Source organism: Schistocerca nitens, chromosome 4, assembly GCF_023898315.1.
Source record: "Schistocerca nitens isolate TAMUIC-IGC-003100 chromosome 4, iqSchNite1.1, whole genome shotgun sequence".
Classification (NCBI taxonomy): domain Eukaryota; kingdom Metazoa; phylum Arthropoda; class Insecta; order Orthoptera; family Acrididae; genus Schistocerca; species Schistocerca nitens.
Window position 1 is genome coordinate 720,077,945 of NC_064617.1, and position 144,179 is coordinate 720,222,123.

The following is a 144,179-nucleotide window of genomic DNA, read 5'->3' on the forward strand; positions in this document are numbered from 1 at the left end:
GAATACTACATAACCTCCTTTCTCTCTTCACTGTTTTGCAAACTGCAGGCCTTCATTGTAGTCTTACTAAGTCACAATTTTTTCAACCCTCTATTACGTATTTCGATCATGAAATTTCTAGGCAATGAGTTCAACTCCTGAAACAGCATGTTGTCGCCCTTAAGGCTTTGCCTCATTCAACCAGTTCCTTGGTAAAATAGCATACACACAGGTTTACTCCAGGTGCAGCCACTCTGGTTCACCATCCGCACCAGTTGCTTCATACAAAGTTCCTTTCAAGTGGTCAACACCCTGCAAGTAAGCATTTGTAAAACTTAAAAACAAATTACACTCTACACCTTGCTTTGTGGCCTTCCAAGAAAACACTCAACATGAGCTGATGCTACTCAACATGAACTGATGCCACGAATCCTGCACAGCTGTCCATAAAATCCATAAGAGTATGAGGGAGTGGAGATCTCTTCTGAACAACATGTTGCAAGGCATCACAGATATGCCCAATAAGTTTCATGTCTGGGGAGTTTGGTGGCCAGCAGAAGTGTTTAAACTCATAAGAATGTTCCTGGAGCCACTCTGCAGCATTTCTGGATGTTTGGGGTGTAGCATTGTCTTGCTGGAATTGATCAAGTTTCTTGGAATGCACAAAGGACATGAATGGATGGTGTTGATCTGACACGATGCTTACGTACATGTCACCTATCAGAATCACATCTAGACATATCAGGGGTCCCAATCACTCCAACTGCACACGCCCCGGACCATTACAGAGCCTCCAACAACTTGAAAAGTCCCCTGCTGACATAGCTCAGCAATACTATTTGCAAGTGGAAAAAGAAATCCTTGCAATAGCTTATGCTTTAAAGTTTCATGTATTCTTCAGGGTGTATACGTGGACAAGGAAAAAAAATTCCCGGGTTTTTCCAGGATTTCCCGGTTAAAGATACACTTTCTCCCAGATGAAAACACACTTTTTCCGCCTTATTAAGTGACAGTATATTTCCCCTCGGAACTGTAAAACTTATCAATCCTTTTGAATGGTTATGTTTTTATATACGGGTATATAATTTCTCGGCACTTTAGAAAACGAAACTCAGGGAAGAAAACCCCTTTTGATGTGCAGCAACATGTACGCTGCATATTTTCTTGTTACGAAAGTTGTTGTTGTTGTGGTCTTCAGTCCTGAGACTGGTTTGATGCAGCTCTCCATGCTACTCTATCCTGTGCAAGCGTCTTCATCTCCCAGTACGTACTGCAGTCAAAATCCTTCTGAATCTGCTTAATGTATTCATTTCTTGGTCTCCCTCTACGATTTTTACCCTCCAAATTGCCCTCCAATACTAAATTGGTGATCCCCTGATGCCTCAGAACATGTCCTACCAACAGATCCCTTCTTCTAGTCAAGTTGTGCCACAAACTCCTCTTCTCCCCAATTCTATTCAATACCTCCTCATCAGTTATGTGATCTACCCATCTAATCTTCCGCATTCTTCTGTAGCACCACATTTCGAAAGCTTCTATTCTCTTCTTGTCCAAACTATTTATCATCCATGTTTCACTTCCATACATGGCTACACTCCATACAAATACTTTCAGAAACTACTTCCTGACACTTATAAATTAGAATTCCACCAAATACCACATGTTACTTTCCGAACCATTGTAATCGAGATTGCGATGCGCTTTTGTAAGCCAGTCATAGCTCATGTCACGTGATCTCGCCAGCCAATGACAGCGGATATTCAGATCCGAGGGCACGTGATGTAGTCAGCTAATAGCAACATCAAAAATAGCGCAGACACACAAACAGGAAAAGTTAATGTTTTAAATTAATATACATAGTGTTGCTACAAGAAAAGCAAAGCTTTCACATATAATTTTGGTCTCTAAGGTCAATAAGCTGCAAGAGAAGCTAAGCTTTCACATATAATGTTGATATTTTTTGCGCGTGTTACACTTTAAGACAGATCACACAAATGTGCCAGGAAAATTTTTAGCCGAGTCCACTGACTTGTCCACAAAGGTTTCTACAAATAAATTAGCTACTGCAGAGGAGAGAGAGCTTCCCGTGGCACTACATCAATTTGCTTATAAAAACGACATGTATGTCTCATCTTCCGGACTCGAAATACTTCTAAATGGCTCGTCATCAAACGCTCTGTGATTTAAGAAATTCATCGTACACTCTTGCACATAGTTCAACTTGCGTCAAAGGAAATTTACTTTGAAAGTAACTCTTTTCAAATCACCATTCCCAATATTTTCCCGCGACCAGTTAGAAATAGTCTCGTTTCAGTAGTTGTCAAGAGAGCGCCAGATAACAGGCGCCACCGCACTTTGGCAGCTGCTATGACGCAGGAAGCCCGTATGTTCGTACGTGTAACACATTAAAAGATCTTACGTTATGTCATAAAAGAAACAAGACATCAGAGGTTACTCCAAGAGCATCGGAATTTCTTGAACCATACTAAAATGGCACATATAAAGTGCATACTTAAAGAGCACATTCGTATATCCATATTCCCAACGAAGTAGGCCTCGACCTGATATTAAGCTTTTCAGTGTGGGCTTCGGGATGTAAATTGTCTTGGAGTACCAGTACTGTATTAACTCATTTTTTATTCTTTATTATGGCATAATGTCATGTGCTACAAGATGAAAATGTGCACTAGAAAAGCGGTGAGCAGTTGAAATTAGCCGATAGTATGGAACTAAATACTTCGTTTCAAACACATTGACTGCCTTGTTCTACAAGGCGATTAATGCATGACTGTCAGAAAATTGGAACTAAAATAAAATCTGAAACTAATAACATATATTAACCTTCCGATATTATGTGAATGTATTTTAATTCACTTGATAGCTCCTGGCCACAGAAACCCGTTTTGTTTTCATTTGACGTAAGAGCAGTAAACGAAGAGGAAACATCAAAATCACTAAATGTAAACACGGGTCACGTGGAGACTACACACTTTCCCATTGTAACTCAGACTGCTCTGCGCATCAGCCCCGGATCTACGATATTTCCGAACCGGGGCAATACTAAGATAGTGCCCCCCTCCCCCCCCCCCCCCCCCGCCCTCGAGCGTTTGAGATACAACGTCAAAAATTTAAAAAATCGAATTTTCAAAAAATGTTCATTTTGTAGCGCACATCTTTCTGAAAAGTCTGATACATAAAACATATATGAGCGAGGAAATGTAAGACACGTTATTTGGTCTTAAGTGTGCCATTCCTCTATCTCACGTCACTGTATTTCGCTCCTTGGAATTGAAACGTGTATATTTTGTACTGGATACCATCAAACTATAATCAGGACAGTGTAAATTAAAATGTCCTGTGGTGCCTCTCTTGCTCCCAGTCGCTCTTGCCCCTCTTTAAAAAAACTCGCAATTAATAAATGGCTCTCAGCACTATGGGACTTAACTGCTGAGGTCATCAGTCCCGTAAAACTTAGAACTATTTAAACCCAACTAACCTAAGGACATCACACACATCCATGCCCGAGGCAGGATTCGAACCTGCGACCGTGGCGGTCGCACGGTTCCAGACTGTAGCGCCTAGAACCGCACGGCCACTCCAGCAGGCCGCAATTAATACTGGATGGGATTATTTGTAATCGGTAGAACAAGAACTCTTCAGAAAATTTGCACTCTTTATTGCCTGTTAGCTAAAAACTTTAAGTTTTGGGTGACATAAAATTAAATATAGTATACATAAAACCAGTAAAGACAAGAGACAAGCAAGACAGTATACATTTCTACAACCCTTAGCTCCTAGCATTGTTTACTCTCTAATCTTGCTACAGCTTTACACGGCGTGCTTTCCTTTCTTGGAAAGAATCTATTACCTCATCAAAGTTCGTCAAAGGTTTTGCTACATGAAAAATCGAAATATCGTTGTCTAATACTGCATAAACTGTTAATACAAATAGTACCCAAGACTTGTGTGGTTTCTCGATCTGATTATGTCTATTTTTTGTCACTGTTTGCTAGATATAACAAAATAGGCCTTTCTAACACTGCAGAAATGTAGCACAAACCAAATAAACGAGACTGTTTTGGTACAAATGGTCATTTTTATAACACAACAGAATATAATTCACGAAGACCAACATACGAGGTGCATTCAAGTTCTAAGGCCTCCGATTTTTTTTCTCCGGACTGGAGATAGAAACATGCGCATTGTTTTAAAATGAGGCCGCGTTCATTGTCAATACGTCCCAGAGATGGTAGCACCGTACGGCAGAGGGAATTTTACCGCCAGCGGCGAGAATGAGAACTGTTTTAAATACTTAAAATCGCGACGTTTTCCTTACTTGAACAGCGTGCAATCATTCGTTTTCTGAATTTGCGTGGTGTGAAACCAATTGAAATTCATCGACAGTTGAAGGAGACATGTGGTGACGGAGTTATGGATGTTTCGAAAGTGCGTTCGTGGGTGTGACAGTTTAATGAAGGCAGAACATCGTGTGACAACAAACCGAAACAACCTCGGGCTCGCACAAGCCGGTCTGACGACATGATCGAGAAAGTGGAGGGAATTGTTTTGGGGGATCGCTGAATGACTGTTGAACAGATCGCCTCCAGAGTTGGCATTTCTGTGGGTTCTGTGCACACAATCCTGCATGACGACCTGAAAATGCGAAAAGTGTCATCCAGGTGGGTGCCACGAATGCTGACGGACGACTACATGGCTGCCCGTGTGGCATATTACCAAGCAATGTTGACGAGCAACAACAGCATGAATGGGACTTTCTTTTCGTCGGTTGTGACAATGGATGAGACGTGGATGCCATTTTTCAATCCAGAAACAAAGCGCCAGTCAGCTCAATGGAAGCACACAGATTCAGCGCCACCAAAAAAATTTCGGGTAACCACCAGTGCTGAAAAAATGATGGTGTCCATGTTCTGGGACAGCGAGGGCGTAATCCTTACCCATTGCGTTCCAAAGGGCACTAAGGTAACAGGTGCATCCTACAGAAATGTTTTGAAGAACAAATTGCTTCCTGCACTGCAACAAAAACGTCCGGGAAGGGCTGCGCGTGTGCTGTTTCACCAAGACAACGCACCCGCACATCGAGCTAACGTTACGCAACAGTTTCTTTGTGATAACAACTTTGAAGTGATTCCTCATGCTCCCTACTCACCTGACCTTGCTCCTAGTGACTTTTGGCTTTTTCCAACAATGAACACTCTCCGTGGTCGCACATTCACCAGCCGTGCTGCTATTGCCTCAGCGATTTTCCAGTGGTCAAAACAGACTCCTAAAGAAGCCTTCGTCGCTGCCATGGAATCATGGCGTCAGCGTTGTGAAAAATGTGTACGTCTGCAGGGCGATTACGTCGAGAAGTAACGCCAGTTTCATCGATTTCGGGTGAGTAGTTAATTAGAAAAAAAAATCGGAGGCCTTTGAACTTGAATGCACCTCGTAAAATGCCTATTAGGCCTACTACAAGCAAAAAGCTTTATGTTAGAAAATAGTTTCACATTTCATTCATATGCTCCAGTTTCTCGAGCATGAGGTCGAAAAGTAGTAGTACGAGATTTTTATATATATTTGGAATCGTCATAATCTTAGCTAATTTGTGTGATGTCCCCGCTTCTTCTCCTTCCTCGTTCTAACAAACAGTTTTGTCATGACTAATTCTGGAACTATTCTTGCCCTTGTCAAAACTTATACGCCGATTTCCACTAACCACGCCAGAATCACCGGTTTAGTTATCCCTGATTATTCTCCGGTTATGCGTTGTTATTTTCGTACAAATAATTTTCCGCGCTACTTCCAGAATGGAACTTAAGCGGCTGCTAGACGGGAACTGTACAACTGGCCGTTACTAGTGTAGCGATCTGGCCAAAAATTTTGTGACAAAATTTCATTTTCTTGGATACACCGAGAAGATAATACGTAATCTTTCTTACCTGTTATTTTTGTTAGTCGTTTATTTCCATTCTGGCGCCGGCCGGTGTGACCGAGCGGCTCTAGGCGCTCCAGTCTGGAACCGCGCGACCGCTACGGTCACAGGTTAGAATCCTGCCTAAGGCATGGATGTGTGTGATGTCCTTAGGTTAGTTAGGTTTAAGTAGTTCTAAGTTCTAGGGGACTGATGACCTCAGATGTTAAGTCCCATAGTGCTCAGAGCCATTTCCATTCCCACTCTGGTAGTCTGACTATGGATTTCCCTCGTAACTATAACAACGCTGATCATTTGCAAACCCAATCAACAATATAATCAGACAGCGATTGGCGTTAACTCGTTCGGCTTTACTCCGCTCAGCACGTATAGCCCAGTCCCCTTCTGCCTGCTGGAAAGTTTATTTCTAGATGCGACGAGGATTCCCCTGACAGACATCACGTATACTATGCACGCATTCAAAAATCAACTTAAGATTCATTCAGAAATCAACTTAAGAGTGTTCAAAAACCAACAGGGATGCGTTTCAAAATCATATGAGTAATCAATAGACCAACGTGCACTGGATGCTAAGCGCTTTGTGAAACAAGGTTTTTTTCTCCATAAGAATATGAATTTGGTGACCCCCCCGCAATTGTCACCCAGGTCAGATCACCGTCAGATACCTCGGTTTGCCCCCCACCCCCACAGATCCGCGCCTGCTGCGCATGAGTGAATCTAGCAGCTTGGGCGCGGCAGAAAAAATTTTACAGGTTACATCTAGCTGCTTGCTGCGATTGCTTACACAGCCAACAGCCACATTTCTGTAGCCAGAAGGGGGAGAAGGTACAACTCATACGCCACTCAACTGCGCATGCGCATGAGCCCGCTCGTTAACTGCTGGAACGAATCTAATGTAAACATTGTGACGTCACGCTCATCGGAGGCAATTTGTTGTTATGAAGCATTGCATAGTCTTCCTAAAGCCTTTGACACATTTTGCTGTTGGCAAACAGCTTGTATGAGCACTGTGATTTGTTGTGTATCGCACATTTCATATGCAATTTATGTTTTATTTTCATATTTTTTCTCGTTCAGTATTATTCTGCAGTAGCAGGATACAGTAATATCCTTTGTTAGACTATCGATTCTTACCAGTCAAAATTGCAAAAATTTAACCGAAAACTAAAACAACAAAAAATTCCCGGAATTCTAAAAAATTCCCGGGTTTTTCCCGGTTTTCTCCCGGATGAAAAAATTCCCGGGTTTTTCCCGGATCTCCCGGTTGTCTCGGGTCGTATACACCCTGATTCTTATAAGGTAAAAAATTCCACTTACTCGCAGGTCAAAAATCTTTAGTTTCCTTGTTTCACCCTTCAGCCGCTTTACCTGACAAAGCCTCTCATCATCTTCAATATTGGGCATTATTTTTGTCGAGATATAATTACGAGGTCCATTTCCACCCTATGTTGCAGCACTGCCGATGGGGTCCAATCCCCTGTTTGATCAGGGAAGCACTGTTGTTTCCAACTTGAAGCAGAAAGTAGGCAGACTGTTGATGGTTTCCCCATTATGAGCACCAGAATTGCTTTTGCACTAGCTCCAGACCAGTGTGCTTAAACAAATTGTGTGCATGATACACCATGCATGGCCTGACCATCCGCTGGATCAGGCAGCCATCCCATTGCAGAATTATGCTTTCTGTTATCTTACCATTAGATGGTGTCATTATCTTATCGACATAACAGGGTACTCCCAGTGTTGTGATTCCAGCAACATTGCGTAGGGTTTTCTCAAACTGTTACATCAAGGTCATTGGGAAGCCTCCTGCAGTTAACAAATGGCATGTTGGCACATTTTCTGGCCAGGCATTGATCACAAGGTGGAGTACCAGGTTGTAGCCTGCTGCCAAGCGTTCAAATTAATAGGTGACACCACACAATGTTTTTCTCCCTTGGCCATTGCCCACACTACCATGGAAAAGCTTGCTTACTGATTTTGCTATACATTCTACAGACTCTCATTAGTTGTTGATTGTTGATCCATTTTCCAACTCACTTGTGTTGCTCACTGTCTGTCTACTGCAGCAGATGTGACTGACAAGTTGCTCTCAATTTTTTTTTCTAAGGCCTACCTTGTACATTGATTATGGACAGTGGTTCTCAATTTTTGGCTCAATCCCTTAAAAATTTTTGTTCGCGCAATGGCATTTGCCACATCACAGTGCCTCTCTTTCCTCTCCAATCTAATGGCAGGGCCTAATGTCCAAAATATAAATGCACAAGTATGTCACATAATTTCCAGTGGAGGAGGCTCTTACAGTCTCTCTCAGTTCTTACAGAATGACTCCAATCGGGGACAAGAGCCCAGCCGAACTCCCGCATGGCCTGCAACTGCGGACACTGCTCTATCTCCTGCTGCTGGACATTCATCCTGCATTTGTACCAACATCAGCACAGTTTGCACCCATCACTCCAGTCTTAGCCTGACAGTTTGGCCGACACCTGCTTTGGATTCCCAGGCATCATCCACAGCTGTGTTTTCATGGAGAGTACCAAGAAGTGCCTTGTACCACGCCACTACAATCAGCTGCTCCCTCAGGTGGGCATAGATGCTTCCCTGTGGTTCATTATGCTAGTGATTCCTCCCACTGACATCACAGTTTGCTGTGGGCAGCATGCTGTCTGGGCTGCAAAACCTACCAATGTCATAACCAGGTGTTCCACCAGTGGACCAGCCCCACCTGGCTTGGCTTCTTGATGCTCCTACATAACCACCAGACACTGCGGCTCCCAAGCCCATGGCACTTAGAGAAGAGTCCAACTTCGAAATGAACCCTACCTACAGGGTGTTGGGTCATCCACCTGCTCTCTTGGAGGAGGCAGAAGGCACACCTTTTTGCATTCACACGACTTCTGTCTTTACTCACTGGTACTTGTGGATCAGGAACTGTTGACACCCAGTCCACCCACTCCTGTTGACAACCAGTACATTCGCTCCAGAGAATATGGATGTGTCAACCATAGTGCACCATGGAAAATTAGGCATCTGGTTGCTCTACTCCTTGCCCCCACCACCACCACCACCTCTCCAGAAGGAGGGGTGTGGTAACCCACACATTATTGCACATTTGCCATTACTACCATGTCGTGTGTCAATATGCGCATTCATTTATGCAGCATGCCATTCAACCACTCTCGTGTACACCAGAGGCAGCCGAACTTAAGTCTGGAACCTCTATCACCTGCTGCCAATAGCAAGCAGCCCCTGGTGGGCAAATGCTTCTTATATAGCCATGTACCAGCTCTGACTAGCTGTCCTAAACATTTTCTCTAAACTGTATTGTACTTATGCTGTCACACCACAACATAATAAACAATTGGTTTCTGGCAACCTCATCTTTTACTGTGGTTGGAGTTATAACAGCTACAATGAAGTTAGATACAGTGGGAATTAGTGAAGTGCGGTGGCAGGAAGCACAGGACTTCTGGTCAAGTCAGTGAGGTTATCAACACAAAATCAAACAGGGGTAATGCAGTAGTAAGCCTAATGATGAAAAACAAAATAGGTATGCAGGTAAGCTACTACACACACCACAGTTGAAAGCATCATCATAGCCAAGCTGGACATGAAGCCAACACAGTAATAAAAGTTTATACGGCAACAAATGCTACAGATGAAGGGGCTGGAAGAAGTTATGATCTGATAAAGGAAATTATTCACATAGTTAAGGAAGACGAAAATTTAATTTTTTTATAGGTGGCTATAATTTGATGGTATGAAAAGGAAGAGAAGGAAAAAGAAAGGAACATGGACTGGGGGAAAGGAATGAAAGGAGCAGCTGCCTGGCTGAATTTTGCCAGAGGATAATTTAATCATTGTTACACTTCTTTTAAGAATTGTGAACTATAGTTTTTTACATGAAAGAAACCTGTGGAGACTGGAAGGTTTCAGATTGATTATATAATGGTAAGACAAAGATTCTGAAGCCAGATTTTAAATTTTTAGATACTTGCAGGAGCAGATGTGGACTCAGCTAATTTATTGGTTATGGGCTGTAGATTGAAACTGAAGAAAATCCATGGCCGACACAAGAAATGCCAAATTTCATTGACAGAAGGGGAAAAATATAAAAAGGCAACAAATGACACAGGTTAAAGAGAATACAGGTGTCTAAAATATGGTTAAGCCAGAATGTCTTTAGGATAAATGTGAGGCTGTAAACCTAGGGAAAAGATAGATACTGACTACAGAAAAATTAAATAGAACTTTAGAAGAAATAGAAATAGCTGTATGAATATCAAGAGCCCCAATGGCAAACCAGCAGTTCGTTGCTGGTCATTCCCACATAGAAGGCTTCACAGCGTAGGCAGGTCAGTTGGTAAATCACGTGGGTGCTTTCACACATGGTTCTACCTTTGATCGTGTACACCTTCCGGGTTACGGGACTGGAGTAGGTGGTGGTGGTGGTGGTGGTGGTGGGAGGGTGCATGGGACAGGTTTCACACCAGGGTTAGGGGCCAGAGGGTAGGGAAGGTGGTTTGGGTATTTCATAGGGATGAACCAAGAGGTTACCAAGGTTAGGTGGACTGCAGAAAGACACTCTTGTTGGAGTGGGGAGGATTTCATGAAGGATGGATCTCATTTCAGGGCAGGATTTGAGGAAGTCGTATCCCTGCTGGAGAGCCACATTCAGAGTCTGGTCCAGTCCCGGAAAGTATCCTGTCACAAGTGGGGCACTTTTGGGGTGGTTCTGTGGAAGGTTCTGGGTTCGAGGGAATGAGGAAGTGGCTCTGGTTATTTGCTTCTGCACCAGGTCGGGAGGGTAGTTGCAACAAACTGTCCATTCACATGAACGGACACAGGCAGACAGTGTTTGTTGGTAATGAGGATCACCCTGTGGCTAAATATGCCTTGGTGCACGGCCAGCACATCTTGGCACAGTGTTACACCGTCCGGGTTATCTGGATACTTCCCACTGACACCAATCTATCAGAACTCCGGAGATGGGAACTTGCCTTTCAATATATCCTCTCTTCCCGTTACCCACCAGGCCTCAACCTCTGCTAATTTCAAGTTGCCGCCCCTCGTACATCACTTGTCACTCAACAACATCTTTGCCTCTGTACTTCCATCTCAACTGACATCTCTGCCCAAACTCTTTCCCTTTACATATGTCTACTTGTTTCTGTATATGTGCAGATTGATATGTGTGCGTGTGCGCGCGAGTGTATACCTGTCCCTTTTTCCCTCCTAAGGTAAGTCTTTCCGTTCCCGGGATTGGAATGACTCCTTACCCTCTCCCTTAAAACCCACATCCTTTCGTCTTTCCCTCTCCTTCCCTCTTTCCTGATGAAGCAACCGTGGGTTGCGAAAGCTTGAAATTTGTGTGTGTTGGTGTGTTTTTATTGTGTCTATCTACCAGCGCTTTCTCGTTTGGTAAGTCACAGCACCTTTTTTGATATATTTTTCCCATGTGGAATGTTTCTTTCTATTATATTCATAAGTTTATACCTTTATAGATCAATAGAATGATTTCAGCAATGTTTACTGCTATTTGAAATTTTGAGTTGCCATGGATAAAATGCAGGGAGCAAAAATGTTATTATTAGCTGTACAGAAATTAGACTGTAGTTATGCTTAATGACGTGAAAGGGAAATCATAGTTAAATAGGAAGAGAGAGAGGATTGTAGCCTATCAACAATACTATTCAATCTGCACACTGAGCAAGTAAAAACAGAGCATAAATTTGGAGAGAGAGTTAAATTTTGGGGAGAAGAAATAAAAACTATGTGGTCTGCTGATGATATGATAATTCTGAGACAGCAAAGAAACTTTGAAGAGCAACTGAATGGAAAGGCTTGTGTATTGATGAGAGGTAAGAGGAACATGAATAAAAGTAAAATAAGGCTAATGGAATGTAGGCAAATCAGGTGATGCTGGCAGAATTACATTAAGAAATGAGTCACTGGAAGTACAAGATAAGCTTTGTTATTTGAGCAGCCAAATTACTGTTGATAGCCGAAGTAGAGATGATACAAATGCAGACTGACACTAGCAAAAAAAGCATTTCTGGAAAAGAGGAATTTGTTAAAAGGAAATTTATGACACAGCTTGACTAAAAGAAGGGATCTGTTGATAGCAGACATCCAGAGTTATGAAGAAATCATCAGTATGATATCGGATCGGAGTGTGGGTTTGGAGAGATGATAGTAGGTTACCAGGGGTACATAAAATAACATGTTCAGCTGTTTGTAGGTTGTAGTGATTATGCAGATACGAAGAGACTTGCACAGAAGAGATTAGTCTAAGAGCTGCAAATGACGACGACGACGACAACAAAACAACAACAAAGCCAAGATCATTTTTTAATAATGTGTCGTATTACTCAGTTTCAATGTACTGTTGAAAAGTACGTGTGTGTGTGTGTGTGTGTGTGTGTGTGTGTGTGTGTGTGTGAGCGCGCGCATGCTTTTTGATTATGGAACACATCAATGTGTTGCACCAACCCACTTTCGCACAAGATATTCAGTAACTTATTTGTTGAAAATTGCACAGTTTCGAGAGGCCTTTGCCATGTCAAATGCTGCACTATTGAAACTTATTTCAAATGGGAATAGGATGTACTTCTGGGACAAAAAAATTCTACAGTTTAATTAAAAATTTATTCCTTAATATTTACATTAAAAATATAATTCAGTACAATGTGGAAGCCTAAACTATACAACTCTCTGGCTTCAAAATTACTTTATAAACTTCTCACACATGTAACACACACAAAACATTAAAAATGTAGCCAACAAACTGGCAATAAGTTTTTAATAAGCATATATTTTTTACATAACATTTCTGTCCTACTGCTAGAACTCATTGCACTGTTGTGCTGCACACAGCCACTTTTATATCAGAAATTCCTTAACTTACGTTTTGATGACTGTTTAGTTTTATCAGAGTCCTATGCAACGTAAAATGTTGCGCTTCTTACAGTTATTTCAGATGGAAATAATTCAAACTTCTGTTGTGAAAAAAGGCTCCACTTTAACTAAAATTTTTTTACTGAATATTAACATCAAAATATATTATAAACTCTGTTCATTACAATGTGAGAATGTCAACTGTGTAACAATTTCTTGCTTCAAAATGAATTTATATCTCGCACAGACACAATCTGCACAAAATATACATAGTAAAATGCAGGCTTCTTTTCTCAGTTCTGATCTGAAACAGATTTTGAAAGGATTTTTAGATAATTTCACACACCAATAAACAAACAGATTAATGGAATTTGAAGAGACATAAATCCAGTTATATTAACTGATCAAGTGGATACACTTATCAAAATGACAGGCAATTTTATAGCAACGAGTTACATAAAAAGTTGTGCAACAAGTAAAAGCCTTACACACTCCCCCACCCCTCCCCACTCCCACCCCCACCCAAAAAAAAAGGTAGAATACTAACTGAACTGAACAATGAGAGGCAACATCATCTTTCGCCTTTTTGAGGAAATTATTCTGGCATTCACATTCATTAAGACACTCAAAATCTAAATCACAATTTCTGCATGTGAACTGACTTCAAGGCACTTAGTAAAAACTTAAGTCAGTTGGTTTGATATCAACAAAGATTATAAATGAGAGTACTTAAAGCTACAAATTTAATAACAGATAAAATGTAAAACAGAATTAATTACAATTCATAAAAAAGCAGCTTTCAGTCAAAAATATGGTTTTTAATTCAAGTCTAATGCATTTTGAGCACTTGCAGCACATCTTCAGATGCTTACATATTTTGACATCATATGCAAACAACAGTTTCTTGTTCATCCTGTCATATAATTTTATTTTAATCTGATCATGAAACAAATGTGAGTAAAATAAGTAACTATCAAAATTTATTTACTGCTTTTATCAGGTACAAATAATGGCAAAATAATGGGCTACGGGCTTAAAAGATAGACATCCAGTGCTCAAAATGCATCCTGCTTTGTTTTTTAACTGAAGGCTGATGTTTTCTTTTCCTCTATATCTTACAAATGTAAATCACTCGTCACTCTAGCCATTATGCATAAAAATGACGATAAGTCACTCTTAAGATTACAGGAAAACTTATCATCAAATAAGAGAACAACTTAGAAACCCTCCAAATTACTGATTGATAGAAATCGCAAATGGAAAATAAAACAAACCACCGTTTCACCTCTTTCATTTTCCTATTTATCAATCCTTCAGAAATGAAATTCCAAATGTTTTCTAAAGGGCATTTACTGACCACTAATACCTTTACACTTCTGGAGTTAACTTGCCAAAACTGCACCCAGACCTTAAAAGGGATCTTGGTTAGTTTTTATGTGACATTTATTGGAGAAATCCTACAGATATTTTTTAATTTGACTTTTCATCAACCAAACATACAACTTCAAAAAAACTTGTTTACTGTTCACTTCACAATACATGAAAATATACCAAAAAGAAATTGATCAGGAAACCTTAAGTAGGCACGTGTTTAGTTACAAAGTGCTTTAGCAAACTTTACTGCCATTTAACACTGAGCATGAGTTTTGAATTCTGTGACTTGTCCCAGTTGGTTGGTTGGTTTGTTTACAGGCGGGAGAAGGGACCAAACTACGAGGTCATCGGTCCCTTGTTCCTAATAAAACAATGCCACAAGTGTGAGAATAAAACGAACAAAACATATAACACAAAACAGAAAGAAAGGAAAAGCCACAACAACGAAGGGAAGGCAACAAACACTAAAAGGAACAAAAGAGGAGAAGAAAACAATAGAGAGATGCTAGAAACAGAAGAGATGAAAGCAAATTACAGCGGCTGGTCAACCACGAGAATAAAAAGGGGAAAGCCAGCAACTCTGCAACACATTGAAACCTCCACCCTAAAAGCACTAGGGTGGAGGACACAGAGGGACAAAGGACAAGTGCTAAAACCTACATAGAAGTATAAAACAGACTCTCATAGATAAAATTTAAAACTAAAGCTGCTGTGGAGGCATTGTCACTCAACGCCGAAGGAAGCATTCTGGGAAAGTTAAAAGTCTGCCACAAAGCAGCTAAAAGTGGGCAGTTCAGCAAGAGGTGGACGACTATCATTTGGGAGCCACAGCGACACTGAGGTGGGTCCTCGTGACGGAGTAGGTAACCATGCATTATCCACGTATGACCAATGCGGAGTTGGCAGAGGACAACTGATTCCCTCTGAGAGGCCTGCATGGAAGGCTTCCACACATTCAAGGTCTCCTTAACGACATGCAGTTTGTTGTGCGTGCTGTTATGACATTCCGTCTCCCAAAGCTGGAAAACCCTGTGGTGCAAGACAGAACGCACGTCAGTTTCTGAGATGCCTCCAGAAGCGATTTCCGCATCACCTGTTTGGCCAGACTGTCAGCAAGTTCGTTGCCGGGGATTCCAACGTGTCCTGGAGTCCACACAAACACCACAGAATGGCGGGACTGTTACAGGGGATAGCTGGACTCCTGAATGGATGCTACCAGAGGGTGGCCAGGTAGCACTGGTCGATAGCTTGTACGCTGCTCAATGAGTCAGTACACAGGGCGTGAGCGGATGTCCTCAAGAGCACGAGATATGGCCGCCAGCTCTGCAGTGAAAACACTGCAGCCAACTGGCAAGGAGTGCTGCTCAATATGGCCTCCATGAACATATGCGAAGCCTATGTGACCATCAGCCATTGAGCCATCGGTGTAAACCGCTTCAGAGGCCCGGAACACGTCAAGAATCTAGAGAAAGTGACAGCAGAGAGCGGCGGGATTAACAAAGTCCTTAGGGCCATGCAGAAGGTCCTGACGAAGCTGCGGCCAAGGCATACACCATGGAGGCATACGTGAACAGACCGCAAGTAAAGGTGGTAAAGGGAAGGACTCCAGTTCGGAGAGAAGGGACAGCACACGAACCACAATCTTTGGTCCTGATCTGGGCCGCCGATGCAGGAGATTGACTGACGCAGGCGGGAAAAGGAGACTGCAATTCGGATGCTCAGGGGAACAATGAATGTGTGCCGCGTAACTGGCGAGCAGTTGTGCACTTATGATCTGCAGTGGAGGCACACCAGCCTCCACCAGTACACTGGTCATCGGACTCTCCTACAAGCTCCTGTCGCTAATCAAACCCCACAGTGGTGCACAGGATCGAGTAAATGCAATGCTGGAGACGCTGCCGAACCATAAACCACACCCCCATTGTCAATTCAGGATTGGACAAGAGCTCTGTAGAGCTGCAGCAATGTACAGCGATCCGCACCCCAATTGGCGTTGCTCAGGCAACGGAGGGCATTGAGGTGCTGCCAGCACTTCTGCTTAAGCTGACAAAAGATGAGGGAGCCAAGTCAACCGAGCGTTGAAAACTACTCCTAGGAATTGATATGTCTCAAGTACAGTGAGTGGATCGTTATTAAGGTAAACTGCAGGTTCTGGATGAACAGTACGACGCCGACAGAAGTGCATGACACATGACTTTGCGGCTGAAAACTGGAAGCCGTGGGCTAGAGCCCATGACTGCGCCTTGTGGATGGCTCCCTGGAGGTGTCACTCAGCAACAACAACACTGAAGCAGCAGTACGAAATGCAGAAGTCGTCTGTATACAGAGAAGGTGAGACGGAAGGCCTGACAGCTGCTGCTAGACCTTTAATGATCACTAAAAACAGAGAGACACTCAATACATTGGGACTGGTCCCCAGAGACCCCACTCATACCATGTCGCAAGGATATGATGTTGCCAACTCGTATCGCATGCTTTATGCAAGTCAAAAAAGACGGCAATCAGGTGTTGCCATCTGGAAAATTCTGTTCGGATGGCAGACTCGATGGACACAAGATTATCAATGGTAGAGCGACACTGGCAGAAGCTGCCCTGACATGGAGCCAGCAAGCCACATGACTCCAGGACCCAACCAAACCGCCGACATACCATACGTTCCAGCAGCTTACAAAGATTTTTGGTGAGGCTGATGGGCCGATATCTATCCACATCAAGCGGATTTTTACTGGGTTTAAGCACCAGAACGATGGTGCTCTTCCGCCATTGCGATAGAAAGATGCCATCGCACCAGATCCGGTTGAAGATGACGAGAAGATGTCACTTTTAGTCAGATGAGAGATGTTTAATCATCTGGCTGTGGATGCGATCAGGCCCAGGAACTGTGTCAGGGCAATATGTAAGGGCACTGAGGGACTCCCGCTCTGTAAATGGGGCGTTATAGGATTCACCACAGCATGTAGTGAATGACAGGACGTTCCCTTCCAGCCTCCATTTGAGTGTGCAAAAGGCTGGGGAGAGGGGGGGGGGGGGGGATTCTCCAACGCAGAGGCTCAAGCAAAGTGCTCAGCAAACGCGTTTGCGTCAGTACATAACTCGCCATTTATGTTAACACCAGGGACAGCTGTTGGGGCCTGATACCTGAAAAGACGTTTGATCTTTGCCCAGACTTGGGAAGGTGACATGTGGCACCCAACAGTGGAGACGTCTTTCTCCCAACACTCCTCCTTCCGTTGTTTGATAAGGTAGTGAACACATGCACAGAGCCATTTAAAGGCTATGAGGTGCTCCAGGGAAGGGTGCCACTTATGCCACTGTAGAACTCGCCGACACTCCTCAATTGCTTCAGTGACTTCCGGCGACCACCAGACGAGCGAGGGATCGCGTTTTCTGCTGCAGAAACAATTGTGCTAGTCACCTGCTCAACCATCTCATTGATGTTACCATGTGGGGGACATTCAGTGGTGACAGCAGAGGTGAAAGTTCCCCAGTCCGCCTTGTTCAAAGCCCATCTGGGCAGGCGACTGAGTGCCTGATGCTGGGGCAGTGACAGGAAGATGGGGAAGTGGTCACTACCACACAGGTCGTCATGCGCTCTCCGGTGGATAGATGGGAGAAGTCCTAGGCTGCAAATTGATAAATCAATGGCCAAGTAACTACCATGAGCCATACTGAAATGTGTGGCAGCCCCAGTATTTAAGAGGCAGAGGTCGAATTGCGACAGTAAAGTTTCGACATCTCTGCCTCGGCCAGTAAGGACGGTACCACCCCACAAGGGGTTATGGGCATTAAAACCTCCCGAAGTAGGAAAGGTTTAGGGAGTCGATCAATTAGTGCAGCCAATACATTCAGGGGTAGTGCACCATCTGGAGGAAGATATACATCGCAGACAGTTATTTCCTGCGCCGTCCTTATTCTGACAGCCACAGCTTCAAGAGGGGTTTGAGGGGGCACATGTTCACTACAAACAGAGTTTAGGACATAAATGCAAACACCATCTGACACTTTATTATAGTCGCTATGGTTCCTGTAATACCCCTAATAGCCGCAGACAGCAGGGGTCCACAATGCTGGGAACCAGGTTTTCTGGAGGGCAATGCAGATAGCAGGTGTAAAGCTTAACAGTTGCCATAGCTCAGCCAGGCGGTGGAAAAAACCGCTGCAATTCCACTGGAGGATGACATTGTGAGACTGGGAAGGCATGGAACATTCAGTGAGGCAGTTTGCACCTCAGTCACCTGCTGCCACCGATTTACTGCCGGAGCAGTCTATATCCATTGTGTCTGCGTGTCTGGCGAGATCTAGGTCCTCAGCGGACGCCAAAATCTCCATCCCATCCTCAGCCGCAGAGCTTGTAGGTGGTGGTGTGGGTGCCACTGCAATTTCTTTGGTCTTAGGGGTTTTCTTTTTGGATTTCTCTCGCTGCTCCTTGGGTTTACCTGGCTAGGAGGTCTTCACTGGCTAAGTCTCCGGGACTGAGGATGAGCGTTAAGCCCTACAACCAGCTGCTTTTGGGCTCTTCAGCCACTGGCAGATGTTGTCTTTCCTACTAGAAGAAACCTGGGAAGTGAGAGACCCAAGGGACCCCTTCCTGCTTACGCTTCTCCGGCTTAGAAGTGGGGACAGACGTCCCCCACGGTTGAGGAGTGTTGCTTCTGAAAAAGGTGGTGCAGGAGAAACAGGGAGGGAAATGCCCCCCCCCCCCCCCACCATCAATGGGGCAGGTGTAGTCTTCTGGCTCTGAGAGGTGACCTGGGGTGGCAGCATAAGACGATGTCATACACACAGGATGCAAGCATTCAAATTCTCTCTTAGCCTCAGTGTAGGTCAGTCTGTCCAGGGTCTTGTACTCCATGATATGCCTTTCTTTCTGGACAATCCTGCAGTCAGGCGAGCAAGGTGAATGGTGCTCTCCGCAGTTGACACAGATGGAAGGCGGGGCACAGGGAGTATTGGGATGTGATGGGCGTTCACAATCTCGGCATGTGATGCTGGAAGTACAGTGGGAAGACATATGGCCGAACTTCCAGCACTTAAAGCTATGCATTGGGGGAGGGATGTAGGGCTTTACATCACCTTGACCTTCTCAGGCAATGTGTCACTGTCAAAGGCCAAGAGGAAGGCACCGGTGGCAACCTGATTATCCTTCGGACCCTGGTGGACACGCCGGGTGAAATGTACACCTCGCCACTCTAAATTTATGCACAGCTCATTGTCAGACTGCAAAAGAAGATCTCTGTGAAATATGATACCCTGGATCATATTTAAGCTCTTATGGGGCGTGATGGTTACACAACATCCCCCAGCTTGTCACAAGCAAGTAACTCCCGTGACTGGGCAGAGGATGCTGATTTGATCAAGACTGACCCAGATCTCAGTCTGGACAAGCCCTCCACCTCCCAGAACTCTTGCCGTAAGTGCTCAACAAAAAAATTGAGGCTTCATCATCATGAAAGATTCCCCATCAGCTCTCGAACATATAAGGTACCAGGGCGAATAAGATCCGCTGCCATCCTTAGCCTGACATTCCTCCCACGGTGTGGCTAGGGAGGGGAACGATTTGGGGCCATACATACTTCTGTGCAATGAATTGAGCTCGTGATTGCTTAGAGACTGCTGGTGTTTCACCACCAGCAAGAGATGATGGACCATGCTTCATCGAATGTCATCCACCCTGATGCCACCCACTCCGACCAGGGGCCCTCCCCACGGGCGCCACCTGGCCACCTGGCAGGATGGCCATTGCTGGGAGTCCCCATGCCCCAGGGGGAAGGGCATGTACCCCTTGGCATACGTGGGGAGTTAACGGCACAGGCAACAGCTGAGCGATCCCTGTGTGGTCAGAGGGCTACAACCAACAGGGTACATGGCGGCCCCACCACAACAGACTGGCTACCATGCTGGATATCAGGTGCAAAGAAGTCCATGGTCATCGTCAACACAGAAATCGACACTGCATACTGCATGGTGGAAAACGCACCCAGAAAGGTGCCCTCGCCCAAGAGATGGAGAATGGGCAGGACTGCAATGCGGCGACAAGAAAGTGGGCTGAAGATCTCAATGCACGATGGACACGATGCACCTTTTAAGACGCCCTTCCCCTATTGGCTCGCTCTTCGGGAAAGTTTTGACGAATGGAGGTCAAACCCTAGAGGAGACCATCACACAAAGGGCAAACGTGTGAAACTCCTTTTAGTCGCCTCGTACGACAGGCAGGAATACCTCAGGCCTATTTGAATCCCTAGATCTGCAGGGGAGCTTGTCCCAGTTTTTCCTGAAACAATGAAAGTGCAGTTTATTAGTTTTGAGATAGAGGCCCCTGAATGATTTGCAGATCTTTAAAAATCGATGGTGGGAGTGTGAGGAATCTTTTTGCATTTGATTTATTGACATCAGAACTTGAAATTTTATGATATGAGATTTATAGCTGTCACACACTAGTTTACAGGTATTGCACATTCTTTGTTCTGGCATTAGAAGCACCATTTATATAAGGCAAAGTTGATAAAGTGGGTATCACTCCAATTCTATAGCTTCAAAATGTCTGTTACAAAGCAACAAATGAAGATACATTACCAACAACATGCAGCCAACAAACCAACTTAAAAAACCTCACATAATTCTTTTATTCTGTGTAAAGGTCCTTTTTGAAGTACTTCAGGGTCCTTTTGAGTGTCCAGGCAATGTGACACACACAGATTCAGTATTCAACAGACTGCGTCAACGTTCATGATGTGCCTATAAGTCATTTGTTTCTGACACATTGTGAGCAGATCCTTCAATTTTTATGCAGCAATCTGAATGTTTTCACATATGCCATAGAAATAGACATACATCCAGACTGTTGCTCCTTTCTTTTTGAGGGTACTTCAGTACTGTCACCATTAAATTCTGTCTTAAGAAACAGTTTAATTTCTTTCACAGTGTATTACGTAAAAGTCGTGCATTGAAGTTTTGGGAGCTGTCCTCCTAGATACTTAAACATGAGAAGAGTAGTCTTACGACATACTGTAGACAACGAAAGGATAAAGATTCCCCCACAGTTTTTCGTGTGCCCAACCTTCAAGAAGATGTACTAGCACATACTTTATCTTTGAGTCAACAAAGTCACACTTCATTTCTATGTGACCTGTTTCAAAAATATCTGATGAACGGACTGCAATTTTAGGTCATTCTCATGCAGCTGACCACCATGTACAGCTAACACCATCATCACTTATTTGACACACCGTGACGTAGCGTAGACACATGTGGCAATTTTAATTCACACTTTTTATTATTATTATTATTATTATTATTATTATTATTATTATTATTATTATTATCTGTCTCATTCCATGACTAACAAGTAAAATCTTCAATTCTCAGATTGTGTAAAGTCAAATTATAAGCCAGCAATTTTAATTTGGTGTAATATTTAAGCACAGGATCCATTTCGAGAGAACCACAACTTTTAGATCAAATTACACAGCCACAACAATTGAGTTGTACATAATAAACACTGGGCTTCTTTTGAGCCAGTTCTCTTCCGTACAAATATTTTTCATCATTATCATGTTTCAACAGCTTTCTCCCCCTCCCCATTGTCAGATTACATTTGGAACATTTATGACACTGACCTTTCATCGGTCTAAGAATCCTAACTATTGTACTTGTGGGATACTTGTTTGCGGTTTGTAAGAGACATTGGTTTGCAATTATGGTTTTCAAATCTGGCTTTACTGTTGCTGTACAACACAGTAATATTCAGGCTTGAGTCAAGAAACCTTCATTATAAATTCTGTTGACAGTGATTCCGTGGTAGGATAAGTCAACATGTACCAACAGTTTGCAATGTTGTCAGTGTATGACAATTTTGTACTACTCAACAGTACTGTAACAGCATTTTGAAAAAGCATTTAACACCAAAGCTTCCACCACACTGGAAGTTGATAACAGAAAAATCACAACTGTATGCTCTCATGGAACGGAAGGCAATCTTTTATATTTCTTGTTATTTGATTTTTATTTCCTGAAATGTTTCATTAACTTTCATAGCCTACTCTCTATTACAACTACATAACAGGAAATGTATTTGAGAATGATCTTGACATTTTGCTATTATAAAACCTACATTTATATTCTACGATGAGAATCATAGTGATGAAGTTTCACTGCATTTTCACTTTGATAATTTCATCCTGATTGCAAGTACTTTTATTAGACATTATCACAATAACAATGTAGCCATTATCATTTGAGGTGTGTATTTCATCACAACTTTAAGACTAAAATTGTTCACTAGACCACGTGAGATTCCAGTAGAATTGGAACCATTTAGACTTCTGAATATATTGGTGTACTTTGTAGCTATTTAAGTTGTCCTAAATACCTGTCTGTAATGTACTGTGCACATAAATGAACAGCTAGAACATTCTGGGCAACACTTGCACTTGAAATGACTTAATAATGAAAGTTTAAATTGCACACAAAAAATTGTTGGCACATCCAATCAATGTATGTAGATCATCCATATTTGAACAGTGAACTGAGAGCATTCAATGGAGTGTCAAAAGTGCTAATATGACATATTTGTTATTCTAGAATTAGATAGTACGTGCCAAAACAGTCCCATACTCACAAAATGTATTACATTCACTGTTGTGGCACTACAAAGTAAACTTTTAACCTGATAACGGATCTTGCTTTTTATCCTAGACTATCACTGCAACACATTCAAGATTTCCCCATAACAAAGAAGACAAAAAAGGAACTCACTGATGTATGTAAGTCAAAATGCTGTTTTCTGCATGTTTGTGATGCTGACATAGGAGGGACGCGATATTTGAAACTCTGTGTGTGTGTGTGTGTGTGTGTGTGTGTGTGTGTGTGTGTAAAAAAAAAAAAAAAAAAAAAATCACTGTTGCTAATACAAACGTCCATAAATCTAATTTCTAAATAAATGGAAATAGAAAACCCGTCCCTTGAAAAGAGCCTCAATAAATCAAAGAAATCATTTGTTTTGGTACACCTGATAAACTTAAGCAATTGTCATGACAGATCCTCCACAACTGTTGACTAATTAGCCACTCCCAAGTGGAAGACTTGCATTGCTGTTGCTCCACATTTTTCATTGATTTTGTGCGGCATACTAATGCTGCAGCACTCATCTTTAACATGCTAGTGTAAAAGGCAACATAAAATGACCAAAGTGAAAAAACTGTACAATTCACATAATTGTTCATGTACATAAGCTGATTTTTGGTTCTCTCTCTGTATGCCAAGTTAAATCACATGTTTCAGATAAAAATCACTTTAAAAACTTAGCCACAAAAATGTGACAAAAAATTTAAATTTGTTTTCATGTTGATAGTATCACGACCTGTGAGCATGTTACGATATATGGAGTATTTTCATAAACTATGTCACGAGAAACATACTTTGTGCTATAGCATCAGCTATAATCAACATTTGAGTCTAATGTACAAGTCCAGTAGCAGTATTCTAGTTCAAAGAATCATTCACACGGAATTTCAGTGTATACTGTTGAATAAACATATATTTTTGAAAAATTTTGGATAGTTCATTAAGTTATGAGTGTTGTTCATAACCTATTTTGTAGTAAATCAGGATTTTTTAGTTACAGATACTGTAAATTACCAACATACTGGCTCACATTAGTTTTGTATTTTAACAGGCGCTTGTATTGTCTGCATTAATCCTAAGTTAACACCACTTTCAAATTTGTTAGTGAATATACCCTGAAAAAAATTTCAGAGAAACTGTAAAATTTGATCTACATTTTTCTGTCACCATAACAGATCTCATTTTCTATCTTTCCGTAGGAGCTATGATTTCCCTTATTTTATTGTGGTGATCTTTCTGCCCTATGTAGGTCAGCGTCAACAAAATATTTTCGCATTCGCAGGAGAAAGTTGGTGATTGGAATTTCGTAAGAAGATTCTGCCGCAACGAAAAACGCCTTTCTTCTAATGATTTCCAGCCCAAATCCTGTATCATTTCTGTGACACTCTCTCCCATATTTCACAATAATACAAAACGTGCCGTCTTTCTTTGAACTTTTTCGATGTAATCCATCAGTCCTACCTGGTAAGGATCCCACACCGCGTAGCAGTATTCTAAAGGAGGATGAACAAGCATAGTGTAGGCAGTCTCCTTAGTAGGTCTGTTACATTTTCTAAGTGTCCTGCCAATAAAACGCAGCCTTTGGTTAGCCTTCCCAACAACATTTTCTATGTGTTCTTTCCAATTTAAGTTGTTCGTAATTGTAATACCTAGGTATTTACTTGAATTTATGGCTTTTAGATTAGTCTGATTTATCGTGTAACCGAAGTTTAACGAGTTCCTTTTAGTACGCATGTAGATGACCTCACACTTTTCATTATTTAAGGTCAACTGCCACTCTTCACACCATTCAGATATCTTTTCTAAATCGTTTTGCAGTTTGTTTTGGTCTTTTGATGACATCATTAGTCGATAAACGACAGCATCATCTGCAAACAACCGAAGACGGCTGCTCAGATTGTTTCCCAAATTGTTTATATGGATAAGGAACAGTAAAGAGCCTATAACACTACCTTGGGGAACGCCTGAAATCACTTCTGTTTTACTCGATGACTTTCCGTCAATTACTACGAACTGTGACCTCTCTAACAGGAAATCGCAAATCCACTCACATAACTGAAATGATATTCCATAAGCACGCAATTTTACTACGAGCCGCTTGTGTGGTACAGTGTCAAAAGCCTTCCAGAAATCCAGGAATATGGAATCAATCTGAAATCCCTTGTCAATAGCACTCAACACTTCATGTGAATAAAAAGCTAGTTGTGTTTCACAAGAATGACGTTTTCTAAACCCATGTTGACTGTGTGTCAATAGACCGTTTCCTTCGATGTAATTCATAATGTTCGAACACAATATATGTTCTAAAATCCTGCTGTATATCGAAATTAACGATATGGGCCTGTAATTTGGTGGATTACTCATACTACCTTTCTTGAATATTTGTGTGCCCTGTGCAACTTTCCAGTCTCTGGGTACCAATCTTTCGTCGAGTGAAGAGCTGTATATGATTGTTAAGTATGTAGCTAATGCACCAGTATACTCCGAAAGGAACCTAACTGGTATACAGTCTGGACCAGAAGACTTGCTTTTATTAAGTGATTTGAGTTGCTTCACTACTCCGAGGATATTTACTTCTACGTTACTCATGTTGGCAACTGTTCTTGATTCGAATTCTGGAATATTTACTTCATCTTCCTTTGTGAAAGCATTTTGGAAGGCTGTGTTTAGTAAATCTGCTTTGGCAGCACTGTCTTCGATAGTATCTCCATTGTTATCGCGCAGAGAAGATGATGTTCTTGCCATTAACATACTTCACATACAACCAGAATCTCTCTGGATTTTCTGCTAGGTTTCGAGACAAAGTTTCGTTGTGGAAACTGTTAAAGGCGTCTTGCATTGAACTCCGCGCTAAATTTCGAGCTTCTGTAAACGATCGCCAATCTTGGGGATTTTGCGTCTGTTTAAATTTAGCACGTCTGTTTCGTTGTTTCTGCAACAGTGTTCTAACCCATTTTGTGTACCAAGGAGGATCAGTTCCGGCGTTTGTTAGTTTATTTGGTATAAACCTCTCAATTGCTGCCAATACTATTTCTTTGAATTTAAACCCCATCTGGTCTACACTTATATTATTAATTTGAAATGAGTGGAGATTGTCTCTCAGGAAGGAGTCAAGTGATTTTTTATCTACTTTTTTGAATAGGTATATTTTTTGCTTATTTTTCGAGGATTTGGGGATTACAATATTCAATCTCGCTATGACAACCCTGTGTTCACTAATCCCTATATCGGTTTTGATGCTGGTCATTAACTGAGGATTAATAGCTGTAAATCGCTTCATTCCTAAAAAGCTACAGTTCATACTTATAATATATCAGACCCACAAAGTAAGAAACAACCAGCAAGCTCAGTTTAATGTTATTTGTGGGTTAACTATTCTGTGAAATACTGCAGCAGGCACAATGCAGCCCCACTGTGTATGCTGGCTGAAAATCACCCACACTACCGTCAAGCAACTGGAAATTGCTGCAAATGGGTGTGTTAGGAGAGCTACTGAGAGTCACGTATCAAAGGTGCTTCAAGTACTATTCTCTGCTGTGGATACTGTCTCCTCTGCAGGAAATATGGGATCTATCACTATTTGTCCACCTGACTATGAGTGATGTGTCAGTGATAAGACATCCTTTATATGGGAGACAGAGATGATGGAAAACTCTGGCTGTTACATCCATCCCCCTAACCAACAAGTTTGAGGTGCTTTCTTCCACTGAAAGCAAAACAGAGCCAGTGAGACTCATTTCATCTGTTTGTAAACATGCTGTGTCCCGTGAAAAGGGGAGGCGAACATAAAATGGTATGGGTCTATTGGCAGTTCAAATATACAGCAAACAATGGTACTTCTTCGGAAAGTGGCAGCAATGAATGGGAAGGAACACTGCACGCACTCCATGTGTATGCCTGGGAGACTCACTCAAATGCTGAAGAGGCTATTTTGGCTGCCACTGAGGGAACAGGGCGTAACCAACTGCAGACTACAGTGCACATAGGGAAAAATGATGCCTGTCAACTGGGCTCTTAGTTAACACCTGAATTATTCCAGCAACTGGCAAAAAAGGCTGAATATCAGTATTGGTCACAAAGTTCCAATGATGCTCACAATCTGCAGCACTGTCCCCAGAACAGACAGGGTCAGAGTCAAATGAAAAGCTTGAACAAGAGACTGCTGAGCTTCTGTGACAAGCTCAGCTCTGACTTCCTAGATTTGTACCATAGGTCTGAGATTGTAGGGTTCCCCTAAATCTGCCCGGTATGCTGTAAGGCTGCTACCCTAGTAGGTGGCTGTGTGTGGCCTGCACACAAAGGTCTTTTAGACTGGGCAACTCTCCATCAGTCCAGATGACTATCATTGTAGGAGTCCCAGAACTATCAGTGTAAGATTCAAAGAAATGTACACCAAAAGTGAGAGTATTAAAATTCTAGTGGTTAATTGCCAGAGTACTCCAACAAAATGCCAGAGTCTGAAGTGGTTCTAAAAAGCAGTGATACTTACATAACACTAGGTACAGAAAGCTGGTTAAAGCCTGAAGTTGAGAACAGTGAGATTTTTGAGGAAAAATGAAGTATATATCAAAAGGGTGTGCTAATAGAGGTGGTACATTTTTCATAGTAAACAAGATATTCACATCCATTGAGATAGAAACAGAAGACTGGGCAAGAATTAGTATCAGGGATGGGCATACAATTGTAATTGGATTCTTCTAATGACCACCAGACTTGCCTTTTGATGTAATCAAAAACTTTTGAGAAAACATCAGAGTTCAACCACAATCATACTGTCATCATTGGAGGTGACCTTAATAGTCCAACAATCAACTGGGATAATTACCGTTTAATAAATACTGAAACATTACTGAATCCCTTCTCTGAAAACTACAGACAGTTCGGACCGCACTTATGATGGAAATATATTAGATGAAACGGCAACTATGATCAGCAAAGTACAAAGGGCAATTAAAACAAGAAGAAAGATATATATTTTCAGCATACTACATAAAGAGGCACTAGTGTCATATCTCAATGAGGAACTTTAAACTTGTCGCTCAGGACAGGATCATGTAGAGGAACTATGGCTAAAACTTAAAAGAATAGTTGATCATGCATTGGACAAATATGTATCCAGTAGAATGGTTCATAACAGGAGTGCTCCTCCATGGCATTCTAAAGAAACAGAGACTGGTGCAGAATAGGTGTAAAAGAATAGAGATGTTGAATAAAACACATTTGGCTGTCAAGAGAGCAAAGCACGAAGCTGTCAATGACTACTGTAGCAGAATATTGTTGAATGCTCTTTCATAAAACCCAAAGAAATTCTGGTCATATGTTAACGCTGTTAGGGGCACCGAAGCTACAGTCCAGTCATTTGTGTATGAGACAAGAACTGAACTGAATCTGAGTGTAGCAAAGCAAAAGCAAAACCAGAAATGCTTAAATCTGAGTTTAAATGTCTCTGTACAAAGAAGAAATCTAGGAGAATTGTCCCAATTTAATCATCTTGACACTGAGAACAAGAGTGAAGTAAGTATTAGGGTCAGTGCTGGGGTTAAAATTGAAGAAAGTCCCAGGTTCTGATGGAATCCCTATCAGATTCTATACCCAATTTGCTGCTGAATTAGCTCCTCCATTAACTACAATCTATCACAGAACTGTGCTCAGTAGTTGGAAGAAAGCACAGGTCACACCTGTCTACAAGAAGGGTAGCACAAGCGGTCCACAAAACTACTGTCCAATATTGTTGGCATCAATTTGTTGTAGAATCTTAAAAAATATTCGAGGTCAAACGTAATGAGGTTTCTTTAAAAGAATGACCTTATTTATGCCACCAGCATAAGGATTCCGAAAACATAGATCATGTGAAATCAAAATTGCACTTTTCTCACACGAGAAACTGAAAGCTTTGGATCAAGGCAGTCAGGAAGATACAGTATTTCTTGAGTCCCAAAAAGCATGTAACTCAGTGCCACATCTGCACTTATTATCAAAAATACAACAGTGTGCTATATCAAGCAAAATTAGTGACTGGATTGAGGATTATTTGGTGGGGAAGCTGCAGCATGTTACCTGGGATGGAGAGTCATCGAAAGATGTAGATGTAACTTTCAGATGTGCTCTAGTTTAAGTGTGTTGCGAGCCTTGCTATTCATGTTGTATGTTAATGCCCTCATGGACAATATTAACAATAACTTCAGACTTTTCACAAATGATGCAGTTATCTATAATGGAGTACTCTCTGTAAAAAGGTGTACAAATATTCAGTCAGATCTTCATACATACGATTTCAAAGTGGTGCCAAGATTGGCAATTTGCTTTAAATGTTCAGAAATGTATTGCGCACTTCATATAACAAAGAAACAATGCCCAATGACTACAATATCTATGAATCACACTTTGTATCAGTCAACTCTTATGAATACCTGGGTGTGACACTTTGTAGAGATATGAAATGAAATGATCACAGAGCGTTAGTTGTGGGTAAAGCAGTTGGTAGACTTAGATTTATTGGTAGAATACTGGGAAACTGCGATCAGTCTACAAAGGAGACTGCTTACAAATCACTCATGCAACTGGTTGTAGAATGCTGCTCAAGTGTGTGGGAACTGTAGCAAATAGGACTAACAGGGGATATTGAATGGATACAGAGAAGGCAGTACAAATGGTCACTGGTTTGTCTGACTTACGGCAGTCACAGAGATGTAGAAAGGACTAAACTGGCAGACTCTTGCATATGGACAACCTATCCTGAAAAAGCCTACTTACAATGTTTTAAGGACCGTCTTAAACGATGACTCTGAGCCTACAACCCCCCCCCCTTCCTCCTCCACATGGATCCTGAAGACAATATTAGATTAATTACAGCACACACAGAGACCTTTGAACCACTATTGTTCCCATTCTCCATATGTGATCGGGATGAGAAAAAGCCAAAATAACTGGTATAATGGGATACACCCTCTGCTATGTATTTCAACATTGGTTTGCAGAGTACAGGTACAAATGAAACACAATAATTTGAAGTTAGCATCATCTAATACTTGGCAATTTATTTTGTCATTCAACTATTCACAACAATGCATAATTCACTACAGTAAGTAAATCAAATGTAAAAATGGCTTCAGATAAGTACACGTGTTTTTGATTCTAGCAAAAAAGAAGCGGGTTACTGACACTGTGGAAAGTGGAGTGAAATAAGGATGCAGCGACAACTTTGAGCATTCTGTCATCATCCCCACCATCGATGATCTTGAAACAGCAAACCCAGCAGTTCATGTGTATTGAAGACTGCGAACTGAAATGGGTTAACCATTAAATATGACTGCCTGAGGTTACACACTTTAAATAATTTTTTAAAAAATTAAAGATTTTGCTAAGTCATCTGCTGCTAGTGTCAGTATAAAAGGATTGACCTCTAGTGAGGAGTGGTTCAGTAACTAAATAAAAATTCACTACTTGTTCAGAATGGAAAAATTAACTGGATGCCTGCTGGCCAATACATCTGTGATTGGTGTAGGCGTAAGTTGCTGAACCACTCCTCACTATTATTGGATGTTCCAGCCCAAGTGCCCATCCACAGATGTCCGGGCAGCTGCAGGCAGAAGTGGTATATGAACAGCTGACATGCAGGCAATTGAGCAGCCTATGTGACCATATGCCTCAGCTTAATGTCCATGGAAATAGGTCGGCAAATGATATCTGCACATGACAGAACAAGGCACACAGTGTAACAGACAGCATGCACGTGGCCCCAAGTGGGCAGACAGGTGACCATGCCATGTGGGATAGTGTTGGAAGCCTGCTGCATTATTGGGTGTCAGAAGTAACAGCAACATCACAACTGTGTCAGGCTAGTGTGATGTGAAAGATGGAAATCCAGTCTGCACTGACAATATAGCACAAAATACCTAGAATATTCCACTTCATTGTATACAGATTGGATGAAATTTATGATTAGCATTAAAAAAATCCAAAATAATAAACTTACATTTTCAATTTTGGTAAAATAAAATTTTACGGACAACATGGCTCAATTCCGTTGCAAGGTAACCTAACATTTTCTCAAGGCAAATAAGGCAATTACAGAAAGGTGACTAACACAACCAACAATTATGAAGAAAATCAAGCCTTCTCAGTAATCTTCCGTGCAGAAGCGCTCTTAATGAAATGAGTCACTCTAGCAAATTTTGGTATAATGCCATGGTCCTGACATCTCAATAAAAAGGTTAAAGAACTTAAAATCTTTGCTCTTTTACCATGTAGCTTCTCGAAACTTCGGATATGTGAGGCCATCTCCTCCCTGTAAAGGCATCTGATGTGAATTTTAAAATTTATTGAGATGTCGAGACCATGGCATTATACCAAAATTTGCTAGATGACTCATTTCATTAAGACCGTTGCAGCATGGAAGATTACTGAGAAGACTAGTCATGCTATTGTCAAAGAGAGGATTTGCTATACAAGACGAAGGTTAGATGCTATTTCAGCAGAACTTTACCAGTTACATCTGAAGGTTGCAAGGTATCTTTCTCCTGTATCATGGGACTGGGTTGATGGAGTGACTTCGGCCAAGTTCGAGTGGATCCACAAGGATACTAATTGTCAGCAGATATCAAAATTTGACCGCCTGTTGCCACAGAAGCTGTTGCCAGAAAGGATAATGGTACGACGTTCCGTTGTCAATCTCACGGAGAAATATTTGGACAACGCAACGCTGTCTGAATTAAGCAAGGGACTCAATTTTGCACCTACACCTATAGCACTGCCATTAATAAGTTTTCTGAGTGGTGCTGAAGAAGCTCTATGACATCTTCCTTTGGATGCTGCAGACAATATAAAAAGGGAAACTTGCCATGCTCTGTTGAAGGCTTCTCCTCAACGCAGTAATTTAACCTCTGCAGAAAGGGCTGCATTATGAAATCAGAGAGGACCCTGACATAGTGGTATTGAAAGCTGACAAAGGTAATGCAAACGTTTTGTTACCTCATGGTGTGTATACAGATAAGATGTATGGTATGCTAAGTAACTCTCCCTATAGGAGGACTGATTACGATCGTACAGTACGTGTGCAACGGAAAACTTCAGCACTATTAAATTCCTCCGCCTTACCACAAGAGACCATAAAGAGGTTAAGACCACATGGTTGTGTACCTCCAAGACTGTATGGCCTTCTGAAGGTTCATAAAGAGGGTCTTCCTCTGTGTCCAATGTTGAGCGACATTGGAGCTCCTACATACGATTTAGCTAAACATCTCACTTCCTTACTGAGGCCTTTCGTGGGCAAGTGCTCACATCACATACGAAACTCAGTTGATTTTATCAATAGACTGGAGGCTCTTCATCTTAGCAGTGTAGACCTTCTAGTAAGTTTTGATGTGGTCTCACTTTTTACAAAAGTTCCTCTTGCAGATTCTTTGACACTGATTGGTAACATGTTTCCTGTTGATATCACTGCTTTGTTCAGGCACGCTCTTTCCTTAACTTATTTTATGTTTAATCAAGAATATTTTGAACGAACTGACGGTGTCGCCATAGGTAGCCCCCTGTCTCCTTTGGTGGACAACCTTTTTATGGAGGATTTTGAGGGGAGAGCACTTGAATCAGCTGTCCTGAAACCAACAGTTTTTTTGGAGGTATGTGGATGACACTTTCATAGTGTGGCCTCATGGAGAAGATAAATTAATGGAGTTTCTACATCACCTCAACTCCATTCATAGCAACATCTGGTTAACCATGGAAATAGAGAAAGATGGTTGTTTGCCTTTCTTGGATGTCCTGGTTCGAAGGAAGAATGATGGTTCTGTAGGGCATTCAGTTTACCAGAAATCCACTCATACTGATTTGTACCTGCAAGCATCGAGTTGCCATCACCCATTGCAAACCATGAGTTTGCTTAAAACACTTGTTCATAGAGCTCATACTGTCTCAGATCTAGATAGCTTACCTCAAGAACTCGCCCATCTAAAGACAGTATTCAGCGAAAATGGGTATTCCATCCGGCAGATTAACAGGGCACTAACAGTTAAAACTGAGAAGCAGGAAGTGATTAAAGAGGAGAACATACCGGAACAATCTTTAGCTTTTCTTCCGCTCGTTAAAATAGCAAGAATCCTCCAAAAATTTCAAATAAAAGTGGTTTTCCGCCCACCATCGAATATTGCAGACCTTGTGAGATCAGTTAAGGACAATCTGTTACTACTAAAGGCCAGAATTTACAAGATACCATGCCAATGTGGTATGGCTTACAAGGTCAAACCACATGCACCGTGAAAGAATGCTGTACTGAACATCAACGTTACATCCGCCTTTTGCAGCCGAGCAAGTCCGCTATTGCTGAACATTGTATTTCTACTGGACATTCAATGGAGTATGAGAAAACAATGATTTTGTCCACAGCAACGTCTTTCTGGGACTCCATTATTAAAGAACCCGTAGAAATACGACTGGCGGAAAATCTGTTAAACCGTGACAGCGGCTACCAAATGGACAGTGCATGGAATCCCATCATCTCCACGATTTGCTCTAATCGAAGACAGAGTGCGTCGACGGCCGTGGCAAATAGCAATGCAGAGGGCAACTGAGTTCTGCTATTCCACCAGCCAGGGCACTGCCAGTGGGCAGTGTGGTTCATCTATCAAGTTTTCGACGCATGCACAGAATAGTTACAGTACGCTATATATTGCGGAACGGAGGACGTTTTCGCCAGTCTCCGACGGCTCACCTGAAGATGACTGGCAGGTGCCCAATTGAAATATTGTGCGAAGTATTGAACAACGACCGGCTGCAAGCCCGAAATTTGTTTGAACAATATAGTAGTTCTTTGGCTGATGTTTGACTTTCACGATTGTGACCAAATCAACCTGAATGGAGAACTGCTGATTACTGTAATAACAGTCACCTACCTCCTGCATGATTTTATGTCACATTTATATCACTGAAATTTAAAAAAATCTCTAAAATCTTAGAATCCCTGGGATCTTGCCAGTATGAACATTGATAACAGGCAAAAGTGCTCGAGATTCTCGATTCCCAGACTGACACACACACACACACACACACACACACACACACACACACACATTGAAGAAGCAAAGATACTGGTACACATGCCTAATATGGTATAGGGTCCCCACGAACATGCAGAAGTGCCACAACACGACGTCACATGGGGTGGACACGACTAATGTCTGAAGTAGCGCTGGAGAAAACTAACACCATGAATCCTGCAGGGCTGTTAATAAATCAGTAAGGATACGAGGGGTGGAGATCTCTTCTGAACAGCATGTTGCAAGGCGTCCCATATATGCTCAATAATGTTCATGTCTGGGGAGTTTGGTGCCAGTAGAAGTGTTTAAACTCAGAAGTGTTCCTGGAGCAACTCTGCAGCAATTCTGGACATATGGGGTGTCACATTGTCCTGCTGGAATTGCCAATGTCCATTGAAATGGATGCAAGTGATCAGACAGGATGCTTACATACATGACACCTGTCAGAGTCATCATCTAGACATTCCAGGGGTCCAATATCACTCCAACTGAACACGTCCCACACCACTACAGAGCCTCCACCAGCTTGAACAGTCCCCTGCGACATGCAGGGTTAATAGGTTCATGAGGCTGTCTCCATATCCGTACACGTCCATCCACTTCATACAATTTGAAACAAGTCTTGTCCGACCAGGCAACACGTTTCCAATCATCAACAGTCCAATGTCGGTTGATGGACCCAGGTGAGGTGTAAAGCATGCAGTCATCAAGGGTACACGAGTGGGCCTTCGGCTCCGAAAGCCAATATCAATGACATTTCGCTGAATGGTTCACACATTGACACTTGCTCATGGCCCACCATTGAAACTGCAGCAATTTGCTGAAGGGTTGCACTTCTGACACACTGAACGATTCTCTTCAGTTGTCGTTGGTCCCGTTCTTGCAGGATCTTTCCCGGCCGCAGCGATGTCATGGATTTGTTGCTTAAGTGCGGATTACTGATATTCACAGTAGACTCATGAAATAGTCGTATCCCCACTTCTTTGCTACCTCAGAGATGCTGTGCCCCATTGCTCGTGCATCAACTATAATACCACATTCAAACTCCCTTAATCTTAATAACCAGTTTTCCATTAATAAAAAATGTATGATAGTCAGCCAAGAAACCATCTCTTTGGTAATCACACGTAAAGTACATGACAGTCTGAAATCGACTATTGTCTTGGAAGATTGACGTTAACAAGAGAAAGATTTTGGAGTATAACAATGCTCGTGGTCAGTATCTTGAGGCTTTAAAGCAGATGCAATGTGAAGAAAATGAAGCTGAGAGACCTAGGTGGAAGAGGTCCATCCTCTAGCTAGTTAATGAACTGAAGGCCAAAAAACTTGGCCAGGAGTGAGTAGGACACACACACTGAGGGTTATGCACAAACTTAATTGTGCAGAACGCTCAGAGTGCGAGTCCTACTGAAGTTTTTTGGCCTTCAGTTCATTAACTAGCTAAAGGATGGACCTCTTCTGCCTAGCTCTCTCAGCTTCATTTTCTTCACATTGCATCTGCTTTAAAGACTTACCATACCCATCTCGAGCATTGTTATAGTTCAGAATCATTCTCTTGTTAACGCCTATCTTGAAAATAATGCTAGTCGATTTCAGACTGTCATGTACTTTACATGTTGTTACCAGAGAGATAGTTTCAGCCGACTATCATACATTTTTATTAATGGAGAAACCTTGTTCTATGAAGGCTAGCTGGTAAGAGATGGAATAGAGCCACCGTGGTACAACAACCGAGTTAGAAAACTGCTGCGGAAGCAAAGGGAACTTCACAGCAAACAAACATAGCCAAAGCCTTGCAGACAAACAAAAATTACGCGAAGTGAAATGTAGTGTGAGGAGGGCTATGCGAGAGGCGTTCAATGAATTCGAAAGTAAAGTTCTATGTACTGACTTGGCAGAAAATCCTAAGAAATTTTGGTCTTATGTCAAAGCAGTAGGTGGATCAAAACAAAATGTCCAGACACTCTGTGACCAAAATGGTACTGAAACAGAGGATTACAGACTAAAGGCCGAAATACTAAATGTCTTTTTCCAAAGCTGTTTCACAGAGGAAGACTGCACTGTAGTTCCTTCTCTAGATGGTCACACAGATGACAAAATGGTAGATATTGAAATAGACAACAGAGGTATAGAGAAACAATTAAAATCGCTCAAAAGAGGAAAGGCCGCTGGACCTGATGAGATACCAGTTCGATTTTACACAGGGTACGTGAAGGAACTTGCGCCCCCTTCTTGCAGTGGTGTACCGTAGGTCTCTAGAAGAGCGTAGCGTTCCAAAGGATTGGAAAAGGGCACAGGTCATCCCCATTTTCAAGAAGGGAAGTCGAACAGATGTGCAGAACTATAGACCTATATCTCTAACGTCTATCAGTTGTAGAATTTTGGAACACGTATTATGTTAGAGTATAATGACTTTTCTGGAGACTAGAAATCTACTCTGTAGGAATCAGCATGGGTTTTGAAAAAGACGATCATGTGAAACCTAGCTCGCGCTATTCGTGCACGAGACTCAGAGGGCCATAGACACGGGTTCCCAGGTAGATGCCGTGTTTCTTGACTTACGCAAAGCATTCGATACAGTTCCCCACAGTCGTTTAATGAACAAAGTAAGAGCATATGGACTATCAGACCAATTGTGTGATTGGATTGAAGAATTCCTAGGTAACAGAACGCAGCATGTCATTCTCAATGGAGAGAAGTCTTCCGAAGTAAGAGTGATTTCAGGTGTGCCGCAGGGGAGTGTTGTAGGACCGTTGCTATTCACAATATATATAAATGACCTTGTGGATGACATCGGAAGTTCACTGAGGCTTTTTGCGGATGCTGCTGTGGTATATCGAGAGGTTGTAACAATGGAAAATTGTACTGAAATGCAGGAGGATCTGCAGCGAATTGACGCATGGTGCAGGGAATGGCAATTGAATCTCAATGTAGACAAGTGTAATGTGCTGCGAATACATAGAAAGAAAGATCCCTTATCATTTAGCTACAATATAGCAGGTCAGCAACTGGAAGCAGTTAATTCCATAAATTATCTGGGAGTACGCATTAGGAGTGATTTAAAATGGAATGATCATATAAAGTTGATCGTCGGTAAAGCAGATGCCAGACTTGAGATTCATTGGAAGAATCCTAAGGAAATGCAATCTGAAAACAAAGGAAGTAGGTTACAGTACGCTTGTTTGCCCACTGCTTGAATACTGCTCAGCAATGTGGGATCCGTACCAGATAGGGTTGATAGAAGAGAGAGAGAAGATCCAATGGGAGCAGCACGCTTCGTTACAGGATCATTTAGTAATCACGAAAGCGTTACAGAGATGATAAATAAACTCCAGTGGAAGACACTGCAGGAGAGACGCTCAGTAGCTCGGTACGGGCTTTTTTTGAAGTTTCGAGAACATACCTTCACCGAGAAGTCAAGCAGTATATTGCTCCCTCCTACGTATATCTCGCGAAGAGACCATGAGGATAAAATCAGAGAGCTTAGAGCCCACACAGAGGCATATCAACCTTCTTTCCACGAACAATACGAGACTGGAATAGAAGGGAGAACCGATAGAGGTACTCAAGGTACCCTCCGCCACACTCCGTCAGGTGGCTTGCGGAATATGGATGTAGATGTAGATGTAGTGGTGCAGAGGCTGACTGCAAGCTGAGGGGAGCAGCAGGGAAGGGAGAGGTGGTACGAAGGATGGAGTACGTACGGGGCACACGACACCCAGCAGCTACTCAGCTCTGCTCAGTCAGCAATGATGTGTGATATTGCCATAAGTACACCATCTCATCTGTTGAGGCAAAACCAAGATTGTTGTGTGTTTTTTTCCAAATTTCCCTGATATGTTTGAAATTCCCTTATATTGGATGACTTCCCTAATTTCCAAAACTTGTGGCAGCCCTGCTCCCACCCACAACTGTCCCAACCTTGATCCATAACACTCAAGAACACCCACTATTCAACAGAGTGTGACAGCTAGAATGGAAAAGTGGGTGCGATAGACGGGACGCAAACTGAATAAAAACGATGTACAGAGGGATGAAAGGGTGGCTTGGCCAAGGAGGTAGGGTCAGGGATCCCCTGGCCCCAAAACACAGGAGGACACATCCCAACCCCAACCACTCTCCCCCTGCTCCAGAGGTAGATTAAAGCCTTTAAACTGAGAATAAAAGCCACTTTCACAGAGAAAGCCGACAACTACCTGAACTATCCGTGAATCATCCACAAATATTAGAGGTAATGAGTCCAGAATACGTATGCATGTACATGTGTGTGTGGGAGGGGGAGGAGAAGAGATGTAGTGTAGGTGGAGGAGGCTGAGCACATAGAAGAGGAGGGGAAGGAGGGAGGTGTTAGAAGTTGCGAGTCTTGCTTTCCCTCTGCATTTCTGTTATACACAATCAAATGTGACACAGTAACCTAACTGTGTCCACCTCATGACTTACCAGTTTTTGTGCACTAAAGGAAAAGAAAGAAGTATCACACTGATACAAAAATACACTGCACATAAATAAGGAATAAAATAATGTTAAAAGAAAAGAGAAAAATAATATCAGTAAACTAACTGTCACAACACAGTGTGGAGATACTCACCAGTAACTTTCAACTGATCCTGGAAACGTCCACATAAGTAGTCTTCAACAGAGGGTAATGGTATTGGCTCTCTACTGCATTCTGTTGCTTCACTTATGGGACGAGGTACTCTTTCAGCAGAAGAGCATCTATCCCTGTCTTCTTTCCCTTTTAGTGCAAGGAGTGGCTGATTACGCAAAGGAGAAGTTTCACGGTAGTCTTCAAAGACTGGCACTGCCTGTAAATGTGGACTCTGGAACTTTCGTCGCTCTCTGTATACAATGTCCACCTGACGACTTACCAGTACTGGTGCACTAAAGGAAAAGAAAGAAATATCACATTCATACAAAAACACATTGCATATAAAAATAAGGAACGAAAAAAAAGAAAAGAGAGAGAGAGATCAGACTGCAAGCAGAAGCATTATTTCAATGACACTACAAAAAGAGATGAATAATAAAAATCAAACAACAAAGATAAATTGTTGCCACAAACCATCATGGTACAATAAAGAAAGAATGGAGAACACACAAATCTAATAAAAAATGGGGCCACAGATGGTAGCATAAAATTCTAATACAGGTACAGAAATTTAAATCTGCTTCTTTCTAATATGACATACTCACTTCAGTATATCGAGCACCATGAGCAAACAGCTGCTGGTGATACAAGTCATACACTGTTGGGCATAGAAACACTGTCTGCCTTTGGGATATCCAGTATTCAGCTGCTGGACATGTTTTACAGTACAACTCCAGGCACATGAGAGCCTGCAACACCACAGGAGCTAACCTGGACCCTTTTACAAGATACTAGTGTCCCTGAACTAGAGAGATGGAAATTTGCCCTCCAACACATCCAGATTCCCTCCCCCCCCCCCCCCTTTAACATCATCATAATCTGTTTTTCCATTACATTTATCCATATATTTCATATGTTATTAGGTCATATTTGATTATTGTCCTTACTGCTTTTGATTTTTTATCTTCGATCTCCACCTTTTTTCTTTTTCTTTTTCCCACCTCATGGCTTTTAATTATACTATTCACTTTTCTTCCTCTTAATTTAGCTTTACTTCTTCCTCTGTCATCATCTCTGGACTGAAGATGGCACAGTAGTGACCAGTATACTTTCTCAGACCACTATCTCTCAGACACCTTCCCTTTATCACTGTCTACCCCCCCCCTCCTCCTCCTCCTCCTCCTCCTCCTCCTCCTCCTCCTCCTCCTCACTAGAAGTGGTGTCTCATCCTGAAGTCCAAGTGATCTACCCTTTGTTTTTAACCTTCTACAACCTATCACTCTCTCCTCCATGAGTAAGGAACTAATATTTTAAAAATCTAGGGTACTTCTCTACTAGCAATTCTATCACATAATTTAATACTTCATGTACTTAAGCAGTTAATGTGCATGAAAACAACTGCTAACAAACTCTGTTGTCAAGTCGCATAAAAAGATCCCTCATAGTTGCAGTGGGTGTGGTGACGCAGTTTCAAGTGCCTACCTCAATCACTTAATTTGGAAACACCTCTATTGCAACCAACACCTCAATGTTACCGGGTCTCTATAGACGGCTACTGTTTTCTCCTGCAGCTGTTTGCAATTTGCAGTTGAAAGCTAATAACAATGTTGCCTACTTCTTATGCATACTCGACTATAGGTATGAACAACAATCTGGATAGAGAACTTCAATAACAGTCTTACAAAGATACTACTTGCATAAGCATCTTACAATGATATGTGATAAGAGAATATGTGCTGCAAACTGTCACTTCAGATACAATAGTTCTTAATCATACCAACAGTAGTCTGCAGAGAACATATCTGAAATTATGATTAAGGTGTTAGTTTGACGTAACTTTTTGAATCAATAACAGAAACTGAAATATTATTAGGGTATTTGTTTCTTGAAAGGGGACTGTGCATATTTTGAAACTACAATTAAAACATATGTATTACAAGCTGTGAAGGCATCAGCTCTGCAAACAATGGAAAAAATGCTTAGAAGTTTAAAATGGAGTTCAGAGATTACACAGAATTCTAGAGTACATACCACACTAGCCTCGTACTTTCACAAAATCAAAGATTAATTGCCACTTAAATATGTGCTTCGTTGAACTGTATCATATGGACACATGTATGCCAACGAACCAGTGGTGTGAAGTATTCATTGCAATACCGGAGATATCAGGAAACGTAGAAAGCAGTCTCAAGTATTTTCTCAAGATTTGTGATATTTAAAACTTTCCCGGAGTACATATTGTCCTACAAAACTACAGGAGAACTGTCGGATGTTTGTAACTTCCTGTTCTGGCGTAACCACAAACACTGATATGAAGAGGCGGGCACGCAAGGGCAGAGAAGGCTGTGAATAATTGGCGACCAATGGTGCACAGAATTGGACCGCGCCAGGTGCGCCCCCCTACAACAGTGTAATAGGGGAGAGAGAGTGGCAGATATGATACACAAGTTGGGATGGAAGTCATTAAAGCAAAGACTTTTTCATCGCAGTGAGATCTATTTACGAAATTTCAGTCACCAACTTTCTCTTCCGAATGCGAAAATATTTTGTTGAGCCCTACCTACATAGGTAGGAATGATCATCAAAATAAAATAAGAGAAATCAGAGCTCGAACAGAAAGGTTTAGGTGTTCATTTTTCCCGTGAGCTGTTCGGGAGTGGAATGGTAGAGAGATAGTATGATTGTGGTTCGATGAACCCTCTGCCAAGCACTTAAATGTGAATTGCAGAGTAATCGTGTAGATGTAGATGTAGATATAAACGCAGCTCCTACTAGCCTCAGCCGCACAGGATTGACCCGAGTCTGCAATGTGGTTAGTGCTACGCTGTCAGTATCAAGTGTTTCCTTGGACTCTGTGTATACCAAGAACTGTACTGTTTTCATGTCACCTCTCGGTAGCGACATTTGCTTTAAAGAAAGTATTGTCAACTCGCTTTCTTGAAATAAAACTACTAAGGTTATTTGTTTGAAATTGTTGCAATGCATTCCGAGAACGCCGCATTCCATAGGCACCCTATTAGCGACAAATGGGCAAGACCTCACCCTTCCTACCACAATATACCAGTGCAGAGTCTTCTGGCCATCTTCAGGTGATACTGGTGAAAATGCACTGAGCCTCTGGTATTTAAACTCCACCAGCAAACGCATCATGGATTTACCTGGTGTTGCGTGTGCACTACTTGAGCGCGTTTGATTCTGATGCGTCACACGCCCTCTGTGGTGAAAATTCGACACATTGATATCAATTTGATTGTCTTCCCATAATTCCATTACAGAACTATGCTGGCTATGGAGGACACAAAGTTTTTCAATGACTGGATTCTATGCCGAATTCAACTGAAAACTGCTGTCTCGATTAATAAGAGACTCACTGTCAGACAGTTGTATTTCCATGGATTCATTAATAATAGAACTCCAAAAGTCAGAAGTATGGGCTACAGTTTCTGTTTCACTGTAATTCATTACATGACCAGTGGAGATACAGTGTTCAGCAATGGCAGCGAAGGAGGTCTGTGTGAGTGGGCTTTCTATATACTGAATGGTCAAGTGAGCCATTGCTCTTACATCACCAAAATATCTAAAAACGGCAGGCAATCCTCCTCCTCCAACTCCAACTCCAACTCCATGGTAAATTTTATGTTTTCGTGTTTGGAGTTCAGATGTTGTAGGAACTCTAGTAGACGATCCAAACCATGAGATCGAACTATAAATGTATCAACAACATATCGCCAAAATACTGTTGGTTTAAAAGTGGTTGAAGCAAGTGCTCGCTCCTCAAAATCTGAAATCCATACAAGAAAACATAAAATTTACTATGATGGTGGAGAAGGAGAGTTTCCTGCCATTTTTAAACGTATTGGTGTGACGCAAGAGCGATGGCACACTTTGCCATTTAGTATATAGAAAGCCCACTCACACAGACCTTTACTTGCAAGCCACTACTTGCCATCATCCGGCACAAACTATGGGCGTTTTAAAGACCTTGATTCACTGAGCCCACGTCATCTCTGAAACTGATAATCTGTAAATGGAACACCTGCAGACTGTATTTCTTAAGAATGGTTATTCGTCCTAGCAAGTGGAGAGAGCGCTGTAGACCTGTAAATGACAGAGCAAAGAAGAGGAAGAGACCTTCAAAACAACTGCCTGTTTACCATATACTGGTAATATTTTAGTGCAAATAAGCATAATACTACGAAAATATAAGGTGAAAGCAATCTTTCGCCTTCCTGCAAACATTTCATCACTGTTGGGATCTGTCAGACAACCTATAGCTGCACAAGGCAGGTGTTTACAGGATTCTGTGCAAATGTAGCAAATCTTATATAGGGCAATCAATGCGTACTGTACAGGATCGCAATGTCGAACATCAGCAGCATACTCGCCTCCTTTAGCCTGCCATCGCTGAACATTGTATTTCCACTGGTCATGTAATGAATTACATGAGAGACAAAAATTGTAGCCCATACGTCTAACTTTCGGGGTTCTATTATTAATGAATCCATGGAAATATGACTGTCTGGCAGTGAGTCTTATTAATTGAGACAGTGGTTTTCAGTTGAATTTGGCATGGAATCCAGTAATTTAAAAACTTTGCGTCCTCCATAGCCAGCATAGTTTTGTCATGAAACTGCAGGTAGACAATCGTATTGATATTGATGCGGCAAGTTTTCACCACAGAGGGCGTGCGGCGCAGCAGAAGTGAACCCATTCAAGTACCACATGCGCAAGCCAAGTGAATCCACCATGCATGTGCTGGCGGGGCCTTAAATGCCAGAGCTTAGTGCGTTTTCACCAGTATCACCTGAAGATGGCCAGAAGACTGTGCCGAAATACTGTGGCAAGAAGTTACAAACATCCGGCAGTGCTCCCAAAATTTTGTGGAATAGTTCTCAAACTTTTTAAAAAAATTTTATACAAAATCTCTGAACTTTCTATGATCGCAAACAATACACAAAGTTAGATCTGATAACTAGTTTCAGTTGTTCACACAACTGTACTTAGGTCTGAAAGAAAAAACAGAAACAGAAAACTGCTTCAGACCAATTGTTAATAACATTACTTCTCCAAATTAAGAGTTGAACAAAGAGTTGAATAAGAAATTAAAAGAAGCATATGCTTTTCAGCTTCTTTCTGGTAGAATACAGTTATGAACTTTCAAAATTTTAAAAGACAGATCTTAAAATACCAGATGATGCAAAGCTAACATCTTTATAAACTACCATATTGTACACTAATGTCCCTATAAAAGAATGTTTACAGATTATTAAGGGTAACTTGCTGACAATAAGGAAGGCAAAGTCGTCGAACTGATGAAGCACTAGACTTAATGCTAAGTTACAACAATTTTGAATTTAATTGGAAAATTTATCATCAAAGAGATGGGCTCTCAGTGGGTACTAGCTCAGCAGGTATCTTATCAGAAACAAAACAGGCAATCTAGGGAACTAGTTTTTCCAAAAGTATAATATAATGAATGACAAAAGTGTATACTACAAACTTTATGTGAATGATATTCTGATTCTGTTTAAAAGTCACGAATATGACAAATAATTATGCCTCCTTGTTAAGTAGTAAGTACCCAAATAACTTTTTTTCTTTGTAACTAGAACAGAACAGTCACAGCTGTAGTTCACCAGCTACAGAATATTTTAACTGAGATAAAAATTACTGTCAGATGCACAAGAAAATCTTTATTTGGTTCACTTTACTGGTTTCAACAGTTTCAACTGGTAAAGTGAACCAAATAAAGGTTTCCTTGCAACTTTTTATGTTTGTTGAAAAATTCAGTTGCTTTTGCAGGTATTTCTTTTAAAACTGGCATGTTTTGCACTAACCACACATCTTCAGAATTTCTGTAAATTACCAATAACCTCTGTGTTCCATAAAGTTGTGACCATGAGCCTATCCAACCCCTGCAACAACTGACTTACGCAACTTATAAAAAGAACTACAAACCATCACACAAATCGCTTCCTGCTATGTTTATAGCTCTGCTCTGATTGATAATATCCTACGAAAAAAGAAAATGAATAAAATTACACCATTTCCATACTCTGGGCAACAGCAATCACTCAACAGTGTCAAAGCCTGATGGAAAATTCCATACCTTGGCAACATTTCAGACAGTGTTGCAAAAAGTCTCGCAGTTGGAGGCCTTCATTTTATAATACCATTAACGTATCAATATTATATATTGTCAATATTATGAAAAGAAAAATTCAGAGTAGGTATTAAAATCCATGGAGACGAAATAAAACTTTGAGGTTCGCCGATGACATTGTAATTCTGTCAGAGACAGCAAAGGACTTGGAAGAGCAGTTGAACGGAATGGACAGTGTCTTGAAAGGAGGATATAAGCTGAACATCAACAAAAGCAAAATGAGGATAATGGAATGTAGTTGAATTAAGTCGGGTGATGCTGAGGGAATTAGATTAGGAAATGAGACACTTAAAGTAGTAAAGGAGTTTTGCTATTTGGGGAACAAAATAACTGATGATGGTCGAAGTAGAGAAGATATAAAATGTAGACTGACAATGGCAAGGAAAGCGTTTCTGAAGAAGAGAAATTTGTTAACATCGAGTATAGATTTAAGTGTCAGGAAGCCGTTTCTGAAAATGTTTGTATGGAGTGAAGCCATGTATGGAAGTGAAACATGGACAATAAATAGTTTGGACAAGAAGAGAATAGAAGCTTTCGAAATGTGGTGCTACAGAAGAATGTTGAAGATAAGGTGGGTAGATCACATAACTAATGAGGAGGTATTGAATAGAATTGGGTAGAAGAGGAGCTTGTGGCACAACTTGACTAGAAGAAGGGATCGGTTGGTAGGACATGTCCTGAGGCATCAAGGGATCACAAATTTAGCATTGGAGGGCAGCGTGGAGGGTAAAAATCATAGAGGGAGACCAAGAGATGAATACACTAAGCAGATTCAGAAGGATGTAGGTTGCAGTAGGTACTGGGAGATGAAGAAGCTTGCACAGGATAGAGTAGCATGGAGAGCTGCATCAAACCAGTCTCAGGACTGAAAACCACAACAACAACAACAACATTATGAAAAGGATAGTTGCTACTCACCGTATAGTGGAGATGCTGAGTCAAGGTTACGCACAACAGAAAAAGACTGTCAAACAAAGCTTTTGGCCAAACAGGCCTGTGTGTGTGTGTGTGTGTGTGTGTGTGTGTGTGTGTGTGTGTGTGTGTGTGTGTGTGTGTGTTCGGATGATGACCTGTTACGCCGAAAGCTTTGTTTGACAGTCTTTTTATTGTGGCTATCTCCAGCTCAGCATCTTCACTATATGGTGAGTAGCAACTACCCTTTTTGTAAGATTGACATTATTCCATTCTAGATTTTCCATTGTCCAATAACATATCAAAATTTTTATTCAGTACTAAAGATAAAATGCAGCCTTTTGCACAGAGTGGTTTACATAAAAAGCAGTGTGAAAAAGTGTATATTGGTCAGTCCAGGCAGAGCTGTGGCAGTTAGGCTATATGAACTTTCAAGAAGGAGGGGGGGGGGGGGGGGGGTTGACCCTACTGAAAATAATGGAAATCAACAAACATAGAACACAGAATGCCATCCTAGTGTATGATTTCCATTTTCCCCGTTGTTAAATTAAGTTTCTGTTACAAATACTAGATTCAAACTGAAAATTGATTTTATTTCTCAACAATTGTTACACGTTTCTCTACATAAAATTCTTGTTTACCCCTTTCTTGGTTAACATAATTAGTGTAATATTTCGTTATGTAAGCATTTTGTCACTTCTGTATTTTCTATACAAATAATACCTGGTAAGACGCACATCGTGTTTATCTGTTTGTGATATTCAGTTGTCACCTGGTGATGACCAGTGAAGCCGAAAGCTGGTTCGTGACCAAATACATATAATTTTGCAGAACTTTAGGAGGAATTTTCCTTTCTAATATTATAATAAGAACTTGCCTTAGACCGCGTAAACCACACTAGTCACAAAGTAAACACTGAATGGAGTGTAACCACAATCATCAAACATAAAAATGGAAACCTGAAAAGAAACAATTTTTTGTAAAAATTCCTTCTATGACAGTTTACGTCTGGAATGAAAATTCTGTGTATATGGGCATGGAGGACCTAACTGGAAGGTAACAGTCAGTCACACTCACCAAATCATGGAGAAAATCTATGTGCTGATGGACTTGCAGTGAACAGGCATATCACACAATACTAAACAATAACCACACTATGCACCTGTTGGCTGTGTCAGCGAGCCGCGTACTGATCTAACATGAATGAACAGCTAATTGTAAGCACCAAGCAGTGCTGCTAGTTGTGCCTGGTATGTATCAACCATTTACATATTTGCTTGGCCACTGAGGAACCGGGTAATGAAATTTTTCAAAAGCTGGCATCATTGTGTCAACAAAATTATTGTTCTTAGTGACAAGTTGCTCAATGAGACTAAAATCTTATGAATGCTTCAAAAATTTGTTATTTCAAAGTCCTCTATTAGAGTTAACTTTTTACACTTAGTTGCCACATGAAGTATTTGTAAACAATCTATTGTTGGTTCAAGCCTGCTAATCATCAGATGTTCTGCAAACAAGGAATTATTCTTCACAGCCTGATTCCAGGAAGTAAGTAAGTGCTTACGAAAACACATTCTACCCACACATCCTGTTTTCCTGATGTATGCACGAGGACACTGGGTGCATGTCAATGTGTAGACTCCTAAATTCACAAAACCATCTCTGCTACATAGTTCATTATCGATAAGCTAATACTGAACCCAAGCCTAGGCGGAATAAGAGATTCTAATCCCATCCTTCTTAAGGAGACTTGCAAGCCTGTATGATGGGTTACCCACAAATGGTATGGTGATATACGTACACTCAGATGTATTGTGGAGCTTACTATTCATAATGGCTAATTTCAAGCAGTGCATCCTGTCTATAAGGCTGGAGTTGCATGCAATATATTTCGAATTACCAATTTCGAGTTTTAAAAATTCATGAATTAGTGGAATACTAGTCACATGATCACTCACTGACAAAAATAACCTGTGTTTATGAGCAGCAGGGTGACATGAGGATCACTCCTTGTGGGTCTGCAAAAAATGTCATATTTAATCAGGGTGTATACGCTGACATGGAAAAACAATTCCCGTATGTTTCCTGGTTAAAAATACACTTTCTCCCAGATGAAAATGCAATTTTTCCATGTTAAGTGACAGTTTACTTTCCCTTGCAATTGTAAAACATACCAATCATTTAAAGGGTTAAGGTTTTATGCACCGGCTTTAAACTCCCAGCACATTAATAAATTACCGTTAGCGGAAAAAAAGGAAAAATATTTGATTTGCAGCAACAAATACACTGCATATTTTCATATTACAAAACCATTAATTCGAATTCGACCAAACACAGCACGTTAGTTTCCGAAGCTTTGAAATCGAGATTGCGATGTGATTTTGTAAGCCAGTCATAGCAGATGTCACTATCTTGTCAGCCAATCACAGCAGATATTCAGAGCATGGGGCAACTGATGTAGTCACCCAATAGCAACATCACTAGCGTGACCACACAAATAGGAAAAGTTTATGGTTTCAATTAATATACATAGTGCAGGCACAAGAAAACCTGAGCTTTCTCATATAATATTTGTCTCTCAGATTAATAAGCTACAAGAAAAGCTAAGCTTTCACTTATGATGTTGGTCTTTTATGCGCGTGTTACACAAAGATGTCCCCGTAAAATTTTAACGACATAAACGTCGAGTTCTCTGCGCTCGAAATTCTTCTAAGTGGCTGATCCTCAAAGAGTTAAGTTTTAAATGAGAGTCAAACACAATGTGATTTAAGAAATTCATCGCACATTCTCATACGCAACATAATTCATCATGCATCAAAGAAAGTTTACATTGAAAGTGACACTTTTCAAGCCACCATTCACAATATTTTCCCGTGAATTATTAGAAACATATTCATTTCAAACATTCATCGCAAACAGTTTGTTGTTATGAAATATTGCATCGTCTTTCATCCTAAGGCCTTTAACACATTTTGCTGTTGGCAGGTGCTAATGTGTGCAGTGTGTTTCACTGCAAATGGCGCATTTCCCTTGCAACTCTGAAGTTTTACTTTATTTCTTTCTCTCATTCATGTTTTATTGCTGCAATATAATTCTGCAGTAGTGGGATTCAGTAACATTCTTTGTTAGACTATTAGTTCTTAGCAATCAAATTCTAAAAAATTCCATTGTTCCGGTTTTCTCCAGGAAGAAAAAATTCCCGGGTTTTTCTCGGTTGTTCCAGGGCGTACACACCCTCTTAACGCACGGTTCTACTCACTGAAGGTTTAAATCTATACAGTTCACTGACTGACTGGGCTCTATTACTTCATGTGTAAAAGATAGTTTAGGATGCAAGCCTAAAATAACTACGAGAGTATGAAACTTCCTGGCAGATTAAAACTGTGTGCCCGACCGAGACTCGAATTCGGGACCTTTGCCTTTCGCGGGCAAGTGCTCTACCATCTGAGCTACCGAAGCACGACTCACGGCCAGTCCTCACAGCCTTACTTCTGCCAGTATCTCGTCTCCTACCTTCCAAACTACGAGAGTATAATTACATCTTCAACCGGATGGTTAAAACTGAAAAAACATCAACATTCATTCATAACTGAAACAACATCAACATTCATATATCTACAGCAATAACTTACTTTTTGTGCAAGGTGAGATAATTGCACTCCAGACTAAATCATCTTACGCATGAACACCAGTAGTAAGTCACTGAAGTATTTGGATTTAAACCTTGAATTAGTAAAAGGGCACATCAAGTTTGACATTTTCCATAAACCCATTACAAGTGATTCTGTAATCCATGCAGCCCCATGTCACCGTGCAGCTCATAAACAGTTTCTTTCTGTCCATGTCTGATCAACAACTAGTACTCCAATACATCACGAATCTTTAAAACTTGAAATGGATAGTTTGAAATATATCTCATGGCTATAAAGTCAGTCTGGCAGATAGGATGCACCACACGAAATAAGCCAATATAAATAACAGGCTTCACAGTTCTCATAATCTTACATCACTTTGCCATTTGTGCGTTAACATATCACACAGGCTTTCAGGTCTCCCTAAGAAGGATGGGGTTAGACACTCTTATTCCATCAGGGAATGGGTTCAATATCAGTTTATCACAATGGACTGTCTAGTAGAGATCACTTTGTTAATTCTGAGCTCTACAAATTAACATGTGCCCAATGCTCTCATGCATACATCAGACAAACAGGATGTGTGGTTAGAACACATTCTTGTGAGCAAGAAAAATAATTTGCAGAGCACCTAATGGTTAGTAGACAAGAACCAACAACAGATTCTTCACAAATCCTTCACATGGCAACTAAGAGTAAAAGAGGAAACTGAAATAACGAACTTTCTGAAGCATTCAGAAGATTTGAGTCTCAATGAGCAACTTGCCATTAAGAACAAAATTTCTTATGACACTATGACAGCTTTACAAAAATTTTCAGTACCCGGTTCCTCTATGGTTAAGTACCTACCAGCAGGATTGCTGTTTGTCACCCACAATTATGACCTCATGCCGATTCCTTTCATTTTCAACTTCATATTTGTTTTCACTACCATTAAGGCACTATTTACTAACTATTAATTTACTTGAACTATGTAATCTAAACACTATATTGTACCATTGTTTTTAATTATCCTTCAATATGTAAATGTTGGCCACATACCTGGCACAACTAGCACCATCGTTGGGCACTTATGATCAGCTGGTCATTCGAGATGGACAAGTATGCATCTCACTGTCACAACCAACACTCTGTATAGCACAGTTACTATTTATTATTGTGCAATATGCCTGTAGACCCCAAGTTCATCCTCTCATTAGTTTTCTCCATGATTTGGTGAGTGCTATTATTACCTCTCAGTACAGAAAGTCCATCTGAGCAGTAATCCGTATTAGAATGAATTTTTATAGAAATTTATTTGCTCTCTCAGGCTTCCGTTTTTATATCTGATGACTGTGGTTATGCTCCATTCAGTGTCTACTTTTTGGCTAGTGCAGTTTACATGCCTAAAGCAAGTTCTTTTTATAAGTTTCTTAAGTCGATAGCTATATAGCAGGGGTTGGAAGGCTCAAAGTCACACAACTTTATGTGATATGTATGTATGTGTGTGTATGTATGTATATGTAAAAACAAAGATGATGTGACTTACCAAACGAAAGCGCTGGCAGGTCGATAGACACACAAACACAAAATTCAAGCTTTCGCAACAAACTGTTGCCTCATCAGGAAAGAGGGAAGGAGAGGGAAAGACGAAAGGATGTGGGTTTTAAGGGAGAGCGTAAGGAGTCATTCCAATCCCGGGAGCGGAAAGACTTACCTTAGGGGGAAAAAAGGACGGGTATACACTCGCGCGCACACACACACATATATCCATCCACACATATACAGACACAAGCAGACATACTTAAAGACAAAGCCCAAACTCTCTGTCTTTAAATATGGCTGCTTGTGTCTGTATATGTGTGGATGGATATGTGTGTGTGTGCGCGCGAGTGTATACCCATCCTTTTTTCCCCCCTAAGGTAAGTCTTTCCGCTCCCGGGATTGGAATGACTCCTTACCCTCTCCCTTAAAACCCACATCCTTTCGTCTTTCCCTCTCCTTCCCTCTTTCCTGATGAGGCAACAGTTTGTTGCGAAAGCTTGAATTTTGTGTGTATGTTTGTGTGTCTATCGACCTGCCGGCGCTTTCGTTTGGTAAGTCACATCATCTTTGTTTTTAGATATATTTTTCCCACGTGGAATGTTTCCCTCTATTATATTAATATGTATGTATGTATGTTATTAATTCACAGATCTTCTCAAGATGTGTTTCTAGTGCAAAATGCGTCAATTTTAAAACACAAACCTGCAACATGGACTGCCTTTTCATTTGAAAATTGTGTTACTGTTGTTGTACCAAGCTGGAAATTGAGTGGAGAAACGTATTTAGAACAGAACTGCTCTGTTAGTTACCTAGGTTTGGTTACCACTAGGGAAAGAAACACGCACGTATATGGACAGTATTGTGAAAAGGGTAGATTGCTATTCACCATACAGAGGATATGTTGTGTCGAGGAAAGCACAACAGAAAGATTGCTACATGTGTGGGCTTTCAGCCAAAGGGCCTTCCAAACACACACACACACACACACACACACACACACACACACAATGACCACTGTCTTGGACCACAGCACTATGCCTAACCATAATGACAGTAGGTAGTCCACAAACAGATCTCCTGTGCCATTTCCCCCCTACACCACAATCTTCCCACCATCCCCATGAACCAGCCACAAAGGAGTGCCCCTTCATCACCCATTACCACACCAGACTGGAAAAACTGAACTACATCCTTTGCCAGAGCTTTGATTAACTATCATCATGTACTGAAATGAGGGACATCCTATCCAAAATCCTTCCCACTCCACCTAAAGTGGTGTTCCATCACCCATCCAACCTTCATAACATCCTAGTCCATCCTTACGCCACTCCAAATCCTAATCCCTTGCCACACAGATTGTATCCCTGTGGAAGACCCAGGTGCAGGACCTGTCCTATCCAGTCCTGTCACGGGCATATCCTAACCCATCAGAAACAAGGACAACTGAGAAAGCAGCAATGTCATACACCAGCTCTGCTGCAATCATTGCACAGCCTTTTATATTCGTATGACTACCAACCAGCTGTAAACCAGGAAGAATGGCCACCGCCAAATTGTGAGAAGAGAGCAGTAGACCACTCTGTGGCATAGCATGCAGCTGAACATAACACACTTGATTTTAATGGCTGTTTCACTGCCCAAGCAATTTGGATCCTCTCCTCCACCAATAGCTTTTCTGAACTGCACAGATGGCAGTTATCCTTACAAGACATTCTCTGCCCATGAAATTATCATGTCCTCAACCTACAGTAACATACTGTCCCCACACCCTCCACCCAACAGTTTCCATGCCCTCTGTCATATCACCTCCTCCCTATTGTTGTCTCCATATCTCCCATCCTCCATGTGCCGCTCTGTGCCAATGCAGCCATCCATCTTTCTCCGCAGCGCCACAGCCCCTCGACACTGAATCTGTTGGCAGTCTACTCCCTGCACACTCCACCAGACTTTATACTCCAATCTGCAGTTTTCACTGTTTGAATCTTCAAATGTGATTACCTCAAATTACTACAGGAAATAGAGAGAGAGAGACTATTCTATTTTGGATTCTTTATTCCATCATTTTCTGGTCATCAGGGCTTTTGATATCTTCCACAGAGGGTACTTAACAACTATACAACATAATAAAGGATGTCAGATTTAATCTGAGTACCAGTGCAATGCAAGCCCATTTTCAATGCACCTCCACTATGTCGTTATTTTTTAGGGCCTTATATGCTTGCGTTTCAAAACTGTATGCAAAATACTAACGCGAATTCTTTACAGATGAATGGAAAAACTGATGGAAACCGACCTCGGGGAAGATCAGTTTGGATTCCGTAGAAATGTTGGAACACATGAGGCAATACTGACCCTACGACTTATATTAGAAGAAAGATTTAGGAAAGGCAAACCTACGTTTCTAGCATTTGTAGACTTAGAGAAAGCTTTTCACAATGTTGATTGGAATACTCTCTTTCAAATTCTGAAGGTGGCAGGGGTAAAATACAGGGACCGAAAGGCTATTTACAATTTGTACAGAAAGCAGATTGCAGTTATAAGAGTCGAGGGGTATGAAAGGGAAGCTGTGGTTGGGAAGTGAGTGAGACAGGGTTGTAGCCTATCCCCAATGTTATTCAATCTGTATATTGAGCAAGCAATAAAGGAAACAAAAGAAAAGTTCAGAGTAGGTATTAAAATCCATGGAGAAGAAATAAAAACTTTGAGGTTCGCCGATGACATTGTAATTCTGTAAGAGACAGCAAAGGACTTGGAAGAGCAGCTGAACGGAATGGACAGTGTCTTGAAAGGAAGGTACAAGATGAACATCAACAAAAGCAAAACGAGGATAATGGAATGTAGTCGAATTAAGTCGGGTGATGCTGAGGGAATTAAGATTAGGAAATGAGACACTTAAAGTAGTACAAGATTTTTGCTATTTGGGGAGCAAAATAACTGATGATGGTCGAAGTAGAGAGGATATAAAATGTAGACTGGCAATGGCAAGGAAAGCGTTTCTAAAGAAGAAAAATTTGTTAACATGGAGAATAGATTTAAATGTCAGGAAGTCGTTTCTGAAAGTATTTGTATGGAGTGTAGCCATGTATGGAAGTGAAATGTGTACGATAAATAGTTTAGACAAGAAGAGAATAGAAGCTTTCGAAATGTGTTGCTACAGAAGAATGCTGAAGATTAGATGGGTAGATCACATAACTAATGAGGAGGTATTGAATAGCATTGGGGAGAAGAGGAGCTTGTGGCACAACTTGACTAGAAGAAAGGATCGGTTGGTAGGACATGTTCTGAGACATCGAGGGATCACCAATTTAGTATTGGACGGCAGCGTGGAGGGTAAAAATCGTAGAGGGAGACCAAGAGATGAATACACTAAGCAGATTCAGAAGGATGTAGGCTGCAGTAGGTACTGGGAGATGAAGAAGCTTGCACAGGATAGAGTAGCATGGAGAGCTGTATCAAACCAGTCTGAGGACTGACGAAGACAACAACAACAACAACAACAACAACAACAACAGCAACCACAACAACAACAACAACAACAACAACAACAACAACAGCAACCACAACAACAACAACAACAACAACAACAACAACATCTAGCTTTTGGGTGGTTTAAAACATGGCCTTTCTAATGAAAACAGCTTAAGAGTTTGCAGAACACTCTTTTATAAAAGTTGATCAAAAATAGCCGTTTTGGGATTTTTAAAAAATTGTCAACTTTGCCCTCAATTATTGCATTATTGGAAAATATTAGGAGAATGAAATTTTATATTCTGAAACTTTGTATTGGTACATTGTCATGTGCAGTTTCAGTTGTATCCTGTAATTACTTTCTGAGATACAAAAAGCTGACCTTCAGATTTTTTTGTGCACATAATTTTTCAGTCGACTTTGCTTCAAATTATTGATATGCAAATCATTCTTCAAAGATTTTTATTATTATTATTATTATTTTGCTTAAGAGAGCACAAGAAGCTGTACAAGATGGTATATTTTTATTTCCTCCAAGAAAATATTGCTGGAGATGATATGTCTCAAAGTTGCTGAAAACTCACTGGGGCACTGTTGATACTTGCATTATGGGGTCACACAAATGACTATATCTCTGCAAGTATTGAACTGGTGAAAGTAAACATTTTTCCAATGTTCGCTGGGAACATGTGCGAATGATCAAATAAAAATTTCAGCAAAATCCACGACGGTCATGCAGGAACTTTTTCCCAAAATTAGACCACTTTGCACGGAATGGCCCTGCTGCATCTTCAGCGTACACAATTTTCTGAAGTCAAAGTGTCCATACTGAAGACAACCTTGTAAAGGTAGTCCATTACGGAAAGCCATAATTCCATGACTACTGATCTCACTAGCATCTTCCACAGATATTGCGATCCACATTGCAAGAAACTGTCATTAAGCAGCTGCTGCTCAAGAGTGTGTGTTCAAAAAAACTTGATACCTAAACACAAAGAGAATCACTTTATGAGGTTCACTGACATTTCTGCAGCAGTACCTTAATGATGGCAAAGAATTCCTCCACAGGAATGTCACAGGTGATGAGACATGGGTTGCTCACTTTACCCCAGTGATCTTGCTCCCATCTATTTCCATTTCTTCTTGCACCCTAGACAATATTTTCACAATGATGATGAGCTGAAGACAACTGTCATGTGCTGGTTCCATTCCCAGACAGTAAACTACTATGACACAGGAGTACCCAAGTTGATCCCATAGTATTATGAGCATTCAAACATTGTTGTATCTGTTGCCAACAAAGTTTTTCAGGTAACTATGTTTTCTTCTTTTTAAAAAAGTAAAGAAACCTCATACCAGTGAAAAGGTTGGCTAGAAGACTTCAGTATAAGGACATTTTAACAGCTTTGTGGTTGTGTTTATATTATTACCATACATTCTCCACAGCTGCCTTTGTTTGAACACAGCCTGTTGGGTGTACGATGTCTGTTTTGCCTAGCCCAGTTCCAATTTCAGTGACTTCCTTGCATGAAGCTTCACTGTAGATTACCATCAGCTGTTTATTTTTATGCTCAGTGGTACCAGTTTCGATCAGCAGACCATTATCAAGCCAAAGCAAAGCGTAACCAACTTATTACAACAACATTTGAAGTGAACAACTTGATACGCACACAAAATGTATGATTGGCTTGTGTGCATCTCCTACATTTACTTCAAACAGTGAAAAATCCAGGATGTAATGTAAGAATATTATGAAAAGGATAGTTGCTACTCATCATATAGCAGAGATACTGGGTCACAGATAGCACAAAAACACACTCACACAATAAGCTTCGGCCAACAAGAACTTTCTCAAACACAAACACAAACACAAACACACACACACACACACACACACACACACACACACACACACACATGATCATAGTCTCTGGCAGCTGAAGCCAGCTGCCAGGATTGAGGTAGAGTGTGAGTGTGAGTGTGTGAGTGTGTGTGTGTGAGAGAGAGAGAGAGAGAGAGAGAGAGAGAGAGAGAGAGAGAGAGGTAGGTTTATTTTTGACACAGGCCTTGTTGGCCAGAAGCTTATTGTGTGACAGTCTTTTAGTTGTGCCTACCTGCGACTTAGCATCTCCACTATATGGTAAATAGCAACTACCCTTTTCATAATATTTCTAAATATCTTTGTCTTTTGGAGATTATTTTGGAACAGAATCTATATTTTTCTACCCACATCGAAGTTGTCCACTTCAAATGTTGTACTGGCACGCTGATTAAGCTTTGCTTCACCTTGATAATGGTCTACTGTTTGAAACTGGTAGCACTGAGCTTTAAACTAAACGGGTGAAGGCCATCTACAGTGATATTTCACAATTATTTGACAGCTGTTAAGCCCCACCTTATAACAAATTTCAACTTATTTGCATCCTCTGTCTGAAATGAGTATCCAAATCATGATGTGGTCACTGGAGCATGAATCCTTTTATCACCTCCCTCTGACTTGTGCCTGCAAGGGAAGGAGAGAGAGTAACAAGAATGTAATACCTGACAATGGCCCTTAACAATGCTGAAGTGCACTCTTGATCTGTGTTATGAACATACAGGTTGCCAGTCACAGTGGCCAAGCGGTTCTAGGCGCTTCAGTCCGGAACCACGCAACTGCTATGGTTGCAAGTTCGAATCCTGTCTCAGGCACGGATGTGTGTTATGTCCTTACGTTAGTTAGGTTTACGTAGTGCTAAGTTCTAGGGGACTGATGACCTCAGATGTTAAGTCCCATAGTGTTCAGAGCCATTTGAACTTACAGGTCTCCCAACATCACAAAGCCGTTCAAAAGCTTGACAACTGAGACAAGAGGTACTACACCAGAACCTTATATGACCTAAAATCTCCACAACTAAGAAATGGTTAAAAGAACTGTGGGATGAACACCTGAAGCCTGACCTCTCCTCAATTTGATAAATTAAAAAAAAAAAAAACAATTAGCACGCATGACACATCCACTGCCATGGCCACTGCTTTAGCTGGCATGCGACATTTGACAAACTCTCAACAGCAGCTGTGGCAGTGAAAGGAAAATGGTTGGGAGGTAGATATTGTTAATAAAACGGTCTACTTATTGCTCAGCTGTCTCTATATTCATTATATCTCTGCCTTCACCAAGGTAAGCTTTCACTGGTGCTGCATTATTATTCCCTCCTGTTGTTGCTTTCCCATCCTAGTGTACCCCTTGCCCCTCACTTTCCTTCTCCCATTCTACTTGTTTAACAGTCTCTCTGTTGCGCCCTTCTGCATCTCACCATATGCACTATATGGTGAGTAGCAATCTATCCTTCATAATATTGTCTGTATAACAATAAAAAGTTTTCATCTTATACACTCTGTGGAGGAGTGAATGAAGAGTGCTGTGCAGAGTGAATCTTTAAATCTTAAGTGATTATGACAGAATTATCACGAACCTGATATTGTGCAATTATGGAGTACATCATATACACTTTGTGAATGGCATAATGCAAAAATGCTGATATTTGCACCAAGAAAATACCATCTTTAATCCTGTCCTTCATAAACAAATTTATTTTAATTTTAATTTTTTTTTTTTTTTTTTTGCAAAATACATTAGTTTATTTAAGGCTTATGACTCAGGTGACGTACCTAGTTACATGAGTGCAAATACAATGCTCATGGGTCACAGTTTATCTCATTCACTTAGGGGATAGCTTGTTTTGGAGCTGGGAAATAGTCTGCCTTGACTTAACACTTTGAATGTCAAAGTTTCAATCAATCATTACTCCATACTGGTGCCAGTACTGTGAGAGCACCGATTCATCGGTACCCTGATTGCTTTTGTTTAGCTTGTGAAATTTACCTCTAGATGTCACTAGCATGCTCAGTACTGATGCTCAACATGTTTGTTTCTATGCACATTGACAGTTATCGACTTCTGAGTGTCATTACAGGGAAATAGTGACAATCTATAACTCTGCTACTACATTGTTCGTTTGTTGACATCATGCTTTGTAATAGTTGTCTACATTTTGTTATGTCATCCGACATTTTTGTTTTTGTGCAGTACAGTTGTTTCATATTGTTTTCATTTTTCTTTAAGTTCAATGTTTTCAGTTTGTATATTTCATTCACTTTTGCAATTTGTTTTTTAAAAATGTGTCCAACAATGAAATTTGTGAGTTATTCCAAAACAGTAGTTATACAGAGCATTTTGTGAATGCAGCAGGGGTTCAGAAAGTGACAGTGATGTTCTTGCTGGAATATAGATGGAAAGTGAAGACAGAATGGAAAATACGCAGTACACTGAAGTGACTGTACCTGAAACACCACAGCCGCTACCACATCAATTTCATGAGGCGCCTGGACCAAAGCATATGCCATCACTAGGATCTACTGCACCTGAATATTTCAATTTGTTTTCCACTACTGTATTACCTCAACTGGAAATGGAAATGAAGTCCCATGCTTCTTGACAGAGCATACGGAAATAATGCGGGAGACCTGCACCGCAGTACTAATGGAGGTGGTTTGCCCATGCCTTCCTTCGACCATAATAGGGATGAATGATGATGATGATGGAAGATGACACAACAACATCCAGTCATCTCGGGGCAGGTGAAAATCAATGACCCCACAGAGAATCGAACCCAGGACCACGTGCTGGGGAAGCAAGAACGCTACTGCGAGACCACGAGCTACGGACCTTATTTCAAATGTCACAAAAAATATATAAAAAAATCATTCATCTACGCAATTTAAATTGAAACATGCTGCTACTTTGTCCAGCTCATATAAAAAATGGAAGAATGTCATGACAGACGAGGTAAAAGGTTTCATTAGCACACTTACTGAATATGGGACTTGATGAAAGACCAACATCCTCCTCATACTGGAGCACAAAACCATCTAATGCATTTCCATGGTTTGGTAAGGTGTATTGTGCTCGAAAACACAAGTGTTAGGTGATAACTACATACATCAGTTAGATTGTAATGTACGTACCAATTATTACAATTATTATCTCTGTAAATAATATTAAAAATTTCATTCTTTCTATGTCATTTTATTTGGAAATTTGTATAGATTTTATGTATATTAGTGAGCTTTCTTAAAATCACGTGTAGTGTTAATTACACAGAAAGAAAATCAAATTTATATTATCTAAAAAAATGCTTTTTATTTCATCACTTGTAAACAATTAACACAGCAATATGGCAATCTGGGTACATCATAATAAATTACATACTTTTGTGGGTAAGTGGTATTTTTTCATGGTTTTAAATCAAATGCAGCATGATATAAGACAATTTAAGTAGAACACTGCATGGCAGTTTAAAGATATTTGACATTTTTATCATCCATCACTCAAAACAACTGACTGCAAAAGGGGTAAGTATCGAGGAGACAGGATCTAATTTTCAGAAAGTAAGAATGTACCAGGAGTGGCTCTGAATGTGTTTATGAAAGTTTATTTGGTTTTGCCTTTTTTTTATTACTTGTCTCAACATCACATGGCACCATTTTGATTAGAGACACTAGTTTGATAATGACTAAATAAATGTGTAATATTTTGGTTCCTCACAAATAATTGCTGAATACTGTGTGAACATTTGACTACCATCAAACAGACTCTGTTGTGATTTCTTATTAGAAAGTTGTTGGTTCGATACAGATACTGACTGCTAATGAGTGTTTCGTATGAATGAACCAAAGAGTGAAGGAATAGATGAACATGTACAATGAACTGTGCATCAGATATTATCCTTGTTATAGTATGGATTTGTGGCAGTTGTGTGGTACTTTTCTATTTGAAAACACGTTTCGGTTATTTTTCCAAGCACTTTCCTCATGTAGTTATTGAACCTAGACATTATGTGTAGAACAACAATGTAGCCAGTTTCCAGCAGTTTTTCTTCACTAAGAAACTCAATCAGGCTGAAGGCGTGTGGAGATTACTGTGGTTAACTGAACAATGAGCATAAACTCAACCACACCACCAGAAGCAGCCCTAATATCTGGTAGTCTCACGGTACCAGATATGGGCTGGAAGATGGATACTGCTGGGTAGTACAATGCATATCAGTCAATGCCTATTGTATTATTGCTGTAGTCAGGGGACACTGTCCTGAAGAAGCATCAGAAATCTTATCTAAGTGCCACAACTTTCTAACTGGGTGGTAACTTAAACGTCATGATGTAGATCGCATTAATAGGCAGCACAAATGACTTGATGCACCTGACTAACTCAACCAAAAGAATGCCTTTGTATTATCACAACAATGTTATTATGATGTCCTCAGTGCACAGGTATGGTTTGGCTATGAGTGTTACCATGTCCCCTCTTCTTTGCCACTCCATAATTTGAGGGAAGAAGACTTTTTTGGAATCCCTAATCATCCTAAATGTTGTAAATAGTCTTCACGGGTTTGCCACTGGATCACATTGTGCAAATTCTACAATATTTGCTCGGAGTAACTATCTGACATCTTCAGGTGGTTCAACCTTGCTGGTGGCTAGGAACCACTGATGGTATCCACACATAAATGCCACAATTCTAGAACACGTGCACGAAGAATGTGCAGGCGGTAGTGCATTACGTATGTTAGTTCATAGAGCAAATGTGGTATCTGATCCTGTATCCCCATTGAGTGGAATACAACAATTGGAGACAGTGTTCCGACAAAACGGTTATTCTGAGAGATACGTAATGCATTCAGGCCCAGGCGAGTTCCATCTGTGCAGCAGAATTAAGATATGAAGACACCCATCACTTTGGCCTTTTTGACATATTTTGGTGCCATGTCGTCAAGAATCTCCTCAGAAGATATGGCATTAAGTGTGTTTTTCAACCATCTGCAAAACTGAGAAACCTGTTGGGTTCGGTCAAGGAAGATCTTGGCCTGAGGAAATGTGGTGTGTACAAGATTCCCTGTCAATGTGGGGGCAGCATATATAGGCCAGACATGTCTCACAGTACAAGAATGCTGCGATGAAGATCAGCGTCATACATGCCTTCGCCAACCGGATCAGTCAGCAATTGAGGAACACTGTCTAAATACAGGACATCGCATGATTCATGAAAAGACTAAGAGAGAGAGAGAGAGAGAGAGAGAGAGAGAGAGAGAGTGTGTGTGTGTGTGTGTGTGTGTGTGTGTGTGTGTGTGTGTGTGTGTAGGAAGAGATCTGGCAGTGGCTAGCTTATTTTCATCTAATTCATCAATGTTAAAATTTACTGTGGGGACTACAATAATATGTAAATTTGGTGGCTGTGTGTGGCACAAACCTTTCATGTATTATGGACAGTGAAGTAACCTACTTGAGAATGCATACTTCAGAAGTGAATATTTTAAAAGGATAAATTTCTCAATCATTTTTAGTTTTTGCTTTGCTACTGTTTACACCTCAAATCCTAAAATAAACCAGTAAATTTCATAAGAATGTTATGACGGATATCAGTTTAAGTAGCCACCATATGACTCCTATTTTTTTATATTTCCAACATACCTCACCATAAAACAAATTAATGAGTAAATTTTAAGAATGTTTAATCCTATTTCATACCACACTGAAAGTCAGTACTTCACCGAAAAGTCTGCGACAAACATAACTGATATCTACATTTTTAACTGAAAAAAAAAAGTAACAACAACATACCACAGAGGAGGAACTCGACCCACAGGGACTGATCCTCGGTCTGGGTTCCCAGCTTCTCTAATCAAATCCATAAGATTCTTGGCAGCGGAGTGTTTTGCTTCTTGCTTGGTTTTACCATCACCTAGGTGAAAATAAATATATGTGTTCCATAAATCAATATGCAATAACATGCTCTTTGCTTTTCAGAAGCTAGCTTTACAATTAGTAAACACATCACAAACTGAGCTCAAAAAGTAAACGAAATCCGAAATTTATTCAATGTCTAAGCATGAACAAGTAGTGAAAGTCACCAACTGTACTGCAAACAATAGATCTGTAGATTTATTTCAAGAAGTGGGAGGTGGGGCACTGGTGAGTTGAAAATAAATATATGTGTTCCATAAATCAATATGCAATAACATGCTCTTTGCTTTTCAGAAGCTAGCTTTACAATTAGTAAACACATCACAAACTGAGCTCAAAAAGTAAACGAAATCCGAAATTTATTCAATGTCTAAGCATGAACAAGTAGTGAAAGTCACCAACTGTACTGCAAACAATAGATTTGTAGATTTATTTCAAGAAGTGGGAGGTGGGGCACTGGTGAGTGGACACACACACACACACACACACACACACACACACACACACACACACACACAGACCGGTGGAGCAGGGTGGGGTGACCGGTAGTTTGGGGGGAGGGGGGTGACCGGTAGTTTGGGGGGCCGGTAGTGGGGGTGCGCCAGTAGTGGGGGTGCGCCAGTAGTGGGGGAGGGGGAGCACCGGTGGTGGGAGGGACCGGTAATTGGGGAGGGGGGGACCGGAAGTGGAGGACCAGCGGGAAGGGGGGACCGGCGAGAGGGGGGGGACGGTGGGGGGCGGGAGGGGGGGACGGTGGGGGGGGGCGGTGGGGAGGGTCCGGGAGGAGTGACTGGGGGAGGGGGATGCCGGTGCGGGGGTGACCGGTGGGTGGTGGTGACCGGTGCGGGGTGGTGACCGGTGGGGGGTGGGGGGCGGGAGGGGCGTGACCGGTGGGGGGTGGGGGGCGGGAGGGGCGTGACCGGTGGGGGGTGGGGGGCGGGGGAGCGTGACCGGTGGGTGTGGGGGGCGGGGGAGCGTGACCGGTGGGGTGTGGGGGCGGGGGCGTGACCGGTGGGGTGGGGGCGGGGGGGCGTGACCGGTGGGGGTGGGGGGCGGGGGGTGTTGGGGGCGGGGGGGCGTGGTCGGTGGGGGTGGGGGCGTGACCCGTGTGGGGTGGGGGGCTGGGGGCGTGACTGGTGGGGGGCGTGACCAGTGGGGGGGAGTGACTGGTGGGGGGTGACCGGGGGGGGACTGCGATTGGGGGAACCGGTGGGGGGGGACTGGGATTGGGGGGACTTGTGGGGGGGCGACCGGTGAGGATGAGATTCGGTCCCACAATGATGATAGAAACTGTCCATCATAGTGTCACGTATCCATTCTCCTTCACAATCAACACACGTCTCTCGATGAAGACTGTTTTCCTGATCAACAGAAGTATGGACATTTCATCAAGTGTGTACAGATGATGAAATGGGAAACTATAGACCTACAGGGGTTTGAAAGAACTGCAAGAAATGCATGCTTGAACATAAATGTAAATGCCAGCCAAGCCTGTGGGTTGTGCTGGAGCACAAATGGCACATATGCCATTTCCTCAATAGCTGTGGTCAGAATAATGTTGGCATAGTTGCGAAAACATTTTGTCAGAACTAAGTGAATATGAATGTGGATAGTTCTGGAATCAAGGGAGTCAAAGTGCTTGATGTTTCAAAAGGCACCATATCGATGATTTATACTTCTTAAGTGTGTGTGGAATTCCAAAAAATACTCATCAGTGATGCTACTGCCCATAACAGGAAAAGGCGGTGCCAAAGTCATGAAACATGGACTATGGAGCACTAGAAGAAAGTTATTTAGTCAGGTAAGTCTTGTTTCACACTGTTTCCAATGTCTGGCAGAGTTTATATCACAAGAACAAAAATGGCAGGGGTTTGATGATGATCTAGTCTGGCATACAGGGTGTACATAAAGACCGGAAACACTTTCAATTATTTATTGCACAAGAACCAAACACTGTACAGATGTCACACATATGTCATCTTGAAGAGAGGCCTTGAAAGTTTCAGTCAGTATTTTTTCACCAATAAAACTGTGACAAACTGTCTCCATATAGGCGGTATTTCATGCTTACACAGGCTGTCTTGACCAGGAAATTATTCAGTGGTGCCACCTGGTGGGATAAGCACTCTACAAAAAATTATTTTGTCATGCAAAATTCCTTGTACTTGGAGATCAAACATGGCATTTTTTGTATACTGTAAGTGGAGCCTCAAAATGTGTATTTTTATGTAAAGTAGTGTAAAGAGAACTTGCATTGGATAGGAGACAATTTTGTGTTAATCTTATATTATGCATACTTAATTGTTTATACTCAATTTATATAAATTTGTCCAAGTATATAAATAAAAGCTCAAAATTTCACTGACTTAAAGAGTTTGTTTTTATTTAGCAGCACACAATGCTATAATAGGGAAAAGAAGAGAACCAGCTGAAAAATGCTCATGCCTGAGTCAAAAAGAGACATATATGCTTGTCTAAAAGACTGACGAAAGAGACAAACTGGCTGCTGCAATCCTCATTCTGCATTCTTCATCAAACATTTAGGCATGTGAATATATTTACACTTCTTTTCTGCTGAAAGAGAGTAGCAGAGTGACAGTGATGGTGGAAGAGAGGGAAGACAGTGCCAGTGGGAAAGGAAGAGAGAGGAGGTAGTGATGGTTGTATAAAGTGCAGCGAATGGCAAAGAGATGGATGAAGACAATGGGAGTGGGAGCCAAAGAAAAAGGAGATAATGATGATCAGTGATAGGCAGTGGCAGAGAGAGAGAGAGAGAGAGAGAGAGAGAGAGAGAGAGAGAGAGAGAGAGAGAGAAACAGTGGGAGCTGAAGATAGAAGAGACAGTCAAAATGAAAATGAGAGATGAGGAGACCATAAAAAAGCTTGGCAAGCATAGCAAGTTCATATAATAATATTTTAATATAATTCCAAAATTAATAAAATAAATGAAAAGTTCCAATAGCAAATATGAAATTATATAAAATATTTAAGCTTAAAATATTTAAGCGAGTCCTACTCGCGCTTATATGGATATTTCTTATGATATTTTCCATATTATACATATGCTGCCCATCTAGTGTATACTGGTTTAAAACATACCACTTGTAAATTTACATACTGACTTGGACTGAGTCAACAAAGATCCAGACTCAATGGAGCAAAATCATCAACAAATCACACTAAGAGAGGATACAAATAGCTTATTTAAACTCTAAACTAAGAATGGTGATGTAATATGTAAAACACTTTTTTTCATATTCAGGAAGAGCAACTCATTGCTTGACTGTTAATTGTGTTTCTTGTGATTTCATACTGATCATATCACCACACTGTTTGACCAGACATTTTCTGTGGGTGTAAGTTCGAGTGATTAAAAGGCCAGTCAGCAGAAATGCATACGTGCAACCTTGTTAAATCATTTTCATATTAAAGGTTTGAAGCATCAACAGCTAACTCATCACAAAGATGCAGAAGAAAAGGCAACACTTTTTATTGAGGATGTTGAAACAAACATACAAGATCACATTCACCATAATCAAGTAAGTGGATCCAATTAATAGTATGAAAAGTTCCCCGAAAACATCACAGAACTACCTCCAGCCTGAACTACACATTCCACACACTTCAAGTTTAATGCCTCACGACTCCGCACACCACTTGAAAAGAGACCAATGTGTGACTTGTTGGATCGCAATACGTGCCTTCTCTGTTTCACCCATTGAATATAAGCAGCTTTATATACTGCTGGGAGCAATGATATTCTCTACAGTCTCTGGATGCCAACTCGTTCACAATGGTCACTTGGAAATCATATGAGGTGGCCCTGCATCCACTGACAACAGCAAATCCTGTCAGATTTAAAACTGATTTGTTGTTGTGGTCTTCAGTCCTGAGACTGGTTTGATGCAGCTCTCCATGCTACTCTATCCTGTGCAAGCTGATTCATTTCCCAGTACCTACTGCAACCTACATCCTTCTGAATCTGCTTAGTGTATTCATCTCTTGGTCTCCCTCTAAGATTTTTACCCTCCACGCTGCCCTCCAATGCTAAATTTGTGATCCCTTGATGCCTCAGGACATGTCCTACCAACCGATCCCTTCTTCTAGTCAAGTTGTGCCACAAGCTCCTCTTCTACCCAATTCTATTCAATACCTCCTCATTAGTTATGTGATCTACCCATCTAATCTTCAGCATTCTTCTGTAGCACCACATTTCGAAAGCTTCTATTCTCTTCTTGTCCAAACTATTTATCATCCATGTTTCACTTCCATACATGGCTACACTCCATACAAACATTTTCAGAAACGACTTCCTGACACTTAAATGTATACTCGATGTTAACAAATTTCTCTTCTTCAGAAACGCTTTCCTTGCCATTGCCAGTCTACATTTTATATCCTCTCTACTTCGACTATCATCAGTTATTTTGCTCCCCAAATAGCAAAACTCCTTTACTACTTTAAGTGTCTCATTTCCTAATCTAATTCCCTCAGCATCACCCGACTTAATTCAACTACATTCCATTATCCTCATTTTGCTTTTGTTGATGTTCATCTTATATCCTCCTTTCAAGACACTGTCCATTCCGTTCAACTGCTCTTCCAAGTCCTTTGCTGTCTCTGACAGAATTACAATGTCATCGGCGTACCTCAAATGGATTATACCATGGAAATTTTCTTCCACAAGTAGTTCATATCACATTCCTTATAAATTGAGTTTGAGAATTTTAGGTGTGCATGTGTACCTTGTATAGTCTGACGTATCCAAGCACTCGACAGGGGAGCAAGTTAGCACACAGTTTCATAAGAGTCTCTTGATCAAATGAGAAAATTCAGAAAACCAGCATTTGCGGCTGACTGCCAAACGATTCTACAGCAGCCAACATACATTTTGCAGAAGGACCACTAAGATATGAGAAATTACGGCTCATACGGAAGCTTATACATTGACATTTTCCCCCGTGCTCTATTTGCAAGGGGAACAGGAATGGAACTGACAAATAGAGGTACAGGGTACCCTGCACCAAGCAATGTATGGCGGCCTGCAGAGTACATAAGTAGATTTAGATATAGAAATTGGTACAGTCAATTTATTTATATTACTATATCTACATTTGTGGGCAGTATAATATCTAACCTAAGGAGTACTGCACGAACCAGGACAATATTCATCATAGAAACATGGAAAATAGTAATTATTGTGGCATACAGTACATGTGATGAATGCCAAAGTTCCGCACATGCATTATTTTTCAAGATATGCGCTGCAAAATAAATGCTTGTCAGTCATTACACATTTTAGTGGTGTATCACGCATATCGAAGCATACCGCCAAATATTGGTGATGGTGTATGGTTGATGAATTTTTGTGCAATCTGCTGTAGTAGCTATGTGTCTACCCAGTTGGATGATGTACTTGCAATTCTGTAGTTCTTTGCTGCATGTAAAAATAAACATCGCAAGGCTGCCCAAGTGGAGTACATTTGGGAGGGATTACTTTAATACTGCATAGGAATGAAAAAAGTACCAGGAGCCAGATTCAATCCAGGGACCTCATGAAACTAACCACTTACTCGCTCAGCTGTGAACTATTCGAATGCTAGTGACCAAATGAAGTGTGTAAGCAGGGTTAAAAAATGGTCGAGAGTTGTTTCTTCCTGTTTACATGTGCTGAAATCCATGTTGTAGTCTACACACCCAGCCAATAGGAAAAAAAACAGTGAGAGGAAGTTTGTGCAGTCCCCTTATTAGCATGTACCACATGTAATAGTTTCTTCCCATTCCAATTGCATTTGGAGTGCAGCAAGAATGGTTATTTGCATGCAGGAATTACTCTAATCTTACAATTACAATACCTGCAGGAACAATAAAAAGGGAGCTGAAGAATATCTCTCTTCTTCACCTAATACTGGTTCTTGAAATTTTCTACATAGGATTTTATGAAGTAATTTGCACCTACCAGCAGAAAAACACTCTTGTTGGGGCACAAAAAGGATATATACTCATCTTTAAAAGACTGTAACAGAAAAGTGGTGAATCAACTGCCACAATCCTCATTCCACCTTCCTCACCAAAAATTTTGGCGCATAAACATATTCGTGCTCTTGACCGTTTTACCCAATCTCTCTTTGTAGTTAAGTATTCATACTAAGCACCTCCCTCTCCCTGCTGCTGCCACTATTATTAAATGAGGTAAAGAAGCCAGAAACACAAAGAGCTACTGCCCAATCTCCCGAATATGCCACACATATAAAATTTTCTAAAGACATACAAAACTGTGTCATACTGGTAGTAGACCCTATCCTCATACCGCAACAGGCTGGATTCTAACCTGAAAGAAGATGTAACGCACAAGTGCTCGATGTAACTCACCACACCAAGGACGGTTTCCCAGGGGGCTATGTAATGGGTGCCATTTTCACTGACCTTACAGCTGCATAGAACACCATAAATCTCCAACTCCTGATGCACAAGGTATACACTAAACTAAAGACATTAACCTTACATCACCATAAACCTGTTCCAGAATTGAAGGTTCCTAGTGGCATTTAAGGGAAACGAAGAAGATGGAGAAAGCAGAGGAATGGACTGCCACAGATAGGTGTGTTGACACCACTACTCTTCCACATCTACACCAATGATCAACTCCTCCCTGTAAGCAAACACAGATGACAGGGCAATTACAACACAAGGGGGGAAAATCAGAGGATTGGAACAATGTCTGAATGAGACCCTAAAAGAGATAGATCCTTATTACCAAAATAGCCAGTTGAAGCCATAACTAATGAAAACAGAAGTGTGTGCCTTAAACCTTTGGAACATGCTGGCTGACAGAAAACTGACAAACCAAACAGATCAAATGGAAAGGGATAGTATTAGAGCATTGCACCAACCCAAAATCCCTGGGTGTAACACTAGATAGGGTCCCAACATACAAATAGCACTGCCTGAACACCAAACTACAAGTTAGTGGAAGAAATAATATCATACGCCCATTGATAAGCTCTAAATGGGGAGCCAAACCCAGGGTCCTCAAAATCTCAGCACTCGCCCTCTGTCACTCTGCCAGCAAGTGATCAGCACACGCAAAATAAGTTGATGTCGTCCTCAATGAAACAACCAGACTCATCGCTCAATGTCTAAAGCCCAAAATTCCGGACAAGATCCACCACCTTGCTGCCATCTCCCCTCCAGCCACCCACTGCAGCAGCATTTAAAGAACACTTTAAATCAGCAGAATCTGAACGCCACCTCGAAACTCAGGGGAAAGAACACATTTTGGAAAGATGTCTGATGTGCAGCAACATGCACACTGCATATTTTCATATTACGAAAGTACAAATTCCAATTCCACTAAACACCGCATGTTACTTTCCGAAGGACTGAAATAGAGATTGCGATGCACTTTTGTAAGCCCGTCGTAGCTCATGACAAACAATCTCGCCAGCCAATGACAGCGGATATTCAGAGCATAGGACACGTGATGTAGTCAGCCAAAAGCAACATCACTGTTAAGTAGCGCGAACACACAAATAGGAAAAGGTAATGGTTTAAATTAATATACATAGTGTTGCTACAAGGAAAGAAAAGCTTTTACGTATAATATTGGTCTCTAAGATTAATAAGCTGCAAGAGAAGCTAAGCTTTCACACATAATGTTGATTTTTTTAAATTTTTTTTTTTTACATTACACTTTAAGATATATCATACAAAGTGCCAGTAAAATTTTTAACAATGACATAAATGTCTGATCTTCCGGGCTCGAAAATATTGTAAACGGTCATCCTCAAAGATTTGATTTTTGAATGAGAGTTAAACGCTCTATGATTTAAGAAATTCATCGGACATTCACCCACAGAGTTCTTCTTGCGTAAAAGGAAATTTACTTTGAAAGTAATGCTTTCAAAGAACCATTCGGAATATTTTCCCAAGACCTGTTAGAAATAGATTCGTTTCAGCAGTTGCCAGAGAGCGCCAGATAACAGGTGTCGCCGCGCTTGCGCAGCTACGATGATGCAGGAAGCCCGTACATTCGTACATGTAAAACATTAAAAGATCTTACATTATGTCATAAAAGAAACAAGACATTAGAGGATACTCCAAGAGCATGGGAATTTTGTGAACCATGATAAAATGCATCATTTGGCTAAAGTGAACATTTGTACGTCCAGATTCAGATGTAAATTTTCTTGGAGTACCAGTACTGTATTACCTAATGTTTGGTTCTTTATTAAGGCATAATGCCATATGTGCTAGATGATGAAAACGTGAACTCGAAATGCAGCTAACAGTTGAAACTAGCCAATAATGTGGAATTAAACACTTCATTTCAAATAAATTGACTGCCTCAGCAGAAAAAATTAACAAAAGTCAAATTTCTTTAACAAACCGACAAAAATAACTTCATTGTTCTGCAAGGCGATCAACGCTTGACTGTCAGAAAGGTGGAAACAAAATACAATATGAAACTAACAACATATTTTAGCCTTCCATAATTATGTGAATGTATTTTAATTCACTTGATAGCTCCCGGCCAAGACATCCGTTTTGTTTTCATTTGACGTGAGAGCAATAAACGAAGAGGAAACAGCAAAATCTCTTAATGTAAACATGGGTCACGCGGAGACTACCACCTCCCCACAACAACTCAGACTGCTCTGTGCATCAGGTATGGCTCTATGATATTTCCAAACCGGGGCAATACTAGATAGTGGCCCTCCCGCTCCCTCGAGTGTTTGAGGTTGGACGCCAAAGATTAAAAAAAAATCGGTTTTTATAAAATACCTTCATTTTGTGGACACATCTTTCTGAAGAGTCTGGTACATAAAACATATATATTCAAGGGAACGTAAGACATGTTATTTGGTCTTAAGTGTGCCAAAGTGCAGTGCCATGCCTCTTCACACAGCATTCTTTTATCGCACATCTCTGTATTTCGCTCTGTGGAATTCAAAAATGTAATATTTTGTAATGGGTGCCATCAAACTATATTCAATGTTCTGTGGTGCCTCTCCTGCTCCCAGTCTGCCGGTTTGACATCCTGCCCCCTCTTTAAAAAATCTCGCAGTTAATACTGGATGGGATCATTTGTAACTGGCAGAACAAGAACTCTTCAGAAAATTTGCAGTCTTTACTGCCTATTAGCTAATAACTTGCTGTTTTGTGTGACATAAAATTAAATATAGGATACATAAAACGAGTAAAGACAAGTGACAAGCAACATGGTACACATTTCTTCAATCCTTAAGTCCCAGCTTTTTTTCTCTCTAACCTTGCTGCAGCTTTACATGGTGTCCTTTTCTTTCTGTGAAAGGATCTATTATCTCATCAAACTTCATCACACTTTTTGCCACTTGAAAAAAAGAAATGTTGCTGTCTAATACTAAAAAAGCTGTTAATACAAATTGTACCCAAGACTGGTGTGGTTTCTCGATCTGATTACATGTATTTTGTCACTGCCAGATAAAATGAAACAGGCCTGCCTAATATTGCAGCAATTGTTACACACACCAAATAGACAAGACTGTCTTGGCGCAAATGGTCATTTTTATAACACGGCGGAATATAATTCACAAAGTACCAACATCAAATGCCTATTAGGCCTACTACAAGCAAAAAGTTTTATGTTAGGAAATAGTTTCACATTTCATTCATACTCTCTAGCTTCTGAAGCATTTGATCGAAAAGTAGTACGGACTTTTTATATAAATTTGGAATCGTCATATTCTTCCGTAATTTGTCCGAGTCTGTGTTTCTTCTCCTTTTTCGTTCTAATAAACACTCTAGTCATCACTAATTCTGTAACTATTCCTGCCAGTCTCAAAACTTATTCCCTGGTTAACTTCACTAACACTGCCACAATCATTGGTTTAGTTATCCCACATTTATTCTCCAGTTAGGCATTATTACCTGTTCGTACAACGCGTTTTCCGCACAACTTCCAGAATAGAACTTTAGCGGTTGCTAGCCAGGGACTGTATAACTGGCCCTTAGTAGTGTAGCGGTCTGGCCAAAAATGTTCAGGCAAAATTTCATTTTCTTGGATACACGGAGGAGACAATACACAATATTTGCTATCTGTTATTCCTTTTAGTCATTTATTTCCACTCTGGTAGTCTGAATCTATGGAATTCGCTAGTAGGTATAACAATACTGATCATTTGCGAACCCAATGAACCACATAAATGGCGATTGGCATTCACCTGTTCGGCTTTATTCTGCTCAGCTCGTATAGACCCATCCCCCTTTGGTCTGCAGGAAAGTTTATTTCTAGATGCGACGGGGATTCCCCTGGCAGAGACATCACATACACTATGCACGCATTCAAATATCAGCTTACGATTATTTCAGAAACCAACTTACAATTTGTTCAAAAATGTTCAAACATCAACGGGGATGCGTTCAAAACCATATGAGTAATCGATATGCCAACGTGCGCTGGATGCTAGGTGCTTTGTGAAACAAGGTCTATTTCCTTAATAATATGAATTTGGCGCCCCCTCCCCTTACCCCGCAAACTGCCACCAGGGGCAGATACCCATGTTTGCCTCCGCCCCCTAGTTCCGGGCCTGTTGCGCATACGTGATCTGGCAGCTTTGGCACACCAGTAAAATTTTTCCAGATAGCATCTGGCTGATTGCTGCTAGTGCTTATACTGCTAAGTGCAACACTTCTGTAGCCAGAAGTGGGAGAATGTACTACTCAAACACGACTCAAGTGCACATGCGCATAAGGTCGCTCGCAACCACTCAAACGAATCTGATGTAAACAGTTGTGATGTCAAATTCATTGGAGGCAATTTGTTGTTTTGAAACATCGCATAGTCTTCCTATAGCCTTTGACACATTTTGCTGTTGGCAAACGCTTGTATGAGCACTGTGTTTTGTTGTTGTATATGGTGCATTTCCTTTACGACCTAAGTTTTATTTTCGTTTTTTTTTCTCTCTTTCGTTTTTCATTGCTGCAGTATTATTCTGCAGTAGTGAGATACAGTAATATTCTTTGTCAGAGTATTGGTTCTTACCAGTCAAAGTTACAAAAATTTAACTGAAAACTAAAACAATGAAAAATTCCTGGTTTTCTAAAAAAAAAAAATCCCAGGTTTTTCCAGGTTTTCTTCCAGATGAAAAAATTCCTGGGTTTTTCTTGGATCTCCCAGTTGTCCCGGGTCATATACACCATCACCAGGATGCGATGAAAACTGGAGAACCTATGAGGCACCAAACTGATGGAGAGATGCTCTTAATAAATGGGGCTAATGCATAGAATCGAACATTTCTTAAAATAAATAAATAAATAAATAAAATAAAATAAAATCCCTAACGTGCAATGCAGGGGATATAAAGATCTAAAATATACGCAGAAAAGTGGGTGACAGAAAAGTGGGCATACCACACGTGGTAGGAAAGTGCCCAAAAAAAAATTTTTTCAGCAGAATCCTTTTTCAGAGTACTTAAATAAAACCTTAATCTATTGAAATATGATGAAAACCGAAAATAGATTTTTTTCTACCTGAACCACAGTGTGGTCCCCTTAAAATCACAGTGTATGATCCCCATTTTAATATTTCATGTACTGTTATCTTTAAATAGTTTATATGATTCCATGTTGTGTTCCTTTATATACATTATTATACACCGAAGAGCCAAAGAAACTGATACACCTGCCACCTAACATCGTGTAGGGCCCCCACGAGCAAGCAGAAGTGCTGCAACACAACATGGCATGGACTCTATTAGTGTCTGACTTAGTGCTAGAGGGAATTGACACCATGAATCCTGCAGAGCTGTGCATAAATCCGTAAGAACAGCATGTTGCAAGGCATCCAAGATATGCTCAATACTGTTCATGTCTGGGGAGTTTTGTGGCCAGCAGAAGTGTTTAGACTCAGAAGAGTCTTCCTGGAGCCACTCTGTAGCAATTCTGGACATGTGGAGTGTCGCATTGTCCTGCTGGAATTGTCCAAGTCCTTCGGAATGCAAAATGGACATGCATGGATGCAGGCAATCAGACAGGATGCTTAAATTTGTGTCACCTGTCAGAGTCATATCTAGATGTACCAGAGCCCATGGATTCATGAGGTTGCCTCCATACCAGTACACGTCCATCCACACGATACAATTTGAAGTGAGACTCATCCAACTACATAACTTTTTTCAAGTCATCAATAGTCCAATGTTGCTGTTGATGGACCCAAGTGAGGTGTAAACCTTTGTGCTGTGCACTCATCAAGTGGGCCTTCAGCTCCGAAAGCCCATACGGATGATGTTTTGTTGAATGGTTCACGCGCTGACAGTTGTTGATGGCCCATCAGGGAAATCTGCAGCCATTTGAGGAAGGATTGCACTTCTGTCATGTTTAACAATTCTCTTCAGTCAAAGTTGGTCCCATTCTTGCAGGGTCTTTTCCCGGCCACAGCGACGTTGGGAGATTTGATGTTTTACCGGATTACTCATATTCCCGAAAGAACAGATACAATTTATGACCATGCAGCTTCTCTTGAATGAAATGATAATGAAATCAACACCCTAGCTGCAAACAGGCATTGATATACATCATGGGGGACATGTTGAAAATGTGTGGCCCGACCGGGACTCGAACCCGTGATCTCCTTCTTACATGGCAGATGCTCTATCCATCTGAGCCACTGAGGGCACAGAGGATAGCGCGCCTGCAGGGACTTTTCCCTTGCACACCCCCATGCCCCCTGGCAGTAATTCATTACAGATAGCAGCATTATCTGCTAAAAGTATCAGCCACGTTTTAATGTAACACAATGGCGCACTTCACTGGGGTATGACAGACATTACTTATACTTCTGTCAATGACTATCCATCCAAGACAACACGCTGAGTCTGCCCTACCCGGAAATCCTCAACCCAGTTACAAATTTCTTTCAACTCTCTCATGTAGTCTTAATTTTGTTAATAAATATTTGAAGCACAGAGTCAAATGCTTTTTGAGAAATACAGCATTCAACTGACAGTCTTGATCCATGCATGACTTGCAGAATGTCATTTGAGGAAAATGCAAGTTGGGTTTTGCACGCTCACTGTTTTCACAACCCTTGCTGCTTGGGATGGAGGGAATCACTTTGTTCAACATACCTCGTTATGTCTGAACTCAGAGCATGCCCTAAGATTCTATAGCAGATGGATGTAAATAAGATTGGGTAGTAGTTTTGTGGATCACTTCTGTTGCTTTCACGTAGCTGCATGTGACCTGTCCTCTTTGGGTGTGATCTGTCCACTTTTCTACTCACTGGCATTTTTTAATTCAAGAGGTATACAGTGGTTAAAATGAGAAGTAACAGCAAAATCTGTAATTTTGTATAGAAGCAGATAGGGACTCTAGTGAGTTGTGTAGCCTAGTATAATTATACTGATTTTAGCTGTTTATTAACACGACCAACCCATCTTCATAGTGGTGCAGGAAGAAAATAGATGCATTACATGGGTCACCTGAAAATAGAACTGAGCATTTCCGCTTTTGCTGTGCCACTCTCTATTTTGATTTCCTGTTCATCCATTAAGATCTAGCCACTAACTTTTGTGCCACTGACAGCCTTTACAAATGACCAGAATTTCTTTGCGTTTTGAGAGAAATCATTTGCTAAGATTCTGCTACAGCTGTCACTGAAGATTTCATGCACTGCTCTCTTAACAGATAAACTAGTTTCAGTCACTGTTGCTTTATCTGTAGTCCTATGCTTTGTTTTACATCCATTACACAGTAGGCATTGTTTCTTTACGAGTTTTCTGTATACCATAGAGGATTCCCCCCCATCATGAACTACTAGTATGTATCTATCCACTCCTTGATGAACTTTTCTAAATCTGAACTGCAGTTCTTTTACATGCTTCTGTTCAGGAGTATAAAATTTTCAAATTCCTGCTTGAGACATGATGCTGCTGCATCTCCATCTAGTTGCTGAACATACGAATCTTTCTGCTTGTTTTTGTTACCCTTCATACTTTTAGTTTCAGTGATCATGGGGCATTTGCTGGAGAAATTATTACCAGTTTCAGCAAGGACAGCCTCAAAGAGGTCAGGTGTAGTTGTCGCCATTAGGTCTAATATATTTGCATCATGAATGGAATCCAAAACTAAATTTTAGATAGTCAGGGAAGGTATTAGCAGGCTTTCATGTAAGGCAATCCTTTCTTAAAAACTTCAATAACCCCAATAACTTGTTCAGTAATTAAAGTATCCTTCAATGATGACAGCATGATAGGAGGAAATGTGTATTAACAAACTGTGGTTTTCACCAAAGTTTTTGGTTACATCTGGGGCTGTGTATTGCGCTCATTAGATGGATCCAGTAAGTAATTTGTGCCTTCCCTTAATGCTGAGGCCTGCTGCAACAATCTCTCATGCAGCTTCAATTTCCACATCAGTGGATTTGAGTTTCTTGTCTATTGTGACAAATACAGCGCTTCTATTTCGCTTTATCGTATCTTTTCAGTATACAATTAGGTTAACTCCAAGAATCTAACTGCTGTTAGTTATGGATTTTTGTCCATTTTCTGTACTTTATATTATGGGTTCCACTGTTTCAAACTCTGTGACTTTGTTGTGAATGCTTCAGCAACTTATGGCTAAGATTTTAATCATTTCATCTGTGTAGGCCATTACTCTGAGTAGTGCACCACTACTTGTGTGTCTCATTATCATCATTATCTGAACAAACAAGGTTAAAATATTTTTTTGTACACTCCGCATACAGACAGCCACCGGGCTAGCAGCCTCTGATACGTATTGCACCTGACCCACTTACTTGTGGGTTAAGTCCAGGAAATCAAAGCCTATCTTATTACAGAACCTTGTACGTCTGTGATTCAAGCCTTCTACACAAGGTTCAGAACCATAGGGTCCCGTCCAGTTCAGGGAAAAATGCTGCAGATTGTACACTTTGTTGAAATTCTGTGAGCAAGGTTGGTCTTTTCAACCCTCTGCCAGTCACTAGACTGATCCATGTATGACTTTGGGCACCAAATGATGGGCATCATTCATTCCAGCATGCACCACACACTGCACTTGGTTGCACACTGCTCCCTCAATGGCTGCCAGAACAGCCTCTTTAATATGTCCGATGAAGCTTCTGGGCATGCATGCAGAATGCACGATGTAACCATTCCCATTACTTGATGCCATTTTCATAGAAGATTCCACTATTCACCATATATCTGAACTGCTGACAGTAACAGACACCAGACCATTTGTACTTGTTTTTCCCTTACCCAAATCACAGCACACTTCCCAAAAAGTGAAGTGTGCCTCACTGGCTCAGTTTCATTTTCAGTGTTAGTGGAAAATTGCATCTCAAGCTTTTTGGTTAGGTGATTTAATACTGAAAAACACTTTTATGAAATTTAGGATTTCTCAAAGATCGTTTGTTGTACTTTTGTTTAGGGTATGTCCACTAATACACATGCAACAATGTTGCAAACAGTGCTAATATATAACCAATGTCAACATTCGTAACTACTATATGGAATAGCGCATAACAGTTATAATGTGAACAAATCACAGTACTGTAACACAGCAGTTGAATCCATAAGAAATAAGTTTATGCTGTTGTTGTGGTCTTCAGTCCAGTGACTGGTTTGATGCAGCTCTCCATGCTACTCTATCCTGTGCAAGCTGCTTCGTCTCCCAGTACCTACTGCAACCTACATCCTTCTGAATCTGCTTAGTGTATTCATCTCTTGGTCTCCCTCTACGATTTGTACCCTCCACACTGCCCTCCAATACTAAATTGGTGATCCCTTAATGCCTCAGAACACGTCCTACCAACTGATCCCTTCTTCTAGTTAAGTTGTGCCACAAGTTTCTCTTCTCCCCAATTCTATTCAATACCTCCTCATTAGTTATGTGGTCTACCCATCTAATCTTCAGCATTCTTCTGTAGCACCACATTTCGAAAGCTTCTATTCTCCTCTTGTCTAAACTATTTATCATCCATGTTTCACTTCCATACATGGATACATTCGACACGAATACTTTCAGAAATGACTTCCTGACACTTAAATCGATACTCCATGTCAACAAATTTCTTTTCTTCAGAAATGCTTTCCTTGCCATTGCCAGTATACATTTTATATCCTCACTATTTCAACCATCATCAGTTATTTTGCTCCCCAAATAGCAAAACTTTTTTACTACTTTAAGCGTCTCATTTCCTAATCTAATTCCCTCAGCATCACCAGACTTAATTCGACTACATTCCATTATCCTCGTTTTGCTATTGTTGATGTTCATCTTATATCCTCTTTCAAGACACTGTCCATTCCGTTCTTCTCCGAATTTTTCTTTTGTTTCCTTAACTGCTAGCTCAATATACAGATAGAATAACATCGGGGACAAGCTACAACCCTGTCTCACTACTTTCCCAACCACTGCTTCCCTTTCATGCCCCTCGATTCTTATAACTGCCATCTGGTTTCTGTACAAATTGTAAATAGCCTTTCACTCCCTGTATTTGACCCCTGCCACCTTCAGAATTTGAAAGAAAGTAGTCCAGTCGACATTGTCAAAAGCTTTCTCTAAGTCTACAAATGCTAGAAACGTAGGTTTGCCTTTCCTTAATCTATCTTATCTTATAAGTCGTAGGGTCAGTATTGCCTCATGTGTTCCAACATTTCTGTGGAAACCAACCTAATTTTCCCAGAGGTCGGCTTCTAACTGTTTTTCCATTTGTCTGCGAAGAATTCGTGTCAGTATTTTGCAGTCGTCAACACTTGCTTTCTTTGGGATTGGAATTATTATATTCTTCTTTAAGTCTCAGGGTATTTCGCCTGTCTCACATCTTGCTCACCAGATGGTAGAGTTTTGTCAGGGCTGGTTCTCCTGAGGCTATCAGTAGTTCTAATGGAATGTTGTCTACTCCCGGGACCTTGTTTCGACTTAGATCTTTCAGTGCTCTGTCAAATTCTTCATGCAGTATCATATCTCCCATTTCATTTCCATCTACATGCTCTTCCATTTCCATAATATTGTCCTCACATACATTGCCCTTGTATAGACCCTCTATATACTCCCTCCACCTCTGTTTTCCCTTCTTTGCTAAGAACTGGGTTTCCATGTGAGCTCTTGATATTCATACAAGTGGTTCTCTTCTCTCCAAAGGTCTCTTCAATTTTCCTGTAGGCAGTATCTATCTTACCCCTAGTGATACTCGCTTCTACATCCTTACATTTGTCCTCTAGCCATCCCTGCTTAGCCATTTTGCACTTCCTGTCGATCTCATTTTTGAAACGTTTGTATTCCTTCTTGCCTGTTTCATTCACTGCATTTTTATATGTTCTCCTTTCATCAATTAAATTCAATATTTCTTCTGTTACGCAAGGATTTCTACTAGCCCTCATCTTGTTCCCCTACTATGTCCTCTGCTGCCTTCACTACTTCATCTCTCAAAGCTACCGATTCTTCTTCTACTGTATTTCTTTCCCCCATTCCTGTCAATCGTTCCCTAATGCTCTCCCTGAAACACTCTACAACCTCTGGTACTGTCAGTTTATCCACATCCCATCTCCTTAAATTCCCACATTTTTGCAGTTTCTTCAGTTTTAATATCCAGTTCATAACCAGTAGATTGTTGTCAGAGTTCACATCTGCCCCTGGAAAAGTTTTACAATTTAAAACCTGGTTCCTAAATCTCTGTCTTGCCATTATATAAATTATCTGAAACCTTCTTTCAGATTCTTGAACCAAGTGTTAGCTATGATTAAGTTATGCTCTGAGCAAAATTCTACCAGGTGGCTTCCTCTTTCATTCCTTACCCCCATTCCATATTCACCTACTACATTTTCTTCTCTTTCTTTTCCTACTATCGAATTCCAGTCACCCATGACTATTAAATTTTCATCTCCCTTAACTATCTGAATAATTTCTTTTATCTCATCATACATTACACCAATCTCTTCACCATCTGCGGAGCTAATTGGCATATAAACTTTTACTACTGTGGTAGGCGTGGGCTTCGTGTCTATCTTGGCCACAATGAAGCGTTCACTACACTGTTTGTAGCCGCTTACCCACACTCCTATTTTTTATTCATTATTGAACCTACTCCGGCATTACCCCAATTTGATTTTGTATTTATAACCCTACTAAGTGTATACTATTATCAAAAACTTTCAAACACTGACTGAAGACTCAGGTCTAGGAGCAGAATAGAGTGGAAATATTGCTCAAAGAGTGGCTAACAATTAACTACTCAATATATTAAGCACAGCATTCATAAGCTTTAGAAAATTCTCAAAAACATATTTTTCTTTCACACAAAAATACAATTAAATTAGGGAACAACTGTTTTTGAATAAGGATTCCACTATTAAAAGTTTATAAGAATCTTAAACTCAGCTTCTAATTCACAATATAGTACTTTCAGTGCTGCATAAGATCCATAAGGAAGGGGTCCCAGTACACCCCATCCAGTGCAACATACACCATCAAAAAAAGTTTTGCATCACTTCGGTTCTGAGAGTTCTGGAATCTGTACAGAAAATTTGAATTGAGGTCAACATTACCACCATTTCAGCCCTTTTTATTGGTCATGAAAACCACACATTGCATGTTGTACCACCATACAGCGAGACCTTCAGAGGTGGTGATCCATATTGCTGTACACATCAGTACCTCTAATACCCAGCAGCACGTCCTCTTGCATTGAAGCATTCCTGTATTTGTCATGGCATACTATCCATAAGTTCATCAATGCGCTGTTGGTCCAGATTGTCCCCCTCCTAAACGGCCATTCGGCGTAGATCCCTCAGAGTGGTTGGTGGGTCGTCCATAAACAACCCTTTCCAAGTTATCCCAGGCAAGTTCGATAGGATTCATGTTTGGAGAACATGCTGGCCACTCTAGTCAAGAGATAACGTTATCCTGAAGGAAGTCATTCACAAGATGTGCACCACAGGGGCAGGAATTGTCGTACATGAAGACAAATGCCTCGTCAATATGCTGCCGACATGTTTGCACTATTGGTCAGAGGATGGCATTCACGTATCTTACAGCCATTACGGCACCTTCCATGAACATCGGCGGCGTACATCGGCCTCACATAATGCCACCCCAAAACAGCAGGGAACCTCCACTTTGCTGCACTCGCTGGACAGTGTGTCTAAGGCGTTCAGTCTAACCGGGTTGCCTTCAAACAAGTCTCTGACAATTGCCTGGTTGAAGGCATATGCGCCACTGATCGGCGAAGAGAACGTGATGGCAATCCTGAGCAGTCCATTCGGCACGTTGTTGGGCCTCTCTCTATCGTGCTGCATGGCTGCCACAGATGTCAGGAGTGAAGCTGCGCATCATGCAGCCCACTGTGCACAGTTTGCATTGAAACACGAAGTCCTGTGGCTGCACGAAAAGCATTATTCAACATGGTGGCGTTGCTGTCAGGGTTCCTCCAAGCCATAATCCATAGGTAGCGGTCATCCACTGCTGTAGTAGCCCTTGAGCAGCCTGAGCAAGGCTTGTCATCAACAGTTCCTGTCTCTTATCACCTCCATGTCACAGGTTCCGGACTGCAGTGTCTAGAACCGCGTGGCCACCACGGCCGGCTGCTTGAAAGAAATCGTGGTTTGAAAGAGTACCTATTACCTACGATACGTTTTATTTAATTATCACAGGTGGAGTTTACAATATGTTTAATGTCTGGAACAAAATTTCTACATACAGACAAACGCAAACAGTTACGTAAATTTTCACTACTGATGTTTGCTCTTAACTGAGACTTATTAATTTTCATAACAGAAAAAATCTCTCAGAAACGTATGTCGAGCCAAACATTGACATTATCTTCGCGGCTTCACGATGGGGACGAGGAAACTCTTGTGGAAAGTCGTGATAAATATCTATTAAATGTCCTGCCAAAAGGAACTTGTCTCTCAGACGAGAATTATGCTGTAGAATCTACAGTGCAGATCTATTAATTCCATTTGCAAACTGAGATGAATATCATCTACAGAAACAGCAAATTGTCTCGAGAACTATTCAAAACCTTGGGATAAGTATGATATATCCCCAAATCGCTTGAGAAATTCCTCTTTTATTGCACTTGTACGGGAACATATTGAAATTTATTATAATGGCGTTCAATATTAAACTTCCACTGACCAGCGAGAATACAGTCACATATTATACATTTCGAATTTTCACGTTTTTGCACAAAGAAAAAATGATTCTCCCATTCCTTTTTAAAAGATAGCAAATCTCCACTTCTCTGTTTCCTTGATTCACTCTGCATTTTCCGCTTCTTGAAATACAACGTTCACTACGTAGTGGTCGCTTCGCTTCAACGTCCGCAGCTTAGCCTAGTACTACACTGCCGCAACCTGCCGGCTGTCATCACTGTCCCATTTGACGATTTGCACGCGAGCAGCACACGTGCAGCACTGTGTGCTCATGAGCCGTGTGCAGCGTTTGCCCGCCCCTATGTCATATACTACGTCTTCTTGATAGACATCTACAGGCCTGCTTTAGTTGCTTGTCTCTCTAGTTGCATGGTTTAACCACCTCTTCTAATGATTTTGACAATATCACAATACCATCTGCGAATGTTAGTGGTCTATCCATATTCCTTTTCTCACACCCCCCCAATTTTATTCCACCTACTCCTTTCATTTCTCATTGCCAAACAATGATCGCCTTATCAAGCACACAGTCTCAATCCAGTTTTAATCTTTAAGACCTTTTAAAGATCTCATCTGAAGTTTACATTGGATATTGTGTTACTTAGGGTCTGTTTAATCAGTTCACCGAATCTTCAATTCAAACTTATCTCCTCTAAAATTTGGAACAATATTCATCTATCTCATGAATATTAAGCTTTCTTAAAGTCTATAAATGCATGAACAAAATTTTTTCATCTCTGCTTTTGATACATGATTACCAGTTTCAGATTTAAAATTTGTTCTGCGCATAATCTTCTCTTTCTGAAGCCTCTTTAGTACTCACCGATTTGTGGATTTTGTTGCTTATCTACTCTGTTCAGCAATGCTTTTACTGGCCACCAGTATTAATGATCTTCCTCTGTAGTTCCCAGGCTCCGATTTATCTCCTTTTTGTGTACAGGATGTATTAGTGCCAATGTTCACCCTTTTGGAAGTTGCTGTTCTTTCCAAATTTTACTTCCAGTATGTATCAGTTCGATGACTGTATTCTCATTCGCATACTTCAAGAGTTCTTCCCTATGAGCTTTATTATTCTTCAGGGTATTTATGATGCTCTTATCATCATCATCATCATCATCATCATCATAATCATCATCATCAACGGTTGGTGATTCCAAGTAAGGATTTAATTCCTTTTCATAGCTGACAGTCTCTTAGGGTGCTTTTGTTCAGGAGCTCTTCAAACTATATTAATAAAATGATATATGTTTGGTGACAAACTGCACACTTTCTTGTAATTCCACAGATGGATTTAAAATATCTTTAAAAACAAGTTCAATAATGGTAAAGTAACTTTCCATACTATGGCCAGACAAACGAAGTCTTTAAAAACATATTTAAATATTTTATTGGGAATAGGAAGTTTATACAGGTGTTTTTGGCCTCAATTAGTCAGAGCATTAATTTTATCTGTCTGATACAAAACTTTAAACATGTGTGTCATATATAAGCTCAGTCCTTGTTTGTGTTTAACTTCTTTGCAAACAGCCCCCATTTGTCGATAGGTTTCTTAACAAAAAGACAGTGACATAAAGCTCATTAAAGACGGTGCTAGTTATCTGGCTGATCCCGCTGATGCCAGCCACCAGTCCAATATCCTGATCGTGGAAGTCATCCATGCTCTTAGTACAAATGCCTTGTGCTCAATAAATAATAAACCTTATTCCAATGGGAAGCACAATAGTAACCTGCAAAACTGCAATAGCTGTGACCCTTTAGTTCCACAGGCTCTTCTACAACCCATCAAGCTGTTGGATGCTTTCACACATTAACCTTAATCCTCTGAGATGCTGCAGATAAATCAATATGACACTGGCATGACAACTCTGAACTCGGACACTTTTTTAAAAAATTACTATAGTTCTCTTTGACTGGAGCCCTTCTATAAGAAATATAACGACAGTGTTTAAATCTACAACAAAGGAATTTTGAACAAAAATTGAGTTATCGTAGCTAAGTGCCATTGAAAATGGAAAGTAGAGGTTAGAGTCACTGACAGACAGAGCCACTTCACTTTTAACTGCTGTGGCGCTTCTTCCTACATAGGTTGTAGACATGCAGTACATGCAAATCACAGGTCTTTGAAGTGTGTTTAGCAGACACGTATGAAGAGACCGCACCAACAGAAGAGTTTTTAACTACTTTTCAAAAGTCTGGAAACAATGCCAAATACCCTGAAATCTTGTTAGGGAACAGGGTTCTAGGTTTGGATAATTTATCCCCAGATAATGAAGTTTTTAGATTTGACCCTGTAATACAAACCTCTCTAGGAAATGTAAGACTGACAATGGCAAATGCAGGACAGAATAACAAGAATATTATGAAAAGGATAGATTGCTACTCACCACATAGTGGAGATGCGAGTCACAGATATGCACAACAAAAATATTGTCAAACAAATAAGCTTTCGACCAAATACACTTTCATCAGAATTAGACACACACACACACACACACACACACACACACACACACACACACACACACACACACACACTTTGAATTGTAAGTTTAATTATATTTTATGACAATAATTCATAAACTTGATTTTTGAAGCTTATTTATAATCTGTGGAGCCTGCCACTTCTGTGCAATATTGTCAAGTCCAGTCTTGAGTCGAAGGCAGTGTCCAGATAGTCTGGATCTGCAATGAAGTCAGTCTGCAATACGTGGGAATGTAAAAGTTTGTCAAGATTTATTTTACAAGGGTCATTCAATAATTAAGGACAAATTGATCTGGGAAAAAACTGTTAGTAGGACAAGTTTGATACTTTTATGGCTCTATGTTGACATCATTGGGATGAGCCCTGACCAGCTGATGTGTCAACATTCGTTTGCTTGTGCCTTTGTCCCGCAGTTTTCGCAAGGTCGGCATGGTTACGGTCAGATTTGGCATGGTTAATTGAAGGGGTGGCTGGATGCCCTTCCTGTCACCACCCCGTACCCCCCCCCCCTCATCCCCCTTACAGTCCTGATTTAGCACCTAGTGATTTCCTTTTGTTTGGTGCACTGAAGGAGGTATTACATACGAAAAGGTTCCAGGACAACGAGGACGTGAAAAGTGTGTGAGAAATTGGTTCAAATGTCGAGATAAAGATTTCTTTGCATCCGGAATAAAAAAGCTTGTCCCATTGGAACAAGTACACAAATGTTCAAGGGGATTGTGTTGAAAAATAGAAAAAGTATTGCTTTGAAAAAATAAACACTTTTTTCTCCAGATTAATTTGTTTCTTTAATTACTGAATGATCCTCGTATAATATAGTGAAGATAAAACCAGAGTCAAGTGTATGCCATTCCTTTAATTAGACTACTGCAGTTATGTTCCTTCATGTGTGATGAAGCTATTTGGAATGTAAGAGGCAAAAATCATCAATGTCACTTCTATAACAATGGAGAAAATGTAAAGTGACATTCAATTACAAACAGTTCCAATATCTTGTGTTATGCTTTGAAAGTAAGTTAGTAGCCAAAGTTACCTTTCAACAACATATTTAAACATTTTGTACTACAAAGTTTCAACACCAGTATTTATTTGGGGCAACAAGATGCAACTTACCCACTGCCACAAAATCTCTGACACTGCACATCATGTGAAAATGAGGCATATGTGAAGGGCCTTGAGCGTTTACTAAATTGTATACAGGAAGAGGCCAATGCTTAGCTACACAAAACTCTTGGAGTCTTCCAACCATATTTACATTTGCTGGTCTTCCTGATCTGAAAATCAAAACAACAAATAAATATTGCATTTCTATAATCTCACACAAAATCCCACAAAATGTTTAAGTTTTTTCCGTTTAGGATAAAACACGAAGTCAAAAAATTTCAAAGAATATAATGAAAATCTACTCACCAAATGATGGCAGGATAACACACATATAAAAATATTACAATTTGCAAGCTTTTGGAGCCAGTGAGATTGATGGGTGAAGAAAAAGGACTGGTGAGGCCTTGAATGTACCAAACAGCCCAATTCAAAAGCAAATTTCTTAGGGCATCACCTCCAATCTAGATACTGTCAATCCCTATATATAAAAAACAACTCACTAGTACACCTCTTGTCACTCAGTGTTATCCTTGTCACGAATGTATTAATCAGCTACTTCAACAAGTATATGACTTCCTAATTCAAGCCCTGAAATGAGGTCCATTCTGTCATATTTTTCTCACCACACCTAGAATAGCTTTTCATCATCCTCTCAATCTCTGCAATATCCTTTCAGACCCTATGCTCCTGCTGCACATATTTCCCTCCCCTATGTCTGCTACCTCTGTGACTGCACCCACTAGAAGACTTGCCCCTGCACCCTCTTACCACCACCTACACCGATCAATCAGCAAATTATGACCGACCTATCAATAGAAACCCATCCAGGCGACGGCAGTGTCGTCTGCCAAGGAATGACTTGCTAGTCAAGACACATGCATGGTTCTTGTAGTATCAGTGAGTATGCAGTCAATGTGTAAAAAGGGGAAGGCACACTATCTTGAGTTTGATCAAGGACAGAGTGTGATGGCTCACAGGCTCAGCATGAGCATCTCTGAAACTGCACACCTTGTCAGGTGTTCGACGAGTGCTGTGACGAGCATTTTCAGCATGTAGCGACACCATGGTGAGACCACATCCAGACATCATGGGGTTGAGCGGCCATGTCATAGGCTGGGCAGACTGGTAAAACAGGACAGGAGGCAAATTGTGGCAGAACTAACATCTGACTTTAAATCTGGGCACAGTACAAGTGTGTCTGAACACACAGTGAACCTAACACCCCTAATGAGGGCCTCTGCATCAGACGACCCACGCACATGCCAATGTTAACACCACGACTTTGGCAACTACTAACTGAAATTGGCATGTGACCATCGGCACTGGATATTGGCGCAGTGGCAGAGTGCTGCACAGTTTGATGAATCCTCATACCTCCTTCGTCATGCCATCATCTTCCAGTGGAACAGCTCCTTGACACCTGTACTGTGGGATGGAGACAGGCTGGCAGTGGCTCCATTATGCTCTGTGAAACAGTCACATGGGCATCCATGGGTCCACTGGAGCTCTTGCAAGGCACCACGATGGCAGACCATGTACACCCATTTGTGGCACCATGATGGCAGACCATGTACACCCATTTGTGATGATCATGTTACCTGTCAGCAGTGGAATTTAACAAGATAATGTGCCGTGTGACAAGAACAGGAGTGTTATGGATGGTTCGAGAAAAACAGTGGTGAATTCCCATTGCTGTGCTGCCCCATCTCACCAGACCTGAACCCAATCGAACACATCTCTGATGTGATTGGACGTGGCGTCAGAGCTTATCGAGCCCACCTTCCCGGAATTTTTTTTGCCAATTCCCTCCAGCAACCATACCAACCTTGCAAATGGCAAAACATATACTATCAAAGGGAGAGCTACCTGTGAAATGACATGTTGAATACCAGCTCTTACATAAGCACTGTTCGGCCTACTACAAACGATTTGTTTTCAAAGCTCTATATTTTCTAATATATTACAAGCACAAATATGAGTGATGTATGAATGGAGCCATAAGCTCACCAAGTGCACATTTTGCACTCTAAAAACTTCCTACAATTGCACCCTTTGACCACAAAACACACATCCAAGCAGCACTCAAATTTGTTCCATACCTTATGCAGCAACATCCTATCAATGGTCATTACAGCACACAGTGATTGACAACCCACACGTAATTTACTAAAATGGCCGATAACTCGGACAGCAAACATAGAGTGTAAGTGGTTAAAAAAAGGACACTCTGTCAGGAAATGGCAAACCGTCAAAGGTTGAGGACAATGAGCAGAAAGTAGTGGGGGATCACCACTTAACAAATGGTGATAGCTCAAAAGACAGTATACAATGTTCAACCTAGTGAAAATGATCTCCTTAGGGCAAGAGGGCCAAGAGCAGGCCAGCCAAGCTGCTGGGAGATGTTTAATCCCCGAGAGTTTGTTCCCATGACAGGAAGACCAATGGTCACGCAAAAGTGACACCACCTGATGACAGACAGCAACACAGAGGTAATCGGAGGGAATGGAAGAACTAGCAGGCCAAGATAGGACTGCAGCCTTGGCAGCAGTGTCAGCGGCCTTGTTTCCTGTCAGTCTGATGTGACCAGGGACCCACAAAAACAGCACAGTGGCTCCATCAAGAGTGAGCAAGTGAAAGTTTTCCTGGACCCGTTCCACTTAGGATGGACAGTGTAAGCCCACAGAGTCTCTGAAGGGCACAGAGAGTGAGTCTGAGCAAACGACAATTGAAAAGCCTGTGTCACCAATGTACTGCATGGCCTGATACAGGGCGATGAGCCCCACTAATTACTGAGCAGTGTTCCGGAAGCAGATCCCAAAAATTGTCAGTGCCAATGACAAAGGCACACCTAACACCATGGTCAGCCTGAGAGACCTCAGTGTACACAAAGGTATTATCACGAATTTCCGTGTGAAGATCGAGAAACTTACAGTGATAGAATGAGTCTGGAGTAGTGTCCTTAGGAAAGGAATGAAGGCCAAGGTGAACACGAGCAGCCACATGAAGCCAAGGCCGTAAAGGGTTCACATCCATTAGGAAAGTGGCAGGTAGCATCTGTTTTGTCGATGGAAAAGCAAAGCCACTGTCGATGCCCCACACGTAAAGATGCTCAAGACAACGCCGAAGACACTACTTGAGGGGACAAGTCTGTGGAGAACTGCAATAGACCACAAAATCCCCAACAGAAAGGGAGCCGGAGATGCCTGGCTGGGGACAGGCCATAAAAGGTTAATGGCTACAGGAAAGAGGACGACGCTTAGGATGGTTGGCTGAGGCACACTATTTTCCTGCATAAAGGGTCCACCAAGGCAGAACCCTCACTGAACACTGTCTTTTAAAAATTCCTGAAGAAAACGGGACAGGCGGCCTCGGAAGCCCCACGTGTAGAGAGTACGGAGGACAGCAGAAGTTGTAGGCTTTCTCCAAATCAAAACACATGGCCACATTTCCACAGAAAACCAGTCATGATGTGGGTTGACAAAGTGACGAGATGGTTAACAGCAGAACAGTGTGCTCGAAATACACATTTGCAGTGGTTAGTAAATTGCGAGACTCTAGCCACCATACCAGCCAGGCACGAATCACACATGTCAGCACCTCGCAAACACAGCTGGTGAGAGCAGTGGGGCAGAAGCTAGAAGGAAGGCGTTTGTCCTTACTGGGCTTAGGTATGGGTATGACTGGCTTCATGCCAGCATCTGGGAAACGTGCCCTCTGCCAAGATGCAATTGTACATTTGAAGGAGAAAATTCTTGCCCCTACAGAAAGGTGCTGCAACATCTGAATGTGAACATCGTCTGGCCCTGGGGCAGAGGATGAGGATGAAGTGAGAGCATGATCTAGCTTCTTACTGTAATAGTGGCACTGTAGCACTCACGATTCTGAGAAGAGAAGGTTATCATCGCCTACACCTCCTCCATTTCTGATGGAGGAAGGCAGGGTGGTAGTGTGTGGAGCTTGAAATCTCTACAAAATAGCGGCCCAAAGTATGGAGATAGCAATTGGGTCCATAATGACATCATCTGCTACTGTCAGGCCGGAAAACGGGGAATGGACGTGGGTCCCAGATAGCTGTCAGAGATTGTCCCACATGATGGAAGAGGGAGTGGAACTGTTAAAAGAACTAGTAAATGAAACTCAGTTAGCTTTTTTGCTATCCAGAAGAACCCGACGACACTGCACATGCAACTGTTTATAACAACTGCAGTTCATCTTCATAGGATGACTGTTAAAAACCAGGAGAGCACATCTCCATGCACGAATTATGTCACACCACACCTCAGTCCACCAATGTACCGTGACACGGTGTGGTAAAAATGAAGTGCGAGGAATAGAACGTTCTACAGCGGTAAGGATAACATTCATAAGATAGTCTATCTGGACATCACAACTAGGGGAAGGTTGTTCAACGAAGATTGCCAGGGAGGAGTAAAGCCTCCTGTTAGCCTTAGAATACTGCCATTTCAGTGTGCACGTAGGTGGAGTAGGAGTCAGCAAACTGACAGCACACAGGATATGGTCACTGGAGTACATGTCACAGAGAATGGACCACTCAAAATGGGCAAGTGGGCAGTGCAGAATGAGAGGTCCAAATGGGAAGAGGTGTGTGTGGAGTCTGAATGGAATATGTGTGCTCCCGTGTTAAGACAAATGAGGTTAAGTTGAGTGATAAGGTCAGCCAAGAGGGCATCTCTCTAACAGGTTCTGGGAGAGCCCCAAATGGGATGGTGTGCATAAAAGTCACAAAGCAGCAGAAAGGCATGATGAAGTTGCCCAATACGGTGGAGGAAGTCTGCCTGGTGACACTGAAGATGGATGGATGTAAACAATACAAAAGGAAGGTGAAGTGAGGAAGGAAAATGCAGAGTGCAACAACTTGAAACTGGACAGTCAGGGAGATGGTTTGACTATGAATGTAATTCAAGATGAACAGCATGACTCCCCCATGAGACAGAATGCTGTCCCCAGGGGGAAGGTCAGAAAGAAATGTGAGAGATCAAAGCGATGGTGAAGATGGAATTTTATTTCCTGGAGACAGAGGAAAAGTGGATGCTGCAATTCCAAGTGCAGCCGTAATTCCTCCTCATTATATCTAAGTTTGCGAGCGATCCACTAGAGGATAGTCGTGACAGGGAAAGGGGAGGAGGGAAGAAAATGAAGGAATGTATTCTCAGTGGCTGCTGAGTTGGTTGGTTTAAAGGCGGGAGAAGGGACCTAACTACGAGGTCATCAGTCCCTTGTTCCTAATAAAACAATGCCACAAGTGTGAGAATAAAACATACAAAACATATAACACAAAACTGAAAGAAAGGAAAAGCCACAACAACGAAGGGAAGCAACAAACACTAAAAGGAACAAAAGAGGACAAGAATATAACACAGACGCTTTAAACAGAAGAGATGAAAGCAGATTACAGTGGCTGGCCACCCACGAAAATAAAAAGGGAAACCCAGCCACTCGGCAACACATGAAATCCTCCACCATAAAAGCACTAGGGTGGAGGACACAGAGGGACAAAGGACATGTGCTAAAACCAACATAGAAGTATAAAATCCACTCTCATGGATAAAACGTAAAACTAAAGCTGCTGTGGAGGCACTGTCGCCCAACACCGAAGGCAGGGTGCTGGGAAATTTAAAAGTCTGCCACAGAGTGGGTAAAAGTGGGCAGTCCAGCAAGAGGTGGACAACTGTCATTTGGGAGTCATAGCGACACTGAGGTGGGTCCTTGCGACAGAGTAGGTAACCATGCATTAGCCACGTATGGCCAATGTGGAGCTGGCAGAGGACAACTGATTCCCTGTGAGAGGCCTGCATGTAAGACTTCCACACATTCATAGTCCCCTTAATGAGACACAGTTTGTTGTGCGTGCTGTTATGCCATTCCGTCTCCCAAAGCCGGAAAACCCTGTGGTGTAAGAAAGGACGCACGTCAGCTTCGGAGATGCCTATATCCAGAAGCGGTTTCCACGTCACCCGTTTGGCCAGCCTGTCGGCAAGTTCGTTGCCAGGGATTCTGACGTGTTCTGGGGTCCACACAAACACCACAGAATGGTGGGACTGTTCCAGGGCAGAGATGGACTCCTGAATGGACGCTACCAGAGGGTGGCGAGGGTAACACTGGTCGATAGCTTGTACGCTGCTCAATGAGTCAGTACACGGGAGAAATGACTCGCCAGGGCATGAGCACGAGATATGGCCGCCAGCTCTGCAGTGAAAACACTGCAGCCAACTGGCAAGGAGTGCTGCTCAATATGTCTTCCATGAACATATGCGAAGCCTACGTAACCATCAGACATTGTGCCATTGGTGTATACTGCTTCAGAGGCCCGGAACACGTCAAGAATCTAGAGAAAGTGACAGCAGAGAGCGGCGGGATTAACAAAGTCCTCAGAGCTATGCAGAAGGTCTAGATGAAGCTGCGGCCGAGGCGTACAACATGGAGGCGTACGTGACCAGACCGCAAGTAGAGGTGGTAAAGGGAAGGACACCAGTTCGGAGAGAAGGGACCGCACGCAAATCGCAATCGTTAGCCGCAATCTGGGCCACCGATGTGGCAGATGCACTGCCGCGGGTGGGAAAAGGAGACTGTAATTCAGATGCTCAGGGGAGCTATGAATGTGTGCTGTGTAACTGGCAAGCAGTTGTGCACGTCTGATCTGCAGTGGAGGGACACCAGCCTCCACCAGTACACTGGTCACCGGACTCGTCCTACAACTTCCTGTCGCTAATTTAACCCCAGAGTGGTGCACAATGCAATGCTGAAGGCGCTGCCGAACCATAAACCACACTCCCATAGTCAATTCAGGATTGGACAAGGGTTCTGTAGAGCTGCAGCAGCATACAGCGATCTGCATCCCAATTGGTGTTGCTCAGGCAACGGAGGGCATTGAGGTGCTGCCAGCACTTCTGCTTAAGCTGACCAAGATGAAGGAGCCAAGTCAATAAAGCATTGAAAACAAGTCCTAGGAATTTATATGTCTCCACTACAATGAGTGGATTGTCATTAAGGTAACGTGCGGGTTCCAGATAAACGGTATGATGCCAACAGAAGTGCATGACTGACGACTTTGTAGCTGAAAACTGGAAGCCTTTAATGGTCTCTAAAAATAGAGAGACACTCAATACAGAGCCCTGCGGGACTCCATTCTCCTGTATATGGATGGAACTATGGGAGTCACCAACTTGGACACGGAAAGTACAAAGCGACAGGAAGTTTTCGATAAAAATCGGGAGTGGTCCTCGGAGACCCTACTCATACCATGTCGCAAGGATATGATGTCGCCAAGTCATGTCGTATGCTTTACAGAAGTCAAAAAGGATGGCAATCAGATGCTGTCTGGAATAGGTTGTGTGGATGGCAGACTCGATGGACACAAGATTATCAATGGTAGAGCGGAAGCCACCCTGACATGGAGCCAGCAAGCTACGTGACTCCAGGACCCAACCCTACCGCCGACATACCATAGATTCCAGCAGCTTACAAAGAACGTTGGTGAGGCTGATGTCCCAATAACTATCCACATCAAGCGGTTTCTTACCAGGTTTGAGCGCCGGAATGATGGTGCTCTCCCGCAATTGCAATGGACAGACACCATCGGACCAGAGCCGGTTGTAAGTGACGAGAAGATGTCGCTCGTAGTCAGATGAGAGATGTTTAATCACCTACACAGCATGAAGTGAATGGCAGGACTTTCCCTTCCAGCCTCCGTTTGCGTGTGCAAAAGGCTGGGATGGGGGGGAGGGTGGGGGTGTAGTTCTCCAAAGCAGAGGCTCAAGCAAAGTGCTCATCAATCGCATTTGCGTCGGTACATAACTCGCCATTTATGTTAACACCGGGGACAGCTGTTGGGGCCTGGTACCTGAAAAGACATTTGATCTTTGCCCAGACTTAGGAACGTGACATGTGGCACTCAATGGGGGAGATGCACCTCTCCCAACACTCCTTCTTCCGCTGTCTGATAAGTTAGCGAACATTGCCACAGAGCCTTTTAAAGGCTATGAGTTGCTCCAAGGAAGGGTGCCACTTATGCCACTGTAGAACTCGCCGACGCTCCTTAATTGCTTCAGCATCTTCCAGCGACCACCAAGGGACTGCCTTACACCTCGGGCATGCAGAAGAGGGGGACTGCCTTACACCTCTGGCATGCAGAAGAGCAAGGGATCGCATTTTCTGCTGCAGAAACAATTGTGCTAGTCACCTGCTCAACCATCAAATCGATGTTACCATGTGGGGGAGATTCAGTGGTGACAGCAGAGGTGAAAGTTCCCCAGTCCGCCTTGTTCAAAGCCCATCTGGGCAGGCGACCGAGTGCCTGATGCTGGGGCAGGGACAGGAAGATGGGGAAGTGGTCACTACCACACAGGTCCTCATGTGCTCTCCAGTGGATAGATGGGAGGAGTCCTGGGCTGCAAATTGACAAATCAATGGCCAAGTAACTACCATGAGCCACACTGAAAAGTGTGGCAGCCCCAGTATTTAAGAGGCAGAGGTCAAATTGTGACACTGAAGTTTCGACATCTCTACCTCGGCCAGTAAGCACGGTACCACCCCACAAGGGGTTATGGGCATTAAAATCTCCCAGAAGTAGGAAAGGTTTAGGGAGTTGATCAATTAGTGCAGGCAATACATTCAGGGGTAGTGCACCATCTGGAGGAAGATATACATTGCAGACAGTTATTTCCTGCGTCATCCTTATTCTGACAGCCACAGCTTCAAGGCAGGTTTGAAGCGGCACATGTTCACTACCGACCGAGTTTAGGTGATAAACAAACTCCACCTGACACTCTATTATAGTCACTACGGTTCCTGTAATATTCCTTACAGCCGCGGAGGGCAGGGGTCCGCATTGCTAGGAGCCAGGTTTCCTGGAGGACAATGCAGATAGCAGGTGTAAAGCTTAACAGTTGCTGCAGCTCAGCCAGGAGGTGGAAAAAACCGCCGCAATTCCACTGGAGGGTGATATCGTGAGACTGGGACATGGAACATTCAATGAGACCGTTTGCATCTCAGTCACCTGCTGCCACCGATTTATTGCCTGAGCAGTCTATATCCATTGTGTCTGCGGGTCTGGCAAGACCTAGGTCCTCAGCGGACGCCAAAATCTCCACCCCATCCTCAGCCGCAGAGCTTGTAGGTAGCGGTGGTGTGGGTGCCATTGCAATTTCCTTGGTCTTAGTGGTTTTCTTTTTGGATTTCTCTCGCTGCTCCTTGGGTTTCCCTGGATGGACGGACTTCACTGGCTCAGTCTCTGGGACTGAGGATGAGCGTGAAGCTCTACGACCAGCTGCTTTTGGGCTCTTGAGCCACTGGCAGGTGGTGTCTTTCCCACTAGAAGAAACCTGGGAGGGAGTGACCCAAGGGACCCCTTCCTAGCGAGAGAAGGGAAAGAAGACTTACACTTCTCCGGCTTAGAAGTGGGGATGGACATCCCCAACAGTTGGGGGGGGGGGGGGGGGGGGGTGTTGCTCTCGAAAGGTGTGGTGCAGGAGGAACAGGGAGGGAAGTGCTCCCCACCATCAAGGGGGCATGTGTAGTCTTCCAGCTCTGAGGGGTGACCTGGATTGGCGGAGCTGATGGTGCCACAACTGTTGTAGCGGCAGCTTAAGATGATGTCATATGCACAGGATGAAGGCATTCAAATTTTCTCTTAGCCTCAGTGTAGGTCAGTCAGTCCAGGGTCTTGTACTCCATGATTTTCCTTTCTTTCTGGAGAATCCTGCAGTCAGGCGAGCAAGGCGAATGGTGCTCTCCGCAGTTGACACAGATGGGGGGCGGAGCACAGGGAGTATTGGGATGTGATGGGTGTTCGCAATCTCGGCATGTGACACTGGAAGTACAGCGGGAAGACATATGGCCTAACTTCCAGCACTTAAAGCACCGCATCGGGGGAGGGATATAGGGCTTTACATCATACCAGTAGACCATCACCTTGACCTTCTCGGGCAATGTATCACCCTCAAAGGCCAAGATGAAGGCACCGGTGGCAACCTGATTATCCTTCTGACCCCGGTGGACACGCTGGACGAAACGTACACCTCACCGCTCTGGCACGCAGCTCATCCTCAGACTGCATAAGAAGGTCTCTGTGAAATATGATACCCTGGACCATATTTAAGTTCTTATGGTGTGTGATGGATATAGAAACATTCCCCAGTTTGTCAAAAGCGAGTAACTCCCATGACTGTGCAGAGGATGCTGTTTTGATCAAGACTGACCCAGATCTCATTTTGGACAAGCCCTCCACACCCCCTAACTTCTCCTCTAAATGCTCAACAAAAAACTGAGGCTTCATCATCAAGAAAGATTCCCCATCAGCTCTCGAACATACAAGGTACCGAGGCGAATAAGATCCGCTGCCATCCTTAGCCTGACGATCCTCCCATGGTGTGGCCAGGGAGGGGAACGATTTGGGGTCATACTTCTGTGTGCTGAATTGAGCTCGTGATTGCTTAGAGACTGCTGGTGTTTCACCACCAGCAAGAGATGATGGATTACGCTTCATCGCATGTCATCCGTCCTGATGCCACCCACTCCGACCAAGGGTCCTTCCCATGGGCGCGACCCAGACGCAGCAAAGGCCACCTGGCAGGATGGCCATTGCCGGGAGTCCCGATGCCCCACGGGGATGGGCATCTACCCCTTGGCATACGTGGGGAGTTAATGGCGCAGGCATCAGCAGAGTGATCCCTGTGTGGTCAGGGACTACAACCAACAGGGTACATGGTGGCCCCACCACACGGACTGGCTACCGTTCTGGATATAAGGTGCAGAGAAGTCCATGGTCATCGTCAAGGCAGAAATCGACACTGCTTAGTGCATGGTGGAAAATACACCCCGGAAGGTGTCCTCATCCAAGAGATGGAAAATGGGCAGGACTGCACTGCGACAACAAGAAAGTAGGCTAAAAATCTTAATGCACAATGGACATGATGCACCTTGTAAGGTGCCCTTCCCCAATTGGCCCGCTCTTTGGGAAAATTTTGAAGAACAGAGGTCAAACCCTAGAGGGGATCATCACACAAAGGCCGAAACATGTGGAAGTCCTTTTAGTCGCCTCGTACAACAGGCAGGAATACCTCGGGCCTATTCTAACCCCCGGACCCATAGGGGACAGCTGCTGAGTGCCAGCCTTCAAAGACTCACTGCTACAGAGCGCAGAAGCTAGAGGATCGCATTCCACGAGATCTACAGAGGCATCGGCATTCTCCCTCTGTCGGTCTGCAGCATCCAGAGCAGAAAAATGGTTGGCAATGCACACCAGTGACACTGAAGTCGGCTGGGTGAGGGTATCACATGGCAAAACCACTAAAGAAGATCGTTGAGTCGGGGAAGGAGAACACCATTCGTTTTAGTTTGATTTCTTGGAGCCTTTGCGAGTGGCAGATGACAGTTCAGATGTTCGTTGGCTGGAGGGACATAAAGTCCTCGCAGAGGTATTCCTTCTGTCCTTGCCGGCCTGCCGGTTGTGTAGCAGGTGACTTCACCCCATGAGGTGAAAGTCTGCTGGCTTGTTGCACAGTTGGAGGAAGAGGAGATGGAGATGCTACTGTAACACTGGATGACTTTACAACCATGGTGATGAATTTGAGGTTGCATATCTGCGGGGCTATGTCCTTTGTGGAGCGAGATGAAGCAAGAACAGCACTGTAAGTGCCAGATGTTAAATTCATGGTTTCCGACTAGCCAACAACTTGCGAGTGACAGGGTATGGCACTTTTTCCCTCACGTGGATCTCCTGGATGGCCCGCTCATTGAGATACATGGGACAATATCAGGAGGAGGCTGCGTGGTTGCCATTGCAATTGATACAGGAAGATGCAGACAATCGCCCTCATGAGCATCCCAACCACCGGTTACACATATGACCAGGTGTCGACAGGACATTTGAGTTTAGTAACAATGACACTGGTAGCAGTGCATTGGGTCTGACAGCAATAACTTCATAGCCTGCTTTGATCTTTGATGGAATCGCTACTCTATGAAATGCAAGAAAAAGAGTTCATGTGGGCACTAAAGATGCATCTACCTTTATCGTCACCCAATGGGCTGGAATGACACCCCAATGAGAGAGGTACATTTGAATTTCTGCCTCAGTCAGAGCATCTAGCGACGTAGTGTAAGTAACAGCATGCAAAGACTTCAGCATTCGATGCGCCTCAACATGAACAGGATAGCCATTGAGGAGCAAAGCTGCAAGCAATTGTTATGCTTAAGAATCAGTGTAGTCTCCAAAATCAAAGTGCCATTGTGTAAACGAGAGCAGGACTTCACAGGGCCAGCAATTTGATCAACACTTTTCTCAATAAGAAATGGACTTACTGTTGAAAAGGAATGACCTCCTTCAGCACGTGAAACCATGAGCAACTGTGGGGCAGCTGGGAGGGTCTTTGAATCATTGGCCTCATTCTGTTTATATTAAGTAGTCACAGGCAATGATGAAGGTGATTGGCTCATTTAGAGACTATCACCCATTATCGCCAGGATCTTTGTTGGTGCGCTCCTTCCAACTGAGGGTACCCACTCAGAGTGGGGTGCATTTGACACGTGATTGCTGAAGCAGTCGCCCCTCCTTTGGACCTGCCCTGTACCAGGAGGTACATGGGAACCCTACCTGTAAACCGGGAGTTGGGAATGAAGCATTACCCAATCACCTGTTACGCGTCATACGTGTTGGCCAGCCTTCAGTAGCACACAGGGAGGAAGAAGAAGAGAGGGGAAAAAAAAGAGGAAACTCAAACACCAAAGTGGAGGAAGGATAGGAGAAGGGGGAATGAAGAAAGAAAAAACATGGAGAGACTGTTCCAATGTCAGGCTACTGAAAATGCAGAACACATTCCCAAGAACATCCCAGACATGTACCCAAAGGAAGGGGAAAAAGAATAAGAAGAGGCTAGACATGCAGCATGGAAGGGGAAAGATGCTACAAAAGCTTGGGCCCCATGGTAGCCAAGCACGAACCCACCTAAGGGTGACAAGCCCCCTGGGGGGCCAAAGGAAAAGTCACAAAGCATTAAGTCAGGTGATTAGGGTGAGGGAGGGGCAAAGGAACAGAGCCTCATCATCTTCACCAATACACCCAATCCAGGGATGCAGAAGTTAGTCATTCAGGTAGCAACAAACATTTATGCTCCAATGGAGGACGGGTAAGGGGGGTGCATCTGGTTGGAAGATTTAATTCTCGGAATCAGCAGTTAGTTGTGGTTTTGTAGCAATGTATGAGGTACCTGTGACAGACACTTCCACAGAAGAAAAATAGCCTATACAGCTTTGTCCACAACACTGCACAGGTAACTTTAACCTTCAGCACATCTCAATACGCACAACAATTTCATGAGGATTATCAGTACCACACTCATATTTGCTGATTAATTGTTACTGATAAATGGAAGGTTGCTTAAGCTCTGAGATGAAATGTTGATCCTGTAGCTTTGTTGCCATTTTGTCAAGGTAATGACAACTGGTGGACACAAAGTAAACTCCATGACTTTATGGTCTATTCAAGCATCAATCATATTTGTGTATGTGATATTTTGTAAAATACAGAACTTTTAAAATGAATGACTTACTTCTAGAAACACTGTATTTTAGGTGGCCTGTCTTAGCTGCCTCATCTGTACTTGTTTTACATAATTTAAAGCTGGTTAACTTTACTGAGTTGGCTAATGCAACATCTGGGGAGTTGTTACTGGAAAACAGATTTTCCTTCTGCATGATATTAGTCTTGTCAAATATGTACTTGCATATCCACTTTGGTATGATATATCTCATGAACAGTTTGAATTGTACAAAGAGAAGGTAGAAAACAAAATTTGTGTACTTAAAACTCAAAAACTGGGAAGTAGATCAGGAAATGACATTCATACGTTTAAGGTACCCTTTACTTTATGAACTGCTGTTCATTTTTCCGGAAATTTGGAGATGGAGGAAAAAAGTGTAAAGTGTAGTTGATAATGTCTTCAGCTACAGTAACTCTTGTTAATCTCTTTTTTGGCTTCCAATGATCTAGACCTCTGCACTCCCTTTGCCCAATTGTTTTCCCCTCATTTTCTGAAGTTGTTGACATATTTCATATCTGGTCTTTGTTTGACTTTTGAAGAAACAGAACACTAATTTTTCCATTTGTATTTCATTATCTTTAGTATTTTAAATTTCATCTTCCACACTATGTCAACTTCCAGTTTTACTACACATTGCATCCCTCTCCATTGCATCCGTATCTTCAAACTATGTTCTGAGTGAGACCTCTTGATTCCATTTTCTTCCTATGTAAATGTTGCACCTTCACTTTCTTATTTTCCCAACAGCTACAGCAAAAATCACTCCCCACAATGATTGCTGTTTCCTAAGTATTTAGATCATGTTGGCTTCTACGTTGATTACACTTACCCGAAGTGTGTCGAGTTCATATCCACTGATAGCATCGCACCAGATGGAGAAACAGGCGAATGACGGACCATTTCTTTAACTTTTTTAAGGACATTCTCTCTTGCTTCTTCCTCTGTTGCCCCTTCTCCTGACACTAAATAAAGAAATAAGGAATAGTTTAATAAATAGCATACTATGTAAGTAGAAGTAATAACAACTAGTTACAAAAAATATTATGACATAAGTACACTATGAAAGAATGTTAAGAGTATTATCGCAGGCACACACAGAGCCAGTAAAAAATGAACTTTGTGGTGAAACACACAATTGATGTATTCCATTACGAAACAGAGGAACTGAAGTTTTCCATGGTATCTAGTAGGAATCATGGGATAAGGCCAGATCTGGAGAGAATAAAGGGAATTAGAGAACGCCTAGAACCAAAAATTGTAAAACACTATCTTTCTAAGGGTTGTCAGATTTTCCCGTCACTATATACAAGGTCAACCTAAGAACAATCCTAGACAATTGTCACGTTAAAGCAAAGATCTAAGTGGTTACAGAAGGAAGGAACTTTGGGGACTTTTCAAAACATTAAGTAACCTCTAGTAAACACTCCAATATTAAGACATCCCGTAATGAATGAAGCATTTAAATTAGCTACAGATGCTTCTGAACACGGTATAACATGAGAACTATTTTCAAGGTGAATGGTATCCTGAGATAGGCAAACATAAAACCATTGCATTCCAAGTAAAAGTTCACATAAACATGATCTCAACTATACTGCAACTGAAAAAGAACTGTTAGCTATTGTATGCAGCATACAAAAATTTCAATTGTTGATTTGGTGCTCTGAAATAACCATAGATACAGATCATTAAACGTTAGCATTCCTTGTGGAAAGTAGGTTATTGCATAGCCAATTAATGCGATGGGTATTGTTTCCTTAGGGATACCAAATAAAAATCGTGTACATAAAGGGTTTACAAAATCAAGTGCTGGATGCATTGTCACAACTGTCATTTTGCATGAACAAAATAACTAGAACAGGAGGACCAGCCATTATTTTATCAATACATTTTCTACCTCTAAGTTATACCAAAGATGTGGAGGTTAGCCTTAAGGATAAAAGAAAACGTGAAGGCATATGAATATTTTAGAGGTAAGCTACATCGATGTAACCAAATACAATTACTGTCAGATGAAAAATTTCTACAGACACTAGGCAAAGATGTTTTATTATGGACATTAACAAAAGGTACAGAAAATGATTTAATATGCTTTATCCATAAAGGGTATGTACATTTTGGAATACATAAGTGATTTCAACATATAAATAAACTTTATTATTTCAAAAATTTAAGCAGAAGAGTGTTAAGAACATGGCATGTTTGTCAAACAGTTTACGAAGATAACATGAATGTATCACATAAACTGTGCATTATAATACTGAAGGCTTTACATGATTTAACTCTAACAGATTTGTTGGTCAATTGCCTGAAGGTAGATGATCAGCCATTTATATTTTGTCCTTGTTTAATTCTGGTCAAATATGTACAACTACACCCAATTAAACAAGCAAATATGACTATCGTAATAAACTGTTTGAAAGAATACTTTTCTGATACATGGAACCCTCGTCGGTTGTTAACAGGTAATGGATCACAGATCTCAAGTAATAGTTTTAAACCATTTTTAGTGTGGGAAGGTGTCAAACATATGAGTATTTCCTCAATCCAACCCTCGTGGATGGGTAACAAAACAGATAAGGCGACTGTGTAGAACATATTGTTCTGAGAAACATATCACTTAGTCTCAGATGACTCACAAACAAACTACCACACATGCCTACAGGATTATCCCCTGTCAATTTTATTGAGGAACAAGTGTTAAAATCATTTAAATGGCCACTTATAAAGACAGAATCACATGAATTACATAAAATATATATAAAAAACAAAGATGCTGTAACTTACCAAATGAGAAAGCAGTTAGACACAATAAAAAACACACAAACATAAATTTCAAGCTTTCGCAACCCAAGGTTGCTTCATCAGCAAAGATGGAAGGAGAGGGAAAGACGAAAGGATGTGGGTTTTAAGGGAGAGGGTAAGCAGTCATTCCAATCCCGGGAGCGGAAAGACTTACCTTAGGGAGAAAAAAGGACCGGTGCGCGCGCGCACGCGCGCACACACACACACACACACACACACACACACACACACACACACACACATTCGCATGTGCGGATGGATATATGTGTGTGTGCGTGCGAGTGTATACCTGTCCTTTTTCCCCCCTAAGGTAAGTCTTTCCGCTCCCGGGATTTGAATGACTGCTTACCCTCTCCCTTAAAACCCACATCCTTTCGTCTTTCCCTCTCCTTCCCTCTTTCCTGATGAAGCAACCTTGGGTTGCGAAAGCTTGAAATTTGTGTGTGTGTTTGTGTGTTTTTTACTGTGTCTAACCACTTTCTGGTTTGGTAAGTTACAGCATCTTTGTTTTTTATATATATTTTTCCCACGTGGAATGTTTCCCTCTATTATATTCGAATTACATAAAATGGTAGACAACAGTCTACACAAACACACAGAAGCTAAAGAAACACAATGAACACATTTAATATAGATGAATTAGTACTGTTTAAGGGTTATCATCATAGCTCAGATAATTAAAAAAAAGAGACTAGTAATATTTCCAAGACACTGAGGACCATTTAAAATAGTCAATATACCACATCCAAAAGCGGTATTTATGACTGAACCTAAAACAGGGCAAGAGAAAAGACTTATAATATTAACAAAATAAAGAAATTTAAGTCCCCACGAGAATTTGCACACTTTGCAAATTCAATGGCAGTCACAGTTAATCACTTTGTTACTCCATACTTAGTTTCTCCATGAAACAATTTCTTCGACTACCCTACTGTCTGCAATCTACATCCATCTCTTACTGTTCTATCCTGAAGCATGAAAATAAGAAGAAAAGTATATTATTTAAGTATAAAGGACATACATTAGTGGATAAGGTTTACAAGCTTTGAATAAAGTAAACTGCTTTTGTATGCTTTGTATGTGTGATTTTGTACCTTTCCTCTTCTCTTATGAATAATGGTTGCGTTTTAGGTAACATAACATGTGAAGTATGTACTGCACGCCACTAAGTACAGAGGTACTTATGCTTTCCTCATTGTAAGTTAAGAAGAAGAATTACAGCATCTGACGAATTGAATGAACAGTGTGATGTACAGAATACTGATTGAGAGTAAATCGAAGAAACATAAAAGTAATTAGAAGCAGCAGAAATGAGAACAGTGAGAAACAACATCACGATTGGTGATCATGAAGTATATGAAGGTAGGGAATTCTGCTTTCTAGACAACAAAATAGCTCATGATTGATGGAGGCCATAAAAAGCAGATTAGCACTGGCAAAAAGGCCATCCCTGAACACAGCAAGACTACTAGTATCAAACATAGGCCTCAATTTAAGGATGAAATTTCTGATTATGTACATTTGGAGCATTGCATTGCATTGCATGATAGTGAAACATGGACTGTGGGGGTTGGGTTGGGTTGTTTGCGGAAGGGGACCAGACAGCGAGGTCGTCAGTCTCATCGGATTAGGGAAGGAAGTCGGCCGTGCCCTTTGAAAGGAACCATCCCGGCACTTGCCTGGGGCGGGAAACCTAAATCAGGATGACCGGACGTAGGATTGAACCATCGTCCTCCCGAATGCGAGTCCAGTGTCTAACCACTGCGCCGCCTCCCTCAGTCATGGACTGTGGGAAAAGTAAAAGAAGAGAACCAAAGCATTTCAGATATGGTGCTATATAAGTATGTTGAAAATTAAGTGGACTGGTAAGGAACAAGGTGGTCATCTGGAGAATTGGCAAGGAAAGGGATATGTGGAAAACACTGACAAGAAGAAGGGATGGGAGTAGAAGGTAAAAACTGTAAAGGAAAACAAAGATTGGAATACATCTGGAAAAAATTGAGAGCAAAGATTGCAAGTGCTGCTCCAAGAGCAGAGAAATTCATAGTGGGCCATCTGACAGGGTTGACAAGTGTTAAATATAGTAAGTGACTATCGAGTTGCAGACTGATGACTGAAAACTAGTTACTACTGAAAGAGTGTTGCCCAGTCTACTGGCTCCACATTGGGGTGTAGTCTGGATCAATTTTTGGGGATTTTACAAGTATCGCTGAGACATGTTCATTCAGTAGAGTATGACACACACACTTCATTCTCTAGCATCTCAGTGATGAACCCATCAAGGAGGGCATCTTTCTTACCTTTCATTTCATTCTTCTATGACAGGAGTACCAATTCTATCTTCCGTCTATTCATATATATTTTTAATTACTGTTACCAGTCACAAACTTTGTCAACTATTGTATTACTTATTTATTTAGCGACATGTTTTGAAGGTTATACCTCATCTTCAGGCTAAATGGCATTACAAGAACAACTTTACAATAACGTCCTACTGATGTTACATAGTCGTTTCGTAAATGCTGTGGTCATCTTTGTTCTTCTGGCGTGGCAGTCTCGCTGGGTGTTTCCATTTCCGTGGCTCTCTTGGTCACTGTTCACAAATTGTCACTAACATAGCAGTAACTTGGAAACACAATCACAAACAGTTCTGTAGTGCAGTGGACAAGATGGCGGTCCAATGCACTACAGAACTGTTTGTGATCATGTTTCCAAGTTATTGCTATGTTAGTGACAATTTGTGAACAGTGGCCAAGAGAGCCACGGAAATGGAAACACCTCAACACATCACAACGAGACTGCCACGCCAGAAGAACGAAGATGACCACAGCATTTACGAAAAGACTATGTAACATCAGTAAGACTTTATTGTAAAGTTGTTTTTGTAATGCCATTTAGCCTGAAGATGAGGTATAGCCCTCGAAACATGTCGCTAAATAAATAAGTAATACAATAGTTGACACAGTTTGTGACTGGTAGCGGTAATTTAAAAAAACCTTTACATATTTCTTGAGACAGTCACAGTAAAAAAATAGTCAAAATTGCTTCAAATTCACATTGTGGTAATTACAACCTGTTTTCACAGGTAAAGCTGAGAGATGTTACAAGTAATCCACAGTAGCAGACAAAGACATACTGGCACAGACAGTATTTTTTTTGTGTGGTAAGCTAAAGGATCATTTGTATTGTGATCTAAAATACATTTGAGTGATGTCACATAAACGGGGAGCAGGAGGTGGGGGACGGGGGCAGGGGAGTAAAGGAAGGAAGCAAACATTATTCATAAAGAGGACTGTGATACGGTAACAGCTCAGTAAAAATGAAATAGTGTAACACTCAACTTGGGCTGCAGTAGATGGAATTAGTGTTGTCACCAGTAAGAGTGTTATGTGCTATTAACTTGTTTAACAAATCAGAAGTGAAATTAGTCTAAAAGACACACACTGTCTCTGATAAGAGTGTGCTAATGCATAAAGGATTTGTGAAAGTATAAGACAATTGTAATAGTTATGGATATAATATGTCTTTTAGTGTAATGTGGAAGAACTTAAGAGTTATTAGGTGGAGGAGTCTTTCCCTATCAATACTGTAAGAGCAAACTTGAAATTATTCTCAATAGAATTTGAGAAGAAACTGTGGTGTGACGTGCTGTACATTCAGAATAACATGTTACACTTTTTCCTCTCAAGCCAATGGAAGCTGTTCATGTAAAAATGTTGTTTGTACAGTATTTAAGTAAACCTTGGTGCTGTTTTGTAGGCACAGAACAAGAGGTACTGCCGACAACACCCGAAAACAGTTGAAAAAAGCTTAAGAGAAATTTCATTCCATTCTGTTCTGCTGTATTCTATTCTGTTCTAAGAACCTATTTGGAGATGGCAATCTGTTCTATCGATTCACAAGAATCTGTACACCCACTGTGGTAAATGTTGATATATATTGGAGATGAAATACAGCAAACAGTTACTGGAAGATGTTTACATCATTTAGTAGCTTGAAAAGTTCAAAGCTCTCTTCCAGCCCTCGACCCTCTGTAGATGAAGAAGAAGATAGCAAGAATTGGTGGCACTGCTTAGCAGGGTCCACTACATCAAGAAACTTGAATTAAGGTGACCGTACAAGAAAATAATTAAGGTATATCATGGATAGTATCAGAGTGACATGTCTTCTTGGCTCAGTCCAGCTGCAGATAGTGATGCTACATCCCATGACAATGAACAAAGCTTAATTGAATACTCCCAAAGGACAAATACATGAAAAACACAGAAGCAAACAACAGATACAAATAAATTTGTCAGTTGTGTAAACAAATTCAATGAAGTACCAAAATTCAGTATCCCATGTTAATACTGTTCTCTACATGTTGAAAAGTGAATATTTCATATTTTCATGCTATGCTTGTACTAGAGTGCCAATGATCTTTACAGACTGTCGCTCTCCCTCTGCAGCTACCTCAAAAAAAACAAAACATCTCATTTCTACAATTTCCACATGTTAATGTCACATTAATTCAAGCTACGGCAGAATAAAAGCACTATTTGCATGAGAATATAATCCACCAGTTTTAAGCTATGATGTTTAAACCGAATTTCATTACTTACACAGCATTAATACATATTTTTATTTGATAAATACACTTACCCGTGGTACCATTCACATTTAGCCTACAGACTTTCTGGGCTGCCCTAGCAGCATTCATCCTGCAACAAAAAACATACTTCATCAAGAAAAAATTGTGGTACTTTGAATGAAATTTATAAGTAAACATTAGAACTTCAATACCCAGTTGGTGCCTACATAGCTCAAGAGGTACAGAGTAATACCACAAGAGGTCACCAGCACTCAGACACATCACTCGCCAGGTGCCTTCCAGTACCAAGCGGCAATCTCCAGATGGCACTTGCTAATCAGGACTATCTGCTGCTGCCGCACCATGTTCACCGTGCATATCAAATCTATCGGCTATGGCTATGTTGCTAGTGCCATTGAGAGCACTGTCAACCACAGGCTACTTCACTTCTAAGAAATACAGGCACAGATGGAGATGTTCTCGTCAACAGGCACAAAAGACCGTGCACCCCTGACACTCATTCAATTCCCAATATTCATTTACAGAGCTCAGTCCCCGTCATACAGTTACTGAGTACATTTCCTGCAATTCAGTTATAGATTACAATTCAGTTACAGATTACAGTTACAGCAGTTCCTTTCCAATTCTTCTACAGACAGTTTTTAAGTCCTTATGGCGACTACTGTTCCGACACAGCAGTTGCTACTGATGAAGCAATATGAGCAGTTAACTATTAGTGTCTGTAAGTTATTTTCAGTCCAAGTAACTATTACAAACTGCCAGAGACATCAAAGTTATTTGGACCTTGAATTTTATCAGGAATGGGATATCAGATGCCACACAGCAAACTACATTTACTGTAAAATATCCACATTAATAAATGATTTATGCTTTCAAATTGTGTTGCCATGTTTACGTTCTAGCACCACCATGTCACAGCAGTATGTGTTTCAATTTTGATAGTGCGCATATACTGCCACATTACAGAGAATAGGAGTAACTTAATTTTCTGCTACCATGAATGTTTGGACTGAATTGAGAGCAACATTCAATTACAACACCACAACACTAGTCAACAGATGCATATCTTACTAACAGTTTGAAAATCAAACAACGGAAAATCCAGGACGGACTGTAACAATATTATGAAAGGAAAGTTGCTACTCAACATATAGTGGAGATGCTGAGTCACAGATGGGCACAACAAAAAGACTGTCACAAGTAAGCTCTCGGCTAACCAGGGCTTCGTTGACACACACACACACACACACACACACACACACACACACACACACACACACACACACACAACTGCAGTCTCTGGCATCAAGCCAAGCTACGTTTGCATTTCCGCACGTGTGTGTGTGTGTGTGTGTGTGTGTGTTTACTTTCGTTTCGACGAAGGCCTTGCTGGCTGAAAGCTTATTTGTGAAAGTCTCTTTGTTGTGCCTATTTGCCTCTCAGCATCTCCACTATGTGGTGAGTGACAACTTTCCTTTCATAGTATTGTAATAGTTTGAAAAAGTTATTAGTGCAAGGGTTGAAATTTAACTGTTTCTGGCAGGTTTTAATGTTGAGACCGACACAAACAAATTAGAGAAGCACCTGATACACATGTATTTTTTGATTCTTCGCTCATCTTTTCTGGGATTTTGGCACTGCCTTATAGTTTAAGGTAGAAAGTTAACATTTTTGGGCACTTTTACAGGGTTCTCACTCCTTTGAAGTTATTCTTTGTAAATATAAAAGTTAATAATTTCAGATAAAAATATGCAAGTGTAAGTTACTTTGGTGTCTACCTAAAATTTCCAAATTTATATTACTTAAAATTTGGCTCTTTTGTTAAAACTGTACAATATACCATCATCATCATCGTCGTTGTCGTCGTCGTCGTCCCTTTGCAAAGAAACTCGATTTCTTGTAGCAACACAAGTATCTGTTGGATGATTAAGAAGGGGAAAGATACTGAAGTCTCATGAAGCTATTGCAGCTATTAAATTTAGGAAGAGAGCTTAAACCATCCCATTGCCATCTAGCATGACAAACTGTATCTGCAATAAGAGCAGCTCAAGCAGCAATGAAGAACAGTATGGATGTGGGAGGAAATCAGTCAAAAGCTGAGCCAATAATGTTCACAATGAAATTCACCCATTCCCAAAGCCTGTCATGGTGTCAAGATAGAGCCAGTTGTGTGTATTATGCATGCATTTGGCAGCTTATAGAAGGTGGTTGTAAGAAAAGGAGTTAGCAAGCCCATTCTTGCTACTGTCTGCCACAGGAAGAGGAGTGGTGCCGACCAACTACCCTTACACAGTGATGCTCCATATCTGTGCTCTGTGCTTCACAGCAAGTATTTACAAAAGTGTACATAATAGAGACAGGCAGGTGATTCAGCGCAGAATTGGAGAGGAAAGGAATAAGTGGAAAACACTGATAAGAAGAAGGGACAGGATGATAGAACATCTGTCAAGACATGAGAGAATGACTTCCATGGTACAAGAGGGAGCTGTAGAGGAAGACAGCAAATAATTGAGGACATAGGTTGAAAGTGCTACTCAGAGATGAAGGGGTTGCTCAGGAGAGGAAATCGTGATGGGCCACATCACACTAGTCAGAAGACTGATGACAAAAAAGTTGTCCAAGAGTTTGAATAAAAAATATCTGTAGTCTGTGTTGTACGAAAACTACAATGAAATAATGTTTAATTAGTATATATATCTTCAAACATTTGTAATAAAGTGACACACACAAGGAAAAACAACCATGACCACTGCTCCTCATTGGACACTAATTATTACTACCAGTTTACATTCTTCACTTCCAACCATGAAGAGTCCTCATATCAGGGATTAAACAGATTTACTTCGCATCTTGATTGCATCAATTTTTAAAATGACCAGTTTTGATTTAACAAGAACCGTCCTTAGATTTGATTGTATTAGTCATAAGAGTAGCCCCTGATTGTTCAGTTGCAAGAGTAACCCACCCAAATATAAGCAAATTTTACCTGCCTTTTAGCATGTAAATTATGCTGATAGTTGGATGGGTTACTCTTGTAACTGACACAATCTGATCTGAGGATGGTTCATGTTCAACTGAAACTGGCCATTTCAAAAAATTAATACAATCAAGATGGATAACACAGAGTGACTGCCTGCTTTATCTCCATGGTCATAATGTCACAATGATTCAACCAATCACTTTCATAACCCATAATAGAACTAATCCAAGTTTTTTTCTGTTAATTTCCTGGGTAGTTCACAATTACGTATCCTCATATCCTGGTAAAGACTCAACTCCATGGCGCTTTTACATATGTCATCTTTTGTGAGTAATAAAGAGAAAAAAATATCTTGATACTGTGGCTGAAGAACACAAGCATTCGTGTAATAGAGCATTACAAAGCACCAGACAGAATACATGCTTACTACTAAAGAATCTTGCTGCACCTGGAAATGGCAAATCTAAAAGCAGGAATGAAACAATAGCTGATACAGAAGACAAATAAGAAATACCGTATGGTGAAAAAAGAGCACGGCTACATCCAAGCAGATCAAAAGTGGCACAACTCCTGAAAATGTCAATAGCTTTGTGCAGAACCATAACTTCACATCTAAAAGCTTGAAACAAAGGGGCTTAATAACAGTTTCGAAATTAAGGGTTAGTTGGTTGGTTTGTGGGATTAAAGGGACCAGACTGCAACGGTCATCGGTCCCTTGTTCCAAAACTTAAAAACTACCACACACAGTAAAAAAAAAAAAAAAAAAAAAACGGATAATAGAGACAACAGACAACACAGGAAAAGAAAAACTCAGACAAAGAACAGACATAACAAATTAAAATCACACGTAGTGTGGCGGTGGTTGGCCGACCATAGAATAAAAAAGGAAAAGCCAACCACCGAGAACACATTAAAAACTCAGTTTAAAACTGTAGGCCAAAGGCCAGAATCAACACAAAACAATAAAATAAAACAAACACTCAAATTAAATGATAAAAACCCCTTGCCCGAATAAAACGTAAAACTAAGCCAGCCATAGCAGGGTCATCAGTTAAAAGGGCAGGGAGCGTATCAGGCAGCGCAAATGTCTGCCTGACCACAGCTAAAAGGGGGCAGGCCAACAAAATGTGGGCCACTGTCAAAGCCGCCCCGCAGCGACACAGAGGAGGGTCCTCCCGACGCAGTAAGTAACTGTGTGTCAGCCAAGAGTGGTCAATGCGGAGCCAACAAAGGACGATTGAGTCCCTGCGGTTGGCTCGCATGGATGACTGCCACACAGTCGTCGTCTCCTTAATGGCACAGAGTTTATTGGGCGTGATCCAATCGCGCCATTCAGTGTCCCAAAGTGCAAAAACTTTTCGGCGGAGGACTGCTCGCAAATCAGTCTCTGGGAGGCCAATGTCCATAGATGGTTTACTGATGGCCTCTTTCGCCAGGCGGTCAACATATTCATTGCCCGGGATACCGACATGACCGGGGGTCCACACAAAGACCACAGAGCGGCCGCAACGGGCAAGAGTATGCAGGGACTCCTGGATAGCCATCACCAGCCGAGAATGAGGGAAACACTGGTCGAGAGCTCGTAAACCGCTCAAGGAATCACTACAGATCACGAAGGACTCACCTGAGCAGGAGCGGATATACTCTAGGGCACAAAAGATGGCGACCAGCTCTGCAGTGTAAACGCTGCAGCCAGCCGGCAATGAACGTTGTTCGGAATGGTCCCCTAGAGTAAGCGCATAACCGGCACGACCAGTAACCATCGAGCCGTCAGTGTACGCAATGCCAGAGCCCTGATACATTGCAAGGAGGGAAAGAAAGCGGTGGCGGAAGGCCTCCGGAGGGACTGAGTCCTTCAGGCCCCGTGCCAATTCCAGCTGAAGGCGAGGGCGAGGCACACACCATGGGGGTGTACGCAGAGGTGCCCTGAAAGGAGGCGGAAGAAGTAAGGCCCCAAGCCCGGAGAGAAGCTCTCGGACGTGGACCGCAATCTTACTGCCAGCCCTGGGTCGACGTTCTGGAAGATGGACGTGCGACTCTGGGAATAGTAGCCAACAGTTAGGATGCCCGGGCAAGCTGAAAACATGGGCAGCATAAGCGGCCAGCAAACGTTGGCACCGTAACCGCAGTGGAGGGACACCTGCCTCCACTAGTATGCTGTCCACAGGGCTGGTACGAAAAGCACCAGTGGCAAGGCGTATCCCGCTGTGGAGGATTCGGTCCAGCACCTGCAACGCAGATGGGGATGCTGAGCCATAAGCCAGGCTCCCATAATCCAGACGGGACTGGATTGACACCTGGTAGAGCCGTAACAGGGTAGATCAGTCGGCACCCCGGCGGGTGTGGCTCAAGCATCTCAGAGCATTTAGATGCCGCCAACACGCCTGTTTAAGCTGCCGAATATGAGGCAGCGAAGTCAGCCGGGCATCAAAAACTACATCCAAAAACCTGTGGGGTCTCCACCACAGCAAGGAGTTCATCGGCAAGATAAAGCCGCGGCTCAGGATGGATCGTTCGGCGCCGGCAGAAATGCATAACGCGGGTCTTGGCAGCTGAAAACTGAAAACCATGCACTACAGCCCAAGACTGCGCCTTGCGGATAGCGCCCTGTAGCTGACGTTCAACAGCTGCAATGCCAGTAGAGCTGTAGTAAAGGCAGAAGTCGTCAGCATACAGGGAAGCGGAGACAGAATTTCCCACCGCTGCAGCGAGCCCGTTTATTGCGATTAAAAACAGGCAGACACTGAGGACAGATCCCTGTGGTACTCCGTTCTCCTGGACTCTGGAGGAACTATGAGAGGCCGCGACTTGCACGCGGAAGGTACAATACGACAGAAAATTTCGGATAAAGAGCAGCAGAAGACCCCATCCATGAAGCGTAGAAAGTACGTGATGACGCTATGTAGTATCGTACGCCTTCCGCATGTCGAAAAAGACAGCGACCAGGTGCTGACGGTGGGCAAAGGCAATACAGATGGCCGACTCCAGACTCACCAGATTGTTGGTGGCGGAGCGGCCTTTACAGAATCCACCCTGAGACAGAGCCAGAAGGCCCCGTGACTCCAGTACCCAATTCAAGCGCCGGCTCACCATCCGTTCGAGAAGCTTGCAAAGAACGTTGGTGAGGCTAATGGGGCGATAGCTGTCCACCTCCAAAGGGCTCTTGCCCGGTTTCAAAACGGGGATGACAATGCTTTCCCGCCATTGCGACGGAAACTCACCCTCGACCCAGAGACGGTTGTAAAGGTCGAGGAGGCGTCGCTTGCAGTCCACTGAAAGGTGTTTCAGCATCTGACAGTGAATGCGATCTGGCCCAGGAGCGGAATCACGGCAAGCGGCAAGGGCACTGTGAAATTCCCACTCACTGAATGGAGCATTGTAAGATTCAGAATGGTGGGTGCGAAAAGAAAGGCTCCGACGTTCCATCCGCTCTTTAATGGAGCGGAAGGCCAGTGGGTAATTGGAAGAAGCGGAACTAAGAGCAAAATGCTCTGCCAAGCTGTTGGCAATTTCGTCGGAGTCTGTACAAACTGCTCCATTCAGTGAGAGTGCAGGGACACTGACAGGGGTCCGATAGCCATAGAAGCATAGGATCTTGGCCCAGACCTGCGATGGAGAGACATGGAGGCCAATGGTGGACACATACCGCTCCCAGCACTCCTGTTTGCTTTGGCGGATAAGGCGGGGGGCCCGCGCACGCAGCCGTTTGAAGGTGATGAGGTGTTCAATGCAGGGATATCGCTTGTGACGCTGTAGCGCCCGCCGGCGATCTTTAATCGCCTCAGCGATCTCAGGAGACCACCATGGCACAGTCCACCGCCGAGGGGACCCAGAAGAACTGGAAATGGCAGATTCTGCGGCAGTGACGATGCTGGTGGTGACTGAGTGAACCACCGCATCAATGTCGTCACTAGAGAGAGGCTCAATAGCGGCAATGGAGGAGAACAAGTCCCAGTCAGCCTTATTCATAGCCCATCAGCTGGGGTGCCCAGAAGAGTGACGCCGTGGCAGACAGAAAGATTGGAAAATGGTCACTACCACACAGGTCGTCATGCACACTCCACTGGACAGACAGTAAGAGGCTAGGGCTACAGATCGATAGGTCAATGGCGGAGTATGTGCCATGCGCCACACTGAAGTGTGTGGAGTCACCATCATTTAAAATCGAGAGATCGAGCTGCGCCAATAAATGCTCAACGGTGGCGCCTCGACCTGTTGCCACTGACCCACCCCACAGAGGGTTATGGGTGTTAAAGTCGCCCAGTAACAAGAAAGGTGGCGTCAATTGGGCTATCAGCACAGCCAGGACATGCTGCGCGACATCACCATCCGGTGGAAGGTAAAGACTGCAGACAGTAACAGCCTGTGGCGTCCACACCCGAAGAGCGACAGCCTCTAAAGCTGTATGTAGAGGGACAGACTCGCTGTGAAGAGAGTTAAGGACATATATGCAGATGCCACCAGACACCCTTTCATAAGCTGCCCGGTTCTTATAATAACCCCGATAGCCATGAAGGGCGGGGGTTCGCATTGCTGGAAACCAAGTTTCCTGAAGTGCAATGCAGAAGAAAGGGTGAAGGCTGATAAGTTGGCGGAGCTCAGCTAGATGGTGGAAGAAACCGCTGCAGTTCCACTGGAGGATGGTATTGTCCATGTCTGAGAAAGGCGTGACGGGACTGGGAAGGCAGATTACGCTGCTGGGTCACCTGCTGCCTCCGAATGAGCACCCGTGCAAGTGCTTTCCATGGCATCTGAGGGACCGGTGAGATCGAGGTCCTCAGCGGACGCCAGAATCTCCACCTCGTCCTCAGACGCAGTGCTTGTAGGAAGCGGTGGGATGGGTGCCACCGCAATGTCGTTAGCATTGGGGACTTTCTTCTTCTTCTGTTTCTCTCGCTGTGCCTTCGGTGGTTCAGGCTTGGAGGGCTTCACTGGGTCAGTCTCAGGGATGGACGACGACCGTGAGGCCCTACGACCAGAGACTGGTGGTGGTTTCAGCCACTTGCGGGTGTCCGCTTTTCCACCGGTCGGAACTTGCGAAGGTAGGTCCCCAAGGGACCCCTTCCTGGCGAGAGTAGCCGAAGAAGTCTTACTCTTCTCCGGCTGGGAAGGGGGAACTGATGTCCCCGATGGTTGGGGGGGGGGGGGGGGGTGTTGCTCCTGAAGAAGATGGAGCAGGAGCAACAGGGAGTGAAGTGCCCCCCACAACCAAGGGGGCCGGTGGATTCTGACAGATCTTAGAGCCAACGATAAGTGACGATGGGAGAACCGTTGTTGCAGCAGCGGCGTAGGTTGACGTCATTGCCACAGGATGGAGCCGCTCATACATCCGTTTAGCCTCGGTGTAGGTCAGGCGGTCCAGGGTCTTATATTCCATTATCTTTCGTTCCTTCTGGAATATCCTACAGTCCGGCAAGCAGGGGGAATGGTGTTCTCCACAGTTAACACAGATGGGAGGTGGAGCACATGGAGTATTGGGATGCGAAGAACGTCCACAATCTCAACATGTGATGCCGGAAGTAGAGCGAGGTGACATGTGCCCGAACTTCCAGCATTTAAAACACCGCATCGGAGGAGGGATATATGGCTTCACATCACAGCGGTAAACCATCACCTTGACCTTTTCGGGTAAAACATCACCTTCGAAGGCCAAGATGAAGGCACCGGTGGCTACCTGATTATCCTTCGGACCCCGATGGACGCGCCGGACGAAGTGAACACCTCGTCGTTCTAGATTGGCGCGCAGTTCATCGTCGGACTGCAGAAGAAGATCCCTGTGGAATGTTTAAACTCTTATGGGGAGTAATGGTGACGGAAACATCCCCCAACCTGTCGCAAGTGAGCAACCTCCGTGACTGGGCAGAGGATGCTGTTTTGATGAGAACTGACCCAGAGCGCATTTTGGACAAGCCCTCCATCTCCCCGAACTTGTCCTCTAAATGCTCCACAAAAAACTGGGGCTTGGTCGACATAAATGATTCCCCATCTACTCACGTACACACGAGGTACTGGGGTGAATAATCTCCACTGCCTTCTTTGGACAAACGTTCCTCCCATGGAGTGGCCAGGGAGGGAAATGATCTCTGATCAAATTTCTTTCCATTGAGGTTAGACCTCGATTGCTTAGAGACTTCTGGTGGAGGCCCACCAGCAAGAGATGATGTACCATGCTTCATTGCGGGTCATCCGCCCTGATGCCACCCACTCCGACCAGGGGCTCTCCCCATGGGCGCCACCCAGCCGCAGCAAAGACCTCCTGGCAGGATGGCCTTTGCCGGGAGTCCCGATGCCCCAAAGGCATAGGCATCTACTCCTCGGCATACGTGGGGAGGTAGCAGCTCAGGCATCAGCAGTGCGATCCCTGTGTAGTCAGGGGGCTACCACCAAGAGGGTACATGACTACCCCACCACAACGGACTGGCTACCGTGCTGGATATCGGGTGTCGAAATATCCATGTACATCACGAGGGCAAAGATGGAAGTGCACAATGGAGGGAAGGAATGCTATCCGGAACACACTGCAGCGGATGTGGCCGGAAGCTCGATGTAAGTCCAACTCCATGAAAATATCAGGTGTGCCAGATCTTAGGGCAAGATGGATTTAAGATGCACCACGTAAGGTGTCCTTCCCCAAATGGTACGCAGTAATGGAAAAATTTGGAAATAGAGTGGTCAAACCCCTCAGGGGACCATCACATTAAAGGCCGAAACAGCTGAGACTCCTTTTAGTCACCTCTTAAGACAGGCAGGAATACCGCGGGCCTATTCTTACCCCCGAACCCACAGGGGGGAGTTAAGGGTTGACTTCTAGCTGAGACATAGAATAATGGAAAACCTATAACGCCCAAAATATTGCAATAAAGTATTGTTTTATTCTGGAGAACAGTAAATATTCCTGTGACATGGACTCTTCTGTAACAAAGAGGCACCACGAGCAACTAAGTGTCAAAAGATCACATACAGTTCAAAATGTTACTACCATATTTATAAGCAGTGCCAAAATGCCATGTCTGAGAATTAGACTTGTTGAGTTGTTGTTCTTTATAGTAAAACTGAATCCAGGTGTGTGTGTGTGTGTGTGTGTGTGTGTGTGTGTGTGTGTGTGTGTGTGTGTGTAAGGGCGGGGGGGGGGGGGGGGGGGGAGGCGGCACGCTATCAGGACAAGAAGCTGAACATATATTAAAATGCAACCCTTTGAATTGGTGAAATTTTGAGAAAAAATGTCTCACAAGCTCTGCCAAAAACTGCTGTACAGAAAGAGATATGATATACAATATCAAAGGAAACTGATGCATCTTCACATCTTCTCCATTCACCAAAACAATCATCTCCCTCTTATGCACAAGTGGGCCACAGCTCATTGGAAGAAAAGACTCAGACTAACAATTCCAAGACTCTAGGCTCCCACAGAGATGAATTTTTATGGACAAATTTTTACCAAGCAAGAATGACCAAACTGTCTTTTTTCTATACCAGGGTACATACTAGCAACTCGTTTCTGTATAAATACATAAAAATGGAGGTACCGTAATTTTAATCAAGCAAGGTCTGAAATATAAATAATCAAGCAAGGTCTAAAATATAAATCTATTAATAAGTTTAATCATCAATGCAGAAAGCGACTGAGCTGGCATTCACTGAAGTCTGTGAGGCAAATACAGCTGTAGCATGTATTTATCACTCCCCAAATGGAAATTTTGAGTCATTCCTAAATAAGCTGGAGTACGTGCAGGTATGTTTAACTTAAAAAGGGACAGAACAACAACAGAATCACAAAAACTGCTGTCACTGCCCTGGATCAGATATTTGTGAAAACAAACTGTACCGCAAAATTTATAAAGTACAAAACTTACTGATCATGAAGCTCAAGATTTTACTTCTCCAAAAGTACTTGCTGCCCACCCAGAACTACAGAAGAAATGTAACAGCATGACATTTCAACACATAATTTAGAAACACTGGCTTCCCTATTACCAGGAGAAAGGTGGGAAGAAGTTTTACAAACAGATGATATCAACAAAAAGTTTGAGAAATTCTCTAGCTTCTTCAGAGATTACTTTGTAATTGCATTCCCCGTCATAATGCAAGTAATAAGAGGCGCAATCCCAAAAGCAAAGAGATGGACAACAACAGATATATAAATCTCAAGTGCGAGGAAGAGAGAATTGCTTAGCTACAAGAAAAACCGTAACACATCTCCCATTCTCAACAACTATATTCAGAAACACATTTTAGTGCACAAAAATGCTGTACCATGCAAAAAATGGCCAATGGTAAGTTCATAACACAGTTAGCAAATAAAAGCCAAGCAATATGGAAAGTAATAAAGAAGAAAGCAAATATCACTGAACGAGAGCAACAGTGTAACTGATCCCAACACATCGCAAATATTTTCAGGTGTTATTATGCAGACATTTAGTAATCAGTGACAAAACAGATACCAGGAAGAAACAGAAACCAAAGTGTAGTCTTGTTCCACTTCAATCTATGTTTGCAGAAAAACTCCAGATGAAATCAACAGAGTTGCATCAGTTATTAGGAAAATTTCATCAGGAATTGATAGTATTCCAGAATGCATCATAAAGCAATGTATTACAAACATTTCACTTCAGATGTAGTCAATTCAGCTTTTCAGACAGACACATTTCCAGAAGCCAGCTTCAGTTGCTAGATACTGCAGTCTCGTGTGTGTGTGTGTGTGTGTGTGTGTTTGACAAAGGCCTTTCTGGCCAAAAGCTTATTTGTGACAGTCTTTTTGTTGTGCCGATCTGCGACTCGACATTTCTGCTCTACAGTGAGTAGCAACCTTCCTTTTCATAAAATAAGTAATGTATAATAAGGTTAATGAAATTTTTAGAGGAAAACAAAATTCTTGCTGATAGTCAGCATGGATTCAAGAAAAATAAATCAACACTCAGTGCCATCTATGACTTTATACACCATGCCCTGCAAACAATGGACAAAACACCAAGAGCCACTGGCATTTTTTTTAGGCTTAAGTAAAGCCTTTGACATCCCGGACCACAACACACTGTTGGTTCTCCAAGTATATGGCATTAGAGGTACTGCTCTAAATTGGTTCACATAATACCTGACAAACACAAAACAGAAAAAGGGGGGCAGGGGTCCCTCAGGGACTGATTCTTGGGCCAAGCCTCTTTCTCCTGCATATAACAATTTAGACCTCAACAGTGTATCACAAACAAATCTTTTGCACATGACGCAAGCATCCTTATAACAGGGAACACCTTAAGTCAGCTACAACAGTAGTAAATAAAACAACAGTACAGCTAAACAGATGGTTTCTCGGGAATAAATTATTGATAAACACAAAAAACACAACTCCAAAATTTCTGTTTAAAAGGTGATGCATGCAACACCAGTGTCAAACTCCAACAAAACTTAAATTTCTCTGGAAACAAAGTTGTTAGGCATACAGCTTCAAAATAACATTAAACAGCATACACAAACAAAATAAATGGAACACTAAATAAAAATATGTTTTAGTCTGTGATTACTGTTATAGCAAGCACTGTCTGAATTGCTTGCTTTGCTCAATTCTATAGCATCCTACTGTAAAGAATTGTAAACTCGTCAGTCCTCCCATTTCCCTGAACGTACGTACTAGAAATCTGTACGTTAGAAAGAATTTAAAAGACATAAATGAATTTAAAAGACATAAATGAAAACTTTAATATCCATGACAAAGATACAACACAAAAGGGAAAGCTTTCTGGCCAGTCAGTGAGGACATCTTCCAACAAAACTTCCACAATAAACAGAAGATTACAAATTTACAGCAGTCTTCCACATAAGGTCAAAATCATATCATTCACACAATTGTATAACCTCTAGGGCATTCTTAAGTGGATCATTGCCTCTATTCAGTAGCTGAATTTTCAGAAGATTTGAAATACACGAGACTTAAAACAAAACAAAGCAGCTATTACAATTAGAGCAAGGTCTTATGGCTAAAACTACATTTTATGTATACACTGAAATGATACTGTATTTTTACTGTGTTGTCATACTGTTTTGTTTTGTGTTTGCTCTGTGTCCCACAATCTGGAAAGATTTTAGGATGATGATTGTTTGAATGAATAAATAAATAAATAAACAAATTATGACTGTGTTCACATAACAGTAACGTTAGCAGTAAACTTAAGAAAAAATGAGAAACAACCTTGCAGACACATTTTTTCCAATGACCTAAAATATATAGAAAGGTATGTTAATCACAGCAACCTTGTCAACAACTGTCTCTATAGAATGTAGAAAATATGAAATTTATAAAGCCCACCGGCAATTTTCATTAAAGCTTCGCACTCCTTTTCTTCTTCCCAACAAAATCATTCTTTAAAGACTATAAATCTTAAATTACAAATTGTTACTTTCACTGGACACGTACCTGCACTTGCGGCGTTACCCTTGATATTTCAATACTGCTACTACAGTCCTTTAATTTGAAGAACAGGAATTTCACATACTTTGCTCAGCTGCGGGAACTAATGCTTCTGTCCATCAGCTGTGTTGTCTTCTGCTGTCACTGCCAATATACGACAGTCACAAAACACAAATAAATGTTTTTCAGCAAATGATTAATCTTGACACGTGCAAACTATTACGGATACTAACAGAGTAGAATCGGAACACGAAAGAACATGTCCAACCTCACTACCAGGAATTTCTGTCTAGCCCCCCAACAAATGTTCCGGACTTTCCTCAACTAACGATAAAGTTCCAGAGATCAACGATGATTCACAACAACCGCGGGACCGATAGCAACACAGAACTTTGTAAACCCCCTTGATTCATTACCATCATATAAAAATCTTGCCCTACAGTATTACATTCGTCTCCTAATTGATAAACACCGTTTTGTCAGATTACTATGTGAAGCAATGAAATAAATTCTCAAACTAACAACAGAAATTAGAAGCGGTTTGCCTTGTCTTCTGTCACACGAGATTTAAAGGCCGCTGACTCATGATCATCATCACTTTTCCGCCAATCAGCCTGTATCATCTGCACAAGTTCTTAATCTTTCTTGAAAAAATACCTTCTGAGTAGGAATTTCCGCATTTTTTTTTTTTTTTTTTTTTTTGAAAAACGTGACATGCAGACCACCGCCGTCCCCATGGAGGTATACCTCCATGGCCGTACCTGTGCAGTCTCGAAAGACGGTAGTCCAGTTCACACTGGCCGTCGAATCAGTTACGTCACGCCACGTCAAAACATTCTACAACGCATTTCAAATGGCGGAATTAGCACAGGCGTCGAAAGACCTTCACCCAGTGATCTCCATAGAGATCACTGCCTTCACATCATGTTAAGGTCTCGGAAAGAGAGTTTTGACTGTCATCGTCTGCTAATATCGGAAGTTAACCTCTTTATGTATGTTATACTAGGTTACTCATTAGTATTATGTCTTTACTTTCGAGATAATGAATCGGTTGTCTGTTGTGGATAAGCGCTATTATTGTAAATTGAAATAAATGAATGTGTGTTTAAATGACAGCGCTAGACGTTGTGTAGTGTTTTTTTCGTTTGCATTGATTTAAATTGGTTCTTTCCAATTCATTCGGTACTTAATTTCATTCCTAGTGTGTTTGAGATTATTTGGAAGTATAATTTTTCATTTAGAAGAATTTTTAGTTCTTTATTTTCGTTTGTAGGTATGAATTTATCTATTCCCATGAATATGAAAGACTTAAAGTAGGCTTTGGGCATAGACATGTCGGGAACCATTCGATTTTTGCAAATGTCTGGTCTTCCTGCTGATTACGTTCGATGTCGTGAGTGTAACGAACATACGCGCCTGATAAATGTGTCTGCACATCGTACTCACGATTTATTCATATGAAGGTGTAGCAAAGATCGGCTATGGCGTTCAATTAGACGAGTAAACTTGTTTGAGGATTCGGAACTGGCCTTGACGGATAAAATAAAAATTTTACATTGTTGATGTTTGAGGTATCCTGTGTGGTTGTATGTGCATCAATGTCGAGTGAGTGAGCCTCCGTTTTAGACTGGTATTCGTTCCGTAGAGAAGTTTGTGGGGAATATACAGTATAGGGGGCCTTCGGCGCGGGGAGGGGCGGGGGGTGTTAGAGTAGAAATCGATGAGTCTCATTTTGGCAAAACCAGGTACAACAGGGAGGAACCTGTGGTGGGAGTATGGGTTTGGGTGGCTGTAATTTCAGGTCCAGAATGTGACAATGTTGTTTTTAAAGTAGTTTGTACTCGAACAAAGAAAGTGTTGGTGAAATTAAGTAAAGATCATGTTGCAGAGGGCACTGTAGTTATTTCTGACGGTTTTTCTTCAAATAAGGATTTGGGGGATAGAGGTGTTAGGCATCTTGTCGTCAATCATAACACTGAATTCAGATCTTCATCAACTGGGGTTTGTACCAATAGTATAGAAGGTTAATGGTCAGCCATAAAATCTGTTGTAGGGAGGGGGAGGGGCACATTTCGACAGTACAGAGCCATTTAGATGAATATTCATGGAGATGTAGTAAACCAAATACATATTGCCTGTTTAAGTGTCTCCTTAAATGTGTTGGACAAACGTATCCTCCAAAATTTGTTACTTAATTTCAGGTTGGGGTGCGAGTGGGGGTAACTGATAATTAAGAAACAGGGTAGGTTTGGTCGAGATGGTTAAATTATTGATTTGGATTTTTTTGGGGATAAGCCACCATTCTTTGTTTTCTTATGTTAGGCAGTTTTCTTCTGTGGATTTTTGTTTAATTATTTTATTTCATTTCCTTGATGTGAACTTCTGGGTTTATGTGTTTGTATGTATGCATGCTTTTTTGTGATTTTGTGTTTCTTCTGTATGTGGGTATGTGGTTTTTCTTCGCATATTTTGCATATGGTAAGTTTTTTTATTTTTTGTTCTACTTAACTTGTCTATTTTGATGTATTTCTTTATCGTATTATATTGCTCTGTGTTAAGTATGAGTTCGTCAGCTGCAGTACAGAATACAAATTTTGCAGTTGTTGCTCTTTTTCCCTTTCCTTTACTAGTATCACCACAATTTTTTCGAGTCTACACTAGCACTACTGAAGGAGAAAGGACCGACATACATAAAATTTGTATCCTGTACTTTAGTTGACGTATACAGGTCAACTGAACTATGGGATACTGGTGCTAGCTAGATGAAAAAAGTGACATATATAATGGTATCATTTACTTATATAGATTAACTGAAGAACTATGCTGGTAAACAATACCTAACAGAGAAAATATATAATTTTGTAAAGCATTACGCTAGAAAACTTACCAGTATGTTGGATAATTGGCTCATAACAGGCAATGAAAGCCCAAAAAACAAAGCAGAACATGTGATAGGGGTCAAAATGGACTCACAAGGAAGGACGAAACACAAGGAAAAAACGAATAACACAGAAATGGTCCAAAACACATTGGATAAATGGCTGGGAAGAAACACACACCAAGGGACAGGTAGAAGTTTTTTAGAGTAGCTGAGGGTGCCATAGAGGAATGTGTTACAGAATAAACTTATACATACACTTTAAAAGTCGTTCACCAAAACGTACAGTCCCTACCAAACAAACTTGATGAAATAAATGTGCTTCCTAGCAATGAGTGGAAGGAGGTGTCAGTTTTATGTTTTTGCGAGCACTGGCTAGAGAATGACCATTTATAGTATTCAAACATAACCAGTTTCACTCTGGCGAACTAATTTTGCAGATCAATATCAAAACTTGGTGGAAGCTGCATTTATGTAAAAGAAAACATAGACTATATAACATAACAGACTGTGTAAATCAGTTAGGAAGCGAAAAACACTTTGAAGCCTCCGCTATTGAAATAACGTCAGGAAAAGCTATAATAATGTGTGTTTACAGATCACCTAACAGCAATGTAAACATTTTCTTTAAAAAAAACTTGACCTTGCACTAGGGAAACTTAAAAATACTTGCAAAACTATAGTTCTGTGTGACGATTTTAATATTGACCTATTAACATATAGCTCCCAAAGAGAAAAATTCCTTAATATTTTTCAAGAATAGAACCTGTGCACTAAAATAAACTCCCCTACACACATAACAAAAACTAGTGCTACACTTATTGATCATATCTTTGTAAACACAGACATGCACACCTCAGAAAACTTTATACTGGCTACAGTGACCACAATGCACAGCTACTTGTCGTATGCAGAAGTATTGACTTGTCTAGGAATGGAAGTGTTATCTACAAGAGAAAATTCAGCATAAAAAATAATGAGCACTTCAAACATATGCTAAGTACCCACTTGTGGAAAAAAAATCTACAACAGTTACAACACAGATGAAAAGCTGGATAATTTCATGGAAATTTACAGACATTGTTTTGAAATTGCATTTCCAAAAAAGATAATAATTTGTAAAGGCCCCAGCAAACCCAAAACTAGGATTACATCTGGGATCAAAGTAGAAGAAAAAGAGAACTTTTTGCACTATCAAAAACAGACAGCACTCCTGAATTTGCTCACTACTTCAAAAAATACAAGTTAACTCTGAGTTGTGTAATAAGGGAAGCAAAATTAAGGGAAAATGACAAACTTACTATGGAACCATCAAACAAAGCTAAGACAATGTGGAACATGGTACAGAGACTTACTGGAAAGATGGAAACACACAAAAATATTGTATTGCCACAGGTGGGCCACAAGATCACTGATCCCAAATTAATTGCTAACCACTTCAATACTTACTACACCAATATTGCTGGTGAGCTAGTGAAGTAACAAATGGGAAAAACATCAAACAAAATATTAGAGGAAATTTCTGGAAATAGTGTAACAAATACATCCATGTTCCTTCGACCGATAAGTAGGGAAGAACTGTTAAACACCATAAAGTCATTAAAAAATAAATATTCATCCATAGTTGGGGATGTGGCAGACTATATTATAAAAGTATCAGCTGAACAGATACTCGCACCACTGCTAGATATATGCAATTCTTCACTATCAAGTGGTATTTTCCCACAACAGTTAAAAACTGCAAGCAACTCTATAACTTCATATCTCTTGGAAAACTGTTTTTACTCAGTAACACAGTATCTTGAAAAATAAGTTAATTTCTGTTGTAACAATATAAAAATGTAATCTAACAATATAGCAATATAACAATGTAACAATTTATAAATGTAAAGTATACAATCAACGTAACAGTATATTAATGTAATTTCATTTTGTCTAACATCTAGGGTGTAGTATATGTAACTCAAAGATATTGGACGCAAATAAATAAATAAATAAAACAGGATCCAAACAATATGTATCTCGCCATTTTTCGCCTCCACTAGCACTACTATTCTAGTCTTCAGTTGACCTATATAGGTCACCTTTGTGTATTTCAGCTGAAGTACGGGATGGCAATGTTGCGTACATTGATTTCTTCGTCATCGTTAGTACTAGTATTATAATCTTCAGTTGACCTATATAGGCCAACTGAAGTATGGGCTACAAATATTATGTATAGTAGCAGTAGTGGAGGTGAAAGAAGCAACACTTGTCAAATTTGTACCACTCTGTAGGTCAACTGTAGAACAGGATACTAATGCTAACGTCACTTCTATTCCTTTTTTTCCTTAATTTTTTACAGATGTACTAGGACTCAAACAAGCAATATCCTTAATATTTTGATCGAAATATTAATTGACGTGATATATTCCTACCATCTGTTTTCTCTCCTGCAGCCCTTTGTTTCTGAACACTTGTTTTTGTTGTTAAATCTGTGTCATAAATCATCTCTGGAAAATTCTGACGTCGCTGGTCAAAGCCGACAGGATGTATCCCATTCGTCAGTAGTCCCATGGATTTTGTGCTAACGTTTCTTCTTAATTTTTATTTTATTGTTGTGCCTTGTTTTCGTGGTACTGCAAATATTCCGTGACGACTTGAATATTTTTTCCATTGTGTGGTCTTCCACAAGCGAATTTATATATCTGAACACGAAAAATTATTTAGGTTATGCAGTAACATAACAGTGCTGTCACCCACGATATATATTGTCGATGAAGTAATTTTGACTAAATAATATTTTAAATGAAGAAGTCATCTCTAATGAAGGAGAAAAATACATTTGCTTATGTCGTTATTAGTTACCGTTTGTAAGAAAAAAATACGAGACTTAAGTTACGTATAATAATAACTAAGAAGTCGTAAGGTTCCACACAAATACATTTCAGTATCATACAAGGTACAAAGCATGTTGTCACAAACATCGACCATAGCGAACTTAACTGCAGGTAAGGGAGGTTAGTTGAGCTTTCTCAGGGCAGCGATATGGTTCTGGGCGACTCCATGGTGTTAGGTCCCCACAAAGTTAACTGGCTCTATTTATTCTCTTATAAATATTGTTTTATGTGTTTCCTTGTATTTATTTTCGCTGGCAAATAAATGTTGGTGTTTTGAAATGCTTCGCTTCACAGCACTTTACCACATAAAATTGATCATGATCAACAATCTACGTTATGAAGTTTTTTTTGGCCATTACCAAACTTTATCGTTGTTAGTTCCTCACTTGCGATACTTTACTACGGCTTCATGTATCACGGATTGGAACTCATAACCTCACTGGCTATGTTCACAGGCATTCCCAAAACTTGACTTCATTAACAGATTTCACAATACCGTTTCTGGTTGGTCATGTAAAACAAGTGTAAAACTCAAAAATCTATTCTGAAAATCCGTTTCTCGCTGTCGGTTTTCCGCTTCCACAATCAATTTTCGGTCCAATGTAAACGCACAACAGTTTTTGAGACTTACCTGGACTGTCATATTCGTCTAATATGGACGGGATGACTTATTGTGCAGTGAAGGAGGATTATATGTACTAGACTGAGTATGATATTGTGTACCTCTAGTATTTAAGTGAAGAGAAATAGCGATTGTACTGACTAAATCAGATACTGAAACAGCTATTTTCTAGACGCCGTATTTAATTGGGCTTGCAAATCCGCTTCAGGACTTAACATATGAACATGATGGCGAAAAACGGTTTTCGAAATTCGATTTTCGTTTTTCGTTAGAACATAGTGACTTACACCTTTCGGTACTTTCTTGAATGGAACAATGACTATTGACATTAACTCACAAAAAGTACGGTAAATTAGCATGTCAGTAAAGTTTGTTTCAGGATTCTACTGCCAATCATTTAAGCTGTCGACACACGGGAAGAGGCAGGTAATGTTCAAGTGAACACAGAGGGGATACCTCACTGCATGAGACACAGCGCTGTCGGCACTTGGCACTAGGTGATTGATGTGATTCTGCGCTTTCAGCGTTCTCCAGTGGAAGTTGTTGGCATTATTTGGCTTGCAAACCATACATTTTGTTCGCAAAAATGGACGTGTGTATAATTCCTGCGTTAGTTCTATTAAAAAGAAAATTTATTATTCTGAACATTTTTGTCTGTGGTATACATAAATAAAAACTTTAATGTCCGTGAACATCTAATAAGACAAAAATGAAAGACAGATGTACACTCATGGAAGACATCAGATCATAAAACTTCACCAAATCAAACAAACACAGTCCTAACAGAGAGTGTATGTAGGCCTACATTTATATAACATGAAATATTACACAAAGTATTTCTGTTAAGTTCATATTAAACTCCCACAACCTTTTAGGAAACGCGAAGGTGAAAAGAAAACCTTGGATACATCAGGAAACATCTATTCTCAGTCCCATATCATGGTGCCTCATATAACAACTTTATGCTGAAAGTCAGCTTTTATTAGCCTTATTTTCTGCGCCTCAATCGCCGAAATGTTATTGACGTTTAATTATGCAACAAATCCAAATAAGGACCACACATTTACACGAATCTTAACAGGGTCGTTGCCTTAAATGGATTACTTTTATTACACGTGAGTTATAACGAAACACGAAAATCCTTCCCACCAATGAGAAGTTTCCTGTCATTTTATTACAACAAGGCATACCAATAACTATTCTTCCTCGAGATATTCAGTGTTCGGTGCTTACAAATAGCACATATTCATTAGGTGTAACATTTAACATAAAACCCATCAGATAACGGCTTCTGTTGAACACAACAAATACAGTGTGGTGTCTTGCTTTCTGCTTGTGACGTAGAGTGCATTCTTGCTTCCAACTGGTTCTACTTTATGTGGCATGTTAACAAAATATCGCAGAACTAATTTTGTGTTTCACGTAGTTGCGGGGCTGTGTTATAAAAGTTCGCTAGCACTGAGTGAAGCAAGCTGCAAATTAATGTACACCTACCTCAGCACAGCGTTTGTTCACCATCCGTTGCTCTACATTTGTAGGTACTACGTAGACGATGTTAAAAGCAGCGTTGAAGAAATCCATCGTCCATACTTACGATTGCATAGTCCGCGTAACTCAGGTAACAAAATAAACCTATAAATCTCTAGTAATAACGGACAAAAATAGATGCTTCCTTCCTTCACTGAAAATGTCCGCTTCCCGATACTCATGTTTTTTATTGTCTTTAGTTATGGTGTCAACAAGCCCACATTTACGTCGATAGCACGTCTACTACTAGTTCATGCAACTTATATCACACGCATGACAGCCAGAAATGTACTAAGTCCAACCCGAAATATTGCGAGATTAATACAGTCAATACTCTGCAACGAAATGAGTTCCACACTCGGTCCTTTTCAGTGGATTCTTCAAACGAAGATGCTCGCCAAAAAATGTTCTGTAAATGCATACTGATCATGGCACGCAGAATTCTTCACAAGGGCAAATAGTTTCACACGCAGTTTTCTCTACAACAAACACTACAAAATCTCCCAAACTTCACCGAACTGTCCGTAAATACATCTGCTTGCACGGCGATATAAACCGAGCGCAAAATAACAGTCGCTTTTTCATTTTACAAATATCTTTTTTGGACACGTCTAACATGATCTCTCGTCCGGCATGCCATTGCTTTCAGGGCATATAACTTATTCCAATGCGCGGGAAAGACTTTACTCTGACTGGCTGATCAAAACGAACAGCCAATCAGATCAATCTTTCAAGATAATATTCACGCTTAAACTGTTTTACTCCAGTCAACATTCGCAGATGCATTTATGTCATTTCATGCTGTAAATATTTAAAAAATGTTCCATCAAACCAAACAAAACGAAAACTAAGAGAAAACTATGCTTGAAATGTACTTTAGCACTGATTATCCTCTTATTAGCTTTCTGGCTGTTTTACTGCAAAAGCAAACACTTGTAGACATACGTCATCCGCCATTTACGGGGATATACAGTGTTCATGACACCCTGGTGGCGTAACACTTGCTAGTTACGTAAGGTATAATATAATATAGAATTGTAATTTGACGTATGTCCCCCATACACACTCACATTCACTCTCATTTACTCTCACCCTAACAAAAAATATAAATATTAACTTTTAAACTGTTATTTTCATTACAAAAGAAAAAGCATTGAAAGTTTAGAATTTAAAATCCTTATAAAATAAATCAGCACAATGAGAGTGCTATTACTGTTTTCAGATAACAGGAGAAATATAAACTGTTATTGTTCCTATCTGAATTTACTTTCTTAAGTCTCAGTTAAGTACTTTTTTAATGGGTTTTTCATATCTCTGAAACTATTATAGGTAACAGTGTCAAATTTTGACACTATGTTTGTCTTAATAAAAAAGATCATGTACCACTTTTGGCATAAAACAGATAAATTTTAACACAGTTATTTAGTTTCTTAGGTGAGGTGAATAAGTGATTTTAGTATGCACCACAGTGAGCATTCTCATGGTCTGCTTTAGCGACAGGTGTGGCTATGACGCACACGGCAAGCCACAAGTCGGCCGCCGCCGAATGCTACTATACTGCAGGCTTCCAAAACAGCTTGCCATAATGTAACAAAACTTAATGCAAAAATCTGCAATCGCGTAATAGCTGTGACACTTCAAGGTGTCGTAATCGCTTCTCAGTTAGAAATAGCATGAAGTGACATCAGAAAACTCGTAGAGCGCCACATCAACATTAGCAAACTCGTCCTGTTATCCGACGGCTTTACGAAATATCGTATATTGAAAAGTTCCCACCCCAATACTTCTACAATACCTATCGTAGCACACACTAGTACAATACAAGTGCATGCTTCAGTTGGGTGGATTTTGAAGAGTAACGAGACAACTGACCAGTACAGGCTGTGTTCAGAATGACCACTGGTAATGGCAATACAGGCTCCAGTCTGATATGGAACGATGGCAGCACACATGTAGCATTTTAGCAGAGATTTCCGAGCAGAATGCAGTATTATGTCGTTGCATATCATTGCGTGTAGTTGGTGTGTCCTTGTAGACAGCGTCTTTCACCTTTCCCCACAGAAAAACGTCTACAGGCGTCAAGTCTGGGGAATGGGCCAGTCAAAGTATAGGTCCCCTGCAACCAATCCATTGATTTAGAAACAATTTGTGAAGAGATGCTGTATTACTTCGTACACTATGAGCTGGACAGTCATCATTTTGGTACCATAGGTTCTTCCTAGTCTGCTGATGAACGTCTTCTAGCATTAGTGGAAGATGGTCTGTGATACTTGTCTGTGTTCAGCTTTCCATCTATGAAAAACGGGCCTATGAGCTGATGTTTCACTAGCCCACATCATGTGTTTACACTCCATGGACACTGACATTCCACCTCACAAAGCCAACAGAGATTTTCAACATACAAATAGAGTGGGTTTACTTGGACATGACTGGTAAACGTGGCTTCATCACTTAACAAGACACATGATATATCAGGAGTACCCTGTCTTAATTCCCATGTACAGAAGTTAACATTATTCACACAATCGTTTCTATGCTGCTCCTGATGGAGAGAGATATGATAGGGATGGAACCTATGTTTATGGTATGTTTATGGAGAATGTATAGGACACTTCCCTAGCTCATGGCACTTCCTCGTGCAATTGGGCGGGATGTACCATACAGAATAACTACACAGCGGAAAGAATATTAATTTCCCCCTCTTCTGTCGTTCTTCTTTCCTTCTGTTACATTGTCTAGATTTTATACTACCATTTCCACGTAACTGGTTGAAGAGGCTGAGAAACAATTGCTGAGATGGTTGCCATCTATTGGGATATTTTGCCTCATATGTCATACAAGATGAAACTACATTCTTCTTACACTCTGTACACCTCGAGCATGTCAACTTTTCTGCATTGGTAAATCCCATCAACCACTCATAACCTGCTGCTTAGCCCATCATACACTAATTGACTACCAAGTCGCAATGCAGTCAAGCAACACACACAAGTACACTGTAAGCAAACATAACAACAAAAAAATGGCTCTGAGCACAATGGGACTTTACATCTATGGTCATCAGTCCCCTAGAACTTAGAACTACTTAAACCTAACTAACCTAAGGACATCAAACAACACCCAGTCATCACGAGGCAGAGAAAATCCCTGACCCCGCCGGGAATCGAACCCGGGAACCCGGGCGCGGGAAGCGAGAAAACATAACATCATCATACCTATTAAAATTAGTTGCGACTTATGACGTTTGGCTCACCGTTGCCGATATGACGCCGTTTTCCAGGTAACACCAATGGCGAGCTGGCTTTTCCTACCACACCACCAGCAGTTCGATTGGTAAAGTGCCCCTATTGCCACACCGTGGATAAACAGTGCCACGTGATGTCGCGCGTTGGAAGCAGCGAAGTTCATTAGCTCTCATTGTAAAGTGATATTTTCTGGCGTTGAAGTATTCTACAGTCGTGAGGTATTGTGAACGAGTGTTTCACGTTGGCGCTGCATTAATAATAACGGTACAGCACGTCTGAACACGAGATTCGCAATAAAAGTGGTCGTCCAAGAACACCGGCTGTGGAGATAACGTTCTGTTACAATAGTAATGGACAATGAGCTATACCTCTTGGTTGTGATGGATAAAGCTTCAACACTGCAGTGGAGGAAAGCGGCTATTTTTCCCTGGGTGCAAAGAATGTTAGATTGGATAAACTTCAACATAGCTTGTGTAAGACGAAGTAAATGGAACTTGTAGTATTCTGCAGCCTAAAAACTATACGCTCTCAGGCCGTCGAAATGGCTAACGCTAAAGAGCATAGCTTAATCAGGCTTCCCTCTGTATTATGCTCATTTAAATGCGACTGTAAAAAACATAGGAGTAGTGGGACAACCTATGCATCAAGACACACTGCATTGTTGCCAAATTTATTCAAGATGGCGGCGATGACGTCATCCAAGATGGCGGCATGTAGACTAGGCAACATCGCATGACGTCATCCAATATGGCGGCTTTTGGCGGGAAAATAGGCCAATTGTGCTACGTCCACTAACCTAACCATCAGAAAAAATGGCGGGAATTTTGAATTTTGGCGGGAAAATAGCCCAATTGTGCTATGTCCACTAACCTAAGCCTCCAGAAGAAAAAATGTCGGTAAGTTTGAATTCCAACAGGATAATGCATGCAAAAAACCGTACTTTTCTTTATTATTATTGATTACCATTTATTAACATTCATTATCATTCATTGTCATTTATTATCATTCATTATCATTTATTAACACTCATTATCATTTATTATTATAGGCCTACCTACACCAGAAAATTGCCCCAAATTCAAATTCCAACACGATATTGTCTCGAAAACTGTACGTCTATTTATTATTATCATTTATTTTTTATTCAAGATGTCCGATTTTCTCGGTGAGAAAGTCAATTTCCTTACATACCTTAACAAAAATCTATCACAAGTTCAAATCCCGACATCATAATTGATCACACGTACGAGCTTTCTCCATCACTTATCTTTTTTCACTGGTAGCCTATCATAATCTCCTCAAATAGTAAACTGCACTTATAATAACGTAAGTCACGTCCTTTGATTTTGCAGGGGGGAAGGGACTGAAGACTTTATTTCAAGCAGTACGATCATCACTTGTTCTTCAACACAGTCAGCACACACATCTTTGATATCGCAGTGCAGTCGCCATGATGTCCGTGCTCCAACTGAATTAGTTCAAATCCTCGCCACCCCCTGGCCAGCGCGCAGAGACACTGCCAACGCCTATCACGTGAGGCGGCCGGCCATTCGAGCTGGGGTTGAGCCCAGCGATCGCTCCCATGTCGTAAACATGTTTTCGCTGGACACACTGGAACTTGCTGAGTTTGATGTCACAGCGGCCCCTTGTCCGCTCACCACGTGTATTCATCGCCTCGGCACGTTTCCTGCCAAAATTGTTTGCCTCAGAGCTGAATTACACAATGGTCGACCGTTTCCTGGGCAAGTCTGAACCTGCAGATACCAACCTCACACAGCCGTTCGCCATCCACCACGTGTATTTCTCAGACAAAGAACGCACTTGTGCACTTTCCCCCCAAATCCTATTTCCTTAAGACTGGAAACTTCCACAACAGCTCGTGTGTTCTGCCCTAACTTAAGTGATCACCCTATTCTCATTAACCCCACTCCTGTATACTTGATCCATCGTACGTCCCTAGTCCCGTATGCAATCAATTTAATTTAACACAAAGTACCCATCACTACTTAATTAAATTCACCAATTAATTAACGTCTCTCGTCCGAAAATGCAAAGTCCGCCTGGACTTCAAATGAAATAGTTAAACTCCCTACTGACCACTACGTCCCCTTGCCGATCCATGTTTATTCGCTAACATGTACTACTGTGTACTCCACTTCTAGCAAAGAAAGCCACTAACCTAAGTCACCTATGCCTCTCTGTCTCGTGTCACGAGCACGAGGCTGTCCACGTCACAGTCTCCTCCTTTATACTCTCGTCCGACATACGCCTCTCTAAATATTCTATGAACCGAATATTGATGTTCAATCCACGCCATCTAGGACATGGCCGGATCACGCCTTCCAGTACCTAAGCCGAGAATATCGCTCACCCCACATGTAGTTAACCGCGAAATACTGCAATCCATCACGCGCTCGTAGCTACTCCCCTCTGCAAGTCGATCTAACACAAACTTCGCAACTCAAATCCACATCTACACAAAATAAGAACTGAGCCAAATTCTATGTATCTGCTCACAAATACCTAACCATAATCATATCCATACTATCTAAATCGTGCCCTTCCTCCTTACTAATGCCATTCTTAATACAGACGCCCTAAGTCTCTTGTAACTATTGCCATTTCTGCAGCTTTGCGCATGTGATCGTTCCAGTTTAAGTCGCAACTGAGCAGAAGTCGGAGAGAGCTGTATCTACCACCTTCTCCTACAGAGTGACCTGAGTTATTGCAACAGGACCATGTTTTGACCATTCAGTGGAAATGGGAACATGTTGTCATAGCTCTGACAACAGTGTACGATGTGTAAGGTCAGCGCCAAAGGAAGCCTGCAACACAAGGTAGTATAAAGGACAGTAGAGAACTGGGAGAAGGACGAGGACTTTGCTGCTGCATTGTGCTGTGTCCCCAAACTACATACAGGTACTTCAGTCCGAAGCAGATCCGTGTCCCTGAGGGCCCATTCACGTCTAACACCCCAACATGTTATCATCGTTATTCTGTACCATCCAACAGAGAAAAATTACGAACTATAGAAGCTCCACTAACTTCATCCAATAGAGAACTCGATAAGATTTTTGCCACACCTCTCTCCTCCTATATATCGAAGACAAATACCGACTGTGTGCCACCATCGAACACATGTGATGGTCCTATTAAATATGCAGATATTGATCGATTGCACAGACCAGTTTTAAGTTGCATCGCCTGTACTGCAGGAGAATGACCGTCTCCCACAAACTATACTATAAGTCGCAAGAGACGCTCCCTGTGACCATGTAACGTTGTTTCAAACATTGCTTTTTTATGATGTAACACGGTTTGTACACTGCCATACATTTTGTTTTCTCCTCCTCGACTTCGAGGTCTGTGTCAGGTTCTAAACTGACATTAACACGTTCTGATCCATTGCCTCTCACAGAAAAGTATATTTTACACATGTCGTTGCTGCTGCTACCATAACACACCACACACACTGGTTGATTAATTATAAATAAAAGACAGTTACAACATAATGAAACTGGAAGAGTTTGGAAGCGTTGTGGAGCGTTTCCAAGCAATTTTAGCAATTTTACAGTAATTTCAGCACTGACTTATGATGCTGAACTGTAAACCTGGTGGGGACTGTCTAAATGATTGAGAACGTTGACATAATTTTGATGTTCTAACAACATTTATTTTTTCTTTAAAATAGACATAAATTATGCTAAACATGTTATTGATTGAATACCATAAACAACTAACAGGTGATTCAAGAATACACTGGACAAGGATCCTGGGTGGCAGAGTCAGTATAACTAGTGGAGTGAGTCAAGTACTATGGCCCTAAAAATGTGGATAACGCAATCTGAATTGATCTCACGCTGAGCAGACTTTGACTGATCAAATCCACTGTGGTTTCTCTACATAGAGGCAGCAGAGAGCAAGTGGCGATTGAGATCTCTACGCCCTGACAATGTCGGAGCAGCAGTATGTTACCCTGCTTGCTGTGATTGAGCTTGCAGCTGGCGAGATGTGTGTGGTGGAGGTGAGACGTGAAGGTGGCACCTGTGAATTGATCATGGCAAGGAAATAAATGCAAAAATCTCACGGTCTATGGATCAGGCAGACGGATCGCAATTTACAATTTACTCTCTACCAGGGCCCTGAAATCACAGTAGATTTTGGTGTGTGATACACCTGTTCACAGGTTGTACTAGGGACCAATTTGGCTCAATTATACGACAGAGCGCACAAGGATATCAAATGTCAAGACTGGTAAACCAAAAACGAATAAGTGTGACCTTGGCAAACGATTGGTCCGAGACATTTGAAGTTGAAATGGTTCAAATGGCTCTGAGCACTATGGGAATTAACATCTGAGGTCATCAGTCCCCTAGAACTTAGAACTACTTAAAAATAACTAACCTAAGGACATCACACACATCCATGACCAAGGCAGGATTCGAACCTGCGACAGTAGCGGTCGTGCAGTTGCATGGGGGCTTAATTAAATATTATGCAAATAATTTTAATTTTTAGATTTAGTAGCTGTCTGTTCGGTTACACTGTCTCGTAACCGGTTGGCCCTGACTGGTATTAGTACGCAATCTGACTGCATAGAATAACAACAAGAAATGAAAGAAAACTTCCATTAACACAATTAATTAATTAAGTCCCCAGCAACTATAAAAGCTACGAAACAAAAACTACGAACAATAAAGCACAAGTGTAACTGTTCTGTGTGTGGAAGTGTGATTCAACGTACACATCTGGCATGGTTCTTCCTCAAAAAGACAAGATATTTTAAATACCATTTACACTGAATTAATTAAATAAAACTGAAATACTATACTTGCACATAGAAACCAGAATTACGCTCTAATGCATGAACACAAGCCAGATGCTTTGTTGACTGAACCTGTGACCAAGAGGCATTATTGTTTAAGACTTTTGAAATAAAAATAAAAAAAAATTATTACCTTCATATATATTGACGAAACATACACTCTGATCATTACAACATCCGCAATCGAACAGCATCGGCTGTCTAGCCCATCAGAACAACTGCATACAACATGCTCACAACTAGTCATGGCTACATCGGTACTCCTACTGCCCACTTCTGAATAAGCACTCTCCACCACAACTTCTCGACAAGCACTATCCACTACCACATCTCAACAAGCACTGCCAGTGGAGACGGCTGAAAATACTCTTTGGCGCAATCTCTGGCGCTGTGACTCAGTGTAGCCACCTTTCATATGCCCCTCCTCCACGGTCTAGAATTTGATGGTATTTTTGCCAGCATCGGTGGTGAAAATGCCACCAAATTCGTCCAAAAAAATACAGACAAAAATAAAAGATAATATTAATAAGTAAATGTCACATAACTAGATAAATTTTGGCTTTGCACTGACCCTTCCATAACCTAATATATAAAATACAGTAAGGAATACAAATGCTTGCATACATATAATTTTACATAATAGTTTACACAAGTATCATGTGCTTAAACAATTCAATCAATAACGTCAGCAATGACGAATAGGTGCAGGTAAGAGTCTCATAACATCTCATAAACAGTAAACACACAAAAAATCAGTTCATACAAATATTCACATAAAATCCTTTCAGTAGTTCAATAAACAAGTAGAACTCCTCAGAGTAGTTGACAGTTCCAACAGTAGCACCCAGCAATGATCAACAGGTGCAAATAGCAGTCTCATAACATTCCATCAGCAGTATTTAAACAGCTTCAACAGTGGCACCCAAAAATGGCGAGCAGGCGCAGACACCAACAAGTGACATTATCTCAGTAGAAGCAGTCCATTAGTGGCACCCAGTAATGTTGAACAGGTGCAGGCACCAACAAGCGACATCATTTCAGTAGAAGCAGTTCCATCAGTGGCACCCAGCATTGTTGAACAGGTGCAGACACCAACAAGTGACATCATTTCAGTAGAAGCAGTACATCAGTGGCACCCAGTAATGTTGAACAGGTGCAGACACCAACAAGTGACATTATTTCAGTAGAAGCAGTCCATCAGTGGCACCCAGCAATGTTGAACAGGTGCAGACACCAACAAGTGACATTATTTCAGTAGAAGCAGTTCCATCAGTGGCACCCAGCAATGTTGAGCAGGTGCAGACACCAACAAGTGACATCATTTCAGTAGAAGCAGTCCATCAGTGGCACCCAGTAATGTTGAACAGATGCAGACACCAACAAGTGACATTATTTCAGTAGAAGCAGTCCATCAGTGGCACCCAGCAATGTTGAACAGGTGCAGACACCAACAAGTGACATCACTTCAGTAGAAGCAGTCCATCAGTGGCACCCAGTAATGTTGACAGGTGCAGACACCAACAAGTGACATTATGTCAGTAGAAGCAGTCCATTAGTGGCACCCGTAATGTTGAACAGGTGCAGACACCAACAAGAGACATAATTTCAGCAGAAGCAGTCCATCAGTGGCACACAGCATTGTTGAACAGGTGCAGGTAACAGTCCATAATATTCACTATCACTAATTACACAGTTTATCAGAGTTCATTAGCACAAATTAAACATCTCCTAGTGGCACCCATCATGTTGAACAAGTGCACGCAACAGTCCATAATATTCACTATCACTAATTAGACAGTTCATCAGAGTTGTTGTTGTGGTCTTCAGTCCTGAGACTGGTTTGATGCAGCTCTCCATGCTACTCTATCCTGTGCAAGATTCTTCATCTCCCAGTACCTACTGCAACCTACATCCTTCTGAATCTGCTTAGTGTATTCATCTCTTGGTCTCCCTCTACGATTTTTACCCTCCACGCTGCCCTCCAATACTAAATTGGTGATCCCTTGATGCCACAGAACATGTCCTACCAACCGATCCCTTCTTCTGGTCAAGTTGTGCCACAAACTTCTCTTCTCCCCAATCCTATTCAATACTTCGTCATTAGTTATGTGATCTACCCATCTAATCTTCAGCATTCTTCTGTAGCATCACATTTCGAAAGCTTCTATTCTCTTCTTGTCCAAACTATTTATCGTCCATGTTTCACTTCCATACATGGCTACACTCCATACAAATACACTCCTGGAAATGGAAAAAAGAACACATTGACACCGGTGTGTCAGACCCACCATACTTGCTCCGGACACTGCGAGAGGGCTGTACAAGCAATGATCACACGCACGGCACAGCGGACACACCAGGAACCGCGGTGTTGGCCGTCGAATGGCGCTAGCTGCGCAGCATTTGTGCACCGCCGCCGTCAGTGTCAGCCAGTTTGCCGTGGCATACGGAGCTCCATCGCAGTCTTTAACACTGGTAGCATGCCGCGACAGCGTGGACGTGAACCGTATGTGCAGTTGACAGACTTTGAGCGAGGGTGTATAGTGGGCATGCGAGAGGCCGGGTGGACGTACCGCCGAATTGCTCAACACGTGGGGCGTGAGGTCTCCACAGTACATCGATGTTGTCGCCAGTGGTCGGCGGAAGGTGCACGTGCCCGTCGACCTGGGACCGGACCGCAGCGACGCACGGATGCACGCCAAGACCGTAGGATCCTACGCAGTGCCGTAGGGGACCGCACCGCCACCTCCCAGCAAATTAGGGACACTGTTGCTCCTGGGGTATCGGCGAGGACCATTCGCAACCGTCTCCATGAAGCTGGGCTACGATCCCGCACACCGTTAGGCCGTCTTCCGCTCACGCCCCAACATCGTGCAGCCCGCCTCCAGTGGTGTCGCGACAGGCGGGAATGGAGGGACGAATGGAGACGTGTCGTCTTCAGCGATGAGAGTCGCTTCTGCCTTGGTGCCAATGATGGTCGTATGCGTGTTTGGCGCCGTGCAGGTGAGCGCCACAATCAGGACTGCATACGACCGAGGCACACAGGGCCAACACCCGGCATCATGGTGTGGGGAGCGATCTCCTACACTGGCCGTACACCACTGGTGATCGTCGAGGGGACACTGAATAGTGCACGGTACATCCAAACCGTCATCGAACCCATCGTTCTACCATTCCTAGACCGGCAAGGGAACTTGCTGTTCCAACAGGACAATGCTCGTCCGCATGTATCCTGTGCCACCCAACGTGCTCTAGAAGGTGTAAGTCAACTACCCTGGCCAGCAAGATCTCCGGATCTGTCCCCCATTGAGCATGTTTGGGACTGGATGAAGCGTCATCTCACACGGTCTGCACGTCCAGCACGAACGCTGATCCAACTGAGGCGCCAGGTGGAAATGGCATGGCTAGCCGTTCCACAGGACTACATCCAGCATCTCTACGATCGTCTCCATGGGAGAATAGCAGCCTGCATTGCTGCGAAAGGTGGATATACACTGTACTAGTGCCGACATTGTGCATGCTCTGTTGCCTGTGTCTATGTGCCTGTGGTTCTGTCAGTGTGATCATGTGATGTATCTGACCCCAGGAATGTGTCAATAAAGTTTCCCCTTCCTGGGACAATGAATTCACGGTGTTCGTATTTCAATTTCCAGGAGTGTACTTTCAGAAATGACTTCCTGACACTTAAATCTATACTCGATATTAACAAATTTCTCTTCTTCAGAAACGCTTTCCTTGCCATTGCCAGTCTACATTTTATATCCTCTCTACTTCGACCATCATCAGTTATTTTGCTCCCCAAATAGCAAAACTCCTTTACTACTTTAAGTGTCTCATTTCCTAATCTAATTCCCTCAGCATCACCCGACTTAATTAGACTACATTCCATTATCCTTGTTTTGCTTTTGTTGATGTTCATCTTATATCCTCCTTTCAAGACACTGTCCATTCCTTTCAACTGCTCTTCCAAGTCCTTTGCTGTCTCTGACAGGATTACAATGTCATCGGCGATACTCAAAGTTTTTATTTCTTCTCCATGAATTTTAATACCTACTCCGAATTTTTCTTTTGTTTCCTTTACTGCTTGCTCGATATACAGATTGAATAACATCAGGGAGAGGCTACAACCCTGTCTCACTCCCTTCCCAACTACAGCTTCCCTTGCATGCCCCTCGACTCTTATAACTGCCATCTGGTTTCTGTACAAATTGTAAATAGCCTTTCGCTCCCTGTATTTTACCCCTGCCACCTTTAGAATTTGAAAGAGAGTATTCCACTTAACATTGTCAAAAGCTTTCTCTAAGTCTACAAATGCTAGAAACGTAGGTTTGCCTTTCCTTAATCTTTCTTCTAAGATAAGTCGTAAGGTCAGTATTGCCTCACGTGTTCCAGTGTTTCTACGGAATTCAAACTGATCTTCCCTGAGGTTGGCTTCTACTAGTTTTTCCATTCGTCTGTAAAGAATTCATGTTAGTATTTTGCAGCTGTGACTTATTAAACTGATAGTTCGGTAATTTTAACATCTGTCAACACCTGCTTTCTTTGGGATTGGAATTATTATATTCTTCTTGAAGTCTGAGGGTATTTCACCTGTTTCATACATCTTGCTCACCAGATGGTAGAGTTTTGTCAGGACTGGCTCTCCCAAGGCCGTCAGTAGTTCCAATGGAATGTTGTCTACTCTGGGGGCCTTGTTTCGACTCAGGTCTTTCAGTGCTCTGTCAAACTCTTCATGCAGTATCATATCTCCCATTTCATCTTCATCTACATTCTCTTCCATTTCCATAATATTATCCTCAAGTACATTGCCCTTGTATAGACCCTCTATATACTCCTTCCACCTTTCTGCTTTCCTTCTTTGCTTAGAACTGGGTTTCCATCTGAGCTCTTGATATTCATACAAGTCGTTCTCTTTTCTCCAAAGGTCTCTTTAATTTTCCTGTAGGCAGTATCTATCTTACCCCTAGTGAGATAGGCCTCTACATCCTTACATTTGTCCTCTAGCCATCCCTGCTTAGCCATTTTGCACTTCCTGTCGATCTCATTTTTGAGACGTTTGTATTCCTTTTTGCCTGCTTCATTTAATGCATTTCTATATTTTCTCCTTTGATCAATTAAATTGAATATTTCTTCTGTTACCCAAGGATTTCTATTAGCCCTCGTCTTTTTACCTACTTGATCCTCTGCTGCCTTCGCTACTTCATCCCACAAAGCTACCCATTCTTCTTCTACTGTAGTTCTTTCCCCCATTCCTGTCAATTGTTCCCTTATGCTCTCCCTGAAACTCTGTACAACCTCTGGTTCTTTCAGTTTATCCAGGTCCCATCTCCTTAAATTCCCACCTTTTTGCAGTTTCTTCAGTTTTAATCTACAGGTCATAACCAATAGATTGTGGTCAGAGTCCACATCTGCCCCTGGAAATGTCTTACAATTTAAAACCTGGTTCCTAAATCTCTGTCTTACCATTATATAATCTATCTGATACCTTTTAGTATCTCCAGGGTTCTTCCATGTATACAACCTTCTTTCATGATTCTTAAACCAAGTGTTAGCTATGATTATGTTGTGCTCTGTGCAAAATTCTTCCAGGTGGCTTCCTCTTTCATTTCTTAGCCCCAATCCATATTCACCTACTATGTTTCCTTCTCTCCCTTTTCCTACACTCGAATTCCAGTCACCCATGACTATTAAATTTTCGTCTCTCTTCACAATCTAAATAATTTCTTTTATTTCATCATACATTTCTTCAATTTCTTCGTCATCTGCTGAGCTAGTTGGCATATAAATTTGTAATAATGTAGTAGGTGTGGGCTTCGTATCTATCTTTGCCACAATAATGCGTTCACTATGCTGTTTGTAGTAGCTTACCTGCATTCCTATTTTCCTATTCATTATTAAACCTACTCCTGCACTACCCCTATTTGATTTTGTGTTTATAACCCTGTAGCAACTGACCAAAAGTCTTGTTCCTCCTGCCACCGAACTTCACTAATTCCCATTATATCTACCTTCAACCTATCCATTTCCCTTTTTAAATTTTCTAACCTACCTGCCCGATTAAGGGATCTGACATTCCACGCTCTGATCCATAGAACGCCAGTTTTCTTTCTCCTGATAACGACGTCCTATTGAGTAGTCCCCGCCCGGAGATCCGGATGGGTGACTATTTTACCTCCGGAATATTTTACCCAAGAGGACGCCATCATCATTTAATCATACAGTAAAGCTGCATGCCCTCGGGAAAAATTACGGCTGTAGTTTCCCCTTGCTTTCAGCTGTTCGCAGTACCAGCACAGCAAGGCCGTTTTGGTTATTGTTACAAGGATACATCAGTCAATCATCCAGACTGTTGCCCTTGCAACTACTGAAAAAGCTGCTGCCCCTCTTCAGGAACCACACGTTTGTCTGGCCTCTCAACAGATTCCCCTCCATTGTGGTTGCACCTACGGTACGGCTATCTGTATCCCTGAGGCATGCTAGCCTCCCCACCAACGGCAAGGTCCATGGTTCATGGTCCGTGGTTCATCAGAGTTATCAGCAGAAATTAAACATTTCCAAGTGGCACCCAGCAATGTTGAATAGGTGCAAGCACAAACAACATTTTGAAGGCACACGCAATTGCTTTTACAAAATTATTATCAATGCTCTTACACTAAACATACAAATTATAATAAACACACAAATGATATCAGATAATTCTCATATTAACTATTACAATACACAAATAAAAGTAAACCTATAATATTTATGGGTGTCAGTGCAAGCCACAACAAACAAGTAAAATAATATTTAGGAGATAGGTCGGTACCAATTATTTGGGATTAGGAAAGGAAAACACACAAAACACACTCACTCATCTTTCATCCACATTAAGTACTACTGTGTAATTGAATAGTGTTAACTGTGTAAATGCAATTCTGTCCAAAATTTTATGTTCAACTTGTGTATCAAGTATTAGTGGCAGCAATGTATTACAGTCAATAATAGTTAGTCAATGTCGTAGTCATCATGTCAAGACCAATGTTCTGCCAAGCCAAATCAAAATGTACGGTTGCTGAACAACTGTCAGTGTGCCAAGATATGCAAATGCTTCCTCTCTCCTAAATAAAAGTATATACTGCTTAGTGATTTAACAAAGTGTGTGTGTAGACTATCTTCTTTCCACTTGAGTGTTCTAGTCTGCCATCTTCATCCTCCTTGTTCCATATAGACCAACAAAAAAAAATATGCTCCTCACTTACTTTACCTCTTATCCACCAAAACTCCAATAATCATCAGCATCACATAATCGTAATACTTCAATAATACCTCTTACGTCGATACATATAAACCTTATCATCAATATCATTTACCTTACCTCTTGTCCACCAAAACTCCAATAATCATCAACTTCACACAATCTTAGTACCTCAATAATACCTCTTCAATACGTCGATACATATAAACCTTATCGCCAATATCATTTCACTTCCATAACAACTCTTTCCTCTAGTCAGTCTCCTCGAACAAGTACAGATAAAATCCTAGTGCAAACTTCAATTCTTCATCGCATACAATCCGAAGACACAATGTCCACACACAACCTCTGTGTAATCCATCTGACCCAAATCTTCTACTCATTATGAATTATAAAATACATTTTGGTTACCTTGTCCATCATAAAATAAAAGAAATGCATACATGACCTCTAGCAGCCTTCAGTTTGCATAACTTTCAGTAAGTAAGTACGAGTTCGGAGTGTGAATGATAGTAATATTTCACAGTGTGTACACCACTTCAAGAATCATGGCAAAACAGAAGCAAACATGTGGAGTATTTCTTGTGTCAAGTGTCACTTACTATTTCAACTGCTCACGAAGAATGCAGTGTAATAACTGTCAATGGTCTAAACCTAGTGTTGGTGTGTCATGTCGTTAGCTTCCTTCCTAGTAACATAAATTTGTACAGCTTCCATAAAACCTCCAGCTCATGTGACTTCAATGAAGTTTCTTGTACCAATGTCGTTCGTCGAATTATAGCAGTTCATTCTCTTATCTTAAAATATAAGGCACTGAGCGTAAGCAAAACATAAAATAGCGACTAAATATACCAGTGGAGAACAGAATGTCAACAAGTGGATGCAGCACAATCCCTACAACGAGGCTCTGCCAAGCGAACAATCTATTATTAATACCATTGTGTGACCTAAACTCCATGTTCGTACACCGCATATCAGCATTTCTATATACCAAATTAAAGA

At 41.6% G+C, this 144,179-nt stretch overlaps 1 protein-coding gene across 5 annotated transcripts; it reads right to left on the reverse strand.

Moving 5' to 3' along the window:
* Positions 1–12,542: 12,542 nt before the first annotated feature.
* Positions 12,543–120,889, reverse strand: LOC126252937 (RISC-loading complex subunit tarbp2-like). Of its 5 annotated transcripts, XM_049953933.1 has the most exons (8): positions 120,198–120,614; positions 119,971–120,108; positions 106,633–106,691; positions 100,016–100,148; positions 85,637–85,797; positions 61,781–61,901; positions 38,423–38,715; positions 29,870–30,083 (listed from the first exon to the last, which is right to left on the reverse strand). In XM_049953933.1, exons 3-8 carry the CDS (start codon positions 106,688–106,690, stop codon positions 30,061–30,063), a joined length of 789 nt encoding a protein of 262 aa, XP_049809890.1. In that variant the 5' UTR covers position 106,691; positions 119,971–120,108; positions 120,198–120,614; the 3' UTR covers positions 29,870–30,060. The 5 variants fall into 5 exon arrangements, with proteins under 5 accessions (XP_049809893.1, XP_049809892.1, XP_049809891.1 ...); XM_049953936.1 differs by lacking the exon at positions 29,870–30,083 and adding an exon at positions 12,543–13,109 and having other exon boundaries at positions 119,971–120,611; XM_049953935.1 differs by lacking the exons at positions 119,971–120,108; positions 120,198–120,614 and adding an exon at positions 120,726–120,889 and having other exon boundaries at positions 29,867–30,083.
* Between the last annotated feature and the right edge of the window lie 23,290 nt (positions 120,890–144,179).

What these genes read in the sequence shown, in the direction of transcription:
- LOC126252937 (XM_049953935.1), bottom strand. Translation starts at nt 106,690, where the DNA reads ATGAATGCTGCTAGGGCAGCCCAGAAAGTCTGTAGGCTAAATGTGAAT. An exon ending in ATGAACTCGACACACTTCGG is followed by an intron (nt 85,798 to 100,015) that starts GTAAGTGTAATC and finishes TTTGATTTTCAG; the next exon opens with ATCAGGAAGACCAGCAAATG. An exon ending in GGATCAGTTGAAAGTTACTG is followed by an intron (nt 30,084 to 38,422) that starts GTGAGTATCTCC and finishes AACCCATTTCAG; the next exon opens with TTCGCAGTCTTCAATACACA.